The sequence below is a fragment of the Pholcus phalangioides genome, unplaced genomic scaffold (genome assembly GCF_987345545.1).
Source record: "Pholcus phalangioides strain wild (caught in Gottingen) unplaced genomic scaffold, Ppha-v1.0 ptg000022l_1, whole genome shotgun sequence".
NCBI lineage: Eukaryota > Metazoa > Arthropoda > Arachnida > Araneae > Pholcidae > Pholcus > Pholcus phalangioides.
The window spans coordinates 10,790,805-10,917,545 of NW_028301615.1; the positions used below are offsets into that span (position 1 = coordinate 10,790,805).

The following is a 126,741-nucleotide window of genomic DNA, read 5'->3' on the forward strand; positions in this document are numbered from 1 at the left end:
TAAAAATATTTATTTCACGTATTTGTCATGTTTTTTTGATTCACTACTATTTGAAGTGGCGCTTCATTTCCGTCGATTGGCGATTTTTCTGTGTTTTATTATGAGTTGGCAACTTTGCTTACTTTTTGCATCTTTTTTGGCGATAATTGGCAAAGTCCCGTATTTTCCCCCTATTCCAAAGCCGAATTTCACGTATTGTTTTCCAGCAAATATTGTCAGACAACACAAAAAAAGAGCAGCTCTGATGATATTTTTCAGGCGAAGGGTGTCTTTAGTTTGAACGTTTGCTTGAAGTTTTGGTTTTGAACATCCATATATATATGCAGTGCCGTCTTAACGCATGGGCTCACCCGACAGGGCCGTCTTAAGAGCATCATGGGCCCCCGGCCAAGTGGTTTTTCTGAGACCCAATCTGGTAAATTCTATAAAATTTCAACCGGATCTCATTTCTGTGAGGCACCTCTTCTCTTGAGGCCCCCGGGCCGTGCCCGGGTGGGCCCATGCCTTAAGACGGCACTGCTACCCGGGCACGGCCCGGGGGCCTCACAAAAAATAGAACTGGTTCAAATTTTCAAGAATTCGCCAAGTAGGGCCTCAGAAAAATCACTTGGCCCATGATGCTCTTTAGCCGGCCCTGTATATATGTAGTATGTGCAGTCAACATTCGTTATAACGACCCCGCGTTATAGCAACCATTCCATTACAACGACCAGTCGGATAAGTTCCAAATGTTTTCATACAATGCCTATCATTCATGATTTTCTGTCGATACATCGACCCTCCCAACATAACGTCCTCTTCCGACGGGACAAAGGGAATCGTTATATCGTGCGTCGACTATTATGCTTTATAGAATCCGGAACTAGATTGTCTCCCGGTTTTGACAGACAGACTCTAGGGCAGGCCGACTTTACAGGATGTCGAATCCTGGTATAAATCTGATCCCGTCGAATCGGTAAGGAGAGAAAATAGTTGAAAATTATTGGAGAAAATATATTTTGTCTGTAAAATTCAAACTACGAATGTATGGGTACAGTAATTTGAACTAGTCAAATGTGCAATGAGTATTATAAGTGTCATATGGAACAATGGTTCTCTTTCTTTCTTTCAAACCGAGCACAACTCAGGTCTATCGCCATGGGCAACTTACTACCTGGTGAGTTGTGCCGGAAGGGTAAGTATGTGTACCTAACAGTCTGAATGCGTATGTAGTGTTGTGTCTGATTTTTCAGTGTTGCCATCTATATTTCAGACGTGTAGTGTGAATTGAATATTGAATATTTGTACTGTTTGTAGGCCTGTTGCTCTCTGTAGCGAGCGGAACAACGCGTGGTTGTGCGATGCTCAATAACTTGAAAAAAAAGTGAAGAGAAAACGCCGAATTCATTGGTAATTTTAGATGAAATGGAATGGATTTCGAAATAAAATATGTTTGCAACTAGGGGACAGTGGATCCCGCTCATAAAGTTTTCAAAAAATCGTCATAAATCGTTTTCCGTTCACAACGATTTAATCTGAGGGAAATTTCAATGAGTATTAGTAAGAGCTGGGACCACGAAAATAAGTCGAACAAGCGGCAAAACATTTTAAGCGTGAACATTATTAGCCCGATATACTGTATGCAGGGTGTCCCGTAAGTCCTGATTCGGCCTTTATCATATCGGCCGTCCCCCGTAGAGAGGTATGGTTCTAATTTTAAAAATACTCAAAAAGTGTTCGAGTATCGCTTTGTACGGGTTTCGGGAGTGAAAATGGTGTCACAAAGCAAAAAACAATCTAAATGTTTATACGGTTCCCCTTCACCTTTGACTTCTAATTGAAAAGTTGTAGCCCTTAAAATCTCGTCTTTTACCGCAATATTCGCTGAGATATTTGAATTCAAAAATTGAAGGAAAGGCGGAAAAGAACGGTATAAACTAACGGACAAGCTCATTATGTTACTTCTTCCAACCTTTTCTCCGATTTTCAATTATCTCAGCGAATATTGCAGTTAAAGACATGGAATTTTTTTGTTAGGATCAGAAGAGACAAGGCTTAAACTTTTCAATTGGAAGTTAAAGATCAAGGGGAACCGTATAAACTTCGATTTTGTGACACGCTGTATTTACACTCAAAACTGGTGTCGGTTGATTTCTGAACACATTTTAAGCATTTCTTTAAATTGAAGCCATACCTCTATGATGAACGGCTGATGAGACTGAGGTGGAATTAGGACATACAGGACATCCTTAATAAACACTTCAGATGTCCCTAATGAGTTAGGGTTGAGTCAGCGAAGGTTGAATATATCCATTTTTTTCAAGCCGAGCCAAATCTGGTCTATCATCATTGGCAATGTACTACCGATTAAGTTGTGTACTACCGATTGTTGCCGGAAGTGTGAGTATGTGTACCTAACAATGTGAGTGCGTATGCAGGGTGATTCAGAAAACATGGGAAAACTTTAAGAGGTGGTAGTACACACCAATACAAACAATTGTCATCAAAGAATGCGTGGTCTAACATGAAACGCAAACGCTGTAGCGTGTTTCGAAACGGCCGCTCCGCAAACGTCAAAACGGGGCATTCCTGTTGAAATTTATCGGGAGAAAAAGAACACCGTGCATGCAAATGTAACCTGGGGAAGAAGAAGAAACCGTATGCAAATCTGCGTCAGAGTGAATAAAAGGTGTGGACGCCAGCCCTGTGAACTTAGCCAGCCCCATTTCACACAGCTGCCGATGCAAGCGATGCAAGCCTCTGTGGTACTTCCTATTACAGCTCCGTAAATGAAATACATGTCTGCTTTTTCAGTATTAGTGAAGTGCGCCATTATCCCGTACTTTACAACTGTTAGAACGATTGCAGGCTGGAATAACTTCACGGGGGCGTCTGCGCCTTTTATTTACTGTGACGCAGATTTGCATACGGTTTCTTCTTCCTGAGGTTACATTTGCATGCAGAGTGTTCTTTTTTCCCCCCGAAAAATTTCAGCAGGAATGTCGTTTTAACGTTTCCGAAGCGGCCGTTTCGATACGCGCATGTGCGTTTGCGTTTCATGTTAGACCATGCATTCTTTGATGACAATTGTTTGTATTGGTGTGTACTACCACCTCTTAAAGTATTTACCATCTTTTCTGAATCACCCTGTATAGTGTTGTGTGTGTGAATTGTTTGGGGTGAAATCTATATTACAAATTCTTAGTAGAATGTGGTGTTTGAAAATTTGTACTGTTGTAAGCCTGTTGCTCTCAGTGACGAGACTTTTTTTAACGGGGAGATCGTCTCTAAGTTGGGAACCACAGAAAACCAACTTCAGCCGACCACCTCGGAATTATTTGAGCGTTATCGTATACGCACGACATGGAAATGAGATACACTCGAATAATCTTTTGGTTGACGATAAGGTGGCAAGGCCAGTTATTGAACAGCTAAGCATTCAAAGATGAAGCATCAGATGGCTCAGAACAGAAATCCAAGTTCCTGCTATTGAACCACCACCACCATTAAGACCACCAGAATAAGCGTCTTTTGCGAGAGGCGGTACACGAGGGTGGGAGGGAGGCAGGCCCGTACCTTTTCTCGGTGCCGTTGTTGACAAATCACCAATTAGGGTCATTATAGCAATTTCCTAACCTGGAAATCGGTTGTAATACAAAGAAAATCCTCCGGACAAGGATTTCTGTTTCTTTCGTGAAAAACTATTGTGGTGGCACATAAATCACCGGTTCCCACAGAAAAAACATAATTGCTGCGGCGACGCCACATTTAAAGAAAAGCAGCGTGAGGGGAGACCTGAAGATACATATATATGCATACTGTAAGTATAGACTATATTGCGTTCGTATCTTCAAATACATCTCTTTTTTTTCCGTGTGTTACCAGTTACAGAAAGATAAGGGTGTCACGTCGCAAATTGCCGTTTTGGCAAATTACATCCTAGTGGGATGGAAAAGAGGGGGGGGGGGACAATAATAACAGCAATGATACTCAACTGACTTCCTTTTGTGGATTCGTAACCGCAAGTTCCCATTTTACCTGGAAACACGACCATGATAATGATTAACCTCACGGAGGAGGATGCTAATTTTAGCGCAGCGAAAGAGATTCAACTTCTTCTGATAATAAGATAAATGATTTGAAGTTTAGGAACCATTCATATATACAATGAAATTTACATTTCATAAAAATTATTGTTATGATGACCAATATCTTCCTAGACCGAACCGGTATCAAGACCTCCTTAACCAGATCATTGTCAGCTGCTCTGTCTCAATGAAGAGATTTTAGCAAGTGGTCGAAGAAGCCCTGGGCCATGCTCCTACTACTACTAATAAAGACACGCATCTCGTCCATATTCTGGAGTCTTGCGGAACTTCTAACGAATTGGTTGGTACATGTTGGAATGTGTAGTAAACCTTCCGTGAAGTTTGTTTCTGTGCAATGCTTGTTGTATGTAATGATGCCAACTGCAATTCAATTAAGTGATCTGTGAATGTGCCACGGGGCTACCAGAGTGATCTGAAAATGTGCCACTGGCCGCTTAAATGCTCTGAAATTGTACCACGGGTCACTTAAGCGATCTGTAAATGTGCCGCTTATTTCATTTTTACAAAATTAGATTTGCGGGAGCAGGCAAAATCAGATAACCCCCAGGGGCACATTTGGTCCGCGGACAGAGGGTTTGCCATGCACGGCTTAGAGGGTGGATCGCAATTAATTTCTTAAAAAGAAATTTTGTGTTCTTAGCCTTCAAATAGCATTGGAATTAACAGAAATTGATTAGAATTACACATAAAGGTATTTTTTTCCGAAACTTTAATAAAAAAAAATATATTTTATGCATTAAAAAATAAATTTTTGATCGTCGAGGCGGCACGAGCCTCCTTTGCCCCCCTCCCCCTCCCCGTGTACATCTCTAATACTATCAATATGAGTTAATGAGTTAGGATTCAGGGGTCAGAGCTGACGACGAAATTTTGCTGACAAGGGGAGGAGGGGGGGGGGGTCAGTTTTGCTGACTGTTGCTTTATCAAAAATGACTAAAAATTTGCCGACATAATACTTGAATGGCCCCAAACCACTTTCGAACATTAATTAAGTCAGTATTGATTAGATAGTGGATTAGGCTGGAAATTGTCAGCTGAGTAAAGTAATACTGTATCATCAGCGAAAGTTTTATATAAAAAAGTTTGTTTGGGAAACTAATACGACATAAAAAAAATTGTAATTTTTGTTTTCATTACTTGAAAGAAAAAAGAATATTTTCGATTATTCCCCAATTTTTAAATTCAGGGGAATTTTCCCAGAATATTCTCGCCTCACATATCGAGTGAAGTGTAACGATTGAATATTTGTACCTTTGTACGACTGTCGTTTTCTGTGGCCAGACTTTTTAACGGAGATTATCGGATCACATGTAGGCACGCTGCTGCAGGTTGGTCACTTATGGTCTAAAAACAGAGGTGCTCAAAGCATGGCCAACGGGGAACATGTGGCTCTCAGAGCTTTTGGTCGTAGCCTGCACCTCCTACAGATGGAGGAGGTGCTGGTGTAAGCCCCCCTTCCCCAACCATTTACGAAAAACAACTTAAAACAATGAAAGATGCTTAAATTTGAAAAAAAAAAATTAGAAAGGGCCCGCAGGGGCCACCGAAAGCTATATCCTGCGGTATATCTAGAATAGTGAAATGCTTTCAGGTTCACTAAAAACACAGTGCATTTGATACAATAACAAGGAGGGGGGGGGGAATTAGGAGCCCAAACAGTTTTAGGGGCCGTGATTCCATAAATTGCAAGAGTGAATAGTCGACATCCAAAAAAAAATCATGTATAAAGAGGTAATCTCAGAATTTTAGAAAAATAATTATTTCAAGAATTATATATATATATATATATACACTGGTGAAATAAATTAAGAGAATTTGCATATTTTATCGAATTTCATGAAAAGAACTGAACTGAATGTAAAACCACTGCTTCTAGACAAAAATGCAAATCTTGTACGTCAAATAAGTAAGCGTACACGTGTGTGTAGGCGGAGCCAGTAGAGAAACAGGCTTTATAAGCGCGCGTAAGTTAAGACGCATTTCGTTCGCTAGCACACCTCGGCGAATTTCTTGGTGTTATTTTGCAGCAATCGGTTAATTTCAAATTGTAACAGTAAAAATGAGTAACCACCAACGTTTAGATGACGGAATGAGGTGGCGAATTGTGGGGAGGCTAGAAGCAGGCCAATCTCAAGTCCAGATTTGTAGAGAGTTCAATTTAACGCCCAGCGTCGTGTGTAACTTATGGAAACAGTTCCAGGATACCGGATCCATCGAGAGAAATCCTGGGAAAGGTGGTCCAAGAGCCACGACGGCCAGAGAAGATCGCCATTTGTCGATTATAGCGAGGCGTAACAGGAGTGCTACAGCTTCTCAGCTCTCTCGTGACTTGTATGCAGCCACAGGAACCCGTGTATCAAGGGTGACTGTTTCCAAAAGACTTCATGAGAGAGGGTTGTTTGCAAGAAGACTCCCGCTCACTTTTACGGACAGGAGAATCCGTTTATCATGGTGCAGAGAGCATAGAGATTGGAGTATGGATCAATGGGCGACCAACTCTTCACTGATGAGTCCCTGTTCAGCCTAAGCACCAATTCTCGCCGTACGTTCATATGGAGAGAACCAGGGGCCCGCTACCTACCCTCCAATGTCCGCGAAATCGACCATCATGGCGGAGGAAGTTTAATGGTGTGGGCAGGCATCATGCTGGATGGCCGCACACCTCTCCATGTCTTTGAAAGAGGCACTGTGACTGGTGTGAGGTATAGGGGTGAGGTCTTGGAGCCCTATGTTCGCCTTTTCAGGGGTGCAGTTGGCCCTGAGTTCATTTTATTGGACGATAACGCGAGGCCACATAGAGCTCTTCTGCTCGACGATTTTCTAGAGAGTGAGGATATTCGCCGGATGGATTGGCCAGCCAGATCTCCAGACCTTAACCCTACAGAGCATGGGAGCTCTGGGATGCTCCCTGTAAGAGGGGACCATACCCCCTATTAACCCATCTATTAACCCATTTTTTTGTTTATTCTGCAACCGCTGTTTCATACCTTCCGACTCCAACGAGTGTTACGCACGATCATGCGTGTGTATTACAATTATTGAATGGTTATTTGTTTTGTATTGTATCAATGTATGTACATATCAAATTTCATTAAAATCGGTACAGTAGTTCTAGGGAGAATCGACCAAGTCTGCAAATTCTCAATTTCTTACACCAGTGTATATATATATACACTCATGTCCATAAATTGAGGATAATGCCAGCTCCGGCAAATAAAGGTTCAGAAACAAAACAAACGTTACTTATTCATGAAGCCCATTTATTAAACAAAAGATAAAGAACAAAACCGATGGTGTATGTATGATACCATTCGTAAAAACTACGATTTTTGCTCCCTGGAGCAATTGTAAAGAATATCTCCTTCACAAATCTTACTATTACATGATGGTTAATACATTGTATGTCTCCCATGCGATGAAATACAGTCCGTACAACGCCTAGGCATGCTGAGTATCAAATTATCTATCTGATCTTGGGGAAGATCACTCCACTCAGCAAGCAATGCTCTCCGAAGTTCCCGTACACATGTAGGAGGTGGTTGACGGGCTGCAACTCGTCGGCCAAGCATGTCCCACACATTCTGTATCGGATTCAAGTCAGGTGAGAATGCTGGCCATTCCATACGGGTTATATCCTCAGATTTAAGGCATTCGTTTACGATGTTTGCTCGGTGAGGACGGGCGTTGTCATCCATAGACACAAATTCTGCGCCCATGGCACCCCTAAACAAACGTACATGTTGTTCCAGAATGATTTCCCGATAAATCTGGGCTTTCATGGTTCCGGTTTGAACATGCAAATCTGTTCTGGAATCCAGTATAATTCCACCCCAAACGAGCAATGCTGCACCACCGTAACGGTGTCGTTCAATGATGTTGCCTTGGTGGTAACGGGTACCTGGCGTTCTCCATATTCTCTCGGGTACCGACGTGAATCAGACTGCAAGCTAAACCTGGACTCGTCGGAAAACATCACACAAGCCCACTGTGACGATGTCCACATCGCATGTTCTCTGCTCCAGGCTAATTGCTGCCGACAGTGAGTTGCCGTGAGCGGAACACATCTGACAGGCCTCCGAGCATATAGACCAATATCTCCCAAACGTCTGTACACGGTTTGTCTTGAAACTGTGGTACCCGTGGCTGCAGATAGCTGACAGGTCGGATGCTGTGCTCCGTCTGCTTCTTTTGGCAGTTACTGCCAAATACCGGTCTTCATTCGGCGTTGTAACTCGGGGGCGACCTGTACTGTAACGTCTACTGACATTTCCGTTATCTTGGAATCGTTGCCAAAGCCTAGAGATGACACTTTGCGCAATTCCAACTTCCTCGGATACTTCCATCTGAGTACGCCCACATTCAAGGCGGCCCATAATTCTACCACGTAAAAATATCATCATCCACATGCCTCCTCTGTGTCATAACTATTCGCTTATGGCACTGAGCGTCTTACAGAACTCTTGTGAACAATTTTACTTCTTTGCCACCATTCCTTCTATACCCCCCCCCCTTACACTCTCGTCATTGTGACGTACTATCGGCATCATCTGGTGGCTTCCTGAAATTAGCATATCATTCTTGCAGATGTGTGTGATAATTCTACAGGTGAAATTTTTACTTTGGATTTCGATTTCCGTGTGATTCTGAATTATCCTTAATTTATGGACATGAGTGTATACAGAAAGAATTCACGATTCTCTCGGAAAGAAATAATTTCGTTGGAAGGAAAAACTGTAGAATTATTGAAACAGAAAATTCAGAATTTTTTGAAATAGTTTCAGAATTTTTTGAAATAGTTTCAGAATTAATAAAGAAAATGAATAATTTAAAACTTTTTTCAGAGAATAAATTAAGAAATTTTTTACTTCAGAATCAATCAAAAATCATAATTAAAAAATTATTTAAGTATAACTAAAAGTCCTCTGTTAATTTTGGGCTCCCCCCCCCCCCCCCCCCATCGCTACTATCGGGCTCGTGTCCATCTGTTAAGACCCTGCTGTACATTAAGCCCTTGTGAATGAATCTTTCATGTTACAGTTTTAAGTGCTGTAGTATAAATTGATTGCTCGCGTGTCGCGTTTGAAGTTTAAATTTGGCCCGTAATGTGTAAAAGGTGGAAGACCCTTGGAATATAGAGTTTATATAAAATATAGTCCAAGTGTGAACGATTCCCGAAGAATCTATATCCACGTTCAATGACAAGCATTTTCATTTGTTCAGACATTATAATACAGGTACAACAAAAAAACGACGACTTGACCGCAGCAAAAAATTGCTACCGCAGGGAGTCCCCCAGGGAGGGGGTTAGCGCACCAACCTCTCTCGATGAGTATAAAAAACAAGCCTGTCGTTCGGAATCGACAATAAATTGTAAGTTCCGGTCTAATTAGCCCTCGTGTGCAGAAAATGACCGTGGTGCGACTAAAATGATCAAATATAATACAGGGTGTTCCATAAATTCCAAATAGTTCAAAAAATCATAAAAATTGAAGGAACAAATTTTTTAACGCAGTTTGCGAGAAAGTTATTCTCAGGAGGGGGAATTTTTTTAGAACAGAAAAATAGTTCACATTTTTTAGGATAGAGGGAACTGGACGAAAGCACATCACAAGAAATATGCAAATAAGTGTAGTTATAAAATGCAGGGTGTATTTTCCTGTTACTGATGCTAATATGAGGGGATAAAGCACTATTGGTGAAGTGGTTTTACTTCAACCACGAATCGATGGTTGATGCTTCACGAACAAAGACGGGCACCGAAGAGACTGGAGAAAGCTCAAGGTCTGGTCAATCTTGCTGGACTTTCGTGCAGTGCTCTCCATCGGCAAGTTTCTCCTTGTAAAAAAAATCGTTTTTTTTTGTGAGAATAACTTTTTTGAAAACAGCATTCAAATAAACCGATTTCTTCTATTTTTATGAATTTTTAAATTATTTACAGTTACACATTTATGGCACGCCCTGCACTTTATTTACACAACTGCATAAAACTGCATGTAGGTCCAATAATAATTTTTGAAATTAATCTGGGACATTTCTTTCGGCAAATCAAATTTACAGGACTTTCAATTTAGTGTCATTTTTTCTGTCGAACCGATGATGGTGAGAGAGTTCCTGTATAAATTATTTTTGGAAAATAGAATTTCATCATCTCGACAAAGAAGGGGGGAAAAGCTAGTAAAAGGCAGATGTTGAGTCCACCGTGTTTCGCATAGCATAGGAAGCACGTATAGCAGAGAGAACTGCATTCGCGACTTCCCTTTTTCGATCGGGAGATCACATGAGAGCAGTCTCCATGATATACTGGAGCTATAAATGAACTCCTTTTGTAAAGGACAGAGACGGTCGCTGGACTCGAGAGCTGCTGCGAAGAGTCGAAATGTAACGATTTGCGAGGATATAATATAAGCCCTATTGTCAGATTTTTATGTGGCCATTTCTCTTGCATCCGATTATTGGCGGCCGTCTCGCACGAAGAACGCTATATTTCGGACTTAACGTCACAAAAGCAGCTGGAGGTGTCATCCTCTTGCAATTGTCGCATTCAATGCTCCTATTGACCGAGTCTCTCGAGTGCACGCTTGTTACGTAACTTACGATGTTTATTTTGCTCTCGCTTCCGCCGGAAAAGCGATCCATCTTCGCAAGATTTTACCTTTTTGCTTGAGAAGGAAGGGACGCTCTCTGCCGACGAGAGGCAATTCGAATTGCGCACTTTTTCTAAACTGACTGGTACTTGGAGAATATGAAAGTATGTCTCACGTGGTCAGATATTTCAGACGGATTTAATGCAATGACAACTCTTTTTAAAAAATGTATAACAAAAAATCTTGAATTTTCTTTAAAAAATCTATAAAATCTTCATTAAATCTCTCTTCATCCAGACTTGAATCTACAATCTAGGCACCGTTTAACCAAGGAAACATGGAGTTTCTCGAAGTGGATTCATTGTAATGAAATTAATTCAAAGAAAGGCACAAAGATCAGGATTTAACTTTGTGTTTGATTTTTGAGAAAGCCTTTGATATTGTCTCCACATCTGCTCTAGTTGAAACTCTAAGCCAAACGAGATTGAGAAGATCTACAGTCTGATGGACATTTTTAGAAAATATATCGCAAAGCAACTACAATTAGAAATTAGAATCAAATTGGAGACACACAAGGTGATACTATTTCACCAAAGGTATAGTGCTACGTTCTTAGGCGTACGCAGAATTTTCTCGGGGGGGGGGGGGGTTAAAATTCTTTTATTCTGCGGGGGAGGGTTTACGTTTTTTTTCCTGCAAAATAAAACTATAATCGGCTTCAGGAAGGGTAAGAACTCCCCCCTCCCCGTTATGCTCACGCCAATGTTTACATTAGAAAAGTACTCGGGGTGCTGAACTGCGATAAGAAAGGAATTGAAATAAATGGGGAACTATTTTTTAAGCCATTGTACTGTATTACATGCCAGCAATTATCCATTTGAATTTCAAGGGTGATACCGTGCCCACCGCTCTTATTAAAATCACTTTTATCCAGAATATTTCGATTAGTGGCAGATTTTTATAATCGGTGAATCAAAAATTAAAAATAAGTATTTGAAAACAAAATTACTATGAAATCTATCTGTTATCTCTTTTGATTTTATGATTTCTAATGGAGTATATTCAGAAAAAATTGTGACACTATGTAAAGCAGGGGAAGCTCGTGAAGGAGGCGCGACGGCGCGCGCGCCCTTTAAAAATTTCAAGTCATTAATTTAATAATTCAAATGGATTTGGTACCAACTTAATACCATCAAATTTCTCTTTTTTCAAATGAATTTATTAATTAGAAAAGAAATATTTTCAGAAGGCACTGATAAAAAAAAGTGTCCCGTAAAGTACAGGTCATATGGTCAGAATTCGGCGGAGCTTTTTATAGAGAGATACATGTTCTTCTTTCCTCTTTAGGCGTTTCCCCTCCTGCGGCCAAACGAGATACCATTATCAGGCCCAACACATACTGCAGCGAAGAGGTGAGAGTTGAAAAAAAAAGTACTATTTTGTTCTACACCTCGCATACTCGAGCAGTGAGACAAATAAAAGAAAGAGGCCACCTAACGAGGTACGCGACTTCAACAATCCAGTTTGTTTTTACCGCGAAGTAATGAATTTCGCTATCTGTTAATTGGTTCGTTTCTCCCTCCTTTCTTTCCTCCTCTCTCTTCTACGGAGGCATCATCATCATCGCACCATTACATTTCAGAACCCCCTCCGTTCATTTTTGCTCTCCAAGACTCGTTTACTATGTGCGGGTGCCTCTATCTTCACCCCGATGCATTTTTCCTTCTTCGTCGGCTTCTTTATCTCTTCGCTCCAGTATGTGTTCGGCTTTGCTGAGAAACGTGAGAGAAACAAAAACTATCGAATGCTGTGCAATACTATACTAATTGTGAACAGCACATGTACTCAGGGCCGGAACTAGAGGGGGGAGCAGAGAGGGTGATTGCCCCGGGCGGAAATATTTAGGGGCGGTAAGTTTTTTGGGGGGAAACAAAGACACCATTATATAAAATTATCGAATTTTAAATTGGTGGAGGAGGGGGTGGGGATCTCAGTTACGGTCCTGCATGTAGATGGCGGTATATTTTTGGAAATCTGCGCCTCCTCCCCCAAAATATCCGATTACGAGCCGTCACTGATGTAAAGACCACTACTATTACACCATAATATAAAACTACAAATAATTTGGTGACTACTACTAACTGAATCGTACACGCTTTTTTGTAAACATTCCTCTGTAAATGTTTTAATGAATTAGAGCATGCCGGAACGTGTGTTTAGTGAGTATATAACTGGCTCAACGTATTCAAGATTGTCAAGAGTTTTACTGCTTGTTTTTTGTTCGAGAGGTGCTGTCTTTTGTCTTCCTTATTGGAAGTGAAGACGTCCGAATTTTAGTGCTTATGTTTATTTGATCATTTTTGTCGCAACACGGTCATTTTCTTCACACGAGGAAAAATTAGATCGGGACCTACAATTTATTTCAGATTCCGAATGACAACCTTTTTTTAATACTCATCGAGAGTGAAACTTCCTGCTGTAGCAATATTTTCCTGTGGTCATGTCGCCGTTTCTGTTGTACCCCTGTGTCAGGAAAGTTTCTGACAAGGATGAACCGGGTGTCGAACTCGCGACACCTCTAAATATCCTTTCGGACTTTAGGCGAGTATCTTATCGACCTGGGCTACCTCACCCTTTATGTAATAATGTAAATATCGTTTTCATATTTTCCTGCTCTTTGTGGAGAGACTCAAATGGAAAGACTGTTGACATCCATCACAAAGGAGCATGACACGATGTGTGCTAGCCATTTCAAATGGAAACAGAAACTGAATCACATGGATAAGAATCCAAACGAAGGTATAATATAAAATGAATTATAGTATGCACGTGGAATGAGAGTGAAATGCCTCCAAGGCGAAATGAGATGTCAAAAGTCGGACGAGATTCTATCATCTCTTCTCGTGTTGGGAGGATTTTACTGAACATGTAATACATCATGTAATTGATATATAGACAACAACGTATGAAATGGAATTATGTCGGACACATCGCTAGAAGCCAGGACAAGCGATGAATCACAAATATAGGTAACCCCGAATTTTCGAACATCCCGGACTCAACCAAGATGTACATAATGCTGACAAACTGGATGGAAAACTATATACGGAAGAAAATTTAAATGAAATTGACATTCATTCATCAAGAACATTCTCGGCGTTGAATTGAAAATTGATGATATCGTTGATAATAAGACTTTTTTGGATGCTCCACCGAGACATTCATGGAAAAAGTAATCACGCCATTTTTTTCTATAGAGGAGCGAAATTTCAGTACAGTGAAAATGAACGTTCATGCACACCTGGTTTTTCATTTAAACTCAAACTTCGGGAGCGGTGTTGGAGCAAGAACATTCTCGAGTCAGGAATCTGCAAAATCCCGCCTTATGAGCCGGAATAATCGCGGATAAAAAAGTGTCAATCTATTTCTTAAACGATGGCGGCGGGAAAACTTACGTATAACAAGAGAGAGAGAGTGAGAGGGAGGGAGCCATCTGCTTTGAGGATCAAAAAACCGAGCAGCAGGTTATAAAGAAGAGGATGAAAATGACGGCTTTCACCAATTTTTACGACTTTGAACAAAGCAAACAACGATCTCGCGCTTCTTATATTCCTTTGCCATCCTTTATTTTTTTATTGCACTTTTAAGTTATTGCTATTATGCAACGTGAAACCTTACTTTTTTTTCTTTTCGATATCGGAGAGAAAGGTCAAACGATACACGGTTCATTGGCGGCACAAGTTGACCGCCAAAATCTCGAGGCTCATTTAGTACAAATAGAATTTAGCAGTAGAATTTATACACGAGCTTGCTCATGCACGCCACCTTCCTTTTCCCGAAGCTCGATTCAACCAGAAAAGAAAAAAAAAATTATACGATTTCTCGTCCGAGCCAAAAGTTTTTACGATCTATTGGGTGCATCCATTGACTGGCGGTTGCTCTTCCTTTCCCTGATTACATCTGGGCATAACACCGAATCCAACACACAATGAAGAAAAAAAGATTATTACTATTATATTATATTATTATTATTAATCTTCTTTCTTTCTTTTTTTTGAGGTTATTGTTTGTACATTGAATATACCACTTAAAATTTAACACAAAGGTTGAGACTTTGATTCATTTTTGTCACTGCTACAACACCGTACATGCATCTTGTAAGCATCCCTCTAAGGCAGTGGTTCTCAACCTTTGGAAGCCCGCGGCCCGGTTGATTTCTTTTATGTGAGTGAAGGTCCGGTCATACGCCAGCCTAATGGGGTATGAATGGGTAGAAATGAATCGGTGAGCTATTCACGGAACGGCAGTTGAGAAACATGCCGGAAACTGTTCTGTGCATATATGCGCAAGTGTGTACATAACGTATTGAAGACTGGGTCGTATTCAAGCCTTGCAATTGGAAACCAAATTAAATGCGGCGGATCGTACCCAAATGCTCGTGGTACGAAGCGATCCCGATTCCCACGTGACCACACAGTGGCTCATTCTAACTACCGTCAACTCATTTCTCAATTGTTTTCTGAAGAAGGTCCGCAGATCACTGGGGATCCACAAGAGATTGTTTGAGGGATAGACAGAAAATGATTGAGGACAAAGGAGAGTGAGCAACTATGATATGACTTAGGAGTACCTTTGATACTCTCTGTGATAGGCCAATGGGTCCTCCGGTTTGGGCTTTTCGAAAATGCCTGTCTAAGAGAACTAATCTGGAAGAAGTTAATGCTTTTTAAAGACCTGATCACAAGAAAGATCTCAGTGCCCTCCATTATACATATCTTGCTTGAAAGGTCTCATATCCAAGTGGTGATGAAGAATGAGCAATAATAATAGCTATCCAGAAGAACCTCCGAGTAAGAATTGAAACAAGAGCGCGTTTGAATTGATTTCGTGTGTTTCTGATTCACATTTGGTCCTTGAATAAAGTCTTTGAACGACCACAAAAAAGTACCGTAATTTCCTGACTGTATAGTCCACGGACTATTTCCATACAAAAACATCAGAATGTATTGAAGTAATATATTATTTTCAGTATATACATATTAGCTTCCGAAAGTTAAGCACGTGACGGCTTATGTAATAACATAACGACACCACTTTAATCGCGTCCTTTGGATATGACGATTAGCACGTGGCACTCGGGCGTACAGTCCCTTCGTGTGATATGGTCGAGGTGCATGTCTGGTTTAGTAGTAGTATTCCTTTCATATGGAGCCTTTCATGTGGATCCTTTCGCAAATGTTTCTCACCAAGTGGCGCTGCAACCATCGATGTAATAGTGGTGGATTTCGCTTAACTACTATAGCAATATACCCCGATTATGGGAACAATTCCAAGCAAGTCAAACAGTTGTTCGGAGACCTGTGACAATGTCGATCGAGGGATACCACCCCCCCGACCCTCCCGATGATCGGTATATCGATGATTGAGTGGCCTCTACAACTGTTACATCCATGGTTACAGTGTCACAGGTAAGACAATATCTGCCAGTATTGTGAGCCGAAGGTTGCACATGAAGGGACTGTACGTCCGAGTACCACGTGTTTGTGTGTTACACTAATTAAGGCCCCTTTACACATACAATCTTAACTGTCCGACCCAGTGAGGCAAGATTAAAGTGATATCATGTGTGATGTAAGTCGTCGCGTGCTTAACTTTTGGAAACCAGTACGCACATAAAATAAATGTATCGAAGTAAAATTACTTTCTAAATATATAACTGACCTTCTTTGTGATTCAAACTATAGTAAGAAAAAATTCGGATTGCAAACTTCAAGGTGAAAAAAAGAGATAAAAAAATGGAAACGCGGCATTTTAACTTTAGTATGAAACATGACACACGTGCTTTGCAACAAACAAAGAGCTGCTGTCGTTAATTGGGACATCTACCGGTGAATTCAAAACAAAGAAAATGACTACAGCTCATGCGCAAAGGTGATTCTGAATTTTAATCTTCAAACTGGTTGCAGTAATGATCGTTTAACGAACCCTTTGCACATATGCAAAGATATGCACCTAAGGGTTCTCAAAATGTGCGTCTTGGCTCCCTCGCCAAACTTACTGTACTGATATGTCTACTTAGCGATTAAAGTTCTGTAGGTATATGTGATCACAAAGCAAGACGAAATCGCGATTGTCGATCTTACACCATTGGTCATAATATAACAAGATTTTCATTTTCATCCATTGTAAACGTTTTTTATAGATAAAAAAGTCTATATACTCTTAATTTTTGTCTTACTCTTAATTTAAAATTAACGTGAATTTTGCGTACATGCCAAAAGTACCAACTGCTTAACCGTACACGCATCTCGTAAAAACATTCCTCTGTAAATTTCTAACGATTGGTACATGCAGGAACATGCTGTGTGTGCTTGCGCGCGGCCCCAACGTATTTATGTTGTGTGTTATGTTATGCTGTTCCTTGTTATAACGAGTGCTTCAATCTGGCGTCCATACTTCAAAGTGAAAATGGAAAGGAAGTAACCACTACACCACTGATACTACTATCGATTAATGCAAACTAATTCTAGTAAAAAACTTGTAAAAAAACTAGTAAAAAAAACACACAAAACCACGTTAGTTAGTTTAGTCGATTTTATGCCTTATTTCATGACGCCTAAAAACAGAAGAGAAATTCACTGCGTCATCTGTTTATTAATATCTGGAAAGTACGAAATTGTCTTTATTACTTGAAACATGTCGGATTTTGGCAAGACGCATATTTCAGCCAAGTGTTGCTTGTAGTGTTTATGTGCAAGTTTTTGATACTCTTTAGGTAAGATCTCCTTCTGATTGGACATTCTTCAAGTACATTTTTGCATGAATTCGCATGCATAGCAATGATGTAACAGATAAATTTATAACATACATTTATCCCAATCAGTTAACCGTTAGATGTTACACAAAAAAAAATTGAATAAATTATTCAGTAACGATTTAAAATGATATAAAAACTTATGAAATATATGCGTGGGAAAATTGGATTTTCTGGACGTTATGCCGGAACGAATAATTGGAAAGAAAAGTAATTTGCCTCCTCCGGGAATCGAACCCGCGTTCCCTAAATTAACCGGCCGTGCGCTAACCAATACACCAGGGACACAATTTTCACTTCCTTATAACACGCATTATTAGCGTGACGTGAAGTGTTGAGTGGAGACTGCAGCCTTTCTTAGCTAACAATTTTCGCCACAGGCGCCATTTTGTATTAAGAGATGTTTCTTTTTGGGGGGGGGGGGAGAGCCCAAAATATACTGAGAAATTGAAATTTTCACCACCTGGGGCGAAAATTGCTGTAGTTAAGGGAGGCTGCAGTCTCCTCAGCACTTCACACTAATAATATACATATAATGCGTGTTATAAAGAGTTGAAAAGTTCGTCTGTGGCGCATTGGTCAGAGCACTTGCCCGGTATGCGAGGGAGGAAAATAACTTTTCTTTCCAAATATTCATTTCGGCATAACAGAAATTATTTAATTTGTCAAAATATACTCCAAATTAGATATTGCGATTGGAACTCGGATATACTTCTTTATCTATTACATTTATAAAGTTAATTGTTAAATTCTGGATACGTATTCTCAAAATGCCAGACTCTATACTTAGTAAGAAATCATATTTACAGCAACTCGTTCATTGAATCAAAATTTAACTTGACTTCAGACGTCAAACTGTTACTTGAAAAATCTGGCTATGGGTTTGTTTGGTTTGCTCAGGATCCCAACACAGCTAATAAGTTTCTGCCTCAGATTCTGCAAACATACGTAGACTAAAATCTCCAAATTGACGTGAGTGCTATGGAAAATAGTAATAATAGTAAGTTTCTCAAATCGAGCACATTTGTTGAGGATTACATGACATCAAAAATTGATATCATAGTGAAAAGAGTCCTTTTTCAACTAATTCAATCTTTTTTCATGTCAAAATTTTTGCAATATATCCCCGCAATTTCTGCAATATGTGTAATCTGAACGAACTCGAAACCTGGCACCATGTTTTTTTCAATTGCTCAACCTATCGCTCATATAGACGGAAATATCTGTCTAACCTCATAAGTCATTTTAATTTGAATTTTTCTCTTAAAATTATTTCATAAGCAATATTACTCAATTTTCAATTTCATTGCAGCTGCTGAAAGATTAAAAAGTTTTATTCTCGCGGACAGCGAGAATGCGAATGAATCCTAGACACAAATATATTTTGATGCACTCTTTGATACATATATGTGTATTTTTTTTTTTTTTATTCAAAGAATTTTCTAATGTTCCTATTCAATGCGGTTTTTAAAAAAAAATATTTTTATGTATATTTTTCTTACTTTATTCAATGTATTGTTTGTAATGTAAAAATGTGTCACGAATGTATTTAACTCAGTGCAATCCCCCCCCCCCTTTCCACCAATCTGAAATTGATGTATTGTCTCTCTCACTCTTCAGTGTATAATATATATTCAAATGTGTCGCCAAATTGTAATAGGCTCAAGGCCTAACAATAAAATGTTGTCTGCCTGTTTGTCATTTCGGCATAAAACATCCAGAAAATTCAACTTCTCGGTACATTTCGGGCCGGAAAGAAAAAAATCGCTTAGGAAATATATATTTCAAGAAATTTTCATTGTGTTAATATGTATCGGAAATGATTTTCTCTCGACGATTCAATGAATCGATGGTGCAACTGATCTCAATTGTTCCGTCGATTCATCATGGATCCAGTAACGCGTTCACGTTTGAAGTATTTATCATGAACGAAGCATCGAACAAACGAAACAGATTTTTCTAAGGACCGCCCGAAATTCTTTTGACGAAAGGTGTTTGGCGAATTGTTGGCGACAGGAACCCTCACGGTCACGATTGGCTACTCAACCTTAACTATGGGTTTCCGAGCCGGGAAACCGCATGCAACACACACAAGGAGCGCCGGCCATCTTTGACTTCTTTACCCATGGCGAATTCGCTTTTCAATTGCTCTTCTTCTTCACACCACCCCGGGGTTCTGAAAATGTTCCTTTTCACTCCTTTTTATTAGTCTCATAACCTGAGAAGAGGGTACATATATATACACACACACACGTCCCCCCCTCCTTCATAAAATCCGCAATACAATTTTCGAGACTTTCGATACAGTTATTACTCACTTCTTCTACCAATATGAACCCCCCCCCCCCTTTTATTCATCTCATAATAACGTTCTCATATTACCACTTTTACTCGTGATACCCCTGTATTATTCCTCGAATAGAAATGGGTTCATTGTGTGGCAGCAATACGGTCTCGAGTATAAAGTAGAGAGAGTATAAAATATAAAAATAGCATAACTTCTTATTATTGAGGCGAATTGTGTCCGAGTCGTGAAACTTTCGGCTTCGACGATCCGGGAAATTGTGAAAAGCTCGGATTTTTTAGTGAGCGAGAGAGAAGCTAACGGTACTCACTCGCGAGTTTTTTGTGAGAAAGGGAAATACGGCTATAATTTTATTTTGTGAGTACATGCAAACTATATATTTCTAAGCCAGATGGCTATGAGGTTATTAGTATGTATATTTCGAGGAGAGACCGGATGCGTATTATGAGCTCGTACATAGTTAAGTGACGGAAGAATCGTTCGTCCAAGCATCAGCTGTCGTGAGCTGGGTTCGGCCTCTCATCAGCCGATTAAATTGCGCTTCTCATTCCTTTTCAAGTAACGGGTGTACGCTTATGATTTTCTTTTTTGCCGGCCTGTTGAGTTTCATTGATAATAGTGTGTACACGCGTATCGCCAAGAGATATGCATACTGTACCTACTCGCGATATTTTCCTTCGAAGGTGACCTGTTTTTTGAGTTAATACTGGCGATGATCATGGTCGCAACTAGTGAAGAGCAGGCGAGTCTGGTGCCCCGGGCGCGGGACCAGAGGGAGAACCGAATCCACCCTTTAGCTACTCCTTTTACATTACGAGGGCACTAAAATGCGTTCTTGTCCCGGCTGATAAAGTACCCTGCGGCTCAGATGATGATGATGAATCGTCGGGCTCGTGGAATTTTTCGAAAACTTGATTATATTCTTTTTGAAAAATATCGAACGCGTGAAAGTGTCTTTCAAAACAATTGGGCGCATTTCATTTATTTTCAGTTACAGTTTAGAGTAGGAGTCACGAGTATCATCTTTGCGTCTCATTAGAACAGGGGTTCTTAACATTTTGAACTTCACGGACCCTTTGAGCTAATATGACGAAGAAGGCAGGGATTTCCTTTGCCAAGAACACCAAATAATTAATTTAATTTAATTTATTTATTTATAAAGAATTCCCCGTCATTCCCCAGAAGACATGAAATGGCACTTGCACTGGAAAACTAACAATGAATAATAAAATAATAATGAATAAATAATGGAAATAACTAGAAAAATGATAGTCAGAATGTATCAGCCCATTCGTATACGGAGCCAAGTCGAAATCCTTAATAGCGGAAGCAAATCTTGCTCAGGAGACGCATACAAGTTCTGATGGCAGACTGTTCTATATTCTCGCCACATGGCATCTGTATCCGTAGAAGAAGCAATCTCTTCTGCCCGTTGGTGTTCTTATTTGTAAGCGATGCCTCCGTAAGTTAACTCGTCTGTCTATGACAAAGGCCTTCAGCCTTTTTCTAGTCGCGAGCTCTGCATGTAAACATCATCACCCTTACGGCAAGTTTGGCATACGAATGCATGAAATCAGAATGATTCCAATCCGTGAATGCAATTTCCACATGGTGTTTAATTGGAACGTTGCCAAGTAAAATCCAGGATGCAGCTCATTGCAATACGTAAATCCACGCAAGTGCATCTAATTACTATAACGTTCACTACCTAGATGATAATATTCAAGATCGGTGCGTTTGCCAAATCTATTGATTCGCTTTTCGATGTTGAAAGAGGAACTTTATACTGACAACTCCGCTGGAAAAAATGTTGGCATGCAATTCTTAGTCCCCTAGTGTTTTCTACTGGAGAGAACTTCACGTCATCAGCGAATGGAAATAGGGGGCTGGGTGACACAGCCTAAGTGAAATTGTAAGTGTACAAAGTAAGATCGAGACACCAATCCTTGGACGATTCCGCTTGGCACCTGATATTCTCTGGACAAGACGAGGTCTTACGAGTACCTTCACAAAAGTACATTATCCGGTATAGTAGACTCTTGATAGTCCGGCCCGCCTAGTAATCCAACATTTTTAGGCAAATTTTTTTGCACGTTTAAAACACATTAAGTGGACCTCTTGGCAGCCTCTTGAGGGTCCCCAATGGAGCCGCGATCCATTGATATACCGCGTAATCGGATACATAAGCTTCACCCATCACGTCTCGTTGTTTGATTAAATTAACAAAAATAATTTTTATGTATCCCGTTGTAGTGTTCGGATGTGAACATAGTGCATCCGTATTTCCGATTCTGGTAACCCGCGTCGTCTCCGATTGGTTAAAAATCCAAATTTCAACTTTTTCTATCTTGGAATTCGGGTTTCTATTCTGAACCCCTCCACGGTGGTGGAGCCTCCAACTCCTGATCGTTAAGGGGGTTGAGATATCTCGTCCCAGAGCAAATGAAAGAAATTCATTTCAGTTCTCTGTTATCTGTACCTCTTTTCTCATCATCCCAAAGCATTATGGCAACCCTACGAACGGACGTGCCCCCCCCCCTCCCCGTTTACTTCATCATTTTTTCTGTTTTTTTAATCGTCTTTCTGTGTTATTCTCCCCGAGTGGCGGATTTTTTCCTCAAAAATTACGAGTGTGAAATCAATCTACTGAACTCATTCTCTCCCCCGCCCCTTATTTCTTACATGCAAAAAAGGAAACCAGTTTTCAACTTTTATCACCAATATTACAAATAAAAATCATCCACATTTGTTTGCCAAAAAAAAGCCTGTAAGTGACGGAGTTAATCGTTGGTGGAGTTTTTCTATCACCTTTTCTCAAACAACATGCTATATATTTGTGATTTGTATATGATCGATATTCGGTTGTGGATCTCAGATGCGATGCCACCATTGGTGTTAACACCGAAGGAACCGTTAGAAGAAAATGTGAGAATCGATTCGTTTCGCAGCACACACATACCGCCCACAATACGTAACGCATATCTTCTCCAATTTCTTATCGTTCATATAGCAATGAAGGATGTTCTTGCCGTCAATCTATCGTTGTGAATAAACAAATTAGTCAAATCAGCCCTTAAGCCATTGACGAATTCTATGCATTATTAAAAAAGCGATGAAAAAAAATATATATTGTGCTTTCCCCTTTATTTTTGAAGAAAAGGGGGCAAAGGAGGAATGCATTTGAAGAAATGTGCGCTCGCGGCAACGGTCGGTCGATCATTTCGATGATATTTATATCAGGAGAAAAATATTAAATCTCAATTACGGATACAGATGAGTCGCTCTCATTAAATGTCGAGGAGAATGAAATCCATCAAATCACTCATCCACATGTCGAAGTGGAAGGATCATCATCCGTGATTTAAATTGCAAATCTTTCCACCGCAATAAAATGCAAACGACCCTTAACTGCCAACAAACCGGTTCGCCAATTAAAGGGGACACTGATTTTTTTTTATACCACACATTTAGAAGATGTTTACCGATCCGGTCGTCTCTCTTCAGTTGTGTGTATCGACCTTTCGTTACGGAAAGAATTGAATATTTTAAATGAAAGGGGACAAAATTTTTACAGTATTTTCTCCAAATTTAACTGAGCTCTTTTTATTTCGCAATAGATCGAATTTGTTTCCCGGTTTGTTCAAAGACAGAATCCGCAAATGTTCGCGAGTTTCTTGAGCTCAAATCGTGATAGGGCGGCAAAATTAGAAACTTAATTCGGTGGGAGAAGTGTTCACGAAACAAATCAACTATTCAATTTTTCTCCATCGTTTATGAATAAAAATAGAGAGGTTATATTTTTTTTAACATTGATATCTCCTTCACAAGACCGTACCCAGGGGAGGGTTGGCGATGCGGTTCTTCTCCGCCTTCTTTTGCCCATGCCAAAATGTTTGAAAATGGGTGATATACAATGGAATTGTGATTTAGTCTACACTAATCACGACGGATTTTTTTTTTCTCGGCCAACTATTTAAGAGGCTACAATATCTCTACTCAGCCAACCATAGTACTGTGCGTGTTTTAAGAGAAGGAAAGTCATGTCTATGTGGTGTGATGGTCAGTGCACTTGCCCGGTTTGCAACAGGTGCTGAGTTCGATTTCCTGTGGACGCAACAGACTTTTCTGAGTTCGCTTCTGGCGTAATATGCAGAAAATCATTCGATTTGAACTATGCTGTCAGTTTTCTACTCTCCGCTGCTCATTCATCGGATAAATTTTGGCAAGGTTATCTTGAACCAGTGGTTCCCAAACTTTAGGAAGCGCGAACTCCTATTTACAAAAATTTTGTCGGTGAAACCCTTCCCCACCCATGCATAGGATATGTCCCGCGACATCTCTTAAATTTTTAGTAATAAATGTGTTTTAATTTTCGTAATCAAATGATGAATGAAATCGAATTACTTTTCAATATTTAGTACAGAACTGTTTTATTATAAAATTCTAAACTATCCGCATTTTTTTTAGATTTGAATCTTGCTGATCATCAACACAGCCGCGAGTCCGGACGAAATGCATATCTTGCTCATCGTAATGGTGCGGAATCGATAACTGGGTAACCAAACTCAGAGACGCCATTACCAAACGCTCGGGACCCAAAAGTTATAAAACAAACTCTGAAATTAAATGATTCTTTCTGAACCTCCCGTATAAATATTCACTTGATCTATTGGTTATTGTACATGTAGAATTCGATATAGATAAATCCTACATGTATGGTAAATAGCTGTTCAGCCGAATATTGAGGCATTTTCTAGTTTATACATCTTTTTACGAACATTGTAAAAAAATGAAAATAATTTTTTTTGTTTGGACGTTTTCATTTTAAAGAATCTCTTACGAACCCCCAGTTCATTAACGCGATCAAGGAGGGGGGACCCACACATAGGGCTGTCATTTCAACTTTTTCCGGGGGGGGGGGGCAAAGCACGTGTACTCAATGTATGTATATACAGGGTGATCAGCGAATGAGCCTTTATTTCAAAATTAAATATCTATACAACAAAGATCAATAGAATTATGCGGTAAACGGTACGTTTATTAGCAAAACTGTAAGAATATTGTACAGAAATTTCGGAAATTTTGTTTTTTTTTTTAATTTTTTTAAAATTGAAAAAAACAAAAAAACTGGAGATTTTGGGGTTCCGAAAATCCTCATTTATGTGAAGAGAAACCACTGCATTCGCCTAAAGTTACTGCATGGGCTGCGGTATGCGCCATGTGTGCTGACAAATTGTTCCAAAATTGTAACGTAACGTTCAGTAGTAATCGTTTCTCGCACGAAGAAGGGGCCGATAATGCCTCTGGCGCATACCGCAGCCCATGCAGTAACTTTAGGCGAATGCAGTGGTTTCTCTTCACACAAATGAGGATTTTCGGAACACCAAAATCTCCAGTTTTGTTTTTTTTTTAAATTTTTAAAAAATTAAAAAAAAAAACTAAATTTTCGAAATTTCTGTACAACATTCTTACAGTTTTTCTAATAAACGTACCGTTTACCACATAATTCTATTGATCTTTGTTGTAGAGATATTTAATTTTGAAATAAGGGCTTCTTCGCTGATCACCCTGTATATACATTTGTATATATACATTATATACCATTTTTAGTGTATTTTCAAAGGCCAGGGACAACGGAAACCCCCCCCCCTAAATGACCGGCCTGGAGACCCACGCTTTGGGAACCACTGTCTTGAAGAAATTACCACAATTTTTCACCTGTGAAGAGGTGATTTATGTTGAAATTATGTTGATGAAAAGTAATTGTGCATGTGCACTCAAAACGGTGAGTTTGAGTTTCATGCGTTCAGTAGGTGCTACCATCGGTCTTTCAGTTCGGAAGTTACCTCTATTGCCAAATAATAAACTCAAATTTTCTATGAGCCCGCGAGACTTTTTTTTCCAAGAGGTAGGCGACTCGCATTTGCATCAAACAGCAAGCCTTGGGTCACTCGTATCTTGTTTATTGAGTAAATCAATGAGATCTTCGGTCCTTCAGTAAAAAAATATCTTTCGGGAAAGAATCTGCCACTCAAAGTCATGCTGGTTATGGATAATACTCCTGCTCATCCTCCAAGCCTTAAGGATGGCTTACTGGAGCAATTCCAGCTCATAGAGATCCTTCCTCCCAACACCACTTCATTACTCCAACCGATGTACCAATATGTAATTTCCAACGTCAAAAAACTTTACACCAAAGAACTATTTCAGCAATGCTTCGAGGTGACTGAAGGAACAAACCTTACCCTCCGAGAGTTTTGGAAAAAACATTTCAACATCGTGCACTGCCACAAAATCATCAATACAGCATGAGATGGAGTCACCAAGAGAACCCTAAATTCTGCTTGGAGAAGACTTTGGGCTAATTACGTTATTGAACGCAATGAGGCTCATAGAATAAAATTATTTACGATTTGTTCGTTGAAAAAAACCTGTGGAAAACATACATTTAGAAATTTTCCTGTACAGTCATGAAACCATCCCAAGATGGTCTCTCTGGGCGGTCAGCGGTCATGTCCGTCTGTCTGTACAGTCATGAAGATTCTCACACTTCAACATGTCAACCTAACACATAATCAGGAAGTATTTTAATCGGCTTTCGTCTTCACCTTTTAGTGTTATATCCGACTTCGTTCATTTATGAAGTTCGAAAGTTAGCCGAAATCACAATTACCATCAAAGGTGGACATGACGATAAACAATTATGTCTGATTGTGTCTATCGATATTATGCACCGTCAACCAGGACAGCTTTGTCGCATTTCTATTTTCTTTCAACGCTTTTACAACGAAATACACTGCTGGCCACCGTAAATGCAACACCCTGAAGGAAGCATGCAAATAATATGAAATTTACAACATGCATTAGCGGAGGTGAGATATGCAAATGATTAGAATTTCAGCGCAGACGCACATCACGCGCGCCTGTGGCGCCACTTCAAAGCGCTATTTAAGGCTTGGAGATTTCGACGATTTGAAGTACGGCAATTGTGTTTTTCTTGTGGTTTTTTCAAAAAAACGATCAATTATGCCTCGTAGAAAACAGCGATCATCTTTTGATCAAGTATCCGAGTTCGACAGAGGAAGGATAGTGGCCTACCGAGATTGTGGATTATCTTTCAGGGAAATCGGTAGTCGTGTTGGACGAAACCAAACAACTGTAATGCGGATATGTGATCGTTGGATGCAGGAGGGTACGACGGACCGACGTGTTCGATCGCATCCACCTCAGTGCACCACTTCACGTGGTGACAGGCGTATTGTGCATATGGCAGTGACGGATCACTCAGCCACATCACGAACCATAGCACAGCACATTCAGTCTGTACCACATCATCCAGTGTCTGCGCGTACCATTCGACGCCGTTTACAGCAGAGTGGTCTGTCCGCAAGACGTCCATTGCTTCGTCTACCCTTGACGCAGAACCACAGACGTCTCCGCCGCCAATGGTGCGATGAAAGAAGGATGTGGACGGCACAATGGAATGGAATTGTCTTTACTGACGAGTCACGCTTCTGTCTGCAACACCACGATGGTCGGATTCGAGTCTGGAGACACCGTGGAGAGAGGATGCTGAACAGCTGCGTTATGCACCGCCACACTGGTCCTGCACCGGGTATTATGGTGTGGGGCGGTATTGGATATCACTCTCGCACTCCTCTAGTATGCATTGCCGGTACTTTAAAAAGCCAGCGCTACATCTCCGAGGTGTTGGAGCCAGTTGTCCTTCCTTACCTTCAGGGCTTGCCCACAGCCATATTTCAACAGGATAATGCGCGACCACACGTGGCACGCATTGTCCAAAGGTTCTTCGTCAATCGCCAGATTGAATTGCTTCCCTGGCCAGCTCGCTCTCCGGATCTTTCGCCGATAGAAAACATGTGGTCCATGGTTGCTCAACGATTGACCCAGATTACATCCCCAGCTGCCACACCAGATCAACTTTGGAAGCTGCTTGGTCTGCTGTACCCCAAGAACACATCCAAAGTCTCTTTGAATCAATGCCGAGGCGTGTGGCAGCGGTGATCTCCAACAATGGCGGCTACTCTGGCTACTGATTTTGGCAGGAACCACACTTCACAGAAGTCTATAAATTTAATCATTTGATGCTTGGTCAACATGTTATCTACAAAATAAATATTGTTGCGATATCTCTTGTCTTTCTTGGTGTTGCAATTTGGGTGGCCAGCAGTGTATATACCATGCGAAATATATGAAACGGGACAACTTTGCCAACTGTGTTAAAACCAGTGGAAATCACCAAAAAAAACACTAGAAGAAAAAGATTTTTTTAACTACGAAAGCACCTTGCACGTGAGTATTAATCTTTATTGTAGGAAGAGGTACACAGAAATATTCAAAAAATTAAAATCGGTAGGTTTAAAGTTCATAAACTTCAAAGTTCAAAGAAAATGTTGACATTTTCGTCAGAAACGGTATATTAGCCACCACGGTTTTCATTGCAAGGAAGGTCAATTATATATATATATATACAGTAAAACCTCGATAAGTCGTCACCTCAAGTTATCCAAAAATTACTACGGCTTAAGCGGAGTGCCGTCAGTTTTAATGTGCAATGTTGTGAAAATCGTATAAATTTAAAGTAATATGAAATTTATTAAAGTATGAATCAAAATAACAATATTAATACAATTTATAGATCGCGAAAGATTAAATAGTAGCAATTTTTTATCTTTTTTATCTCTTATTACTTAAATTATTGTGGTAAAATGTACTGTACACTTTGATTTATACTAGTAATTTTTAATTTAGACTAACAGAGCAACTGTTCATCCTCCAAGCTTAGCTTTTCTTCATAATAGAAATGTCTAACTTTTTCAACAAAGATATTTTGTTTAAATTTCAAGCCCTAAATTAGTAGAGTCCATGCTTTCTATGATTATTTATTTCCCGCGCCCGCGTTGCACTTTGACTTTAACTTGATTAATCTGATTCTTCGATTTACATAATTTTTGATTTCCTTGCACTATGTGTAATCTTTGACGTATCAATAAATTTTGGTTTTGCCGGAGATGCCCTGCCCCCCCCCCCCGGGGAGGGGGGACCGAAGTGCTTACGTTGCTTCTTGCGACAGAGTCTGGGTGTCTTGCAGTTTCTCCAGTAGAGCCCATGCAGAAATGAGATCTAGCTTGAACAGTCCCCAACGTTCCAAAAACCTTAGTCGGCAAATGAACTTCCCCAGCGCAACTTTCGTTATTTAAATTGTTCGGTTTGGGTATATAGGATTTTATGGTGACTTTTAAGCATATGCCAATGTTGTTAACACAAGCTCTTTTTTTTATAATGGGAGCCATAAAAATAGTCTGTTCCTCTTTCTCAAACTTTTTCATAGTGACGACTTAACCGAAATTAGCGACGAGTAAACGAGGGTTTAATAACATTGTTGTCTATGAGAGCTGGAAGGGCCTGAAGAAAAGTGACGACTTAACCGGAGTGACGACTTAACGAGGTTTTACTGTATATACAGTGGAACTTCGCTTAACGAGCGGTTCGTCCCTTGCTCGAGCAAAAATTTGCGCTTTTTTATTTGTTTTCACGTTATCACAATGGAGCTGGCTAATGGTTTTTTGCTTTCGCCCATACACGTGTTATGGAATTTAGGGTAATATCCTCCCCTACGGTCTCCGGTAAGCGTGCCTCAGTCGGAAAATTAACAAACGTGCAAGTGTGAATATTTGCGATACGAAACCAGATGTAACATAGCAGGGATGCGAATGTGCACCTGAAGTTTTTTTTTAAATTCCGCTTGTGTGTGTGTGTGTGTGGAAAAAAATTGTGGGTTGATTGTATTATTGAACGTAATTTTAAGGGGACTAGCTCATGAACAAGAGCCACTACTTGTGGAAGAGATTTTGTGCTTGGGGAAGACCATGGACTGGAGGTGCATGAGGATGGCATTCAAGAATTATTGGTGAAAAATGTCTATAAGTTGACAGTAGATGAAGTTATGGATCTCTTTTTCACGCACCAGCAAGAGTTCATGGACGGTATCTCGTCTGAGGGAGAGAGAAGTAAGAAGGAGTCCTTTACATGAAATGAAATTGTAGAGATGTGTAGAATGTGGGAATCTGTGCAAAACTCTGTAGAAAAAAGAACCATCCAAATAAAACTCTGTGGCAACGTGCAATCTCTCCAACGAACACTGCAATTTACCATTTCCCAGAAATCCTAAAAAAAGATTCAAAAGCAAGTGTCATTGGATAAGGTTCTTTTTAAAAGTCACACAAAAAAATAAGTCTGCAAACAACAGTGAGTCTGTAAATCATCCTAAACGATGAAAATAGTCCCCCTCCCCCCTCTCTCTCTCTCGTCGTTTAGAGTAAGTTAATTTGCAAACATTATCCTATTTTACGATTATTTATGGTGTTGTTTGTATTACGTATATTTTATTGCATTATGTATAATTATTAACGTGTTTAATTATTGATTGAATGCCGTTTTTGTTAATCATTTTTAAGTGAATGACTAATTGTGGAACGAATTATCCGAGTTTCCATTATTTCCTATGGGGAAGTTTGATTCGCATAACGAACTATTCGGATAACGAGCACGTTGGCGGAACGAATTAAGCTGGTTAACCGAAGTTCCGCTGTATATATTAAACGATGCAGGTACATTGAGTTAAGCTTCATCATTTAAAAAAGTAAAAAATTTTCCCGAAGAGTTATGACAACTCGAACTTCTCCCGTCTCCATAGAATCGAGTTTACCAACAAAATCCTCGGACCCCCCCCCCCTTTTTTTTTAAGAACTTTACCATAACAAACATCCCAAACTGTAGTTGTTTAACCTTTTACGGGCTGAATTCATATTTAGACTGATTTTTATTGGATTGGTCCTATTGGTCCTTCTCCATCTAGTACGGTTCGCGAATGGCTTCTGGTGCCACATCAATTCGCCGCCTTCTCTTCTGTGGACTCTGGCTGCAGAGTAGTATCATCATCATTTTTATACCTGCGGTCTCCCAACTTGGTCCTGATGCGTCTTGGCATCTGAACGACCTTTAAAACAAACGCGAAAAATGAATGATTTGGAAAAAAAGTATGCGAGAATTTGAAAAAATGACAAAGTTGACCTATTTTTACCAAGCTTCCTGGTGCAACATTGTCAAGTTATATTATTAAACTTAAACACAACATAAAATTTACATCCAAAAGTGATTTTGAAGGGGGACTATATGCTGTATCAAGTAAAACAAGTAGTTTTCACTTATCTTTGAATGAATGGGCAAGGCGAGACACTTTTGTAGACTAACAAAAACTCCTATTCCACTAGTCGGAAACAAAATTACTGATCGAAACCTGTAAACTGATGAGGCTGGAAAAAACTATCATGTTCAATGTCTTCTCTGTGAGATGAAAACATTGGCGCCTCTATTGGTAGGTTCAGGAACTAGGCAGAGTGCAAAAGAACATCTCTTTTAGAAACTGGCAAAGTTGTTCCTGTCTACGGTGAAAAAATAAGTTACACCGTATAAAGCAGTGATTCTCAACCTTGGCGAGCCCAGGACCCGGTACCGGACCGCGGCTCGGCGGTTGAGAAACAGTGGTATAAAGTAGACCGAGCCGAGATAAATGGAGCCGCATTTTTTTTCATTAAAGCAAGTTCAACCTAGCACCTACGTTGGGCAAGTCAGCGAAACTTCTTGTGGCTGCGGGTTTTTTGAATCATGCCTTTTTTAGAGCTAATGTTTTAATTTTATTTTCTGCAGTTTCGAAATTTATTTCAGTTTTTAGTGGGTCGTTAGTTCCACTTGCCTCTATGAGTAGGGCAAGTGGAACCTATGGCTAATTGTGCTTCAAAATCATTCTCAAAATGATTATAAATGATTCATAATCGGAAGTATAAACAAAGGAAAAAATTCAATTGAACCATAAAAAGCCCGAACATTATTTTATTCTGGTACGCAAAGCTAATTAACCACCTTAGTATGCAGATAACTCGCAAAATGTTAATCAACAACTTTGGTATGTAGAAAACTCACATATTTACATAATACTCCTTTCCCTTGTAAATATTAATCGACATTTTTTCCCAGACTCTCGAACTTCGGAGGGGAAGGAAATTACAGAACGTCTTAACTTTTAATCATACCTGTCTTGAATGTTGGGTTATTAGAAGTAAAAATAACAAAATGTTAGTTAAACGTTAATCAAAGAGGACAACACTCAAAGTGACAGAATGGAAAGGGAAGGGGCGTCGTGTCGGACAAAATTATCAACGGTTTATAGCAGTAGCCCCATTGCCCCGTGCACTCAAATATCAAATCTCTCTCGCCATTCTCCCTGGTGCAGACAGCTATCAAGTCGATGTAGCGTACAAGCTATTTGACTAAAAATGGATGGCTGAACCCAATGCCCACGGAGAAATAATTATACGTTCTCCCAGTGGCACATAAGGGCCGGAGACCGCAGGCTGGGATTTCAAAAGAAGTGCAAGGAAGAAGAAAAAGTTCGCATGTTGGAATGGGAGAGAGTTTGAGATTGGTCTAAAACCCTAAAATACACAGTACATACAAAACACATGTTGCCCTTTGCGCTTCCTTTTCTTTTCACAATATACATACACACATATGGAAAAACACGCAGAGCCTCCACTGCGACGGGAACAATCAAATAGGGTCTCCGTTCACAGTGCTCGTACATTTGAAATAATTATGCATAATAATTTTTTTTTATTGAACAAACAACACAATGGACAAAACAGACAAAAACAAAATATATAAACAAACACTTTTCGACCCAAAAGGATATAAATAGCCTTCTATGGGTCGTATTGATAAATTACGTAGAGAATTTCTGGGCAACATACAAAGATATGTTTTACTACAATTGCTGCAGGCAAGTCACACCAAATATATTGCTTTAAAATGTTATACTATAGTCTGATGTGTTAAAATACAGATATATTTTCCTACAACAAACATATAAACAAATTTTACTCCTTGAAATTTTCAATTTCATTAACCATCGAATAAAACGAACAGCTCAATATCTGCTATTTCCAGTATACGATCTCTTTTATAGCTTTTTTAAACATATAAAATGATTGCTGCTGTCTAATAATATCATCAAATTCTCTACATATTCTTAGAGAAAGAAAACATATTGATTTATTTGAAAATTGTTTTTTAGGTAATGGTATATGATATAAATATTGTGATCTCATAGTGCTTCTTTGTATATTCACTCTGGAATACCAATCAGGATTCTTATACATGAATAGTAAAACTTTATACAGATAAAGTTGACATACATTAAATTGGATTAATGATACTTTATTATGTGAAGAACTGTTGGTTTGTAGAATGTCACGTCGCAAACAATCATAAAGATTATCTATAGTATAGATTGAATTTTTATATGTGCCCCCCCCCCTAAACTTGCAGTACATATAAAATATGTGGGAAAACCATGCAAAAAACACTTCTTTTAATGTAATGTAATGTTTTTTAATGTAATGTGTACTGATGTTCCCTGCCGTCTCTTTCCAATTTTATTGATTGTTTGAATAGTGCACCTGTGGAGTTAGAGCCTACTGGCCTTGCACAGGTTTGTATATAATAAATAAATAAATAAATAAATAAATATGAATGTAAATAGAAAAAAATATTGGGCCGAGGACCGATCCCTGAGGTACGCCTGTATCTAGTGCTCTTACCTGACTTATCGCATTGCCTACTTTAACGGTCTGTCTTCTATTTGTTATAAAAGATCTGAACCAATCGAGCGGGAGCCCAAGATATCCGAGTTTACCGTATCAAACGCTTTACTGATATCTATAAATACAGCTGCTACTTTTTTGTTTTTTATTTATTTTATTTTGTTTATAATCCATTAATTCAACCATAGATATTTCAGTATTCCTTTTTTCCCCGAAACCAAATTGATGATGTGAGTAGTAGGCAATGGCGTGTAAATAACTATTAAGTTGTTGTTTTACCCAATTTTCTAACAATTTCGACATAATAGTTAAAATCGAAATTGGTCTGTAATTGTTCATGTCATCTTTGTTACCTTTCTTGTATATAGGCGTAACAATCAACTTTTTTAGTTCTTTATAAAATACTTCAGTATCTAGAGATTTATTAATCAAATGGGTTATTAGTGATGGGTGGTGACGATAGATAATTTTAATCATTCTTTGTGTCAGACCAACACTTCCTGCCGGCTTATTAATATTAATTGAGTTAATTAAGCTTTCAGTTTGTGGCAAGTCAATTCGTGAAGAATAATTGAATTGAGTTGAGAACTTTCGTCATTTACAAAGTCATTTATTTGATTGTTTACTTCAGCGTCCTTCATTCGATTTATGAAATTATCATTAAAATCGTTAGCTAGTTCACAAATACAAATACAACGCCACAACAAGCAAATTGCCCAACGATGTGGCTGACTTAAGAACATCATGGATCCCCGAGCCATTTTTTGGAGGCCCTACCTACTTCTGCTACACCATACATGCACCCCACCCACACAACCCCCCCCCCCCGCGGAACCCCCCAATAAATCGGTACATGCGGGAACGTGCGTGTACGTGTAGTGAAACCTTACGTGAAGTTTTTTTTGTTTCTCTGTAATGCTTGTTATGTGTAGTGCTGCCATCTGCCACCAGTTTTTCTAACTATGAGTGAAGTGTTATGATTGAATGATTTATCGTTGTAGGACTGTTGCTCTCTGTGGCGAGACTTCTTAACGGGGAGATCGGCTCGCATTTGCGCCTTAAAGTTGGAAACCACAGAAAACCAACTTCAGCCGACCACCACTGTGGGGTTCGAACCCGCGAGTCCGTCACTATAAAGTTACTATAGTTTGTTTTGATCATCACAATTGGGTAATTTTATAATTTTTTTGATTACAAAATTATTTATAAATTTCCACTGTTTCCTTTTATTTGATCCCGAATTGATAAACTTTTCTTAAAATAATCATCTTTCTGTTGTTTGATTACTTTCTTTAAATTAATATTATATTGTGTATATTTGATTTCATAATCATGTCTGAATGGATTTTTACGATGCTTCATATATATATTTCCCTTAATATTTATCATTTTAATTCGGTCATCCGTAATCCATTCATTAAGCTTTGCCCTATTTCTATCTTTAACATAATTTTTTTTTTATATAAATAAGTTTGAATTCAATCTAAGGATGTCAATAAAACGTATATGAGCCTGATTTTGGAAAAAACAGCATTCGATGCGGATAAAATGGTTTACCCGTATTTAACGCTGTTTTTTCCAACTATCCTTTCGTCTTTCCAATTCGAATATCTCAGTGAATATTGCACGTAGAAACATGGATTTTTTATATATATTTTTGGCATCAGGAGAGACAGGACAACAACTTTCTGATTGGGTTTTTGAGCACATGGTGTCAGTATAAAAGTTAAAATTTTTTTAATAACTATACAACCCCTTGCAACATGAATGGCATATCTGATAATTACACGTTATTTGGATACTTTTTCTAATTGGAAGTATGCCTCTAGGACCAATGGTTCACCATTAAAATGTCATACGCTCTGTTACCTATGCACCCTGTATATTCAGTATTCATTCAGTTCGAATCCTTTTTGTGGGAGTTCTATACAGGGCCGTCTCAACATCACCGGACTCCGGGCAAAGTGATGTTCTGTGGTCCATACTAAACTGGAAGTAGCAACCTACATATTTAGATACTCACATTTCAAATCATAGAACTAAATCTCCTCGTGGGCCCTATAGATATGAAGTCCCGGTCATGCCCACATGGGCTAAGATGTCCCTGGTTCTATAGACATAGTAAAAATTTTTTTCCCACCACATTTCGCCTGAAAATTCAATTTTTTTCCTCCATGGCCCCCTTCACCACTTGTCATGGCTCCCCTTTCATCGGATTTTCATCCATGTTCCCCCAAGGATCACACGGGGGTCATATGGTTCCAGATTGAGGACCACTAATATTAAGATGATAACCACACAATTATATTTACTCGAATATTTTTAATTTTTGTAGTTATAATTACATCGTTTCGATTAGTTAGGGATAATTTATTGTGTCGCATGGAGTTTTACTCCAACAGGGTGAAAAATGCGCGGAAAAACTTATCTTCTGATGTCTTCTGAATTCCCTCACGATAGACACCTACCTATGGTGCCTTTTGAGAAATCCTGAAGATTAGTGGAAGGAGTGGTTACCGAGGAAGCAAAAGAAACAAAATTCTCTATTACATCGAACCTTGAGGAATGTTTGAATAGGATGCGAAGGTATAAAATAAAGTTCTATTTCGCAACCAAGAGAAGATTCATCTTTATCCATTCTTCTATTTGGTATTCCTTTGATACAGTCTAACGCAGTGGTTCTCAACCTGGGGTTGAGAACATGCACCCACCCCTCTTGCTGTCAACAGATATTGGGTGTCCACTGGTGAAAATAAAGTGAAAGAAGAACCACAGCAGGTGATCAAGAGGGCCACAGAGAACCTCGAAAAAAAAGGTGAAGAAATAAAGCACCCAACTTAAATGAAAATATGGTTGGGATAAGTGTGCACTTTTAAAATCCAGTAGACCCAACACGAAAAAAGGCTAATAAGGCGACAGTTGAGGGACCGGAGATCAATGTTGTATATTGATTTTATTTTTTTTACAGTATAAATTTACTCATAAATTATTTCAATAAATAGGAAAGGTCTCTTGGATATGGGGGCTTTGGTCGGGGGGGGGGGGGGGAGATAAGGTCAAAAGGGGAATCGTGCGAAAAAAATATTAAGAAACGCTGGTCTAGATCTTCGCGGGAACGTTCTTTCCTTTGGCCGTTGATGAGTGCTGGTACAGATCTAATTTAAGACTTCCGTTGACAATGTGCACAAACATCGCGTTTTATCTTGTTCTGAACATCGCATCCGGGAATGTACGAAATCCTACAATGGATTTCTGCTAAATATTGTTCTTCTTCTTCCACAACATTTTTAGAGATCTTTTGAGTTCGATTAAAAAAAAAACCGTTGCACAATAACTCAAAACTCTCTTTCCTCTAGAATGCTACAACATAGACATTTTCTGTATTTGAAGCTGACGATAATCGTAATATACAAATTGCATGCAATTCGGTTACAATCATCTGTTTGTTATTTCAATGAGAGAACTATCTGATAAAAATGCTTCGACTAAAAGTGAGTCAATATTCGATTTACGAGCATGAAAGGCACGATAAAAAGTTGTCAAGTTACCTTACAAAGTCGTGATGCTTTGGACAAGTTAGAGCTGACAACGATTGTACCGTGTTGTGCATTGATCTTCCGAGCGATGCTTTTTTCATTCTGCATAAAACACGCTACACCGCAGTAATTGATTTTTAAACGAGTATCGGTTTTTCGAAAGTGTGAGTGAATTAATGCAGTGCCGTAACTAGGCTGCGGCAACCAGGGCACTGCCCCATTGCCCCGCGCAGAATAGGGGCCCCCAAAAACATTTACACTTATTTCGCATAATAACAACTTTTTCAATGATGGCCTCAAGGAAAAGTCTGCCCCAGGGCCCCGAAAAGGAGCTCTACGGTCCTGAATTAATGGGTTTTCGAGGATGATGTCCACTCTCCGATATCCATACTAAGGTTTTTAACAGGTTAGCTGGCTGATGCGAAGATATATTTCGGAAAGAGAGAAAATTCAACTGCCCTTGCGGGGAATCGGACCCACGTTCTGGGTGAATGAACTAGACTACAAAGACAACGAAAATCTCAATCTTTCCTCGGAGCTCGTGTGCACTGAACGGGACCGTAGTACATGGACGGTCGGACCTAACTCAGGACCATTTCATATCATAATGGATAGCTGAGAGTGACATCATCCTCGGATAAGTCACTATCTGGTGGCAGTGTCAGCAATTATGAGCTTTGGCCTGAGTTAGGTCCGACCGTCCATGTATGGTTAGGTTATATATGTTCAGTGCACACGAGCTCCAAGGAGAGATTGAGATATTCGTTGTCCTTGTAGTCTGGTGGTCTAGGGCAGAAAGTGAGAGGACGAGGTCTCGATTCCCCGCAATGCCAGTTGAATTTCCTTTCTTTCCCAAATTCTCATAAAAACCTTCGTATTAAAGGGTTTTGCCCACAATTCATGATTGGAGGTAAATTTGCTTTCAAAGATTAAACACCTTTCTGGAACGAATATATTTGTAAATCGTAAGTGGCACCACAATTTCTTCCCTTCTTTTTTTTTCGAAGAAAAGCATGAATCGGAAATGCAATTGTCAGCTTTAATCGGGCTTCTCCAACAGCCAGGAAAAGACAAAAACATTTACATAAAATATTTTAGTTAGTTTCGACAACTAAAACGGATTTCAACCCTTTTTTAAAGTGGATGGTTGAATCAATCCTCAAAGTAAGCATTCCGGCCAATGTTGCTCTAGGAAAGCTTCTTTTGACTTGATTGACAGGTTTAACAGGGTCCGCAACTGATCCTTGGGCCTTTTGAATGCCAAGTAGTCGAGCGATAAGCCATAAATTAAAACCAATTGAAATTTTATTTAGTTGTAAAAGAATATCTCCAACGAGATTTGAACTTTTACGATTCATAGGCTAAATATGCATAAAATATTTTATGACGCATAATTTTTTTGGGTGGGGAGTTTAAGAGAAAATCAATTAAATAATAATTTTTAAACTTCGGAAAACGAGTTTTCGCAGACAAGTACAATAGTTACCAAATTGAAAAAAAAAGACACGATGTATAATAGTTCGACGAAATTGGGCTCGGACATCCTTCTCATCTCCGTTCTCCCGCTATCCTCATCTCATCATCCTTACAGAATGTGCAGAATTCCGTTGTCAATTTGCATCTCTGAAGCGATATATTGCCAGATGCGGCGAGCCGCCATCAAAGTCGCTAATTTTCATTCAGAAACCCAAACAGCACATTTTGAACATCCACCAATAAAACAGCTCAGTGGATGGTTACGTCACGTGTGACATCACCACATAGTTACCAATCACGAATATATGACGGCCCAACTTCTCGACGATACATAGAAAAAGAAAAAAATACTTTCCGCTAATTTTTTCCTCTTTGCAGACATTTTCTTTTTTAATTTTACCTTTTGGCTCCCCCCGTCGGTATTCAATACGTCCCCCTTTGTGGAAAACGTGTCTGGAGGCATTTTAAGACTAGACCGGCCACTCGCCGCACCTCGACGGGTGCTCAGTTACTCGCCGTGTACTACTTACCTCGCTATGCCGGCCGAGATGCGATTGCGTCGGACACGCTGAAATATCAACATCATCGCGTAGGCCTAGAACTTACGCGCAAACAACAAATAGTAACCAACTAATGATGGTGTTGTGATTAAGATACAGAGCGCCGTCACGTCAAAGATACAGTACTAATGAAATGTGTTTGACTGTTATTGCTTTCCTTGGAAAAATCGAACGGAGGATATTTTCCATCGAGTGGTCTATCGATCCGTCGACTCTTCGAAGAGGATTCAGCCAGACGTCGACAACAAACAAATCCGGCCAATCTGAAGAAACGTCTATATCTTTGGAGGTAAGAAGGAGCTGTTATTATTGTCATTAATGCGGCTGAAACACATGAGGGATAAACATTGTAAAAAATTAGCGTCGGTGGAATTATTATTTTTTCAGTCATAATCAAAGGGACGCTAAAGATCAAACGTTTCTGTATAAAAATTCTGTGGGGAATCAAAACGGATTTAAAATCACATTTTAAAAGAAAAGGTAGAAAACATATTAAAATTTGTTGTGTTTAGTTTCGATCCAATGATTGTTCATTTTAGTCGGCTGTACTGTTGTTACCTTTTAAAATTCTACCAGACCAGATATACTCCTGAACACTAACCGGCGAGATAGAAAATACACGTTTAAAATACCAGCGTGCGTTTCGGCTCATCAATTTTAAAAGGAAAGCATGAACAAATTGAACAAATTAGCAATCTACCATAAAATATCGTTGACCTGGGATCCCCATCCAGATTACCTTATAGCGATTCTCTTTTACAGTGTATGTCGGTGATATCTTAGTTTTTCCATGTGTTTTGGACGGGAATGCAAATTCTTAGAGTGAAAAATTAAAATATGTTTTATCTAACAGTTGGAATCAATACATTCACAAGCTGAAGATTTAGAAATTAATTTAGTAGAACACGATTATATATTTTGAATTATGAATTTTATAAAATCAAGTACTAAAGAAGAAAGGAGTTGGTGCTGAAAAAACTACGGTTTTAAAACAACCAATTTTCAAACTGATAGAACTTCTATTATACATTATATGCAGCTAGTTTTGCTTTAAAAATACATGCAGATTATCATGTGCTTTGAAAAATGCGCAAAATGTTCTAGTGTTCTTGAACGTGAAAAAATAAGTAAACACTCTCTGAAAATATTTTTCCCCGAGAGCTAATTGCAAACCAAATATAAGTCATTCGATTATTTGCCAAAATTCTAACGGAACGTAAATAAGTTAAAACAATTTCGTTTGATATCTCTCGATACCATTATAAAGTGAATGTGAACAAGACTACACATATTATCAATTTCATTTCAAATATTTTGTCCAAAAATCTTTCATTTTCATAGTGAAAATCTATTTCTATCATACAATGCTCTACGATGCAATCTCATGAGAGATGCGTCTCTGAATAGGTGTAGTTATTAAGTGAGATGGCATATTTTTCCTATAACTATAACTATAGTTTAACAAAACAGAACTTATACGCCTCCCATCTAATTGTAATTGAAATTCAAGAAATCATTACAAAAGCCTAGTTTGTTCTGGAAAAATAAAATAAATTTCTGAAGATAATCATGTTAATAATCGAAGGAAATGAAATCATATCGTCGTTGTTGCAGGGAAATCGAAGAAATAATGATCAACTCCCGTTCGTGAATAACATTTGCTCTCTTTATCAGAAATTTTCAAACTAATTTTACGAAAGGAAAACGTGAGAGAAATAACCAACGTGAGCCATAGTAAAAAGGTACTTAAAACAACGTTTGAGAGAAAAATAAAATCCGAATAACTCAAAGAAATACCCGTATGTAGTAAATATTCGTACTTGGACTAAGTTGTGTTTTTCAGCATCGTGTTAATAATTATACATTTCTTTTTCTTACGCTACTGTGACAATAGAAAAATCACTTGATAATGATGTTCATCAAATATATTTTACGTATGCTTCAAGTCAAAACATAAAAAATACAGTCGGCCCTCTTAATTGGGAAAGGGATCAACGGATACCCCGTTTAAACGGATAACTAGATATCTTCTGGAATCAGAATATCTCCCATAGAGACAATGTTAAAGTTCCCCGCTTAATTTCAACAACTTTTCTCCGCCGCGACAACTGTAAATATACTATATTAACCACACTATGCACACTATTTTTATTGGATAAAACATTTGAAAATTATGATATATGTTTAATTATGACCTTTTATAGGGGTCTTGCTAGGAAGACCTTCGAAAAACCTAGACTTGGGGGAGGGGCACGAAGGGTGTAAGCTCTCTTCTCTCTCGATATATTTTAATTATTTTATATTTAATTTTTGATTATTTGGATGGGGAAAGGGCACAAAGCTCCAAATACCTGGGCGCGGTACCCCAGGTCGATAAGATGCTCACCTAAAGTACCAAAGGATGTTTAGGGGCGTCGCGAGTTCGATACCCGATTCGTCCTTGTCATAAACTTTCCTGACACAGGCGTACAACAGAAACGGTGACATGACCACAGAAAAAGGTAGCTACCGAAGGGAGTCCCCACATCGGAGGGTTAGCGTACCAACCTTTCGATGAGTATGAAAAAGGCTACCGTTCGGAATCGTCAATAAATTGTAATTAATTAACTAATTCTAATTGGCCCTCGTGTGCAGAAAATGACAGTGGGGCGACAAAAATGATCAAATGTTCTCTGTTTAGTCAACAAAAAACCACTAACTTTTTCGATAAAGAAGTAAAAATCTCAAAAAAAAAAAAAAAATCTGCACAAAAGCCATGGTTTCATACAATAGGACCATCCTGAAATTAGAGAAAAAAAAACGAACGCGAAAGAAGGGATTTGAAAATTAATTTGTGAATTAAAAGTTTTGGGTGCGATAAAAAACGAAAAAGCACTCAAACTGAAATTGCCAAAGAGCATGGAATTTCTGAAACTCAAGTGCCAAGCATTAAGAAAAATTTGAATGGAATTTAAGAAAATATTAACGAAAGAAGTGATCAGAAAACTTGAAGCTGGATCAGAAGAGAAAATCCAATTTCGACGGTGTTGAGTAATTTGTATCGCAACAGTTTGATGATGAAAGACCTAAAAATGCGCTAATCAACGGCCGGCGCCACGGTTCGACAAAAAACAGAGGAAATCGTCAAAGGTTTTGAAAACTGCAAAAAATTTTTCAGGCTTCAAAAAGGATGATTACACAGATGACACCAAAGGAACTATTTCATATTTAAGACATTAAAACTATATAAGACATTTAACAAACTATACTAACAGCAAGCGAATTGTCCCTGGGTAATGGAATACCCCGCTGAATTGGATATTTATGTTGTGGAACCATTGTTATCCCTTTGAGCGGGCCGACTGTATTTTGCCAGTGGCATTGCGTTATGTTTCTTTAGATTCGTCTCCAAGTTCGAAAGTATTCAGATATTCGGATCTGGAACTCAGAATACCCATGCCAATGATGAAATGAGGTTTTCAGAATTTATCTATTGAACAACTTTTTTCTCTGTTTCGCTACATGTGGTTTGTGTGGCTACATGTGTATAAAGAAGCTGCAAATTAGTTCATGGTTATGAACGAATATTTAAACGAGAATGTCGAAAGAAAAAAAAACTTTCTCGTTCATGGCTTACATTGACATGGATGTCTTCGTAAAGAGGTTAATCCCTCGCATTCTATGCAACTTTCTTTCTCAAGAAAGAAACTTCTGACATCGTCAAGATCTTGTTCTGGACAATAACAACAAACACTCATGGACACGGGAGATGTGCTTGAAACGATCGTGTGAAATAAAAAAAATGTCTGTCAAGATTTTTGAAGCGGTCACAATTATTACCGAAGATCTTGTTTCGTAGTGTTTTGTTTGTTTCTCTCTATTTTCTTTTTGTGTAAATTCGTCTGATTACGACATACACAGTATACATTAAAAAAAAAAGATTCCAAAGTGAAAACTCGCGAGCTTGTCAAGCGAAATGTCCCCACGAGTTTTGACGAGGCCAAGCTTCAAAACCAATTAGAGATATTTGTGCTCGTGGATGCGTTTATGAACGGGACTAGCTTTTCGCAATTTACGGGGGAAAAAATCATTCTCTTCCACAATATCCGAGGTATAGAAATTCGATGATATTATTTCCAGCGATATTTCATTCACACTCAAAGCTCGAACAATAAAGCGACACTGTTGAGAAAATCTAAATGTTTAATTCGCAAAGAACAAGGTTTTTCTCAAAAATTCATGCTTTTCATTTAGATCAGTGGTTCTTAACCAATGGTGCGGGAGAGTACTGTATATTTGTAGGTGCGGGATCCAAATAAAAAGTTGTAACATTTTGACTGATTATTCAGGAGGTCAGTGTGTGTGTGAAATGACGAGAAAAATCAAGTTTTTAAATTCTTTAAAAAATATGAATCACCACCATGTTGACACCTTATTTTTTGGCTTTCGCTCGCTGCAATGTGTGACGTAAAATTCAAATATTTTCAGTTCGAAGGTATATAGAGGACACAATAACTATCTCATATGCAGTTTGCAGATGTTTTGCAAAAGTTTTTATATTTCTGTTATATAGTATGAAACTAGTTCCATTTCTTTTCTATGAAAGTGGTAATTTAAAAAAAATATATTGATTTTATTGTAAGACGCGAGCACGTATTGGAAAGGAATTTCAAAATTCTGATTTGGGGCATTTCTAGTGTCACTTGGAACCATTTCCAAAACTAGCGAAGACGGCTTGGCAAACACTACTAACATTCGTTACCACGCACCTCTGCGTAATGGGGTTTTCATTATATTTCATGAAAGCAAAAAGAAAACAAAAAAAAACCAGAGATCGCTTGAACGTCATTGATGTTATTCAAGTGGCCCTTTCAAAAATTAACCACTGACGTTAATTTTTGTTCAAATTCAAAATATTATTACGAAAAATCAATAACAAATTAGTCACCGAAAATCAACATTTGGAATTAGTTTTGTTGCTTTGATATGTAGTGATCTCTCACTTACGCGTCGGTGCAAGGGAACAACAAAAAAAGAAAAGAAAAAACAACATGCATATAAGATAGGTGTATAAGTGAAGACAAAAACAAAATGCACTTAAAAAGTGTATAACGTGAAAATTGACATATATATGCAAGTACCAAAGTAAAATATAGATATTGTCTTTATTCTTCAAACGTAAGAAAATAATATTTTTCCCTTGAAACATTCATGCCCTGTGATTTAGGTATTAATTTGTAACATTTTAATTTTTTAAAGTAACGTGAAATTGAAGACTGTTTTTGTTGCCATGTATCCCGCCCAGAGTCAGTCACCCTTACCAGACGTGGGGCCCGGTGCGAAACTGATAGTGGAGCCAGAGGCGTCTTAATGGTTTCGGTGCCCCTTAGCCCCCATTCTATATATTCCATATATCTGTATTCAGTGGGAGAAGGGTTGATCGGCATCCAAAGATGCATACATTATTACAAATTGTACAGGAATGCTGGAAAATATGCACGAAAAAGAATAAAAGACGTAATTAAATGTAAATTAGCGGAAAAAAAATTGATGAAAATTTTGAGATGAAAAGAAATAATTTCAAAACCAATTAAATTTAGAACCTAACGAGAGAAATTCTCTGAGAACTAATGGGGAAATTCAAAATTCAGAAGCACCCATTTAAAATTCAGAATAAACGAGAGAAATAAATACAGAATTGCTACGAAAATTCAGAATATATTCAGGAAACAATTCCAGAATTGGAGGAAATTCAGAACTTTGAAAGAAATAATTCCGGGATTATTATTTTTAAATGAAAATATAGAATCCCAGAATTATTTCTTTCTATATGAATATATAGATTTCCAAAATTAATGAAAATTCATAAATTCATGAATAGAATTGATGAAAATTCAGAATTTATTGAAGAAATTACTGTAATACCTTGAGTTCGTGGCCCCCAAAAACGCTGGGCTTGGTGCGACCGCACCTTTCGCACATCCCTAAGGGCGGCTCTTATCCCATCTGGAAAACGGTTTTTTTTTAAAATCCGAATGATTGAAAGAAAGCGGCAAGAGTTTATAGAACATCTAAAGGTTTTGCGAAAATGTCATGGGAGTTTTTTTGTTGAAAGTATCTTGTTTATCGCTCGCTCATCGTTCTCGTTGTGCATTCCTTTCTCGATATTCGTAACTCAGTTGTCAAATTTTTGTTTTCATTTACCCATTTTGAAATGTAGCAAAACTGATCAAGCTGGAATGACTATAGGCAAATTCGACGTAAAGTCTCTAGAAAAAATGAAAATGTGCTATCTTCCGGAAATACTTGCTATTGGTTGCAATTTCGTATCTCTATCACCATTCTCTCATTGAGGGGTACTGAGTGCTTCCAAATAGAACTCTGATTGATCTCAGTCATAAACAGAGATGCAGTCCAAGGAAGGATTAGAGTACTTACTCTCTTTAGCACATATTTAAGAAATATAGTAAGCCATTACAGTTTCTTCGCTCAAAATCATTTTTTGGCTCTTTGAATCTCAATTTATCTTTCTGAAAAAAAAAAGATCAACTAATCATTTAGTGATTCAACTAATAGTCGCAAAATGAGTCACATAAATGAAAAATTCATACAAATGGAAGTCGTATAAGTGAATAAGAAATAACATTATTTCATAAATTATTTATCAAAATTACTATTGACCATTATTTCTTATCATTTTTATTTATCATTATTTTATTTCAATTTCAAGTAAAGGGAGTGCAGAAAAATCGTCTTGTAACTTGGAGAAACGTATAAACGAGAGGGTGTATAAGTGAGAGATATATACGTTCTGCCTGTGATTTTTTTTTCTAAAAAAAATTAATTTCGCATTCAGATTTTAAGTTTAGAGTTTTATAACAGCTAAGTAATGGATAATTAATGTATTTAATTATAAAAAAAGAAATTTTCTGACAAATAGCCAACTGATTATCCTAGGGGTTGCGGGAAGGGAAATCGACTTGCACTGGGAGTAAAGGATCGAAAAAAGGTAAAGAACCACTGATTTAGGTTTGCAATATGAATAGTTTCGCGATTCCCATACTTTGGAAGACTGCAAAAAAGATTATCTTTCTCGAATGCAACCTTTTTTGACTAACTGTTAAAAGAGAAAATTGTTTTTTCTTCTTTTTTGTAAAATTAAAATACATAAATGTGCAAGATCATCCCATACTTCCTTTCTCTCACATTTTTCAAAATATATATGCACAATTTTAAAGGTTAAAAAATCTATTTTTTTAGCATTCTTGATACAAACACAAAGGACACAACAGATAAAATGTCCAACGAGGTGGTTGAAAAAAAGATGCCCATAAAAATTGTGGATGTCGAATATATATATATATAAACTATATCAAGAATACAGTGACCCAGTAAGAGTAATAAAAACCGATAATTATGATAAATATAAATAAGCTGCTCATAAAAGATTATGGTTGTTTCATCTAAGTATGGATGGCTTCTCGATTTATACCAACATGTTTATCTTACATGTTAATTCTTTTTAATCGTATCAACTGCGTTAGAATTAACAACCCCCCGGAAAACCGACACCCTCAAGAAGAACCTCTCGAAAGATTAAAATGCAAATTACAGCCATGCTGTAAATGTGGACTTTTCACGAACTGCACTCGTAATGAGATGTTCTAATATTTTGAAACAATGGGGGAAGGGGTTGCAGAATCTTCCCCTCCTTTCACTCTACAGCCTTGGTCACAGTTAACCTCTTCAAGGCCGGAGCTTCAAAAACAGCTAAAAATATATTTGTCGATTTTATTAGTTTCTTTAGTGTTTGTAGACTGTAACAGAAAAAAAAAAATCTGTAAGTATTCGGGGGGGGGGGGGGGGAGGGGTTAGAAATTTTAGGTACACATATGTGTACTTCAGGATTCAAATGATTAGAAACACTTAATATTTTAATTGCATTATACTGAAATTTATTTACAAATTTAAAACACAACAATTTATGACATTAACTCACAACCGGCATCAGAAATTGACATATGTTAGTTTTATTACACAGTGTTAATTATCAAATGGAGCAATATATAGGGTGGGCAAAAAGTTAGTAGAAGTTTTAAAAATTCATAAAAACCGGAAAAATAACCGAAATAAATAACGATTTGCAGGGTTAGCATCGCTAGGTCACGGGGATTTTTTTTAATACAGGGAAAAAAAACTCGAAAAACAGCCAATAAGTGACGCTGAAGTGCACAAGTGAAAGAAAAGATAAGCAAATGACGAACAGAATACCTCGAAATCGTTTATTACTGCAGTATGTGTTCCACATGACCACCACCACCACAGGGAATAATACATTGCAGGCGAGTCACAAATCCAGCAACGGCAAAGTGCAGCAGGTGCACAAACGCTGAACTGCTTGTGGATTAGGAGCGCAAGTTCTTATAACGCTTCTCATTTGCATATTTCCACCGAAGTCGCTCGTACCAGCGTCACATATCGACTGTTTTTTTTAGTTATTTTTGCCCCTGTCTTAAAAAATTCCCGTGACCATCGATCGACCCTGCAAAACATTTTTTTTCGGTCATTTTCATTTTTATTCCAATTTTTCCGGTTTTTATTCATTTTTAAAGTTTCTACGGACTTTTTGTCCACCCTGTATATATACTATATATTACAACGCGAATGGCACTTCTCGAAACAATTATATTTCAAAGTACACAAATACATTTGACATTTTGTGCAGATCACAATGGCCCTTGATTTACATCCTGGTAATCGGCATTTTGATGCATTTTTCTCGTCCATGTATCGGGGAAGGTGATTCACTCAATCCAGGTGAACATGTTTCACGGGTGGGGGAACAAATTTTCGCTGCTTTCACTCAGGTTCTTCCTCATCTTCAGAACTATCCAAAAGGGGAGGCCTTTCTCTACGTGGAACTATATGTTTTCTTCGTACTTGCAAAGTGCTCTGATGCAGCAACTATTATATGTTCAATGAAACACTTATTCTTTTTTTTTATGACATCTAAAACACACATTACCCAACAATTCGAAATAACAAGATCGACAAAGTGAGTGAAAGCTCTAATAGGCCATTTATTTATTCTTAGCACACACCGGTAATATGCCAAATATCTATCTCGCACAGGTCTATTTCTCCCATGGATGTATGACTATTGCAGGCTGATAAATGTCAACATTTTTTCTTAAATATGAGCTTGGCTTTTTTATTTATGCTGCTCTTATCAGCAACTGTAGTTTCATTGTCTGAACCAGTCTTCAGAGTCATCTTTCTCACTAAAAACTATAGGCCAGCCATTGTCACTGTCATCAGAAACACCTGAAAGTTCACTGTGTTGCAGAATAGCTTCTATTTCATCAGGACTCAGAAAATCTAAATAAATAAAATGCATCCATCTGATGATTTGAGTAACTAATAAAGTGCACAATGTATATGAATTATTTAAAAAGAAATTGCAATAATATCAGAAAGCTCAGATGAAAAATTCATGAACAGAGAAAAAAAAACTCATCACTTTTTAACTTAATTATATCATATATAAATATACTTACAATTACTTTACTTACTTATAGCATAATAAATCATTTTAATTAATCAATCATTGTATATTATATATATTAATTTATTATTATATTAACCAATTATTATTTGATTTAACCAATTATCTTATGTACATAATAATTACTACTTTTATTTTCATGTTATGATTTTTTCAAAGTAATTTTGTCAAACATAGATTATGTACAACCAATATCCGTAAAAACAATATGATAATTACTAGTGAAAACCTTATCAAAATTAATCACAAAATATATTTCTTAATTAAGGTAATATGCATTTCACCAACATAAACTCTCTTCCGTCATATACATACGTATCTTCGAAAACAATGTGTTTTCCCTCAAAATAGTACAGAAATACAAAAAAATCTCACGAGATATTCTAGTGTAATCACGCTTAAATTTAACGCTCAACGCCGAAGGTACACATATACGTGAACCTAAATTCAATGTGCTGCGTGTAAAAAAGACTTGAGCAACTATAAAAAATTATTTTCAGCGTGCCCCTATACATTTGGTTACCTTAAAATATATCATTTTTAACTACAGTAAAACCTGTCTTCAACGGAATCGCAAGGGACCGAGATTTTTTTCCGTTGAACACAGGTTCCGTTAAAGACAGGTTTTACTGCATTAAACTCTTGAAAATATATTAAAAATTACTTACTTTCTCAAGTACGCTTCATCGCTACGATTTCGTCAACCTGCTTTTTTTTCACTTGTTTTCTCAGGTAATATACGAGTCGCATTCTACCCGAATCAATAAGGAGCTTGAGCTCCCAGGTATGTGCTAGAAAAGGGGGGTTGAAATTGAGTATTATCTACGATGCAATTAGAAACACACACAGGAGATCGTACAAAAATCCACATATGTGTACCTCTGGAAAGAACAGGATAATATGGGCAGACAAACATTTTATCAATGAGTAGAATCAGAATTCTAGATGCAGTTAATCAGGTGACACAATGTATTGGCGTTATATCCTAGGGGGTGATTCAAGTATCACGTCGGCATCGATGGGGAGGGGGAGGTTTCGGGTTTGCTGACTTTTAATGATGGGGGGGGGGGTGGTTTGAATGATGCTTACGTCATCAACCACCCTTTAGAAAAATATGAAATATTCTTAATAGCATATTTACTGAGTGTGCCAAAAAACGAGAAATAAAACACCAATAATTATGATAACATAAATATACTGCCCATAAAAACTATGGTTTTGTCTCATCTAAATATGGAAATCTTTTCGATTTATCCCAGTATGCTAATCGTATTTCTTTTTGAAAGTGATGCATTGCTTTGTTAATTGCAAATACATCTCCACAATTATTTATAAGGCGCTGTATCTCTCCCTCAAGTGGAAGTAGGTGAAATTCATATCGAAGTGTTTTTTCAGCCTAACTTTCTACGTCTTACTATTTAATAATAATAATAATAATGCAAATTCTTGTTTGCTTCATCGTAATAAGACTTAACGAAGATGATCGAGATGAATGGAATCATTTTAATACAAAAGAAAAGAAAACAGATTAGGTATTTTAATTCCAAATTTGTTTCGCAACACCATCAGGCAATGGCAAATAATTCTTTTAGCCCCGGATGTAAATAATCTTTCAATGGCCGTCAAATTCTTTGTAATAACAAATATCACGGTGAAATCTTACGATAAGCAATTTGAATCCGGACGAATCATGTCTTGAGGTTACATCTGAGATATTCTTTGATTTTAATTCAATATTCTTTCTTCATCTTTTCTCGATTAAAAATGACATCAATCAAGATGCGTATTTCACTTCCATGAAACGTCACCGCCATCTTTAATTTAATCAATTTAAGTAATAACTAAACAATCATTATCATTTCTAAGCTTTTCCTTAATAATGATATTTTTATTGTTAAAATAGCCTTCTGTGTTACATTTCAACTTTTGAATTCTAAACAATTGTAACAATTTCTAAACAATATAATGTTCTAAACAATAATATTTGAATAAATTATGGGTTCACAAACTTTTTACGTTCGAAATAGTAATTTTACATATTTCGCGTCACAACTTGTTGGATCTCGAGGTTTATTAGCAGCATTTATTACGCAGTGGTTGGGAATCGTAAGCTTAATTTTCAATTTAATTTTACCCTCAAAACGTATCACAGCAACCGTGACCGATCTCACAACGCGCCGTTTAAAAATCGCCGAAATAAATGAATTAATTTGCTCAGTTTAAAATACAAGAAAAAATTATGGTTGAAAATCATTCACTTTGAATATACAGTATCTAATAATTCGCTAGAAAATCAGAGGTTTTGCTTTCAAGCAATACGAAGATTATCCATTTTGCTAAAAACTTTAATCCTTAAATTATAAAGTTTTGTTTTCTCCAAGCTGAAATTTTTTTTCGTAGTTAATGACACGTATAGAAAGCCGGGAATTTTTTTTTTTTTTAAATCTATTTCAAACAGGTAATGCTTATACAGGCTAAAGCACACATAAAGCAAAAATGTATTGAAGTAACATTACTTTCCAAATATGTGTCGTATTTTAACGTGTATAAGGAACCCCCTGATTTTTTGGACTTAAAATTTGGAAGAAAGTTGAAAAAAATATCTATAATGCTACCCATGTGTGTATAAAAACCCCTTCTATTTTTGAGACGCAATATTTAGCAAAAAGAGGTTCCTTATACACGTTAGAATATGGTAAATACCGTATTTGTGATTCAAATTATATGGTAAGGAAAAAAAATTCTGATTGCAAACGTCAGGGTAAAGATATACGAACAAAACTTTTCAACAAATTAACGAACTCACAGCCACACATACTCTGCAACAAAGAAAGAGTTGTTGACATTAATTACGACATTTACCAGAAAAATTCAAAATATAAAATGAAAAGAATATGACGTCACACACCTTAGGTGCAAAGGCAAAGGATTCTGAATAAAAATTCTGAATTTTTATCTTCTGATAGGCTGCAGTAATGAATGTTTAAAGGACCCTTAGCACGCGTGCAAGGTTGCGCATGAAGGGGTTAAAACCCTTATCCCCTATTAATGTTTATCCCTTACTTTATAGTCTATTTCGAAAATTCTCGAGGTTTCGAAAAAAATTAATAGGTGATGCAAATGCCCAACAATGTGCCCTAATTAACCTCAAAACTTTCATCGATAACTGTATCATAAGATTTGATCTCTGAAATAGCTGATGACTTTGGTAATTAGAAAAAATAACTAATAAAAATTATCTTCCAAACTGCTACCAAATTTCGATTACAAACTGTCTACACACATCTTATAGCTGCACATTTTTTGACTAGTTTAATATCAGTTTTGCTATCTAATCTAATCAAATCAATTTTATTCGTTTCATATTAAAATAAAGATGGAGAAACATCATGTACAGACAAATAAATGCCTGTGCAGGCGATGAAAAAGAAAAGAGTGGGAAACACAAAGTGAACAAACATAAAAAAAAACACTCACACACAAGTATACAACACAGACAATTTTTTTTCTGAATCAATATATTATAATTATAAAATGGAAAAATTTTTGTTCCTTCTAATACCAAAAATAAGATATTTGAAAATGTATAATTTATTATTTTTTTATCTATAGAAATGTATAATTTGACTAGTGCTTCTTAAATGTCCCGTATTGTAAGTGGGCATTTTCTGTATTTCCAGTGGTAATAATTTTTATACGATTTCGGCGCTAAATCGTACATGAAAATGCTTAAGAAAAATTTTCTTTCCTAAAAATAGGAGTCTGATAAATTACATGATGCCTCTTTCAGACTTAAATTGCAAGTATCTATAACGGTTTGAGAAAAGTATAACACGGAAAAAAATAATTATTACGTATGAAAACACGAAGAGAGCGAGCGCTCCTTCATGAAGATGTGGAAAAAATTCTGCGTAAATATTTGTAATTAAAAGTTATTGATAATTTATGATCGTTTTGTATGAGCAAATAAAAATTATTCTTTTCTGATTTATTTAACACCTGCGGATTAGTTTGAAGAAGAGTGCGAAAAAAAGAAATGTTTGAAAGTGTTTCATATCCGTCATATTTGTTTTGGGCCAAGGCCTCGATTGCTGTTGAATCACGTTGGAGCAGCCATTGAATAAATAACACATTTTCTCATATTTGGTCATTCGATCATGGTCATTTTATGCTCACAATTGTTAATTAGACCGGGATACAACTTACAATTTATACTCATTCGAAATTCACTGGACAATCTCTGAGAGGTGATTAAAGACTCCTAAACAAGCACTTTCGGTCCTAGAATGTGTGTTCGAATTGCAATAACAAAAGCGGTAGTGGGTGCTTTTTAGAGAGTTTTTGCTGCAATAAGTGCATTGAACCAGTCGAGAATGTAATGTGGTCTTCTCATGGTCCAACTTTTGGGTGAAGCAAATTCTACCACGAGTCATTATACGCGGCTTGATCATTGTTTGGAGCAGTATAACCTCGATGGTTCCTGCACCAATAAAAAACAAACTCCAATCCGAAGGTGCATATGCACTCTGGAATGGTTGATAGCGCAGCAAATCCGTCGGAAAAATATGGTATTTGTTTTTGGTGAAGTGCTGCTGAGCGCTACCTAAAAACACTTTCGAGAGACTTTGCGATTCGACCCTACATTCTACAATCAAAAATGCTTGTGTAAGAATTGCATATCACCCCTTAAAGTTTGTCCCATGAATTTAAAATCACTCTGTATAGCGGATTCCGGTAGACTAGCTTTGCCATATACAAATACAAATACAACGCCACAACAGGCAAATTGCCCAACGAGGTGGCTGCTTAATTTTTACAAAGGTCTCTTCGTGTTCTCTTAAAGTCATTCTTCTGCTTTTCCAAGGCTTAGTTCGTGTGCGACTGGAGTATGTCATGAGCTTTCGGAGACCATGGATGCAAAGGGCCATAGACTTGGTTGATGGGGGTACAGAGATGTGCTACGCGTGCTCTTGTTGGCGCACAAAAAGACTTTATTTCTTGAAAATGATCTAGGGAATATGATCGAAGTGCTCAAAATTTTCAACGGGATGGACTATGAGTTATTAATACATATTCAGTCAACTGCTTCGACTAGGGGACACCAGTATCGTTTAGTTAAGGGCAATTCCAGGTTGTGGTGTCGCAAGGAGTTTTTCGCTAATAGGGGGTGTCAATAAAATGGAATAGCGTATCTCCGGGGGTCGCGAGTTCTTATACAATTGAGTCGTTTAAAAGAAAGTATGATAAACACAGTGGGATAACTCGAGGAGCTATCCATACTTAGATAACGCAACCATAATCTTTTTATGGACAGTGTATTATATACTATTTATTCATTTATTTTATTTTACTTGTGATATATTCTTTTATATTGGGCAGTTTGGTTTTGATTGGCATCCATATTTTTAAGGGCCTAATTTTTTTTCAGCTACATCGTTGGACAATTTGCCCCTGTTGTAGCCCTTGTATTTGTATTTATATAAATAATTCGGTAATTCATTTTAATTCTAATTGAAGACAAAAAAACAGTTTTCAAACAATTAGTTAGTGCATAACAAATTATCTGACCCGGAACTTTGAAGTAATGTCGGTATGCGAAGGGTGCAACTTTAACCATTTTAGCATTAAAATGTCAATATTTTAGAATATTTCAGCCTAAACTATATTTGTGTGTGTATGGATATTAGATGCAATAATGCTGAATATTATTCTGTGTTCTAACCAACCTACGCATTGCTCATTCACCGACGAGAGAAAGTTGTCCATAAGCAAACCAAAAAGCTCGGTGAAAGCAGATCGTCACCCAATACAACATCACATGTTCACGATGAATGAATGCTAATTAACTCAAACAAAACAAACACATGATAGACAATTTATTCGCTGATGGAATTTGAGCTTTAAAATAATAATTAATCATTGCACATTTCACAAAATATTTAAACTCCGATTTTCCCCAAAATGGTGATTTTTTCGAATGATTTCTCAAGAATGGATTCAGAATAATCATTCTAAAATTCCTCACACGTATTAGTTCAGCGTAAGACTAAAACAATGAACCATTTTCTTCGATATGCAAAAAAGAGGGGGGTGCAAAATCTCTGAATTTTGGCCATTTTTAATGAAAATATTTTGCTTTATAATTTTCTAGAACGTCTGGATTATGAGGAAAAAGACACAAATAACAAGCAGAGAAAAAAAAAATCAGAGCTCTTAAGAAAAAAATTATGTCACGTAATGAATAATATCTTTGTAAGAATGCTGTGTAAGTATGTGTGCGAGACACGTGTTTTTTTAAAAGGGCACCCTTTTGACATGTGACTCCGAAATTTTGAAATTTATTCAAAACACACAAACACAATACAACTGAGAGAAACTAACACTACAGTCCATTTACATCCATGGAAACACACGATTTGTCCAGGGTTCATATGTTCAATTGATATGCGGGAGAGGAGTTTTAGAATTATTGTTTCGAACCATTCCTGAGAAATCGTGTTTACTGGAAAAATGTTCATTTGGACAAAAACAGAAGTTTAAATATTTTGCGAATATAGTGCTTAATTTTATCAGCGTATTTTAAACCTTGAATTTCATCAGCAAATTACCTGTCCATCAACTGTTCGTTTTTTTCAGAATTCCTAAATTTCCACAAAATTACGATTAGAATTCATTCATGATTGCTTATTGGACTACAAGTTGCCCTCACGAATCTTTTTGTGGTCTCTTTGTGGAATCTTAGCATGTGGACCTCTTATATTTGTGTCTGTGTGTGTGTGCGGTTTGTTCAACTCTTGGGGAAAAAAAATTCAGAGAGAGTCTCTTGTGTTTATCCACGTTTAAGAACACCAGAGCATCTTTGGGCATTTTTCAAAGCAGATGGAAATCTGCACGTATCTTTTTAGCAGAAAAACTATTTACAGGTATTACAAGGTGTCCTGTAAGTGCTAATTCGCCACTTATCTCATTAACCATTTGACGTAAAGATATTGTTCTAGTTTAAAAATGATAAAAATGTATTCAAGAATCACTCTGTCCTAGAGTGAAAATGCAGTGTCACAAAATAGAAAACTAAATTCTCATACGGTCCCCCGTCTACTAACTTCTAATTAGAATGTTGTTATCCTGTCTTTCTTGAGGCCAAAAAAAACTTCCACGTTTTTAAATGCAATATTCGCTGAAATGTTTGAACTCAAAAATCGGAGAATATACGGGAAAAGAACAGCGTAAAATGAACAATGGTTCTTTCCCTAGTGTTTTCGCTGTCCTTTCCCACCTATTCTCAGATTTTATAATTCAAATACCTCAGCGAATATTGCACTTGGAAACGTGGAATTTCTTTTGTTCGCCTCAAGAGAGATAGGGCAACAACTTGCTAATTGGAAGTTAGAGGGCATGGGGCAGGCCGTATAAAAGTTTTTTATTTTTATTTTGTGACACACTGTATTTTCACTCTCGAAGCTGGCAAAAAGTGATTCCTGAACACCTTTTTAAGCATTTTTTGAATTAAAACCATACTTCTACGACGAACAGTTGATATCAGAGAAAGATCGAATTAGGACTTATGGGACACTCTGCATAATAGAAGTTCTATCAATTTGAGTGCTGATACTAATGTTACATTTTAGATTGGATATTTTTTTTTCAAATAAAGGTGTTTAATTGATCGTTTTTTACGTTTTGGAGCTCCAGCGTAATATTTAAATGATCTTATGAAATATGAATTTGCCTAATGCCAGGAGAAGGGCATTTTTATATGTTTTGCGAAACTGATCTTAAACTAATCGCGTAAGGAACTTGTGTTCTTCACGGAACCTTCTGGAGAAAAAAAATAGCCCGGATAGGGACATTCATAGCTCTAATACATATATAGCTCTAAATTACTGATAAAAATATTTAAAACTACACAAAAATACAAAATATGGAAGTATACGAATCTTAATAATGTATATCATCAAAAGTAAGAATATATTTTTTTGTTTTAAGACAGAAAGTTATAATAAAATGTGAAAAATGGGCCAGGGGCAGCCAGCAGAAAGACAATTTTTTCAAGCGAATAAAAAAAATATCTATCCATGGAAAAAATTTATAAATACAGTAGTACCCCGGATGTAGTGCGCGATTTCGGAATTACGCGTTTTTCTATAAAAAAAAATATACATTTCTGAAATTTAATCAGAAGCACGGGATTATTGCTGAAATAGTAGTGATTATTAAGTGGTAATTGAGCGAAGAATTGTTTTATTTGCGATCAGAACGTGGTGAAACTAGGGTGATTTTTGACAGGCTACAGTATATAAAGATGAGTACAGTCACATTCGATGGTGAGTAGGCGGCTCTTGTATCAGTCGAGATATCCTCGGATGGGTGAGATGGGAGAGTAGATTTACTTAGCGAATGAACAAGGGGTGTTGTCTATGAAAATTATACTTTCCTGGAAAACGTTTGTGCTGTAAATACTTTGACATAAAGGGGCAAAGGAGCAGCATCATCTTTTATCAGAATTTTTTAGTTTTCCCTGCGTTATCAGAATCGGAACAGTTTTTAAAATGCCGACATCCGTGAGAGAGTAAAAATTTTAGCTAGAATATGACGAAGTATTTATCTTAATTGTCACCAAAGAAATTATGTTTTACCCAGTAATGAGCTCTCGTACAAGAAGCTTCATTTGAATGGGGGTTTTTTAAATTAAAAAAAGGCGATTCATCTTAACTTTGGCACTATATAACAGCGTTTCTCAACCAGAGTTACGAGGAATCCAAGCGTTCAAAGAAACACTAATGAATAACAGTAGAAAACGTGGTTCTAGTAAATTTTAAATCCTAATTTTATGGGATTAATTGTGATTTTACGGGTTACCTGTAATATGCATCCGGAGATTTCGTAAGTTAAAAAAAAGGTTGAGATACGCTGCTGTAACCTGTTGTTGACAGGCCTATTACTTAACCGTACATACACCTCGTACAGATTTCTATGCGGAATTTCTAATCGGTACATGCCGGAATGTATGTTTCGAGTTTTATGTGTGACCCTAACGTATTTATATTGTCAAAATTGCGCTTGTTTGGTGTTCTTGCTGGTGCTGTCATCTGTATTCCATATTTTTGAAGTTATCATGGTGAGTGGTTGTGCTTTTCATGTTATGTCAATATAATGTTGAAAGTCTCTCTGCAGAGAGACTTTCTCGAATGGGAGACCAGCTCACATTCGCTCCTCTATGTTGGAAAACAGCAGAAAAACCCCCAACTTCAACTGACCTACACTGTGCCGCCAATGGGGGTTTGTGCCCCATCACTTCTTGAGGGCCAGCGGTAGAGGCGTACACAGGGAAGAGGCATATGACTCGGGCCCCTCTTCCATGCCAACCAGACTTAATTTTAAAAAATATATATTTTCATGGAAAAATTAAAATACCGAAAGGAAGTACTTTTTATGAGCCATTTCGATCAATTTCTGCTAATTCGAATGCTTTATTAAAGGTTGGTAACTCAAAGTTGTTCTTGAAAATATTCCTTGTGCCGCTATCGTCGTCCAGGCACGACGTTATTCAACCAAAAATTGTGACTATAGTTTAAACCCTGTCGGTGAATATCACTCTAAGACACGTTTTCTGCAACATTTATTGCCTATCAAGGAACCATCGCTGAAAGGCTTGGAACGTTCCGCGAATATGTAGCTGATTTCATATAGGTACTGTATGTAGAACAGGCATCTGTTCAACCTGTTGCTCAGGAGCACCACGTTGCTCCCAGGGTGCTTGATGCTGGTGTCCGTTTTCGTGCTCGCGAGCACTTGATGAACGTCTCAATTAAACTCCTTTGGTTAAATTTCACCGAAGAATTAAAATAATCCTGATTTCAAGCATTCGTATGTCAAACTTGCCATAAGGGTGCTCTTCTTTGATACAGTGCTCACAAATAGTATTGATTCAAGAATTTGAGATGAGTCTCATTGACATTTTTTGAGATAATCTCATCACGCTTCTTTATTGCAAATAAAAAAAATTTTACCCGTTCGATTTTCTTAAGTAAAAACATATGTGTATTTTTGGATCTTGTTTAGACGTCACAAGTTACTTCGGGGAACGCGGGTCGCGAGTTTGATATCCCTGATATCTATCTATATCTTCTTTATTATTATATATATAAAATTGATTTTCTGTGTGTCTGTGTGTCTGTGTGTGTGTATGTTCTCTATACAAATCTACAATTTTAGACCGATCGTCGCCAAATTTTGCATATATACCAAATGGGACCCGACTTGAACGATAGGCTACTTTAAAATTTCGTCAGACCAGGGCAAATGCTCCAAATGGGCAAAAAACTGTCCGGCAACAATGGTTTTTGGGCCTCAACAATCACTTTCCGAACGTTTACTTTGGTTACCGTGGTTCCCTAGCAATGCGTTTCAGATGTGTATATGCCTTTACAACGGTTTGTCACTTCTTTAATCCTGTTAGTATATGTATGATAGTTTATGCCTTTATAATGGTTTGCCACATTTTCAATATGCTCTCAGTAATGAGGCTTTTTGAATAGACGTCATAATCATCATCAGTATCGCTTTGAGGGTCAGGAAAAGGGTGGTCCCCATAGAAATCATTGTTAAAATTGCCAATTTAACTGCTGCATAAATACGGAAATTTAGTGGGGGGGGGGTTTCCTGCCACATCAATAATTTTAAAAATTAAATTGAATTCTCGATTTTTGAAATATTGAATTCACTTGGAGATACGAAGCCCAGAAAATTAAAAATACGAATAATTTGCCGGATCTACTTTTGAGTTGGATATCCATGTAATAACATTGATTTCAACTTTTTATTTATATCTTCTCAAGCATGAAAATTAATGTCTCCGTATTGTCTTTTGATATTTATTTGCATAAATTCATATAGTTTAGGATGTTTTTAAAATTAGTTTTGGGCCCCGTAAAGTGCAACGAAAAAATTCCACAGCTTTAATTAAGCATTTTTGGAAGCTCAAACAGGCAGAAATAGATAACTTGAAGTTCAGGGGGAGGGAATCGAAATACCTTACACCCATAAAAAGAAGGGGGGGGGGACTATTCATTTCTACGTTTCTTTAAATTTAGATTTATTTCTTTTATGAGTCGCGCAGGACGTCGCCATATTGGTTTACTTAAACACGGTTTGCATGTCCCTCAAAGAAAGAGGGAGATATCACGTGATCCAAAAAAGCCTCATTGAAGAAAACCCGGGCAACGCCGGGTATTATAGCTAGTATATATATAAAATTGATTTTCTGTGTGTCTGTGTGTGTGTATGTATGTTCTCTATACAAATCTATAATTTTAGATCGATCGTCGCCAAATTTTGCATATATACCAAATGGGACCCGACTTGAACGATAGGCTACTTTAAAAGTTCGTCAGAAAAGGTCAAATGCTCGAAATGGGCAAAAAACTGTCGGGCAACAATGGTTTTTGGGCCTCAACAATCACTTTCGGAACGTTTACTTTGGTTACCGTGGTTCTCTAGCAATGCGTTTCGGACATGTATATGCCTTTACAATGGTTTGTCACTTCTTCAATCTTCCCAGTAATGAGACCTTTATGAATAGACACCATCATCAGCACCACTATGAGGGTAAAGCAAAGGATGATCCTCATAGAAATCAGTGTTAAAATTGCCGATTTTGGCGTAGAAATACAGAAAATTTGTGGGGGTTTCCTGCCACATCAATAATTTTCAAAATTGTATTGAATTCTCGATTTTTGAAATATTGAGTTTGCTTAGAGATATAAAGCCCAGAAAATTAAATATGAAGTAATTACAAGATATACGGAAGACTGGATGTTGTGAAGATATTTATTATTTGAGATGTTAATTTTTTAAGGAAGGAAAAAACTCATCTCTGCCTCCACCGGGAGTCGAACTTTTTTCCTTCCTTAAAAAATTAACATCTCAAATAACAAATATCTTCACAACATCCAGTCTTCCGTATATCTTGTATCAACAAGTGGAGAGCGACATTCATGTCATATGAAGTAATTAGCCGGACCTACTTTTGAGTTGGATATCCAGGCAATAACATTGATTTCAACTTTTAATTTATATCTTCTCAAGCATGAAAATTAATGTCTCCGTATTGTCTTTTGATATTGAACTACATCAATTCATGTGGGTTAGGATATTTTAAAATTAATTATGGGCCCGTAAAAAGTACATCGAAAAAATTCCACAGCTTTAACTAAGCATTTTTGGAAGCTGAAACAGGCAGAGATAGATAACTTGAAGTTCGGGGGGGGGGGGGGGGGAGGGGATCCAAATACCTACCGCCCCTTAAAAAAGAAAGAAACTATTCATTTCTATGTTTTTTTAAATCTAAATTTGTTTCTTTCATGAGTACCGCAGGAAGTCGCCATATTGTTTAACTTAGACACAGTTTGTATGTCCCTCAAAGAAAGCGGGAGATATCACGTGATCCAAAAAACCTCATTGAAGAAAACACGGGCAGCGCCGGGTATTATAGCTAGTATAAATATATATCTCTATAAGCCATATAGTTTACGCAATGAAACTTGTGATCTTCATCCATGGGTCAGTTTTTAATGACAATGTGCTGTTTTAAACAAATAGCACCCAGAATAGGTGCTGCTAACAATAATATTCGGAACTCAATGTGGAATCAATACAGAGCAGTGGCTTTCAAAGGGTGGTCTATGAGATCGCAAAGGGATTCACATAATAAGTTTCAGAAGGAAGTGTAAATAAGAATGAAAATATATGCTGTAGTGAGTGACTTTTAAAACGGGCAGGGCTTCTTTAGTTCCCGCGTTGTCTGACCAACGGATCGTCTGGTAAGACACTAGAAAAACACTGGTGTCGAGAATACTCGCACAACATTTCTACTGATATGGATCATCACACTCGTACATTCCATTTCTTGTAAAACTTTGGAGCAACCTTTTGCGCCCATCTAAGAAAGAGAGAGAGAGAGAGACAGAGACGACGTCCTTGGAAGTGTTCGCGCGCCCATGAAAAGATGCATGCTATTAATAATATCGACGACAGCGAGTCGCCTAACCACCGGTTATTTATGATTTATGTCGCTCTTAAACGGGTGTAAACTTCTCAGAAACAAAAAAAAGTGTCTCTCATTATAACGAGAGCGGCACAAAATGTCGGTATAAAATTCGCTGTTTTAAGTTGTTCGTTGGATGGACAGTCTTGATATCCCTGCTCAAACCTATTTTGATTCTGTGTATTGTGACGCTCTATTAGTGCATATTTATTCGGCTGCTTTTCGATAAGGAACCACGTAATTATGCAAACAATCATTGGATGGTAATAGCTTGAATATCCCAGCAAACGCCACCACCTGGGGCAGAAATCTTCAACCCGAGGCTCGTGAACACCACTGTGTTATCTGAAGCACTAAATAGGGCTCAGTGCTTATGTCCATTTCCATGCTCGCCAAGTCTCGATCAACATCCCAATTAGATCACCCCATTCGAGGTGCATTCAGCAGCTTACATTATGTCTGAGCTAGAATACAAGTGCTTCTCTTTCCCCCGATCGCTGTGCTCGTGAAAGGTTGAAGACCCGTGACCTAGAGGAATGTGTTTCGTAAATTATCTAAGAAACCATGCTTGATAAATAATTGAACAATAATTATCAGCACGTTGAGCATTTTATAATTGGTAGAATTCGGAAAATCTTTCCCTCGATCAGTAACCGACGCGTTAAGTTGGTTATATATTCGAACAACCATTTGCATGCTAATCAACACGGGTAAGAATAATTTGGTGAGCAAAATAATAGACTACCGCAGGGATTTCTGATCTTGGCAATTTTCTCTACTTTGCTCAGTTTGATATTAGCAGACAGATGGTTATTAGTTCGATATTCCGACACGAGAGATAGAGAAAAATTAATCGAAAACGTTCTTTTCTATTTGGTATCAAACAAATTAGAACGTTCAAAAAACGGAAAGAAAACCAATCAAAAGTTTTTCCAGTGTCTTCCCCCATAGGGAGAAAGGAAGAAATATCTAGATCCAATTTCCGAGATGAGGTTTTTATTCATTGCATCGCAGTGTGGCACTCAAAAGATCACCAATAAACGAAGGAGAAGAAAAAAAGAAAGAAACCTAATTGCAACCAGAAGAAAAAGAAGATGCATATAATGACGGTTCTATGTGTAATATTGGGCACAGCGATTTTCCACCGTAAATGACGGACACTGGTAGTTATCATTCCGGGCTCGATTTTTCGTCCTTCACTTGCTCAAGTTCTGTCTTCAAGGAGAAGACCACAATAAGTAGACGTGACAGCCGTTATTACTTTCCCTGCCAATAGTCGCTCATAACAGACGAGGTTGCGGTTGAAGCGCGCAAGCGTATCTCTTTTAAGCAACTTGTACGATGCAGTAGGAAAATTACGCCGTGGTGTCGTATAGAGCGTTGGGTCTCAACTTGGAGAACTCTTTAGGTCCTGGATTTTTAGAAGATGAAAACTAAGTTCAATAGAAACCCGCGGCAAACAGGGCCGCCAAACTAGAAACAAAAGTTTACTCGGTCACCTCGAGCTAGCATCAATTTTGGATCCCCATCAACGTAATTTCGAACGTAAAAATAGTTAACCCCGGTGCTAAAGACTCCCCCCCCCCCCACCCAAGTTGCGGCCCTGATTGCATGTGGTTAAGGGGGCCACGAAGAATTATGAAAAAAAATTCTGACGAGAAAAAATAAAACTCTTTCTTGAAAATATGGTGAAGAAAAAGTGTGACTACTTCCAGAATCCAGCAGAACTGCAAATAGAACTGGGGAATCTTAACGCATAGGCCCATACGGGCACGGCCCTTATGGGGGGAGGGGGCTATATGATGAGATCTGGTACTAGGATTTTTGAGAATAAGTAAAAATCCGGTAAATATGTAAGCTGTTCAGAGTAAGTACGAGTTCTGAGATCATCACTTCTCCTGGGAACATCTCGCAAACATCAGGTCAGAACATCATAAAAGCATCGAATACTCTTGGGAGCTTCGGTACCTGCGAGCAACAGGTCGAAGATGCTTCATTGAGAGTCGATCCCTTATCGATAAGTAAGATCGAAAGCGCTTCACAAAAGTGTCATTCTGTACTACTTTTAATCTTTAGTGACTAATTAAAACACTACAAAATATTTTTAAAAAATATTTTCCCACCAATTAAAGGGAAATCTCAGCGAGGGGCCACCTTTTTGTTGCCCAAAATTTCCCATAGAAAGATAAGGTAGATGCTTATAAAAGTGCCAATTCAAAAGGCACAGAAATCAAAAACTCCAGCTCGCCACGACGCACACTTTGAGGAAGACCGACCTACACAATCACCTCCCTCCCGACACATAATTTTGGATCTGCGCCTAACACAAGTTTGGAAGAAAGCTTTTATATATATATACGGGGTGATTATAAAAAAACTATCCCGACATATGGGTCCCTAACTATCATACCATTCACAGAAACTGAATGAAATTTTGGCATAAGGTATTTTGAGGTATGCGCTCAAGAATGATATGGAAAACAACAGTGTCACTCTAACAGTTACGGTTACAGTGAGAAAATTTGGAAACACCAAGTTTTTTGTATTGGAATGCGATCTCCATACTGAAAAACACTAAATAGCGTTGGAATGGCACCTGTAGCACGAAAATCCCCGGAGCTAGGCAAGGAAAAAGTAAAAAGGACTTTGCCGTGCACCAGAGCATTAATGTTCGTTTCATTCGTCACACCGTTTCTTCGGCTGAGATCCCAGACTGATTAGTCCTCCACAAGGTCATGTGGAAAACACAATAAAATGCTTTATTTTATGCTGCTTCTCTGTCCTTATTGGTTGTCCTCACTTTTAGCCTATCTACCGCCGGTGATTTTCATGCTGCAGTTGCCGTTCGAAAGCTATTTAGGGTTTTTCACAATGGAGATCACATTCCAATACAAAAAACTTGGTGTTGCCATTTGATATTTTCGAAATTTTCTCACTGTAACCGTAACTATTAGAGTGACACTGTTGTTTTCCATATCATTCTTGAGCGCATACCTCAAAATACCTTATGCCAAAATTTCATTCAGTTTCTGTGAATGGTATGATAGTTAGGGGCCCATATGTCGGGATAGTTTTTTTATAATCACCCTGTATATATATATATATAAAAGTTTTCTTCCAAACTTGTGTTGGGCGCAGATCCAAAATTATGTGTCGGGAGGGAGGTGATTGTGTAGGTCGGTCTTTCTCAAAGTGTGCGTCGTGGCTCATAGGGGCGTCGTGGCGAGCTGGAGTTTTTGATTTCTGTGCCTTTTCACTTGGCACTTTTATAAGGTAAAACATCTACCAAAATATTCTGTAGAGCCGCAGACGAATCACAAATTGGGAAAGGGAGCCGCGGATAACAAAATTTTGCGAATCACTGGTGTAGGTTCATAGAAATGTCCCGTTTTTTATGGGGCTGATGAATTTTTCCCATGTTATCCCGTTTCTGGGAGGGGCGATCGCTCCTCCACTTGCTCAGTGCCTTCACTGGTTGAATTGATGAAATTATTTGACTGACTGACATGTTTGAATATTGAACATGTGTACACATTTAGATTCTCTAAAATTTGTAATGCATACAATTTTTCTGAAGTTTGAAATTACTTGCTGGTTGGATCAAAGTGCTGTGTTCATGCAGGAATTCAATCGTTGAGTTTCTGCATCAACAAATGAAATCATCCAGTAAGCTTTAAACTGAAGAATCAAATTTTTCGCAACTATCAAGCCGCTGGTGCTAGCGAATGGTTGACGAGTTCCGAACGTGCGACGGGTATTGACACTTTTCGTGCTTTTGTAAACACGACGAGTACCGGAACAGTGTAAGCATGCATACTGTATACGTCTACGAAGGTATTATATTTGTTGCATCGATTATTGCGTTTACTGTTCGGATCTGGGAGCAATAAATACTCGAATATAATCGGGCGGCTCCTCCTTCAAACGAATTCAATGTTGCGAACGCACAGAAACAGGAAAACCCGATCGAACTTTTAGGAAATAAACTTTCGTTTCCGTAGTCTTCTTCTTCCTTTGAATAATGAATGGGACACAGGGATCATTTCCAAAGCGGTATAATGGGTTTCGGCCGCCGCCATCTTTCATCGCGCTTTTTTTTTATTTCCTTTTGCGAATGGAATAAATAGTACGTATTCGAGAAAAGTTATAGGGAGGGAGAAAGATCGAAGAAAAGTCTAGTTAAATAGGATTACGAAACACGAGGGGAGGTTTGGCTTTTGTTGGTAGTGGGCCCTTCTTTTGGATGGGCACCCAAGTAGAAAAACATCCGGTAATGCTTTTGCCGTTAGGTATTATGTGTCGTGCTCTGAATGGATTGATGTAAGCAATACTCTTCTCCGCACGATTTCCAAATATGGAAACGTGGAAAAACATTTTCGTGGTCAATGAGCGAGGATGGATGGATGCCCATCTCGTGCGTGCGTCATATACACGCTAAATGCCTTCGGAAAAACACTCGCTACTCGACCCATAAATACGAAATTTGACTGCATCTAATCAAATTATCATTTCCTTCATTTAAAGAGAAAATGTGTTTTTGTCTCGATTTCTCAACCGCATCTTTCCCATTCTCATTTATTGCATATGGTGCATTTTGAAATTTATATATTTTTTCAAACATTTGAAATTCCTAAAATGCTAACGAATGATCAGATACCAACACTCGAAGTTCATTTTACTGTATTAATTTCAGAAATTTTGGTGTGTGTGTGTGTGGGGGGGGGGGGGGTATACATATAGCTTTTCTTTTTTTCTTTTCTATTTTCAATCTTACGGATAAGCTCAAAAACTGTAATCTGAGAAAATGGCGTTCAGAGTGTTTTTTTTCGCGTTTTTTCTCGAACACATTTGAAAAAATCACGTGATTTTCCATTTAAACTATAATTTATTTCTTTTTTTTTTTCATTTTTTTGGAAGAAAAATTTACGTATTTTGTTACGATTTTTTTTTTTTTTTTTTTTTTTTTTGCGTTTGATTTGCGTGACATCCCTTCAGATTGGATTTGAATAATAAAAGTCATCATTCGGTATCGATGTTAATGGATCCACTAATTATCAGGAAAAGTAGTTCCTGTCGGACAAGTAGTGTTTAGTACACGAAAATTTGACGAGGACATTCACATTGAAAAATCCCACCTATTGGTACTGCGTACTTGGTTAATAATGCAGTTAGTATAAACTACCGGATTTTTTTCCAGCAAAATGTGTTTGATCAATTTCTCTGTCTAAAACTCCTGAAGGAAAAATTAATTTCAGATTCGGCCTTCTAAAAAGCTTTCCAAATGCTTTTCGAATTTTTTCCCCCCACGGAATTTCTCCTTGCCCTTCGCTAAATATCTTATATTTTTGAGCTTCAGAGAAGCATTTTTGCTGTGAAAAATGCTCGATTGGCAGTTCATTGAAATATAAATTTCAAAGGTACAGTATTCATAAATGTACAGTATTATTTAAATAGAAAAATGAAACCCCTTGCAGTCACATTCACACGCGCAATTTATTTTTCTGCCCAATTCTTCTCTCATATAACATACGATGACGACCAATTTGGACGTTTTACGCAGCTCAAGGGAATGGCATACCTGCCATACTTTGAAGTGGGATATATCTATTTTGCGGCTTATTCTGTGGGTTCGAATCGCCATGAATCGCTATATCAAACGTATATTAAACGAACTCTGTCCAGTCACCTGGCTCGAAAACGCCTTTCGAAAATTACGCTCGATTGACACAAAAGCCAAAATCACGACCCATATAGGCGGCAAACAGGTTGAGTGAATAAGTAAGTAATACGCGACATGCAACATCCAGTTATTGAAAAGGAATCGTAGAAATACTCAGGCTCGGATAGCGCAATGAGTTATATGTGCAAATAACGTGTTTGTGCATATCATATGAGAAATGCAAATTTTTTTCTCGGTTAAATAGGCAACGAGTTCACCCTTTGAAGTTTTCTCGAGTTGTGTTGGTTGTAGGGTTTTCTTGTTAGAAGATATCGAATTTGATGGGATCTATTGCACATATATATATATTGCACTCTCGTTCTCCGTGCCTTGCTACAGTATTTTGTGCCACCCAGACAGGTTAAATCCCATCTCACTATTGTGTGAGGGGATCAGAGCAAAGTGCAATCCGAGAGTCCCATCTACAAAATAAAAAAAAACATTATGTGTATACCATATATATGAGGTATAAAGATTTCGGGGGATGTTCAATGCTTAAAAAAAAGAGAAAAGAAACGGATGGAATGGCACAACAGGTTAGAGGTTAGATACAAAGCGAGAAAAGAAAAGCACCTTCTCTCTTCACGCATTTTGTCTTATAAAATCAAAGGATATCGTTTTCTGTGTTGGCAATCTTTCACTTTCTTGGCGTTTTGTATGGGGGATCAGGTGTACATTCTGAAAATTTATAGTATTTCAAACGATATTTAAGCACTACAAATGGTAAATACAGTGAAATCTCTGTGAGAGACCCATCATTTGTTCTCTGAAAATGTGGCCCTTATAGAGGTGGGCTCTAAACAGAGGTGAACTTATTGAAAGAAAAATCCTGCACCAAAAAAACATTTTATCATAGTTACATGGGCCTTAAACGCCAGTACCCCCTTCAGAGAGATTTTACTGATCTCAGATTTTTTCAGATTAGAGGCCTTGCCTAGGCTGGGATCATTTTTGAGCCCTTAGGCTAGACATTTAACGAGCTCCTCTATGGTTACGTGAAAGAAACCAAAAATGATGAGAATTGTCGCGAGCCCCCAGGGCTGGTGCCCTGTCAGTCCCACACTTAACCTCTTCGTTCCAGATGTTGATATATGTGAACTCTCATTATTAAATGATTTTTAACTATTCTTTTTTCAAATTAAGACCCGAGGTATACACATTTGTGCACTTAACTTCAAAAAAGTCCTAGTGAAGACCCAAATTAATAATTTAATTTTTTAAAATAAAATTTTCTTTTAGGGGCATTTTGGCACATGCAATAAACACAAATCAATCAAAAAAAAAATCTTTAATAATAGCCAGGTTTGCTTCAGGGGTAAAGAAGTCCTTGCAGAGGTATTATTCTCTCAAATAGTGAAACATTAGTGAATGAAACATAAATACTAAGCGAGGTGCGAGTAAACTTTGTTATGGACATGATCTCTGGGAAACCAGTCGCTGCTCGATGTTACGAACCTACCGTATATACTCGTGTATAAGCCGAGTTTTTTTGTGAAAAAATTCGTTCCTCAAGGGGGGGGGGGGGGGTGTCGGATTATACTCGGGTCAGTTTTTGATGAGAAAATATCGACACCCCGCAATCAGTAGTCATTTTTGTAGCAGTGTTCGAGAAACCGGCATTATTGGTATGAGATATGTTCAAAACCCACAGAACCAATAATGTCAAAACCGAGGCAAAGAAACCGAAAACATCATTGGCTTCGATACCAGGTCGGCTAACGTCGATTGTACAGCCTTTAGATGTGAGCATCAACAAGCCTCTCAAAGACTATTTAAGAAATTTGTGGATCGATTGGATGAGTTCCGATGATAAAGAAACTACAAAAAGTGGTGCCTTAAAGAAATCTGACAGAAGAAATCTGACATTGGCCTAGTGTGCCAATGGTTTGGCTAATGGTGTGGCCAAGCATTTTTGGGTACATGAAGCGTGGAGTTCTGTTTCCTCCGAAATTATCATCCGATCCTTCAAAAAGTGTTGCATCAGCAATGCGATGGACGGAACTGAAGATGATATCCTCTTTGAAAGTGACAATGGCGATGACAGCCCAGATGAGGATAAAAACGAAGATGCCGCACCCCTATGATGATCTGATGGATTACGATGAACTTGGAGACTCAGAAGAAATGGATTAAAAAGTTTGAATCATTTTCTGTTGTAAATTTCCGCAAGAGCTATTCATTTTGCATGAAAATATAAGAATTTTTTTTCTCTAAAATGCGCGGATTTTTTTTTTTGGGGTCGGCTTATACACGGGTTTACAGTTTATTGCGGTTTTGGTGGTCCTAAAGTTAAGGGATCGACTTATACACGAATATATACGGTACTCGTTTTTACGAGCTAGTCCTTCAGTCAGATCAATATGCTATTTCCCATTTATGAACTTCCAATCTTACAGATTGATTGTTCTAGTCTAGTGGTTCTAAAACTTTACTCACCCGCGGCCCTAGTCAATGTTCATCCACGACTTCGCAGAATTTAGACCATTCTGAGGCACATATGAATACCGCCAACTCACCGCGAAGCCCCTAAGAGCCACGAGTGCACGTTGAGAATCGCTGTTCTAGTCCGTTAGCTCGTAAGTTATATATCCGTTAGATCGTATGCATAATAACCAGTTATTATGTATAATCACTAATCAATTAAGTTTAATAAATTTATCAATAATACCCAAGCATCGTTGGCAAATATGATAAATATTTAAAAAAATTATCGCTTTTATTGGCGATTGCACATAATACCCAAGTGTCGTTGGTTAGTTTGATCAAATGTTTAAAAAAATACATCACTTTTACATAATACAGCACCGTTGGTTGTAGTTAAGTTACAAATAAGGTTGTTAAGTGGGAGTTCACACACACATTATATCGAGGTATAATCGTAAAATTTGTTAAATTGGGGTTCGTTATATGAAGGTCGAACTGTAGAATTCGTTAAATATGAGTTTGTTACATTTGGGTCTGATTGTATACTCACAAAAACGTGTAAGAATCTGATAAATCGAATAACTTGTTGAGTAAGAGTACGTTATATCAAGATGTACTCGTAATATTTGTTGAATTAGAGACCATTACATTGAGAAAGTGATCGTAAAATTTGTTAAATGAGAGTTTGTTACGTCGTGATGCGGTTTTGGAATTCGTCGAATAGGAGTTATTTCTGAGGTTTTTTGGAAAAATTCATTAAATCAGAGTTCATTATATCAGAGTTCAGACTCAAATACGGACATAATAAATCTTATCACGACAATGTTACCAATTTATCATATTTACCAATACAGAATAGCAATTATGCATAACAACAGGCAAATGTGATGAATTTATTACGATTTACCAAATTTACCAACGACGCTTGGGTGTTATGCGCGATCACCGATGAAAATGATAAATTTAGGGAAATTAATCAGACTCTTACCAAAATGGTAGGCGATTATGCATAGTAATTGGTTTATTATGCGTAATAACCTGATTTATCACATTCAGCGTAACATATAAATAGGATTAGTTAATTCCTAAGCTTTGCGACAGAAGAAAAAATTCAGTGTTAATACAGCATTTGCTGATCAAAAAAGTCTACGTTGTTTGAATACGACCACGATTAAGAAAATTAGTGCGATTCACGTTTATAGGACGATTGGGATTAACTTGGTCAGTTACGGCTGTGCGACTTGTTGTTTCTCATGAAGAATTAATGTATCTTTAGCTGTGATGAATGAATGACAACATGATTTACGAAATCTTTTGAAAAAGAGAAGGGGGAAATCCGAAAGGAGGTGGGGAAGGTGGTTCTTTTGGCGATTTTTGCGGAATAGTTTGATGTTAGATGATGTGTGTGGCAGCCCCAAAGCAACTATCGTCTCATGTGCAATCCACAAAGATCCGTATCGGATTACGGAATAATAGGAAGCAAAAAAAGTGCTGGGATCGCAGAGTTCACGACCCGTGATTTTCCGGAAGACTTTTTTCTTATTCTTCTTGATATCTGATGTTAGACGCAAACTCCGCAATTTTTTGGCTTGACAGTAAAGAGCGAAAAGAAAAAGTTTATGATGTTGGTTAATAGAGAGAATCGGGAAGATTCGCCCGAAAACGTCTCCCGACATCTTTGATCCCAAAGATGCTAAAAATTAATCAATCCACCTGCGCTACCAATCGAAAAAATAATACGAGTGAGAAGCAAAATAATGAACGCAATTGAATCGATCAGCTTCGCAGGCCTGCATTTTCTCATTGCTGACTGTTTCAGTCGAAAACAATCATGTGCCACTGCAGTAGAACTTCTCGATAACGGACACAAATGGGACAAAAGTTTTTTTGGTGTGTGTGTGTCTCGATAAAGAAAAAATCGGAAAAAAATCGTATTAGAATAGAGAATATCGTATGTATAATAAAGTGCCTATAATCAATAGAAAAATCGTCTCGATAAAGAAAGTTTGATTAAATATTTCACTACATTTGTCACTTTTACCGGCTATTATGCATAATTCCCAAATCAAATTGAAAAGTCTGATAAATATGGAAACATTGTCATAAACCTTTCTTCTCTTCATTTGACCAATAATTTTTAACCGTACATGATACGTGCACTACATATATTTTGCAATTAAAATAAGTGTGAAGAATTATTAATTGACGATTTATCATATTTACTAACTTGATATGACAAATGCTCTGTTTGCGACCAAAAATTATTAGTGTTTGGACAAAAATTATAGTTTGCCTGATTTTACTGTCCGCTATATAGAATGTCTGCTTACGGGGAGTGAAATACATTAAAGCCCTATTCGACTGGACCGGAGGATGAAAAAATAGTCCGTTAACGGGAAGTGTTCATTAGGGGGATTTGTAATATCAATGCTCCAGCACGGCAGGCAAACGCGTTACACAGACGTTATAGAGAATAGATTGTAATAGACCTTAAAACTATAAAAACAAACATGCATTGCTGTGAATAAAGTTCTTTTCTCAACCGCAACTTCGAACATGTAATTCTCAAACTCATTCAACCATAGTCCGACCCTTCTATAACGAACTCCCAGTGACCGAATGATTAGGTTTCTATATTTAAATGTTCGCTATATTCAATCTAATGAGAAAATATGGGTCATTATATACAAAATCACAATAAATATTGACAGTCACTACAGCCCGTTCATCATAAGTTCGGGCCTTCGGTAAACATTAATTTTTGGGCCCAATTCATATATAACAGCATTGCTAAACCTATGGTCCGTGACGATGTCATAAGCAGGTAGACTTGGTAAAATTATTCACCCATTGTAATTGATATAGTAATATCGATATAGGTCTAAATAAAATTTTTTAGCTTCATACCTGTTCAACCTTACATCATCGACAACAATGCAGGGAATTGCGATCCTAAATACGGGATATCGCTAAATTTTGCCAAAAAATTGTAATTTATTGCTAATTACTGCTGAAATTGCTGTAGGGTGTGGGGAAAAAGGGCTACTACAAATCGCAATAGACAAAATGAGCAGTATTTTACATGAAAAAAAAATATTCAAATGATCTGATGACCATATTTCATTGAGAAAAATAAAATTCTGTAACAGGAATCTTAAATAATAATCCATAAAATATACGGGACATCGCCAATTGCCATCGAAAACATTATCAGAGAAGTAGGCACAATCGTCAATCATTATTGAAATTCCAAAAATATTGAGAACAAAACGTTAAACCTGATAAATATGTGAGATGAATACGTACTTGAGAATTTTTTTTATCATAATTATCATAATATAATTTATATCATGAAACCATTGTTACTCATGACTTTAGTAAATATTGCATATTAAAATAAGCATCGTTGAAAATACGGGACAAATGTATCAAAAAAAAAATCGAGCAACGAAAATTACAGGAATGTCCCGTAGTGGTCCGCCAAATTGTTTCAGACATTTTACTGGTCCTTGTTTTTAGAAAGGTGGAGAAACGATGATATATAGTATTCCATAAGTCATATAATGTTCTTATATAGTGTTAATGAGTCAGTTACAGCGTATTATTATGTAGAAATAATGAATAATTAAGCCTACTATATTAAAATAAATTCTGAAGCATGTTGTAGCAGGGACGTCGGAAGGGGTTCACACCTATGTGTATAGTCCTCCGACCACGAGATGAATTTTCGTCGCATCATGTCACGTCACGTCGGATGATTTTATTCAATTTTTTTTTTGGTAAAACGATTGCACATCGAGAAAAGTTCATCAGTGACTGAGCTTTCACGATTGGCATGTCCTTCTAGGATAAAATAGAATCGTTTGACGTGACATGACGTGCCGTAGCCAAATCTCATCTCGTGGTAGGAGGACTATACTCGTCTTTATGTAGCTTTATGCTCGTCTTATGCTCGAGCTTTACGTAGGAAATCCAATTTCTGAATAAATTCTGCTGGTGCTCGGACCCACGCTACAAATTGCCGTGGGTGTTCGAGCACCTACAGCACCACCGGCTCAGACTTTACAATAGTAGTGGCATTTGTTAGCTTTGTTTCTTATTCAGGTTATTCGGTTTAATTCAAAATTGAACAAGATGAGAAAGTAAATATGCTGAAAAAGCTCAAATTTTAAAATTTCAGTGGGCTTAAAATTTGTGGGTCCTGAACAAGCGCCCCGTTTGCTCCATGCGAAACGGGGGGGGGGGGGGGGCGGCAAGCATTGAAACAGGCCCCTAACAGGTACGTCTGCCACAAAATACGTCGATATGATAACTATAATGCCAAAAAAATAGTATTACGAGTTAAATTCTATTGTAGTTACGTGCATTTATCTTCTCGGTTCTGACCAATGATAACGCATACCCGCTCACTAACGAAGCCACCCACTAAGAGATGAGGACTTCAGAGACCGACTATGCTGTAGGTGGAGTAATAATTTAATATTAGTAGTTATTAGATATGCATGCATCGGAAATCTAAAAGATTCAAAAAGTCGTTCGTTATATGCAAAAGTTTTATGTTAATCCGATTCAGTATAGCGGGGCTTGACTGCATATCTGGGTTTTATAGAGTGGGGCCTAATGTTTCCCAAAGTGGGCAATATCGCCCTCCCCCCCTAGTGGGTGATGGAATGGTCTGGGGGGCGATAGAAGGTACGGGTATGACAGGATCCTATGGGTTCACTTGAGTTGGGTGCGGCCATGAGAGAACACAATTGCTGAAGAAGGGGGCGGTGGAACAAAAAGTTTTGGGAAGTATGGTGTGGCCGAAAAATGTAAGTTCATAAGCTTGTGTAAATTACAGTGGAGTGATTTTCTTCACTTGATTTGTTAATTAAATTAAAAATGGTTTATTTTATAGTAATAAAAAAGGCTCTTTATTATTTTAAAACCATTAAGTATTGTAATTGAGTGTTCATTAAAGAAGAAAACAACCAGCAACTTGATTGATTTCATGCAAATCTGAACCCTCAACTTTCTTAAAAATGTATTCGGTGGTGGAAAAAAGAGTTTAAGAAACTGAAAAACCGTCATATCTTGAAAACTTGTGTGTGTGGATGTGTGAACATTTTTGAGTGATAATTATAAGTGAAATTAAACGTTTTCGTGTGAAAATAATTTTGATGAGAGCTTTCTTTCTCTCTTTCAAACCGAACACAACTCCAGTATATCGCCGTGGGCAATTAGCGATATAATATATCGATTGCGAGTACAGCTCAATGCTACCAATTGAGTTGGGCCGGAAGTGTGAGTGTGTGTACCTATCAGTCTGAGCGCGTATATAGTGTTATGTGTGAATTTTTAGTGCTGCCATCTATATTGCAAATTCTCAATGGAGTGTGATGTTTGAATATTTGTACCGTTGTAAGCTTGTTGCTACTTGCACTGCTTCAGAAAAAAATTATTGAGATTATAGTAAAGGTAAGGGACACGCGTGTTTGTATTTTTTGTGACGACGGGAAAAGGAATTTGAATTTCTCTCACATTGGCTTAACAGCCGAAACTGTTTTGATCAGTCTTGCGCGAATTTATTCTTTGGCATTTTCGGCTTCCTTGTTCTTCCAGCAAATAACGAAGGGTAGAGAGATAAGGGAAATACTGTATAAAAACCGGTCATAAACCTTGATTATTGTTAATCCTAAGGAATTATAGTATTCCAGATGTTTATCTCATACATGCTCAACCTATGGCCTGCAGGCCGAATGTGGCCCTCGGAGTCATCCGATGTGGCCCGCCATCTTAATCCTAATTTGGTTACAAATGTGAATAAAGTGGAATTTTTTTCTGCAAGTTTAAACACACTAAAGACAACATATTTATTAGAGATTTAAAGGGTAAAATACTTGCTCTCACAGAGAAAGCGATGGTTGATCAGGAAATTGCGACAAGAATTAAAAGACTGAAGATTGTTGGTTACAGCTTCATAAATGGGTCGGAGAATCATGGACCCCAAGAAGGCTTCTTTCTCTTACTATCCGTCAAAAAAAATTATTCACGGTGTTTAAGTAAAAAAAATTTCTCTGGTGTAATTCAGAAGGAGTACAACTTGCCTAGCACAAATCGAACTGTGCCTGATGTCATAAAAAAAATGCCAACGTCTAGAATGCGAAACCGAAGTGAAAACCTCCCCCTCATAAAAAAAAGCGCAAACGAAAGCGACGTAAATTGGCCAAATGTATCGCTTGGGGCAAAGTGAGATGGGGATGTTTACTCATCTCATTCTGATCTTCATCTCATTCCTTTTAAATACATTACTGAACATTAAATACATTATACTGAACAATGCACAACTTTTAAATGTATTACCGAACTATGCAGTGACGGAGCCATATTTTAGAAACATGGGCATATAAAGACAATTTTTTGCACAGAATTTCAATTTTTCTGAGGCACCTCTTATAACTTTTAGCTAGTTTTTTTCCCAACACAAAAATGATTTGGAAACTTGTTTCAAAGTCTAAATGGTGTTGGTTTGAACCCAATTCAGTGGAACCACTTTAGTGGTCATCGAGAAGTCCTTGTCTTTATCCGGTATAGAGCACTTGTGTGGTCTTTTGGCTCGTGAAGCGTGTAGAAATGGCACGCAATACAAAAACAAGTATGATATCATTACAGTTATCAAACAAGCTTGGAAGACGATTACGCAACAAGTTATTTATGTCTTATTTATATCAATGACATCCTAAATGATGAATATTATAAACAAAAAAGCTATCTTTCCTGATTAAAACAGATTTTTTGCACATAATTTTCAATTGCCCTTATACTTTTTTGAGGTGTTCACTTTTATTATAACATCAATAATTTTTTCTGAAGTAGTCTAGCTATCGTGAAAATCAGTGGGAAACGGTTTTTCTGTTGTCCTTAAAGTTTTTTTTTTTACCACTGTAGAGATGAAGTCGGTCCATTCAAATGTGACCACACTTTCCTTTCTCTCTCTTTGACTAACTAATGATACGAAGCCATTTCTTTTTCCCATAGAAACTTTTTATTTCAGCTTTTGCTGAACGAAAATCATGCCATTGGTTTTCGTTTTGAAATAGTTATCCTCTCAAATAAATAGCTAATTTCGAGTAGGTTTATTCATGTTACTCTCAGCCAACCTGAATTATAATATCTCTGAATATATCATCATTTTAATAACTCAGCAAGAGGAAAACATCTCAAAGTTTTCCTGACGCAGGTAAATTAACCCTCTATGATCCCATATATACTGTATTTGAATATACGTACATGGCAAATAAATGGTAAAAAAAACCATTACACCAATTTCTTTTCTCAATTTATATAAGAGCACATGTCTTTCAGTGTCATTTCAGTGAAAAATACCGCTATATAGGTACAATACATTTTTTTATCCAGAAAGAGTTAATTCTTTTATGGTGTCACTGTTTTTGTGAGCTGCTGTAATTTTACGTGTACAAAATATATGTAAAATCGCACCAAATTGAGAGGATTGCAAATAAAATTCAAGGTAAAAACTACTATTCACACAATTTTTGCTAAGCAAGACTTAATGTGCTTATAGAATCGAAATCAAAGAAAACTATATTTTCTCAACATTAACCATTTTAGCTAATTGAAAAATCCATTGCAATTTATTAAATTGCTGTGGTGATGTGTTGTTTCAATAAAAAAAATGCAAACAGCACTAATTTGCATCCATTTTTATTTAAAAAAATTGCAATACGTTTTTAGGGGGTTGAATTATACTCTGGTCCGAAGATACGCGCTTCTTCTAACACGATATGTGACTACAATTTCTTCTATTTCTTCAACAACAAAAAAAGTCAAGTATGAGTCTTGTGAAAGAAAAATATAGTTTTTCTTTTATCGTTCATGTAAACATTATTTTATGGGAGGGAAACTGTGTGTTAACTAGCTGGATGAAGTAACATATCATGTACCATACGGTAAAGTGACCGACCGGTCACTTGTGCAAAGAAATGGTGGCCGGTTCACGTAGATAAAAAAAAAATGTATCAAGAAAAAAAGAAGGACGTGCGATCTTTATCAAACCGGAGAGAAGAAAATAGCATAATACGTATTCTTGATATGAAGCTATAATAATTTCTTTTCGTCGCGAGAGTATAAAGCTCGCATTCTGTGTAATGCGTGCAAAGATGATGTCCCCCTTAGACTGATTTCTACTCGTAGGTGATTCGTTTTCTTCTTGATAAGCTACAACAGTGATCTCAAACTCATTGCCCGCAAAAACGTTCTCTCAACAGGTATGTTACAGTTAAGCGAATGAGACGTTTTTGGCCATGAGCTTGGACGTTTGAATCATCACAGATTATTAAATATGCAACCCTAAACACACAAAGGTTGAGCCACTGATCTAAGGTGATAAGCAACATAGAATGACTAGCTAAAATAAAGATCATTTGTCCCCCATCGGAACTTAGAATCTGATATTTATTAGTTCGCATTTTATTATCGATAATCGGAAAACCGAATGAGATTTCAAATTTGGCCACCATCAGAAGACTTTGGCGTTTCAATGAAGGACTATTTTTAAATTTAAAAGGAACCACTATTTCCCAAAATAGGAAACACTGGGCATCGTATATACTGTATATAAACACTGGGAAAACTACTGTAATTCCACCTGGGACGCTGGAATGGACTGGAAGCGTATTGGAAGGGCGTCAGAACCCTATACAATACTATAGGATCCTGTGGAATTAGATTAAGAATAGGGGAGCTATATATATACACTATGCAACAAATTTTAATTTTTTTCTTTGTCCCTCGGTATAAGTCGTTATTTCTGTGTTTGCTTAGCCTGAATAATTATGAAAAATATGATTATTCTCTTTGAACTTTGCTTTTGTGGTGAAGGAATTCACCACTTACCAATGTTTGAATAGATGAGTAAAAAATATTGAAATCGACAAAAAAAAATTTCGCACAAGTGATCGTTTTAAAAACTGCGAATAACTTTCAGAATGTAAGTTACGTATCTAAACGTTTCAAAAATAAAATTAAAGTTTAAATGAAGTTAATTGGGTGTGTCTGATTTGTCAAGTCAATAGCTGGCAACACTTCGAGAATTCACTCACTTCATCACAAAATATTTACTTCACACTCCCTTAAAACTCATACGACCCTGCTTTTCGGGTAATTTATCTCCAAAGTAATAAAAATTCGTTGCCTATGAGTTCAAAAGCAAAATTTAAAAGATAAAATTGCTGTTTCCTGCTCTTTTTAGTCGTGAGTCATTGAGAAATTAGGCCGGTTAACCAGGATCAAAAACCGTGTAGCATGGTGCTATCATTAAACTTATTATAAATGTTCATGTTGTACATGCTCAAGTCGTACAAGCAAAATATTTGAATAGCTGACACCCATCTACCAATAGGATCATGGCTCCTAAAAGAGTGAGGTTGAAAATCGAGAGTGATAACTGAGTAGAAAAGGCTCGTTCCCAGGAATGGATGGCCCTTGTTGAGACAGAGGGGTAAATCAGATAACAGCTGGGTTAAAAGAGATTTAGAATCCACTGCTCTGCAGTCACATTTGAATTTATGGTTTAATTGCTGCGTGAGAGCTACAGTAAATTCTTACTGCAGAGTGTGAATACTTTTCTAAACATTTAGTCATTTAGATTTCGCCCTACTCAGATGCTAATAACACGAAGCCGTTGAAACGTTTGTGTAAAAAAAGCTGGTTCCGTGGTTCTGCTATAACTATATGTTCAACTTGAGTGTAAAAATGTAGTAATTTGGAATTTTTTTGAATCTCTCTACGTACGTTTGAATTCTCCTCTGCAACAGTACAAATACCGAAGAAGGTAAAAAAATCGCTCAATGTAATGATGACTTTTATTCCCCAAAGATTTCAGTAAATTTAGTTTTTGGTTCATTGTTTTTCAATAGGGCAGAGAGAAGTAAAAAAAAAATTTCAAAAATTTTTATGCACTGTGACTTTGTTCCCCGCATTGTCTTGGTTTCTAGCGCACTGTGTTTCAAGGAAATCGTGTCTCCTCGGAGCTGTCCCCCGATTATTTTAAAAAATGACTGAGGTTTCATTAGAGGATCCACAAAGTGAAGAGAGGAAAAAAAATAGAAAGGCTTAAATCGGCTGATTCTACCTTCAGTTTACTTTTCAAAATTGAAACAAAATTTTGCGAGAGCCGATTATTATTTTGTCACCAAATCCGAAGCAGCTTCATCTCCGTAGTTTTAGCCTACTTGCATCGAATGGACCACGAGCAGAAAAAAAAAATTTTACGCAATCAGCAGGTGTTTGGAGCGATCGATGTTGGTATTGAGAAGAGTATAGAATGTTTGTTACTCTCGACAGAAGCGATTATTTTCGTCAGGGTAGAACGGACCTTTTTACTGGGCCTCAGTCGGCATCGAAACTCGAATATGTCCGTAAAAAAGTCGTCTCGTTAGTCCGCTGAATATCGTGACCGTACTCAAGTTTTGCCCCTCCCCCCCCCACAGTCATTTGAACGTTCAGTCATTAATCGTTCGGTTTTTTATTTTAGAGCTATTTCTTTGGCACTTTCGGCTTCCTTTTTCTTCCAGCAAATAACGAAGGGTAGAGATAAGCGAAATACTGTATAAGAACTGGTCATAAACCTTGATTATTGTAAATCCTAAGGAATTATAGTATTCCAGATGTTTATCTCATACATGCTCAACCCATGGCCCGCAGACCAAATGTGGCCCTCGGAGTCATCTGATGTGGCCCGCGATCTCAATCCTAATTTGGTTACAAATGCGAAATAAGCGTCCACTTATGTGACCCACGATGCAGTTCCACGTCACTTGAGTGGCCAATGGCGTATTCCCAGGCATTTAAGAGGTTCGCGGCGCAATTACAAATCACTTAAGTGGCTCGCGGCACATTTTCAGATCACTTAAGTGACATACGGTGCATTTTTAGATCACTTGAGTGACCCGCAATATATTTATTTACAGAACACTTATGTGGTCCGCGTTACTGTTCCAATTATATGACCCACAGCATATTTACAGATCACCACGGCGCAGTTCCAGAGCACTTACAAGTGGACCGGCGATACATTTACAGATCATGACCATCACAACTCCAAACTACTTAGATGGCCCGCGACAAAACTCGAGATCACTTAAGTGTCCTGGGCCACAGTTCCAGAACACCTAAGTAACCTGCGATGCTGTTTTCAGATCACTTAATTAAGTGTGCGCGCGACAGATTTTCAAACAATGAAGTGGCCCGCACTGGCCTAAAGGTTAAGCCCCCTACGATTATCTGATTCTATAGTAATAAAATTTTACGAATTCAATTAATATGGATTATTACAAAAACGATGGTTATAATATACCCTCGGCTTGAAAAATAAAAACCATATTCCGGTGACGACAATGCAGTACAGAGTACGCCAAAATAGGATTGGTGCTCCGAAGCTGCTTCAAGAAATTCTATCAATTCACGAATGGGATTCGGGCCGATAAAGTCAGTCGATATGACAAACCTGAAGAACTGGAAAAGCCCGAGTTTGATTGTGATTATCTCGCTCATGTTTTATTGTTAAATGAGAAATTATGTTGGGATAGCTGTACATCAAGGCATGTGCGCCGAAACCTGGAGGTTGAATCTATTTGAACCTCCCCCACCAATAAATTTCGTGAGGATGCTAAGCCCCTCCCCAGTAATCAACGAATGCACAATTGCTCATGGGCTTGAGTCCCGTATATACGAGACGACTTCCATCGTTAAGTTGTTCATCAATAATTTCGAAAACACGAAAAATCCAGGAACATCGTTTTCCCTGATAAATTTAGGAAACAAATAGCGACATTTCTCAAACGTGAAACGAGCGTAAGTTTGACATTATTAAGCAGTTAGGGCCATGCATATATACATACACACAAGACCTTAAACGCGCACCAATTCTTCGGAAATTCCTCAGAGTAGTGTTTACGAGATGCACGAAAGGTGTAATTGTATTGTTTTTTATCTATATAGCAGTCCTTTCTAGATCTGTGTTCAGAAGGAATGTTCTCCCTTTGAAGATTTTGAGAGAAAGACTTGATTCACTAAATGTGTTTTAACAGAACTTTAATGTAGGCTTCGGGGAGATATGATCGAAGTACAGTTGTTAATATTTTCGATAGGATTTTTTGATGTATCATGAAATGTTACGTCGTCATTCAAATGCTTCGACTTCGGGACACCAGTTTCGATTAAGTGGGAACAATTTCAGGCTGTCGCGTAGCAGGGACGGATTTTTTTTCCAACAGAGCTGTAAATGCGTGGAAGATGGACGCGTTTAAAAAGAAATACGACAATCTTGATGGGAGTAATCGAGAAGCTACCCATACTTAAACGAATGGCAACCATATTTTTCTGGACAGTAATGTATATAACCCCGAATTATTCCTTCCATTATTATTGGTTTATGTTTCTAAATTATTCCAATCTTCGGTATGCCATATTTAGGTCATGACAACCCTATTTTTATGAGCGTCCCCCCCCCCCCCACAACATTATTTCTTTATTATGTACATTCTTTTTATACTTTGTTTTATTTCTTTTTTCATTTTTCCCAGCCATCTAGTGGTGGCTTCAGATTTTATTATTTGCAACTGTCATATTATATCTGCAATATGTTGTTCCACTTTCCCGTATTTTATCTTTCTTCTCTACGCTCAACAAAGTGTGATTCCTTCCCGAATTATTCTTTTATTCATTTCTTTTTGGACCGATTCTCAAATTTAATTTAAAAGAAGTTAATAATATCTAGTGCAGATGCAAAGCATTTTTAATGTCTGAATAAATATCGTACATAATTGAAAATCGGCATCAGAACGAGGAAACACCAAAGAAGCCCAGTTGAATAACAGCAAGTTATATTCGATAATTACATGCACGTGCGTGCGATATTGCAAGGAATTAGACTGCAGTCTCACAGTATTTATTATTGATGAAATCGTATGGAAAAACGTGTTTCCACCGCGAGTTCCGCTTATTCGTCGAACCGTTTGGGAATCGATCGCACGTCTAAATATTTCTTCCCGAAAATCGTTTCCCAAGATCAAAACGTTAGCACAAACCGAATTTCCCGAACATTTAACTCTGCCATCAGACCAGACCGCTCGTAAAGTTGCATCAATCAAGCTTCTCTTTCAGCCTGGCATATCCCGGATCTTTATTTATATTCGCACACGCATCTGCATCCAAATCGCCGCGATTGCCATCATTGGCAACGAGTGACGGCAATTGTTCCATCGCTGTTGCACGCTCTATTGCTCTCGCTGACAGAGAAACTTCTAATATACAAAAAAGAGAAGGGGGAGCTCCGTGCGAGAGATTCATTCATTCCTCCTTAACATGGCGGATTTAGATAAATAAACAAACAAATAAAAAAGGTAACAAGTTGGGGGAAAAGATTGCCGAAAAGAAACAAGACCCGACCGCCCAGATAATGGCCGTGATTGAGTCGCGAAATTACGGGCTTTTATCTTGTTAAGAACGTCCGGCTGTCCCTTCACCTTATTATACTCACACACACTGCATCGGAGCCGGGCTCCTATCGCGGGCTATATCTCTCAGACATCTACCGATAGTTTCTCGTGCAAATATACAATGTACATATGTACATGGTGTTTACATCGAGAAAAATTTCATCTTTCACTTGGTTCTATATACTAAAACTTTATAAACTGACAGAGCAAAAACAATGGATATTTGCTAAAGGCGAGAAGTCTGTTACAGCGACAATTTTCCTCGTGGTTGTGAACTATCATTACAACGGACTTTCACTGTATGACGTAAGTCACTGCATGAAGAAGTAAAAGACCTGCTCTAGACAAATTTATGAGTTGAAATTATTAACCAGGGACATATTTTGATAGTTTTTTGTTGTTTTTTTTCGTATTCGATTTGTGATTTGTGAATGTTTGTCGATTTTTTCTCTTTCGGTCATACCCTACATGTAAATGAATTCCGTAAGTGTTTTATTATCCTAGAACACCGCTGGCTGTTCTAACCATTTCAGTTGACAATTCTGTTATAGATGCATGTTTCGTAAATTTTGAATACTTCTGCTGGAGTTTGGAGTTTTGTGATCGGTGAACATTTTACCATGATCAGAAATATTCGTGACTAGAATATATCGTTTGTTAGTTTGAGAACAAATTTAACCCTTAACATAGTGTAGTTATATATTAGTGTAGTTATGCATCTGCGAGAGTAAAAATGCTACAGACATGTGTATACTAGATATATTCTATACAGAAAAACGTTGGGGAGTTCCAGCTGGGACCCTGGAGTTATGTTCAATATACATATATGCACTGTGCAAAAATACCCGTTTGGAAAAAGCTACACAAAACTTACAATACATACAAAATATTGTATTACTAAACTCTTTTTGTAAAACAAGACATGCTTGAATATGACCGTAAAATCATGGCATGTGCAAAATCAGGTTCATCACGTCTTATAAAAAATATTTGTGCCCCCCCCCTTTCCCGGTAAGGATTCTATTGGGTACCCAGACGACCTGTTCTAGACATAGGTACATATAATGCTCTGTAGATAGATGTAAAACAATGATGAGCGGAAACAAAGATGTCAATATAAAACATGTGCCAAATTAAGAGGATGATTGAGAGATACTGACTTGTCGGGTCGTCTAATGGAATCGACGATCGATCCATCTCAGTGTGTCATTCTTCTCGAAACAAGACTCGGAAAAATAGATTCCATAAAACCGAAAGATAAAACAACGAAGCAGGGAAGTCGAGCAGAACCAGGAAAGCGCAGCGTATAAAATTCATTTCAAGCGTTTCGTGCAATCGAATTGTTCGAATAAATGAATAAAACATTATTATTTTTTTTTTTTCCTGTATGATATTGTTTAGTGAGTTTTCATGTAAGAAAATATCTCAGTTTGTATTTACAAACTATTATTCCTTTGCAGGTATCGCAAACGAAGAAGTGAATGAGTGAAGTGTGAACTCCTGGACTTCCTTTTAAAGTGGCAGAATCGACTGCTGGAGAAGAAGTAAATGCTCTCGGAGAAATAAAAGAAATATATATAAATTTTTAAAAAATGGGGTTCTTTTGATTTTGCACACTCGAATGAGGCTGTAACTCTGAGCTGGATCCCCCGTCAACTAAAAGTCGAGAATGTTTATGACACAGACGAGCAGCGGCATGGGTCACAGTTATAATCAGCCTGGAAGCATGACTAATCCCTATTTTATGGGACAATCCGGTAGCCAAACTGGGTATCCATATAACGACAGCTCCTGCCGGGCCACCGATATCGGTCAGACCTTTCCGCGAAGTCCTTTAACGTACGCCAACGACTTCAGGTTGGGCTATACGTCACCGAATTCCGACTTGGGTTCGAGCTATAGTGCCGGTTCGACGACGTGTTATGGCAGCCATGGATGTCCGGATCTAAGACCAGGTTACGGTGCCATGAACGGCATCAACTCGAACGACTCTCTCGCGGATATGAACGCGAATTCGTATGCCAACGGTGGTTCAAGCTACCATCCCCATCAGATGGGTCACGCCAGCTCTTACCAGTCACATCTGCAACATACCAAATCCAGCGCTCAAACGCCAACTTTCGTCAAGAACTCCACCAATATGTTCGGTGTAAATGACGAACATTGCCAGTCGTACAGGCCAAAGGTCGACCTCTTAAATAACTGTTCGACGGGGCAAGATTCGGTGTCAGTAAAAACGGAGTTGATGGACAATCGCTGTTCCTTCAACAATGAAGTCAGTGCCAGCACATATTCGAGCGAACACTCGCCGCAGTTGTTCGGACATAGTATGTCTCCCGTAGTCAAAGACGAATGTTTCAGGGTCCGGATGCCCGGCAGTACATCGTCCTCGTCTGCATACCAAAACCCACCACCGCCAAACGGTTCGTGCTGCGTCGGATTGGCTCCTCAACAACCAGTCAACGGACAGTTTCCAGAAATGGCCAGGAACGGTTGTTTCAGGTTCAGCGCGAATTATGCCAACACTGCTCCGAACTGTTCGAACGGAACTTACGAACCGCCGACCCCGCCACCCTCCGAACCTAATACGAGTCCACCACTGGAAAACCCACCGAGAAAAACCCCTCCGCCTCCTTATTCCACTCTACAACAAAACAGTGGTGTAACGTCAGCTTGTGCCGAAGTTCAACCAGTCAAGTACAACAGGAGAAACAATCCAGAACTTGAGAAGAGAAGGACTCACTTTTGCACTTACGCTGGTAAGTTTTGTGCTAACCACTAGCAATTTTCTTACCTTAACAAATCTTTCTATTTAAGAGTATGTCAAAGGAAATTTTGAATTTCTGGGGCAACCTAATAATCTCGTCATTAAGCTCAGCGATGCTGCACGAGAAATTTCGCGTTATTTGTTCCATCGACTCTCACTTCGTGAGTTATCCTCCATAGGAAAGTGCATAGTATCTCCTCATTTTACTAGCTGGCTACCAACATAAAAGATAAAGGAGAAATTCGCGTGGTGGACACAAAAAGGTATTACACAAATATTTTTCTTCGGGGGATTCAACCTCGAACAAACGAGTGTCAAGTCATCAAAGTGGTTCCTCGAATTGCGAGTATTCCAAGATACTAGCCGAAAAAATATTTGCTAAAAAGGACTCTAAATATTCCATGTAAGAGCGTAAAATGCACGAGAAAATGTTTGTTCGATGCACGAAATTTTTGAACAAGTCAAAGTCGACAGCGTCAGTCAGCATATAGTGTCCTTGCGAGCAAAAAATAATTTTTCGTCTAGATACACTCTTATTATACGAGTGTGAATTAATATTGTAGATATGATGAAATGGATAAATATGAACTCCATTATTTTAATCCTTTAAGCGGCAATTAGAAATCGCCGCCAACCCCCCCCCCCCCCCCCCCCGTTAAGAATGCCATATCTTTTTTAATGAAAGAATTAAAGTAGGTTTTCTTCCTATTTTCAGCAGGTGCAAACTAAGGGGTATAAGGAAAAGTTTTACGTTGAGAAATCAACTTTACAAAATATCTGGCCAATCATAACCGTCATTACCGCTCAAAGGGTTAAATAGGAAAGCCTACTTTTTGTGGATAAATTTCTCATGACCCGAAAACTTCCAGGGACGTCCCAACCTCGAAATGCATTAAACTCAGCACAGTACAACTGTATGAGTTTGTATGAGCATTTTTTTTTTAACTGCTTATAATATACTGACACATGCATTCTTTCTAGGCAGGCATACAAATAGCATCTTGCTCCCATGGTCAAAATAATGCACCGTGGCCCTATCAGCCCTTCGCTACTCATGTGTTGATTGTATAAAAGCTTATCAGTGGTATCTTGGTTCCCCCCCTCCTCTTTTTTTGTCCACCGATGGCTGCTCAGAAAAACGCTATCTACGTATAAAGAAAATAATTAAATAATTATCATACCGAAAATTCTTTGATTTTATGCATTTATACGCATTAATGCTAAAAAAGGCCAAAATATGCAAATGCATACGTGCATATGCATTTGCATATAATCCGGGCTCTAATCATCACATCAATGGCACATCAGTCCTATGACTACTATTAAACCACACATGCACCTCGTCCACATTCCTCCGCAGAATTCCCAACGAATATGACGTACATGTTGAAATGCGCGTGTAATTGTTGTGAACCTAACTTAACGTACGTTAAGTTTATTACCGTGTAATGCTTGCTATTGTGTAGGGCTGCCACCTGACATCAATTTCCTAACTATGAGTGAAGTGCAGTGATTGAATAATTATACCGTTGTAGGCCTGTTGCTCTCTGTGGCGAGACTTTTTGAAAGGGCTCGTATTCGCGAACGGTGGTATAGTTCGTTGGGAACCATAGAAAACCAATTTCAGCAGACCACCCGGTGCCCCCTTAACGCATGGGCCCACCCGCGCACGGCCTGGGGGGCCTCAAGAGAAGAGGGCCTCAGAAAAATGAAAAGTAGTTGAATTTTCGAGAATTTGTCATGTAAGACCTCAGAAAAGTAATTTGGCTCGGAAGCCCATGATTCTCTTAAGACGGCCCTGCGACCACCAATGTGGCAAAGTTGTCCTAAGACTGGTTCGCCCTCATGTTCTCGGGGGCCTCAGAAAAATTAGAACCGGTTGAAATTTTCGAAAATTTGTCAGGTAGAGTTTCAGAAAAAGCACTTCGCCCGGGGGCCCGTGATGCTCTTAAGAGGTCCTTGGCAGCTGTCACTCATCTCTGTCTCTGGACTTCGTTCTTTAGTTGGTTTATCTGGTACGTTCTGAGTAGCATTGAGATCCAGGAGACTCTGGGCTTTTCCCCTTCAATCCTGTGTTCCATCATGTCCAGCTTACGCGTTCCATGGCGTACGAAACCCCCCCCCCCCCGAGAAAATTCTGCTTACGCCTATGAGTGCTTCCAACCCATAGACATAATACTTATTATTTGTCTATGACCATTACTCTCGACCCAGCTCGCTAGAGCATGTATGGTGATTCACTTAACATGTTTATATAAGAACATGAGAGAAACGTCTTGACGCTTGGTCAACGTTGCCCAACTAGTGTTCAGAGGATCTCTCTAGGGTGCAGTAAGATTTCACAGGAGGTTCTGCGAAGAATGTTCACCCTCTCAGCGAAAATTACGAGGTGTCTCGTCTGCTTAAAACCTCCTTATTTTGGCAATGACGAGTTCAGCTAATTTTTATTGCTCCCTTCATTTTCGAACATTCTTTCCCTTAGCGCCCCCCCCCCCCCCACAACATGTCAATCAACAGTCAATAGGCAGTCAGCTATTGATCACGTTTTGAAAACAAAACGAGAGAGACGGTTTTCGAAACACATAACCTCTTTTCCCATAACAATAGCAGCGTTGTAAGCTGTGAATTTTCGCTTTTTACGGTTTTTAGAGCCCGATTAATTTATGTCCACGCCCACGAGAATCACTTCCATGCTTCTATTTCTCTTCCAAAAAGCTTTTGAACTGTGTTTTGTTTTTAAATAGCGATGCTAAAAAATAAAAAATACATTGGGAAAAAGAACCTAGACTTGACTGTTTTTACTGTACACGTTCTTTCCGTACAAGACACATTCTGTGCATCAAATTTTACGGTTTGGACACTCTAGGGAACTATATGTTCCATCTGCATGTATGAGAAATGAATTGACCGCATAACATAACAGAACAATTTTAGGAAAATCTTTTATCGAAGCTCTCGAAATGATAAATGACTCTAAATCTCAGCGAACAATCTTTTCAAAGTGATTTTAGTTATCATTGTTTCAACAAGCTTATTTGACAGCTCCAAGACACTGGGTGATGCTGCTCACGAGCAAAAAAGAAAACAATTCATATACCAAACCGAAGAAACGTTTTTCTTTTTGAGAAAAGAGTCATATATCGATTAAAATTAATAATAAAAATCGAAACGTCTCCGCAGCAAATGAATTATCCCCCGTCTCGAACCCAAACCAGTGATTTTGGGAATTTTTGTTGTTGATTGTGTGTCGAGTAAGCGCCCCGATCATCATCTGTCACGCAGTGTAAGTATTTTCTGATCGAACACTTTCATCCTGAACTCGAGGCAGAGAGAGAGAGATGCATGTTTTATTCAATATGCATCGGTTCCGTATCCTTGATCGCGTATAATCACGCATCGGTTAAGTCTTTTTCAGTCCTTACTCTCTCTCGACTCCTCCCCCCATTTCTCCTCCTCCTAATTTCCATAAACTCCGAATCATCTCAAACTTTCTTCTCTCATTTCTTTCTTCCTTCATTTTCTCTCTCTTTTCCCTTCAACCGAAATAAATTACCAGAGTCACACCAAAGCAAAGTAATTGAGCCAGTTCACCTCCCTGCCTTTGATTAGACTTTGAGCAACGCATGTGACCCCCCCCCTCCACCACTTCTTATTTGCCCCTCCATCACCGGTATGTATGTCTTGGATTTCTTTTCTTTTCATATCGTCGTGTATATGTGATATGCGACCCCCCCCCCCCACTCCCGTTCGTGTACCAGGGAAGCATTAAAATGCCAGTAATATTTTATGATCGTGAATTGTGAGCGGGGGAAAAAAAAAAATATATATATATATATAGTCGAGTGCGCCACAATCATATTTATAAGCCCCAACCAACGTACAAAAAAAAAGAATAAATTAAAAGAAAATGCTCCTGCATCGAACGCAAAAACTTCGAATTTCGAAGCGCTCATGATAAGAAAATATATCAAGAAACCGTGACGTCACCGATTGTTGCCGAAATTACCAAAATGTACTGAATACCACATAAAACATACATGCTCAATCCATGGGGGAGGGGGGGGTCAGTTGTGGGCCTCGAAGTCATATGATGTGGCCCGCAACTCTCAGTTTGTAAAAAGGAACTAAGCGTCACATTTACTTGGGTGACCCGCGGTGCAGTTTCACATCACTGAAGTGGCCCGCGACACATTTACAAATCATTCAAACGGCCCGCGGCACGTTTCCAGATCACTTGAGCGACCCACGGCATATTAACAGATTACAGCGGCACAGTCCCAGAGCACTTGAATGGGCCACGGTACGTTTACGGATCATATAAGTAACTTGCGATGCTGTTCCAGATCACTTAATTAAGTGTCCCACGGCACCAGGGCCGGATTAACCCATATGAAGGCCCTAAGCACACAAATAATTTTGGTGCCCCCCCCATCACCCTTTACTTTCACCTTAACGCATGACTCGGGACCTCATGACAATTACATCTGATCACAATTTTAAAGAATATGTAAATTGGTAAGCAGGTATTTTTAAGGGAACGGGGTGGGATTAAAAAAAAAATCATTTCACTTGAGGCCTACGTCGGGAGCCTCGATTGCCGGAGAGGCCTCATGACAATTTGATCTAGTTAAAGTTTTGGACAGTTAAAGTATGCAAATTGGTAGGAAGGTAAGTCATAGCGAGGTTCTCAGAAAATTTGTTTTACCCGGGAGCCTATGATGCTGTTGAGACGGCTTTGGGCTTACTTTATGGAAATAGAGTAAACTTTCGATCCAAAAACTGAGCATTGGCAAGTTCTTGTACGCAATTGAAGTGCTTAAAATTTCATAACCCCTCCCATAAGTGTAGTACTGCTATCTCTTACAAATATATTTAGTGCAGAAATCCAGTGAGTGATGTTGCTTTTGGGGTATCTACACTAAATAAATATTTCAGGGAATCAAATTGGGGGTGGGGGGTTGTAAACAAAATGTCTTTTTTTTTTCAGTTTTGGGTTTCTGCACCAAACGCAGCGTCTATCAGTCAACTACAAGAAACCAGTATTGACCCATTTTCGAATTATTTGCCGGTTATGTGGTTTCTGAAATAAGCGCTTCTTTACTTTAGTTTCTGTGGTTTTGTGTCCCCCTCAGGGCCGCAACTAGAAACTAAAATTTACCCTGTTACTTGAAAAATCAGTATCCATTTTGATGTCCTCTCCTCATAATTTTTAACGGAAAAGTATAAACTCAGCACCTTTCCTGGTCCAGAGCCCGGGCACCAGACCTCAATTCCCGTCCTCCCTTAGTTGCAGCCCCGGTGAGCCTTCAACTGTACAATCAAGTGCTCTTAAAATTTCAGGCTTTTCAACCGGATGGCTGATGCTGAGGAAAAAGATTTAAATTTAATTTTAAAAAAATAAAAAAGTATTCTTTGATAATGTTTTGTGGTGCCCGTTTTTTCTCGATGCCCTGAACACGCGCTTGTTTTGCTTAATGGTTAATCCGGGCTCTGCACGACACGTTTTCAAATCAATGAAGTGGCTCGCGCTCTCCTAAATGTTGAACAGCCTTGCCACATAGAAAAATCATCTATTCAGCTAGAAATAGCTACACTCCACTGGAAAATTCCATCCTACTTACATGATCATGTAGGATTTGAATGTACAGTGTATTTGATTTAAAGAAAAATCACATTGTTATCATGTAGTGCAGAGCGTTTCCTCAACGTATGGTCGGTGGACAAGAGTTAGAACTCGACGATGGTATAAGGAGGTTCGCACATGCTGACTCGATAATTTTGATTCCAACTCAACTAAAAAGTATTCAATTGTTATACAACTGATCTCAATAATTAACATTGGTTCGAACAAAAATTAGACCTTTTTACTTACGGTAACATCCTCTTCCTAACCAGATCATGGCAACCCGCTGTGTCTCCATGAGGAGATAGAAGCAGGTGATCGAAGAAAACCTGGGCCGTGCTGGAAGCTGTACGTGTATGTGTTGTGAACCTAACGTGAAGTCTGTTTCTGTGTAATTCAATGTCTCTTATAGTGCTGCCATCTTCCATCTATGTTTCGAACTATGAGTGAAGTGTAATGGTTGAATATTTGTATCGTTGTTGCTCTATGTGGCGAGAACCACAGAAAACCAATTTCAGCCAACTACCACTGTGGCACTGGTAGGGACTTAAGGTAACCGTATCTGATGTATAAAATGCGGTAAATTGCAATATGCACCAAGTATGGAGGATAGCTATAAAAAAATGTAACTTACGACAAATTAGCTGATTGTTGCTGAATATTAGGGAAATAAAGTAAACTTGACGGAAAATCGCAATAAACAAAAATGTTAACCACGAAAAAAACCCCATTAATTGTGACTACTACAGCTACTTAACCGTGTACATGCACCTCGTACACATTCCTCATCACTAGATGACGATATTTCATCGAGTCAAATACCGGAAACTGTGATCTGAAGTACGGCAAAATACGGGATATCACCATTTGTTTCCCTAGACATTGCCAAAAGTTGGGAAAATCACCAAAAAAAAAGTGTTAGCAACTCAAAATAAACATGGCTGCTGCTGTGATAAGGATTATCATTCCAAAAAGTTTCAAAAAGTCATAATGAATGTTTTCGAGTCTAGTATCAGAGCTAATATGCACATGATTTATATTCGATGAACAATTTGCATGACTCAGTTGTCTAGAAGTGTTTCCCAGGATGGGCGGTATCGCCGCTTTAGGAAAAGACAATAACTGATTTGGTGGGAGGGGGGCTGATAGAATCTGTAGGTACAATATGGGGGCCTGTGGGTTGATTTAGCAAGGGGTGGTGTACTCAATTATCTTCTGTCTTTCCTTACGTCAGAATGTTCTTCCGTATTTGGAACAATAGTGTACCACTCATCGAAATTTCGTTTGAGTTACTGAAGCAGTGATCTCTTTCCGAGAATCGGCAATGCAACCCTAACATACGCTTTAATCCTTTAAACGGTTTTAAAATTTTCCTGATCCGCATTATCACTGCCACGTTGGAAATAAAAGCGTGTTAAAAACCCGAGATATTTTGGGGTGACCGAAATAAAGCAGATCAAGTTTCACGAGATAGCTCGGGAATGCTACTATAAAGGTTAACTGATACCAATATAACGACTGATTTCTTGAATGCAACTTGGGTAAGGGGGGGGGGGTTTAATGGGGTTGTCGATCAAGACTTTTCAAGCACGAAACCAACATGTTCTAACGCAAACATCAAGCACTCTTAGGTTCAATGATTACTGCACTGCTTGCGAGCAACAGGTTTAAGATAATGAATCTAAGGCGTCAATCACTCCGTGTAGTAGAATGTATCGATATATCTATTATCCCGGGGAAAAAATGCATCAAATACAGTTACACAGGTCTAGGCTCGAATCATAATCTTTGAAGGTAATAAGACAGACATTTTACTTCGCTACTCAATTATATCTTCGACAAGAGTTTAAAACAAAACTGGTTAGAAATGCTGTGGGGAATGCTCACATGAATACAATTAAAAGGGATGCTAAGATAGTTCAATCCATTGATCTTGATTAAATAAGAAACAAAATAATATAACAAAAGCGTCAGTGTGGGAGGCCACGTCTGGTCTCACCCACGTACACGTCGACGTCTGCCTCTGAGCTCCGTATACATCGTCAGAGGGCGCTCTTATATTACCGTGAAAGATAGGACGTCTTCCTGCCTACAATACAGTCAAATCTCAATAGGCCGGGATTACACTATAAAAGTTTTATAATAGCTCATTTATATATAAAACTTGAAAAATGCAACCAATAGGCTTATTGGTCTTTTTTTTCAAGTATTGTAAAAGATTTCTCATCAAAGTTTTGTAGTGTGATCCCGGCCTAAGTACAGCGGCGGACGGAAAACTTCAAGTCATCGTTAGTTCGACTTATCGGAAATTCCAATTTTGAGGAAGTAAAAAAAGGATTTTTTTTTGCAATAGCAGTGCCATTTGCGATTATCGCATTAATAAAAAGTGTCTGGACATGAAGAAATTGGTAAGAATGAATTGTTCTAATGCCGAACTGTTTGAATGAGAAAATTGAAAACAAAAAAACACATGCGCGCATGTATTATGTGTAGCGCATGTATAATGGAGTGGGTAGAAGTTATACAGTATTTGTATAAATTAAAGAAAATGTAAAGTTTATAATATCCTCTTTAAATCTCTATTAAAAAATTAATTTTTGATTTTCCTTAAATTAAATTAGCGTCTAAAGAGAGTGTTTTACACAAATAATGTTCTTGTTTTTTGAAAGTTGTTCATACTGTATTCAGAGGAATGCCTTGGAGGGATGCTTTACTTTTTTACAGCAAACTTTAGCTAGATAATTGGATTTCTTTCCATATTGTGTTATGAAACAGGGGACAGCAGAGATGGACATCCCGCCCCCACGTTCACTATAAACCCTCCTTTGGGGTTTATACCCTTCCTTTCTCCCCCCCCCCCCGTTCTAGGCGTCTATATAAGTTTATCGGCTCGAGCAACCCCAGAATTAATGTAGAAATCGAAATTTCTTGCACGAAAGCTCAATATGAACACCCACAGGTCTAAACCACTTCCGACGCCCCTGTTCACAGCAGCTTTATTTTCATAGATCGGCACTCGCGTGAATGCCGATGCAATAAGAACATTGAGTCGATGTCCACGAAATAGAAAATGAAATGAACACAATTTATTTCAAAAAGTCTTATAAATATATGTTTGACGTTCACCGAAATAAAATACCGCGAGAAAGTGTTCCGAAATAAAGAATGAAGGAACGTGGCTGTGATATTTCATTCTACGATCGAATTCCAAGATACCCACCCGTGGAGTTTCCTGTTTTTGCAAAGCTCCATCATTTCCCTGATGAAGCCATTACACTTTATTTCAGAATTTGCAATCGGTGAGGAACACAGGTGGGAAGATGGTGCTACAACTGCTATTACTTACACCCCCTTCCTTGTACGTACGCAGCTGGAAGCCACCGAATGGCGCAGTCAGAATCTCGCAAATGCTCAGTCAAAAACACCTCTTTCTGCTATTTCTTCCCCCCCCCCCCTTTTTTCCATCTACGACTGCATCGAATTCGAAAAAGAAAAAAAATTCTCATCTTCGACGTTGCGTAAGAAGACTTGTCGCGTTTTTTGTTCATCGTCGCTGTCAGATGTTTGATTCATGAGCTTCAGTTCGAGTGGATCCTGTTCCTAAGAAACGAACAACAGCGAGAAAGAGATGGATCCGTAATCTTAATCACGGTGATACACGCTTTCTAATAAAGAATAAATGCCAATTTTTTCATAAAAATACTTCCGACGGTGCTTTTTTCTACTTCTGAGTTACCGTGTGAGTAGTGGCGTTTTGGACGGCGGAGCCTTTCTTTCTTCCTTTCAAACCGAGCACAACTCCGGTCTATGGCCACGGGGCGATTTACTACCGAATGAATTGTGCCGAAAGTGTGTAAATGTGCCTAACAGTCGTCTGAGTATGCATTGCGTGAATTTTAGTGCTACCATCTATTTTGCAATCTATGAATGATCTGTAATACTAATTGAATATTTTTACCGTTGTCAGTCTGTTGCTCTCTGTGGCGGGACTTTTTGATAGGGAAATCGGCTCGAATAGCTGATGGCTACTTTCTGGAAAGTTTGTTTAAAAATTAGAAAAAAAACACACACACACACACACACAAATAGCTCTTCAAAAAATAATAAAACGGTTATTTGAGGCGTGCTTTTATTATAATAGCAGAAAACGTGCCCATTGTTCCAAATAGAACAGGATATACTGAGATTTCCTTTGATACTCGTATAAAAAAATTTTCAATACATAAACTTGGCTCAACGAATCTCCACATTGATGAGGAGTTTAAATGTTTCAACGACTTTTCCCAATCGACATCCTAAAGCAGTGGTGCGCAAACCCCGTCAGTGTACTAAAATGGGGGGGGGGGGGATTCGCGAGACATTTTCCAACATAAAATCCTTCCGAATAAGAAATCCATTTTTATTTAAAAATACGTATAAACTAAAGAATACCTTTATTTTCAGCTGAGGTAATTACCATGTATCCTACAATGTAATTTTATCAAATTCTACTCGCACAATAATCAATATATCGGCTCCGTTATCCGTCACGATAGAATCACGAATGTGCCTTGGAACGTGGAAAATGACGTTTGAATGTTTATTCTACCCATATTACTCTATTTTCCTAAAATGTTTTTTGTAACGTGTTTCAATAGGGGATACACATTCGCGTTTCATGCATAACTTAGATGGCAAAACAAAAGCATATCCAAACAGCTGGTAAAAAGAAGGAAATTTGTACATTCGTGCTTCTAGCATGCGGCAGACGATATCAAGTTAGTATTTTTACAGGGTGACTTGGAGAGAATCACCCGATTCCAAAATTGTATATTTTAAAAAAAATAAAAACCACAGAATAGAATGATAAGTAATATGTGAATACAGGGTGATTCAGGAAAGATGGGAAAAACTCTTTAAGAGGTGATATAATTAAAGCGCACCAATACAAACAACTGTCACCAAAGAATGCATGGTCTAACATGAAATGAAAACAACCGCTCCGCGAACGTTACAATCCTGTTGAAATTTATCGAGAGAAAAAGAAAAACATGCATGAAAATAACATGGGGAAGAAGAAGAAACCGTATGCAAATCTGCATCAAAATGAATAAAAGGCGCGGACTCAAACAAAGTTCGCCATTATCCCTTACGTTACAACTGTTAGAACGGTTGCACGATGGAATAATGTCACAGGCCTGGGGTCTTCGCCTTTTATTCATAGTGACGCAGATTTTCATACGGTTTCTTCTTATTCCCCAGGTTACATTTGCATCCATGTTTTTTTTTCTCTCGATAAATCACAACAGGAATACCGCTTTAACGTTTGCGGTGCGGCTGTTTTTTAGCGCTTTTGCATTTCATGTTGGACCGTGCATTCTTTGATGACAATTGTTTGTATTGGTGTGTACTATCACCTCTTAAAGTTTTTCCCATCTTTTCTGAATCACAATGTATACGGGGGAAATGTGTGGTCCATTTCAACTGTAGACTCATAGGAATGAAATAGGATGATTCTTTCTTAATCACCCAGCATACGAAAATCAAAGACCAACACCTCGCTCACTTCCATCTTGCATAAGGGACACTTAGATATATCAAAATACAAAGTAAATATTTATATGATACTAAAAAAATTTAATATCTTTGGAAGTCAATATCGCCTAATTGAAATCGAAACAAGTTCCGAAAAGGGCTTTCGGGGCAGCACGTATACTGGAAAAAAATCGGAATGTCCTGGTTATGGTCAACCTATGTGGGGGTCGTGGGACATATGGTTAGCCTATGTAGGGGGTCGGCGATAAACTTTTTGGTCAAAAGAGGGTTGCGCCTCAATAAGTTTGCGCACCATTGTCTTAAAGCACAGTTTTCCAACTGGTATTCCGCGAAACCCTTCCGTGAGAGCTTACATACACCCTTTATGAAAGAGAAAGATTCAAAATACAGTATATGTTTGAGTTGTACGAAATAACGGCATCATAACGATCAAGGGTTTCACGAGAGCATTTACGTTGGAAACCTCTGTCCTAGAGTATTTATTAGGATTTTTCTATTGCTAAAATTAAAAGGATTTTAAGAACACGAGGTATATATATCGTCAACACCTGAGAGAGAATTTAATATATCGTCAATTATTCTAAATTAATCTCTCTATGGATCTGTAGTATTTAGTTTAGGGGTTAACGGGTGTCGCGAGATCACATTTCAAACAAGATTGAGTCAATGAAATCACAGTTTTTTCATCGTTTTATAAACTTAACAGTTTTCTTTATTTTTGAATTAATTTTTATTCAATTACTTTGGTGGCATGCTGTTTGTTTATCATGCGCGCCGTGTAAAAAATTTGGATTTTTTTATTTTGTGATACACTGTATTTGCACTCTCAAAACTGGGGCAGTGCAAGTTTTGAACGCCTTTTGGACATCTTTTAAATTTAAACTATACCTCTTTGACGGTCGGTTGCTAAGATAAAGGCCGCATTAGACACCTTACAAGACACCCTGTGTATAAATAACATTCTTAGTAGCAGTTCTTTCGGCATGTCCACAGCAGTTGTTCTTTGTTCACATAACCGGTGAACAAATAGCTTTATTATAGTGCATTCACAAAATTGACTGGATGATGGAAACAGTTGGAATATAGGCAAAAGACTACAAAAAAGCAAAAAACAATTTTTTTTTTCATATTTCGACACGAGATATGTAACAGTCAAATCTTTTTGTAACGGTAAAAATTCGCGGTTAGACATCTCCCCGAGAAATAAAATTATAAAACTATAATTTCTTTTTTAATATAGTCGGACTCGCTTATAACGAACATGCATTTTTACACAACGAAGTTTTTCCGTGCCCAGTGAATTTTTCATTCCTTATCAATGCCATATTTTCGTCGCTTATAAGTTATCGAACACCGATTTCAACAAAGGACGCCTGTAACGAATTTTCGACCGATTTTCAAACACGATTTATCTTATCTGTAAATTTACCTTTCTGCAACTGATAATGTCTCCTTTGTTTCCTTGGAAGACATCAACATATATGGGGTGTTGAAGACATTCTATTAGAGCTGTTTTGGGTACTGTAAATCCTCTTTTCTTTCTTTCCCTCCACTTTGTTACATATAAATCTTATTTTGTTTGCAAACAACTTCATTAGAAAGAGAGGATTGAGGTTATTTATTCCCAAGAAATCCAAAACACCACCACCTAAACATCTACAAACAACCTGTAGCGGAAATTCGCCATTCTCAAGTCAGATTCGGACGTTGGTTGTGTTGGTTTCATCGTGCGCAAATTATTTTTGATAATGTCCCAAGAGCAAAACGTTACTCATTGCTTCAAAAATTGTAGCTATACAGTTGGTTGAAAGCCAAAAATTGAAAAAGAAAACCAGGTATTAATAAAAGAAAAGAAAAAAAGGGATCATTCGGAATTCTTTCTAGATGGTTCGAAAAAATGAAATGAAATTTTTTTTCGGTGTCGGTTCTATTACGAGAAAAAAAAGAAACTCATTTTTCCTGGTCAAACACAAAACGTTCAAAATCTACAAAAATATCACAAAAAGAAGCAATGGTTGACACATACTTTTGTTGATGTATTCGAATATTTTACCTGATACTTAAAAAATAATAATAATCTTTATTAAAATATATATATATATATATCATTTTAACCTATTCTCTCTCTCATTTTAAGAATGCTCAGATCATTGAAAAATGTGTATCGTGCATGTAAAATGCTTTAGTTTGCTTAATCGCATCATTTTTTAAGCGGTATAGATATAACGAAGTTCGCGTATAACGAATGATTTCGCTGATTTGTCCGACTTCGTTATAAGTGGGTCCGACTGTATCAGCAAGTGTGTAGTTGCAAAAGAAATTCTCCTTTGTTTTGGTAATTTACCTGTTGTTGTTTTCGTATTTGTATTTTTTGTGTGAAAAATAAACCTGAGATAAAATTCAATAACGTTTTATTTCCTTTTGAGATTTTATAGGATGCAAGTGAATTTCTTTGAATGCCTTCTCAAATTCAATCATAACAAAATTGTATTTCTTCTCCTAACACAGGCTGCAACAAAGTTTATACCAAAAGTTCGCATCTGAAAGCTCATCAGAGGATCCACACAGGTAATCAATTTACAAAAGAAACTGATTTACTGATTCCTTTTTCTCTTTTAATTCGATTTTTTTGTGGTGATCTATCGTGTTATTTTTACTTTTTTTTTATACTTTTTTGTGATATATAATATCCTTGAGTATTATCAAAAGCTTTCATTCGAGAGTGTCAGTGTAGAAATTTTCATTATTTGCTAATGATATTCCCTCTCCCCTCTTATAGGGACAGTTGCGTAGAAACATTTACTGTGCCGAGAAAGATTAACTATCAGCAATTTTTAATGTACCCTGAAACCGTGAATAGAAGGGAATATAACATAATATTCCGGAGCAGTGGTACACGTACTTCCGGAGGAAGGTATGATTGCTCGTTCAGGGGTTCACGAAAACCAATTTAAAAAAAACAAATGACAGCGAAACGATATTTCTAGTGAGTTGCGTACCTAAATACGTTTTAGGCTCACATGAAGCCGAAAATATAAGTAAGACTAAAATAACCACGTTCAAGATAGATCGATGGCGATTGGGATTCGAAATTCCGAGGCAAAAATGATTCATCGAGTTCAAAAGAGAGGAGCTTTTTATCATTTCTTGGAAACTGGATTATCGAAACCGTATGTGCATGGATCAGTTCAAATGACGCTGATCATTCACCTCTGGCGGAAATGTCAACAAACTTCCACCCGACGTATTACTGTATCAGTAATGAAAATACGGTACATATGCATAACTCGCGAATACTGGAACATGTAAAAGCCATTGTTGTTAGCTTATGTTACGCTGTTTTTTTATTTTTTACGTGGGCATACTATTTTGTGCAGTTAGGATGATTTCTGGATGAATTACTTGGCAAATGGAGAAGAAAGGGCGACTGATCAAACGCACAGCGGCTCTGTGGGAAATGCTCATCAACAAAAGACGTCCACCCTGAGAGCGCCGTTTCTTTTTTTTTTCTCTCTCTCTCTCTCTCTCGCTCGAGTATTTAAGAGCAAAACATTCAATTTTTTTCCCATCTACATTATAAAAACGGGCTTTCAACAACCATTAAACCAACAGGAATAGCTTTACCTTGTAGTACAAGCATTAACAATAACACGAGCCACAATAACGTCCGCTAGTCACAATAAGAAGACATAGGTGTGCTGAGGAGCTAAATCCATGATAAACTGTTATCTTTTCCACCCCTTTTGGCATCAAAAGGTATCCCTTGAGCTCAACCGCAACTGAGACGAACAGTTCCTTCGGGATCTCTTCTTTTTTTCCCCGGGTCGGTCGGTTGGTTGGTTGCCTGAATTATTTGAATTTCTCTGATCCTGCTTTTGTAACCTACTCTAATCAAAAATATTTTTGGAATATAAGATGCACTCTTTTGTGTTGGGATTAAAACTTGAAAGAGCGGAAAAGTGGGCCTTTAAAGGATTATCATAATCCGCACGTGTCATTTTTTGGGCTTTTAGCGCTATTATGCCATTTTTTCTTTGCTTCTTCGAGGAGAAGTAAAAAAATAACAAGGTGTTCTTCTTTTTTTACTATTTCTCCATCATCGTATCCCTCCCTGCTTTGATGGAACTTCCGATGCGATGCATATAATCGCAAGTTCCTCGTTTTTTCATTTACGAAAAAAAAATATCGAGATGAGAAATTTCCATGTTACATTCCATACTACTTCTATCCTTACGGAAGAAGAAAGGAGATGAAATGCAAAGATTATGGGAATATTTGAATAATCTTGCAGAAATATGTCTAATCCTGATTAATGTGGTACGCTTTACGGAAAAATTCGGGCTTTCACATGTAGAGCGAGTGATTTTTGGTGATTGTTATCGGGAAACGTATTGTTTTACATGTTAGCAACATGCACATTTAACGACACACGCATGAATAACACAAGACGTAAACAAAGAAAAACATACAAGAAAGATTATACATATACTATTCGTTTATGACGCCGAAAATCCAAGTAAACTTGACGAGAAGCAACCTTTGATTTGAATTTTTTCATATCACCGATTTATTTAAAAAAATCAAACTGAAGCGCTGAAATAGAGAAAATTAATCGTAGAACATTAAACTTTTTTTTCCTCCAACCGGCTACTTAAATTGGTAGCAATCTAGAGATTTACAGTCATCACAGTCCTTTTGGGCATCTTTTGGACCTGCTGTCCTCTTTTGTTTCCGTTTCCGAACTTGAACGAGAACCCTCTTACTACTCTCCAACTTATTTCTTGATTAACCATGCTTTATAAGATTCTCCATAGTCATCTAAACTTCGATACTTCTAAAATTTTAGCTAAGCCACCCTACTTCGCCAATAGACCTGACCATCCCCAAAAACCCATTTTTGCTTCTACTCATTGCTTTAAATATACAGCTACTTTCCTTATACATGGTTGAATGGAACAAACTCCCCTCCGCTATTGTGTGGATTCTCCCACAATCACTAAATTTTCGTACAATATTAAACAATATATGAGGGGGTAAGTCGGAGCGGTGTAACATTCATCAGTCACATTTTCAACAATTCTTACTTAAGTCTAGAAATGCAATCGAGAAGTGCTAAGCTGTTGAAAGAACCTTCGAGTCTCTTGAGGTCGCTAAGTATGTTTTTTTATGTTTAACTATGTTTGTATTTATATACTTATGTCTGTACGTATGTTTGCGCTTTGTTACATTAAAAAAAATTAACTAAATCTCAGCTCTAATAATTCGCCACTAGATAGTGAAATCACAAAATTTTTAACATGGGAACCCGTGGTAACAATTCTAGTAAAACCTTTTTCTCCTATCAAAATGAGGATAAGTCGACTGCCATGCATTCGTCCATACTTCAACCCCCTCATATGTACCACATTCAAACGCATCTCTTGTATAGGTCTACTCGACCAACAATACTGTAAAATAAATAAACACAGAGAAGACCAAGGACCCCCTATGCTCAGTGCCGTTTTAAAGCGTGGGCCCACCTGGGTCGTGCGCTTAGAAGAGTTTCGTGATTATGGGATGTGGTACTATGATTTTCGAGAGTAAGTGTGTTAAACCGGCAGGCCGGTAATTCTAGCCAGATAGAGGCCCCTGAACATCACTTGCCCGGGGAAGGGGAAGATATGGTGCTCTTGAGACAGCTATACCTATGCCGTGCCATAGTCCAGATTTTCAACGTTTTAGTTCACGCCAGAGAGATAATTTACCCCGTAAAAAGTAAACCAATTTATTGGGTCATTTTATAGCGACAGCAATAAAAATTATTACAGCTTTTGAGACGGCCAAACCTCAGCAAAAGTCTCGTGGAACCCCAAGAGTTCTGCGGAGCACCGGTTTGAAATTTACGGCATAGTCATTCGAGAGGAAGGTGTATGTCATATATGGATTTTATATCATTTCTGCTAAGGTCCCACCTAGTCGGTCCTTGATTCCCTCACCAGGGGGGGTCTTCGAATAAATGCTATTTGAAGAACACTGCTGTAGAACTTGAGTTGTTGATTCGAGTTTTACTGGATCATATTGTACATTTCAGTCAAGTGCACAAATCTTTGTTTGGTTCTCAATTATCAGTAAAGGCGATTTCATAAGAGATTCCATTTCTATATTAATTATTCCTCATTAAACTTTGAAACAGAAATCGAAGCGAATTCCCACTTATCAATTTATATCCTGATTCTTATTTTTCCGTATCGTATCAACCTCCATCCTAATTTTCACCACTGATTTACAAAATTAATTGACGATAGGAAAGAGATTTTTCTCGATCTTATTCGAACACAAACCTTTAGAAAGGAACGTTAGCTTTCTCCTCCGGGTTCGAATCTGGGCATAGAACGTTAGAAGCAAGTTCTTTACCTACCGATCCTGGAGCGACCACCGATGTGGATGGAGCCTTCATTTCCCACCCAACTCCTCTGGTTGGAAATTTCTGTATGGCTATTTCCTATGACCGGAGTTGGTATGCGGTAAAATAGAATTGGTGTCTTCTCCGGGAATCGACCCCGCATCGTTTTCCATATCATCAATTCGACCGGGACCCGCGCTCTTTTTCCATAGAAGATAAGGGTAATTATAATAAAGGTCCCCGTACTCTGGGTAGTTTTTCTCAAAACTGCTTATCCGAATACAGCCAAAATTTTCGTATATCTTAATGAGATTTATGAAATTTAAATAAAAAGTTATATTTTCGACCACCAAGTGAAAAAGTGGCGTTTTTTATTGATTTTTACTTTTTCGCCATGGACCATATAGCGTATGCACCAAGTTTCAATTGAATACGTTCTCCAGAACGGATAGTATCAGAGTAGTGTCAGTATGCCGACGGGTGCTAAATTTGTCTGAGCAGCGTCAGTATATTGAAACTACTTGGACGGAAAAAGGAGAATTGAATAAAATAGAGCATTACTTTTTCACCTGGTGGTCGAAAATTGAACTTTTATTTATTTATTTCATAAATCTCTCTTCTCACGGTCTCATTAAGATATCCTAAAAATTTGGCCGTAATCGGTTGAGTGAAAAAGTACTAGCAGTACGGAAATTTTAATTATAATCACCCTGTATAAGCAGGAGACCTCTTGCATATCGGACAAGTGCTCTAACAAATAAACCAGAGACACAACTTTCTTTTCCTTATAACAAACATTAGCAGTGTGATGCGCTGAGTGAAAGACCCGGATTCGATTCGCGGAGAAGACATGCAATAACTGCGGGAACCCTGACATAACGACCAACTTTTCTTTCTAAAGGTTTATATCGGCATAACCTCCAAAAAAATATTTTTCCTGAAGTAATGTGGGCCGAGGAAACAGCATCATCTCTCTCTCTCTATACTTGACGAAAATTACAGACTATATTTTGCGTTATCATGCAGAAAAAAATTAATATATTCGTACATATCGGTATAAGTGTGGAATTATTTAAATGCGCGCTATTGCTTTTTATAATCATTGATTAGAAAAGTAAAATTCAGACACGAAAAAGCGTGTCGCACGTGACCATTGCCCAGAACAAGGACTTGATGAACTTAATACAACTCTCTTGTTGGCATTTGGATGAATCATCGCTAATACGACAAAAAATCCGGTTAATACGGCAGGTGGGAAAAAAACACCAGCATTTGGTTTAGCCATGCGGAATTTTTCATCGAATATTTACTCACGTGATGGTCCGAAAGATTTTCTCGAAAATAAATACGGAACTCCTCATTTAAGAGATCACAGAAATTCGCAACGCAATCACACACAATCAGCGAACCAATTACACTGATACTTCGGCTAATGAATGTTTTTTCGTGGTTTTTTGCCTTGGCTAACGAATGCGAAATTTGGGTGACGAACATTTTCGTTGATGTGGATGCACGTGCTGTCATAAAACAGCCGCGTCGTAAAAGCTGAATTTTCGCGCCAATCATCATCAGAATTACTATCACTCGGGCCCGATTTTAACTCATGTTCACTCCGGAATCTTTTTCCAGGTGTACCTACTTCTCCTTCTGAAAGTATTTTTAATCATTTCATGTGAAGTGAAAGAATCACCCAATAGAAAATGCATTTAAAAAAGCAGCCTGTGTTTTCAGAGCACGTGTTCTTTCAGTGCAAGACTCAGCATCAAAGTGAACAGTATGGACATTCTAAGAGATTATCTTTTCCATCTCGTCATAAACATAATATTGTATAACTATAAACCGACATTATGCAATCTTAAGTCTATGATCTGTATGTATCCGACACACAAATGAGCTAACCAAATCACTAATAAGCACGAACACCTACGACTCGACTGGGTTGTATTAGCTTTAGCTGGTGTTGCTTGTGTACACGGGAAAAACTATCTTCAGTGCCTCATCTTCCTGCAAATGCTAATTTATACAATTTTGAAGTTGTTCATTTTTGTCTTCGGCCAGTTTTTGATTTTTTTAGAGCGCTCCTTGGTGTTTTAAAAACTTATCTTTACATTTTGGGCTGTATCTGGAACAGATTGAACGATTTCCCGTAGAAACTTATGAGAAATCGCGTTTCGGCTAGTGAAGATTTCGGCTACGAACGTGATTCTGGAACGAATTATCTTCGTTAGCCGAGGTATCACTGCACAGCTTTAGAAATATTCGTATTCGCTGCAGGGGCGAACGCAAGCGAGAACTATTGGAAGCTCGTGTCCGCTTTTCCCAAAGACGGTTCAAGATTTTAGAATATTTTTTTTAAAACAAAGAAAATACTCTAGAACGCATTTATAATCAACTAGCTATAATACCCGGCGCTGCCCGGGTTTTCTTCAGTTACTGGGAGGATGGAAAAAGTGACAAACTATTACAAAGGAATAAACTATTATACATAATACTGGCAGCATTAAAGAAAGGACAAACCATTGCAAAGACATATGCATGTCTGAAACGAATTGCTAGGGAACCACGGTAACCAAAGTAAACATTCCAAAAGTCAATGTTGAGGCCAAGGAACCATTGTTGCCCGAGAGATTTTTTTGGCCGTGTCGGGCAATTGCCTAGCTCTGACAAACTTTTACAGTAGCCCTCTCTCTCTTTCTCTCTCTCTCACACACACACACAAAATCAATTATATATATATATATATATAGATAGATTTCTTTCAATTTATAATGCTTCTCCACTTCTAAAAGCCTGTCCTGCGTACGCCTGTGATTGGTAGTGGACTCGTATCGGCCGTGTACACATTAAACGAGTGCAAGATGTAAATTCTTCGGCCCCCTCTCTCTTTTTTTCTTTAGGTCTAAAAATAGCTCGATTCTGTCCAGTTCTGCGTGACATTCTATTCGGCCCCCTTTTCAATGTGAAAATTATCAATTTCCTCGCGCTAAGTGACACTTATGGGAAATTCACGTTACAGATGATCGACTATTGTCACCAAAGACACACACAAAAAGCACATATAGCGAAAGAAATGGGGGAAATACGTTCAAGAAGCAAAAAAAAAAAAGAAACTACTCATACAGGGGTAAGGGAGAAGACGAACTCCATTTTCTGGACTTTTTTTTCGGAGGCGTATTCTGTGTCATCCCTTCGTGTACATGGAAGACTCACGCCCCATGCAAAGCCCCCCCCCCCAATACCTGGGATTGTGTGTCCCCCCTACTATCAATTCACCATTAATCTCCTACACATGCAGATATGTATGTATGGAAGTAAGAAGCAGAAAAAAATGGCCGCGTACGTTTTTAGGACAAATAAGATTTTTTCTTGTATATTCCCGGGTTTTTTTTTCTCTCTCTCTTTTGCAAACCATTAATCAGGTTGATATGAGGGGACAATATCGGGGAATCAGGTGGCTAAAGAGACGGAATCTCAACTTCCCGTTTTCTGTTTGAATTTGGAACCGGAGGACTTTGGGGCGCGAGCACGTATACGTGCACGCACCTCCTTAATATGTTTGGTTACCGTTCTTGGGGGGTTACTTTTCCATCCCACCCCTCGAACCCGGTTTTGAACAACCTAATGTGTACTACTAATACTGAATATGGAGGGATAAGTTTCGAACGGAGATATCAGTATTCTGACTTCGTTTTACAGGAGGGTTATACCGATAATTTTTGTCCGTTTCCTTTATTAATTCGTAGGCTTCCTAAGGATTGGTGAATTGATTTGTCTGACTCGTACAAAATAAAATTTTATGAACAACGCGCAGGGATTTCGATTTTTTTTGTGGAGGGTGAAGCCACACTGGGTACAAAAAATTCGAGGTCCTGAAAACTGGAGCTTGAAACTGAAATACGGGGTGTGTCCCATAAATTCGTAAATACTTTCAAAATTCATAAAAACTTGAGTAATTGGAAAATTTGAATGCCCCCCGGTTTAACAAAAAAAAAAAACATATCTTCACACACACACACAAAGAGGGATTTTTTTTTTGCACAGGAGAGAGAGAAAAATTTTGCTCTAAATTTAGATCGGGTTTCCGATTTGCTGACTTTTGATGACAAGGGGAAGTTAGTTTGTTTGGATGAAGGGGTCATCAACCACCCCTTATAAAAATAGGAAATATTCTTAATGGCACCCTGAACTGTGGTTTGTGGTCACCTAAACTAACAATCTCCCTATTGATAAGTCTCCTGGAGAGCCACTTTAGTGATCTCTAAATGTTTCGTGGATCCTTCAAGTAATCTAAAAATGTGTTTGGGCCGCTTAAGTACTCTCGAACTGCGCCACGCATCATTCAAGTGATCCGTAATTATGCCGCGGATCACTTAAGTAATCTGGGAATATGCCGCGGGTAACTTGAGTGATGTAGAGAGGCACTGGGTTAAGTACTTAAGTACCACTTAAGTACTCAAGGGATTTCTAAATGTGCCACGGATCGCTTAAGTGTTCTGGAACTGTGTCGCGTGTCACCTAAGCGATCTGTAAATGTGCCGCTCAGTTTATTTTTACAAAATTAGGTTTGAGGGGGCAGGCCACATCAGCAAACCCCCCCCCCTGCCACATTTGGACCACGGGCCAAGGATTTATCATTATATGGCTTAGAGGATGGGTCACAATGAGTTTCTTAAAAGGAAATTTTGAGTTCTTAGCCTTCGAATAGCATTGAAATATTAACAGAAATTGATTATCATAACATATAAAGGTATTTTCTTTCGTAATTTTGATTTAAAAAAAATATTTTTTGATCGTTTGGGAGGGCGGGAGCCCAGACATATTTTAGAGCAGTGGATTTTAAACAAGGGTCCTCGGGCCTATTATGCTCATTGGAGAGATTTCAAGGGAAACCGTGAGCTTTGATGAGAAAACGGCTAACACATTGTTTTTACATTGCTATAAACTAAAGATTATTTTGTAAAGGGGTCCGTGACCTTCATTTTACTGGCATATGGGATCCGAGGGATCTCATTTTGTTGTTGCAAAGAGTCCGTGGAACACAAAAGGCCAAGAGCCTCTGTTGTAGAGGGCCACAAAAGTGTTTCTACACCGCCCGCAAAATCCCTCAACGCGGCCCGAATTATCAAAGTTTAATAGGATTCGAAGTGGCTTCTTTATAAAGACAACGCGAAATATTCTTGTTATATTCGAAATGATTTCGTTTTGTCTAAGGGTACGTCCATAGTGAACCGCTTCTCGCTACTCGCTTTATCGCGGCTGAAAAAAGATCGTGAAAACTCATTGAGGCGGCCATAGTGCGCTCGCCTACCTGCTTTTACCGGCTCAAACGGCTTTTACTCGCTTTAACCGGAATGAATTATTATTTCTTTTTCTCGCTCGACCGGCTCACCGCTTGCACTTTAAAACGGATACTTTCCTCTAAGTGCTCGTTTTATAGTGGAATAGTAAATTTCGACGGAGTTTTTGTAATGATTAATTATCGTTGATTAATTATGACAATAAAAGAGAAATCGTTAATAATTAAGTAATTAAGGAAAATTAACAATTATAGTGAATCCAACGGAGTTTTTATGACGAATAATTATTGTTAATACTAATCGTGAACTAAATATGGCATAATAAAAGCGATATCGTTAATTAAGGTTAATTAACGATTATATTGAATCCAACGGAGTTTTTGTTGGATAATTGTTGCTAATACTAATCGTTAATTAGTTATGACAATAATAAGCGAAATCATTAATTAATTAAGGATCATTAATGATCATACTAAATCCAACGGAGTTTTTATGAATAATTATTGTTAATACTAATCGTTAATTAATTAGTTGACAGAATAAAAACGATATCGTTAATTAATAAAAATTCCGTTTGATTTAGTTTTATCGTTAATCATTTTAACTAATTAACGATAACTAAAGATATTAGTTTATTAGCTAATTATCGATCATGATTTAGTTTTATCGTTAATAAACTAATTAACGATAAAACTAAATCAAGCGGAATTTTGTAACGATTAATTCTTGTTTTTCCAATCGAAAATTTGTTGTGGCACTAAAAGTGAAATCGCTAATTTATCAATTATTTAATTAACTATAATTAGCGATTACACTGAACCCATTGCAACTTCAAGGCGAGTCCTATTCATTTTATGTACATTCGTCATTCTTTCATGTTTAATTTTATGATAAATATTTTTTGTTGTCAACAAAAACACAATAGATTCCCACGTGATAGCTCCATGATGCCAACTGCTCATGCAGGCAGACGCTCCCGCGAGCGGTGCACTATAGCCACCACCGGCTAGAATCGCGCGGGATCATCTCGCCTTCTACAACTGCCACGTTTAAGCAATAAAGCGAGAAGCGGGAAGCGGTGCAGTATGGACGTACCCTTATGTCGACATGTTCGCTTTCGTTCGAGTAAAAGTCGAGCATCTTCAGCCTGCTGCTCGCGAGCACCCGAAAAAACGACGCTTGTGTCTCATTTCATGCTCGTAATCGACACCCAAATTGAATCATTTCATTTAAGTCCCACTGAATAAATTCGCATTGTTACTTGGTTTTAGAGGGAATGGTTGGTTCATGATCTTGGCTTCCGTGCTGTCTTATGGGAAAAAATCCCCTGCACATTTAAGGGAACACATTTAAAAAATTTTATTCACTTTAGGCTCTGCATATTTTTTTCCCCAATTCTGTGGATATTTTTGTACAATTCAATTAGAATTTTCAGGATTTTGGTTGCCGGTTTGTTTTTTTATTTGGTTTTTTTTTTCGAGTTTAACTCAAACTGAACTTAAAAATAGTTTATGTAGTTTTGAGAAAATTGAATTTTAAAAATATTTCAAATGCACTTCAAGCACAGGTAAAACAAAAACTCACACTCTGGTGCTTCAGTGATCACTAGAGATACGTAAATTTCTCAAATAAAAAATCAAAACTTCGCAAAAAAATAGTTTTGAGATCGGAAATTTCGCATTTATTCGCAAAAAAACCCTTCAAATTGAAATTTTTGCATTCGCTAAAACCGACACAATGTTTTTCCTAAGTATGATTGCGGCATGTCTTTAATTTAAATTAATAGCTGTGCCCTTCTTAAAAAGTTTATAAGCACTAACATTCATTTTTTTTGTGCATTTGAAGTCTACTACTACTACAACTACTTAACCGTACCATGCAACTCATAGTTTTTCCTCTGGAGAATTTCTAAGAAATCGGTATATGCAAGAACATGGTACGTATGTGTGCGTGGCCCAAACATATTTATGTGGCCGAAGTAATTCACATTTCGAGTTACACTGGTGGCATTTAAAGTCTGTTGGTTTACCATTAAAAGTAACTGTATGTAAACATGATCGTTTCTCTCTATAACGTGTCACGTCTTTGAAAACATATTTTTTGTAAAAGACTTCCAGTAATAAATTAAGATACAAAGAATGATGTAGGTGTTGTTGCGGCTTCAGATGGCCAAAGTATTTATATGCTGGTGGGCTTCATTCGTTGCCTTGCATGTCGTGTTCAGAGAATAATTATGTGCTTTTGTTTTTAGCATAATATTGTGACCCTCTTCAATTCACCATTCTCATTTGCCAAAATCTCGTCTTTTTTTAAAAATTCCTTTGACTTCGTCGCTCAAAAGATTTCAAAACTGTTGATTCTCTTCTCTACTCCACAAAACTTCCGCAAATGGATAGTTTGATTGTTCCAAATTGTCAATTAGTTCCATATTTTCTCACAGAACTCAGAAGCGAAAGTCACAACTGAACTCGTACTTTATGAGTCGGAACTTCATTTCAAAACTGAAGAAACATTGTCTGAATCAAGTACATATCTTGCAAAACAATCGCATGCAATAAGGTGATCTAGTTTATGTAAGAGAATATCGGCTTTTAAGCCCATAAATAGGAAGCTAGGTGCAAATACTGAGCAAAATTACGGCCAAAAAAATTTCGCTTTTAATTAAAACTGCAAATTATGGAAATTACGCAAAAAAGTAGCAAAAAAAAAAATCAAATTTTTGCATTTATTCGCGCGTTTTGCATTTATCCTATCTATTACGTGAACACGAAAAATTTGAATATATCCCTAGTGATCACCAATTTTTTTTTACGAGCAGCAGCTTGTAGATACTTGGTCTAAATTAACCTTATATGCTCGACGGACTCTTTTCGTCAATAAGATGAATTTCATGGACCTACTGGGCTAATAAAATGAATGAAGGCCACGGGTCCGTTTACAAAATAATATTCAGTTCATGTCAGTTTAAAAATAATGAGTAGATTGTTTTCTCATCCAAGCTCACGGAATCTCTTGATTGTCTCCACAGTTGCTTGGTCGAAATGAATGTTTTTAAACATTCATAAAATATGAGTGTGATTGGCGGGGTAGATAATATATGTACGCAATGGAATATCATCATTAAAAAAATAGAGCTTCCTTTTTTTTAATTATCGCATCAACTCCATCTTTGAAATTGAATCTAAACGTTTCTCTCGTATTTTACGGTATCTTTCGTTTGAACGATCCATGATCCTATTGAGAAATTGTTTTTCTGCTGAAGAGCGAATCGAAGAAACGGAAACGTTTTTTCCCATACGGGTCTCGACACCTCGATTCCGTTCTCGAATCAAATTTTGTTGGGATTAACGTTTGTTGTTTTTTTTTTTTTTTCTTAGCTCGCCATCTCTGTATCAAGGATATATTTATCATTAAACGGACGTCAGCGGGTCTCATTCATTTATCAATCAGTGTACCCACATGATACTACGGCAAACATTTTTTTTCCTCGGCAGCCAAATAGATCTTATTATGCTCCATTCCTCTCTCTCTCTCTCATGTGAAAAACCAACAGTTTCCACGGGCGGTGTTTTTACCCCGAACACTCCTGTTTACCTATTGTAAACTATTTCATTTATCAAGGACGGATTGGTTCACCACCGAAGAGTCGGTTGGTTGTTGCACTATTTGATGGGGATCCTGTGACGATTTTTCATCTGCGTATCTATCTTATCTATGCGCATAAAAATGAAGTAAATTCTTTCCATTCGAATTCGGAAAGGGAGGGGGGGGATGTTGAGTAAATGGAAGCGTGCTTTTCTACTGCCGCTTCCTGCGATATCTTCGGATCGCCACAAAGAAAAAAGGAACTTCAAGAAGAAGTTTGATCTTAAAAGTCACCCAAAGTTTTCTTAGGAGATTCCCGCTTCCACTTGCTCCTCCAACTCTCTCTCTCTCTCCTACCTGTATGCGTGCATACGTCTATCTCAGTACGGGGGGGGGGGGGGGGGGAGCAAAAGAAAAAAACCTCTCCTAAGAAAGTTTGTTCCGGTTTTGCGATTTTATAATGCTCCTTCTTGCGCTTATAACCGAAAGTTACATATCAATTCAGTAACCAAGATTAAGGTTTTTGATCCCCAATTTTATGATCTTTTTCCTCCCGAGGTCGATCGGCATCTTTGGTCTGTTCACTCCCCAGACTAAACATTTGATCAGCTTGCTGCTCAAATTTCACATCTAATGTGGGTCATGAATATAGTACGGCTATGCGCAGAAATTAAGGTGCGCTTAAAAATTCATTCCTTTTTCTCCTCCCCTTTTGATCGAGTATGATGTCAAGTCTGGTTTCGATATTGATTTCCAACTCGAACATTTTGTATTCGAGCGTATTCCCTCACGATTTCTATCAACGACGCAACGCAACAAATTCTCTCTTCACAAAAAATGCTTCTATTGTACATATATAATGTGCTTGGTTGTATTCGGCCAAGGCACAATAATGAAAAATGCCTTCCAAAACTAACGCGTGATTGAGCAAACATCGGTGTGTGTGGGCCATATTATAGCTAGTAGTATTTTGTGCACCATATTTCGTAGAGAACATTCTCGTAGACCTTATTTCGCATACATTTACTTTTACGGAGCGTTGGCCATAAGCGAGAGATAAATTACTTTTTATTTCCTCTCTGTGGGTTAACACTGATCAAAACGTATTGAAATATTTTTTTTACAAATACGGATGTAAATTGGTGTATATGTTAGCATATTTAAAAAAAAAAACCACTATCAACACAGCAATTTTGATTAATTGGAATGGATTTTTTTTTAATTAGTTCAACTAAACTTCTTTTAGTTGATTAGTTCAATCAGCTCTTTCTAGATGAAAATGTATTACACTTATATATAGCTGTATTTTGTACTGAAATGTGACTAAAGATGTACTTTCCAAAATATAAGAAAAGGGGGAAGAAAAATTAGCATAATGAAGTTTTTCCATCATGTACGTGCCATATATATTCAAATACCGGATCGCATAAGGTTAAAAGCCAAATACCAACGGGGGAAAACTGATGAAATCAATATAAATAAACAGTCTAATCGCGTTATAACGAACTACAAGAGACCAGAGAAATCACTTCGTTATAACGAAATTTTGTTACAAAGGAAAGGTTTATGCATTGTCCCTATGTAAACTTTTCTGAGGGATTAGAAAAGTGTTCGTTAAAACGAGATTTTTCCTCTGTAATTGTATTGGTAAAAGCAAGATTAGACTGTATATACAGTACTGGTGGTCTTTTCTGTATAATTACCGTTACTTTCTGCGCATTTTAAAATATAGAGCGGGAATTTGTATTTCAAAATGATAATATACTTTCTATTTACTTTTGAGCCCGGTAAAATTATCGAATGAGCCAGATTGGCCTTCGTGCAGATGTTCGAGTACCTATGGTATAATGCAGGCTTCTTCAACCCTACTGCTAATAACAAAAAATGCTCACTACTTATCGCGATTTTTCGCTCACGAAGTCTTGGTAGATGAAGCCGTCTCCGTTCAAGTTCAATTCAAAAAATCACATCACATGGTCTTAATTTAAGTATATGCGTCAATTTTCGAACTCTTTTTTTTCTGATGCTGGGCATAAACGTGCTTGTGATTAGAAAGAATATTGGCTATCCCCCCACCTTCTGAAATTCTACGTAATGTACGTCATAAAATTCGTACGTACAACACACATACTCATTCATGCCGGAATCAGAAAAATATTCAAATAATGACATATGAATTGTATAGGATTGTCTGATCAAATCTGAATAATTTCGTTCACTGTTTTTAAAACTCAATAAGAAATTACTTATTAGTAAATTAAAATTAGATCTGAGCCTATTGTAAATGGTATTTGATTGATTTGTTTTTGCGTGTCTTTACAGGAGAAAAGCCTTACAAGTGCCTTTGGTCAGAGTGCGACTGGCGATTCGCAAGATCGGACGAACTGACCCGTCACACGAGGAAACACACGGGTGATAAACCATTCAAGTGTAAGGCATGCGGCAGAGCGTTTGCCCGTTCGGATCATTTGGCCTTACACATGAAGAGACACATGCCTAAACCTCCGAAGAACAGCAACTGTTGATGTAATCCGAACGAAACAGGCTGCCATCTCATTTGTCGGTTGTATTGACATTCGTTTCATCGTGTTCGTCGTCACAAGGGACGGATAATGTCACAACATCATGATGTACCTCGTTTTAACAATGTTTATTTTTATTTTTATTACGAGAAAAAAGAAGTATCCGTAAAGTACCCAGGAACAAACGCAACTCCAACATGCGTTGAATTTGCTCAAACAAATTTTGTCAAAAATTGCATCTCAACCATCTTTCTTCAAAACTGAAACAAAAAGTGCTTTCAACTTTTTATGAACGATGCCGTTTTAATCATGAAAAATGTCATTTTTAAATTTTAGCAATATTTGAGAAAAAGAAATTGATCAGGACGTCCATTTAATGATCGTCTTTGGAATAAATTCAATCAACGTCAATGTTCTTAGTAGTTTAAAAAAAATCGAAACCCTCTGAATATTTTTTCTTTTTTTGTTACACTAACTCCTTATCTCAAGTCAGAGAGACACCTTCAAACTGATCGACACCCCAGAGGCGTACGTAGGATCAACATTTGGCGGGGAAGCACTAAGTTTTTTATTGGATGGGAAGCGGAGATAAATTTGTTGTCAGTTAAAAACCTTTAAAAAAGCGCTTAAGTTAACAGAAAATGATCAAAATTTACATATACGAGTATATAATTGAATATTTGTTTGTGTTGATGTGTTCTCTATACAACGATTTTCGATCGATCGTCGTCAAATTTTACATATATATCAAACGAGACCCGACTTGAACGATGGGCTACTTTAAAAGTTCGTCAGAACTGGGCAAACACCCCAAATGGCTAAAAACTGTCGGGCAACAATGGTTTCTGAGCCTCAACAACCACTTTCGGAATGTTTACTTTGGTTACCGGGGTTCCCTAGCAATACGTTTGAGACATTTATATGCCTTTACAATGGTTTGTCAATTTTTTCAATCCTTCCAGTAATTCAAGAAAACCCGACAGCGCCAGGAATTTTAGTTAGTAGCATATAAAATGACTTTCGATATATTTTAATTATTTTACAAAAATATTTGTTTTATATTTAATTTTTAATTATTTGGAGGGGGAATGGCACACACACACACAACTCCCAATGCGTGGGCGCGGTAGCATAGGTGGATAAGATATTCACCTAAAGCACCAAAGGATATTTTTAGAGGTGTCGCGAATTTAATACTTGGTTCATCCTTGTCAGAAACTTTCCTGATGCGGGGTACAACAAAAACGACGACAAGACCACAGGAAAAGATCGCTACCACAAAGAGTCCCAGACAGAGGGGTTAGCGCATTAACCTCTCGGTGAGTATAAAAAAAGGCTGCCGTTCAGAATCGGAAATAAATTGTATGGGCCCCGGTCTTATTATCCCTCGCGTGCAGAAAATGGCCGTGGTTCGATGAAAATGACCAAACGATCCCCTATGCCTCTCCCCCCCCCCCTCCTGCGTACGCCTGTGATATCGACACACTGGAAAACTACCCTATTCCAGTTGCATTCAAGAACTCACACTACGCTTGTCTGAGTTTGAACACGTGTCAGAGTCCCTATATGGGTGCTCTTTTGTTACGTTGAGCACAAACGGCGCTAGTTACCCGGAAATGATTGAAGACCCGCGTTTCAGAGGATCAGAAATTCATATAATAAACACTATATTGATATTACTGAACGGATTATTGTATCAGAAATATTTCGTTTTCTCTGAAATTCTCAGAAATATATCGAAGTTTCGTTTCGATGTCTGAAGCTCAAGTCTCTTTCAATATCGTTTCTTTTTGAACTTTCAATTTGACTCGATTTACAAACACCTACAGCACGATGATATATACGCACGAAGTAAATTACGCAAGTACTGTATTTATATACACACACGCAAAATAAGTTTAAATTATTATAATACGCACAATTTTACGCATCGGAAAAGCAAGCGCACTCTCCACATCGATTCCGTCGGTAATTCTATGAAATCTATGATTCCTGTGATGCGAGTTTTTACAGTTGTTGTATTTGTAAAAATGGTTGAATCATCTGTTCAAGTTGTATTTTGAAACTGCACAAATTTTTAAATTATTTTCTCCATCGCACGATTTTGTTGTCTGTTGAAATCATGTGCTCATTCTTTTCGCTAAAATGTTATTATGCAGCAATCCACGTGCCTTATATTATAATGCTATAGCCATATGTATACATTTTTTTTTAAACCATTTTAATCATTCTGCGTGCCTTACATCATATTTGCGAGTATTTTTTTTTTGTGACCTCACGATTTGAAGTATTTTGTAAAAGAAAAAGCACCGCTCGTCGTGATCTTCTTCCTCAAGTGCCATCAAAATGTGAAGCCCCCGCGATTAATGTGACGTCCCGTTTTCTTGTGCACCGACATTAATCCGTTAATGGTAGTATTTTTTTTTTATCTTTTTTTTTTTGCCCCTCATTGTATTTGTTATTTGTTTTGGAAAGTTTCTGATTTGATCCATTTTCAGTGTGGAAAAACCTTTTGAAAAAGGATTTTTGAATGCTTACTGGGGGGCCACGTGCCTGTTCATCAGTTTGGGCAGCTTTTGTAATACACGATTTATCTCTCTCTATCTCTCGTGTTTTTTTTTCCATTGCCCTCGACCATTCATGTTAGATTTTTTTTACATACCAGTGTGCCTTTTGTATAAATTTTATTGCATAACTCTTTGAAAATAAAATTGCTTTCAGAACTGAAACAAAAAATGTGTTGCACTATTTTTTGAGTAAATACTTTTCAACCGTTTTATCTGCTACGCAGTCGAACTCGATACATACTCTAAGTACAACGCGATGCTTTCATACGGGGCCGCAACTAGAAGGGGAGCAGACGGGTCTGGTGTGCCGGACCAGGTAGGGCGCAAATTTCACCCTTTAACCTCTCCTTTAATATTACAAGGGGACATAAAAATCCGTGCTTGCCCCAGCTGACCAAGCATCTAGTTGCAGCCCTGCTTACATAATATGAAAATCCAAGCATTTACCATCAAAATAAAGAAGACAGATTACAGCACCAACAATAACAAAACAAGCACAACTATGACGACATAAATACGTTAGAGGCTGAACGTGCAAGCTCAGAACACACATTCCGACATGTACTAATTCTTTAGAAATTCCGCAGAGGAATGTGTACGAGGTGCATGTACTACCTAGTAGCAGTATAATTCACCTCGGCTTTAACGACAATAATTGGTGGTCTGGACCGATCGCCATACAGATGTGTTTCTCAAAGTATGAGTAGCAAATGTAAGGAGCGTCGCGCCAACGTTTATAAGGGACATCGTGGTGAGCTCCCCATATTGATGCGTGCCATGTCTCTTCCAGACTATTCGGATAAACAATGATTTCTACTACTCAACCATACATGTCTTATCTAGTATGAATGTTATACCGCCGGAAGCACATCACACACATAAAATGCAAGTACCGTGTCTCCCTGCAGAGAGACTTTTTTAAATCGGCGACCGACTCGCATTCACGCCTCGAAGTTATGAAACCACAGAAAATCAGCTTCACTTGACAACCACTGTGCCGCAAACGGAGTTTGAACCTGGATCCTCACTATGAGACTCCAACACGATGCCCACACGACCGCACAGCAACGATAAACAACGACTGAGTAAAGGGAGCTGCGGGTGGCAATATTTTAAGAACCACCAAAAAAAGGACTTTTAGGGGTCCAGTCCTTTGTTTGCCTGTGTGGCCGATCTTGGGGCCCCGTGGGGAAAGATGATCTCATAATCCGTTGGTGACATTTCAGTTAGAAATTCCTTGGAATATGGACTGGGTCACCGTTTGGTTAGGATGTTAAGATGATTCTCATCACATTGAGGCAAAGTTACCGGCTTTTCTAATGATACCTAACGTTGGAAAAAATTATCACATTGTTTGATTGTTTGGGCCATTGGGCAATTTGCCTGTTGGGGCGTTGTATTTGTATTTGTATTTGATGTTCCGACTTGCTCCTTGGCATGACTCCGTACTTTACTGTAATCTTGCCTGTCCTGATTTTTTTTTCTGTGTCCCGTTTTTCAACCAAGATCTCTTTGATTCACAATCTTTACCAATACAATCGGGGGATGAAGGTAATTTGCATTATTTATATTAATTTTTTTATTATAAATATGACTATAAATATTCATATTATATCATTTTCAATTTTTCTCGTTGAAATGCATCTTAAACTGCGAACTTACTGTAGCATTATATTTTTCACCACAGGTTATTGAGTAATGCTTTCAAATTTCGCTGGATAATTGGCAACATTTTTGGTGAGAATTAACAATGTTCCGCATTCCAAATTTCCCGTATTTTCCTCGAACAAATATGGCCTTCCTAATCATAATGAAATTACAACATTATACGCAGAATTTGATTGCACATCTGATTGGATTTTTTGTCAACACAGAGGTTGAAAACTTCAACTTGGTTGTAACGAAAAAATTTCATGGAATCTACAGTTTTAACCGACTTTACTTTTACTGTAGAAACTTGAACAGAATCTCGTAAATATAAAACAGTATTCTTTATGTACCACTTCGAATATTTTTGGCAATTTTTCCTTCAATGTTTTGCGGAACCTTTTACACAGTTATTAAAGCGCATTATTTTGTTTAATTGTAATCGTGCATTTTTTTCGCAGTCGTAGTACAGTTAAACTTGGTTATAACGACTCTCGTTTTAATGATACTTTAGTTATAACGGCAGTTATATTGGTCATTCAGACTGATTCCCACAGACAATAACGAATCTTACTTTATGAAGTCAATGAAAACATCGAATATAACGACACACATATTTGTCATTTTCGTTTATGATAATTGCGGCGAGACAATATTATACGTCTCTAAAGCATTTCGTAATTTTGATCTTCTTTGGATGAAAATAATTAGCATAATTTAATGATTATATTATGGTAATTTATATGTGGTGTTTTCAGTGCCGCTTTAACGGATGGGCCTGGGTCTTCAAGTATAGAGAGGGCCTCGTGAAAATTAAATCTGATCAAATTTTCGACAGTATGTAGATTGCGCAGCAGGTGTTTTTAGCTAGCTGAATGAACGCCAGAACTTTGCCACTGGACTTATCCCGTTGCCGAGATCTCTTCCAGCCCAGCTTCGTGGGAGAGTCTGTTTTTAGCCAGCTAGGATGCCACAAAAATCATTTTGCCCGGGGACCTGTGATTCAGGACAGACGATCCTGACTATGCTCAACTTTTTTTCCCCGTGAAAAACATTTTAAATCCCCACGGACTTGCTGTAGCACTGCATTTCTCGGCACGAGTAATATATAAGTGTATACATAGCCCGTAAGTGCAGACAAAATACCATAAATCCTTTTTTTTTGCCTATTTCCAAACATTTCCTGTAAAATACCTTTATTCCATTTTTTTTCTTTGCCATAAAAAAAATAAAACGTATTTGTTTGTTTTAAGTTTATTAATGAATTCCAGAGGCCATACATTAATTTTCTCATATTTTCTCATACATGGGGTTGCATTCGTTCGTCTTCAACAAAAAAATTCATGTCTAATACCATTCGGCTGAAGCAAAGTTAAATTATGGCAACACCAAGTTCTCTACCTCTCAGGCTCCTAGCGTTTTAGTGGGACTTCTAATAACACGTCTTGCTCACGTATTGAACTGCATTATACGTGTATAGCTGACCGATGACTGGAGGTCATCAATTGTTGTCATGGCTTACGCGGGGAAAGGTGAGAGCTCTAGTACTCTCTAGATTTCATTTCTTTTTACACCATAAATACTCTGGAAACAACAACAGCTATTTATTTTAGATTCATATTCAGTATTCGATTAAAATGAACAGAGCCGCTCTCAGAAGTGTGTGACAGGTACGGTCGTACCTGGTCCCGCGCTTCAAGGAGTTCTGCATATGTGGTAATACATAAAATGAGAAAAAATTAATATTTTTTTTAAAAAAAGGAAACAAGATAGCTGTATTTTGACTATAAATGATGAATATTCCAAACAATACAACAAATAAACGAGAATTATGCGTAGCTTGAAGGAACCCCCACAATCATTTTCTCTACGTTCTCCGCGTCTGATACCGGTGGCAACCGATAATTCTGGGCAACAAACACTTTATTTCTGGCACGAAATCAAATTACAAAAACTGCATTATTATCCAAGTTAAACTGTTATTGAAGCACCAGACGGAGTAGGTGAAAAGTATTTTTTAGCTGGATTTCTCACGGTGGTTATTTTAGCTTCTTCACGGTTATTTTTCCTTCCTTCATTACTTATAAAGTGCCTATCAAAAATAAACTATAAAAAAAACCTTATCTAAAAATCATTATTTAGTGCCTATTTTAAACATTTTTAGTGCCTTTTGTCTGCCTATTTTGACAATTTCAGTGTCTAAGCTTCCGGGCTCTATTTATAAGGAATAATTGGTGGTTTGGCCAACAACTGGAAAAACATTTTTAGCGAGAATTTCCCGTATTTTTCCGGATCAAATATGGTCACCCTAATTGTAATAAAAACTACAACTTCATACAGGGCGGGAACTAGAGAGGGGCAGAAGGGGCAAGTGTCCCGGGCGGAAAAATTTATAGGGCGGCACTTTTAGGAGGTAACAAAGAACACCGTTGTAAAATGATCGAATTTTAAAGTTCTGGGACGGCGAAATTCCCAGTTACGGCCCTGACTTTATTATTGTTATTATTTTATTATACTATTTAAATTTCTAACAGTTTAAGTTTCAATAACGTAAAAGGTTTTGAAAACGGTAACCTTGGATGTAATGACACCTCGGTTATAGCCACAAAATTTTGTCGAATCTCCGATGTCGTTATAGCCGAGTCTGACCGAGTTTAACTTAGTTGCATATTGTACAGCATATACGTAAGTGCCATTCACCACGGTACTAGATCTTTACACGAGGGTGGTGGTGAACGATAGATTGATTAAAAAACCGGTTTATCTTTTTTTAAAACCGATCTGGTATCCTTAGATTTATGTGCAAGACAAGAGGCTCCACCATTAAAAAAATGTTCTTTTTTCTTTTGGCTTCTTTTAAATTGATATCAGTGACTTTTAGAGAAGAAGCCTAAAACTCACTTAAGAGTAAAGAGCCCCCGAAGAAAAGAAAAGGTTCACAGGAGGACAGTAATTCTTCCTTTGCTAAGGTAAAAAGCCATCTGTGAGTTGACAGGCGCACTAATGATTAGGAAGAGGATCAACCCCGTGGAATAACTTTTAAGCTTTAATTTTATGGAACCTGCTCTCGATTTCTTTTCTCTCTTGTCTCGATCCCGCAGTAAATTTATCGTCAAATTAATTGCATCAGACATAGGAAGGAAAATCCATCAATGCTCTTGCGCGCAGGGGCATTTCGCTCTCCCATAAACATCCTGCCGAATCGTATACGGCCGAAAACTTGCTCAATGGATTAAAGAACTATCCTCGTTCTTTATTCGGGAGGGAGCACGTGATTCTGAAAATGTTGTAAATTAACATTGTTTACGACGCTTACTATAAACGGAAAAAGTGATTCTCGGTGACACGAGAGTGTATTTGAAAAGAAAAAGCAATTCGTTTTCCCGCTTTTGGGATAAAAGGGTGAACGTACTAAGGTCTTAATTAAGAGTAAACTTTATTAACATTGTACAGTTTGTTTTGGTTCTCTGCTCCGTGGGTTTCCAACTGGGGTTCCGTGACAGCTTTGTTGGGGTTCCTCATGACCAAACGCCACGGAACCCTTAAAACTCCGGAGAGCACTCAAAGCAGAAAACTTTCTTGTTACTCAGAAAGCTGTTCTTTATTTTAAATTTTAACGAGATAGTGTCTTTTTGAAATGATCAGCAGATTGAAAGAACAGCGCAAATCAGGGACAGAAGCGTTGTTCGTTCCTTTTTATGCTGTTTTTCCCCGACTTTAATTCCGATTTTTAAATTGAAATACCAAATACCTCTGCGAATATTGCACTCGGAAATGTGAGATTTCTTTTTTGTTGCGTCGGGAAAGACAGGGCAACCACCACTTTCTAATAGGAAGTTAGAGAAAAGGGAGAAACGTATAAAAATTTAAGTTTTGTAACTTTTTTATTAATATTTTTTGTTATTTGAGCGAAAGATTTTTTCTGATTGAAAGTTGTCTCTATAAAACCAACGGTTCAGGAAAGGGCAATTGTGTGAAATTAATCAATCATGATTATTATAGTCATAATTATCATAAAAGCAGATGAAAATTATCTTTCTCCTGATTTCAGTAAAGAATGAAATTCAAGTAATCTTTGTTGAAACTAGGAAAAACCGAGCATTTTTATAGAAAAAGTGAAATGAGCATATTGAATTACTGAGGCACACGCGAAAATCTGAAAATCATTTAATAATTACATAATTCAATTATCAAAAAAATAGTAATTGTTTAGTTAGAAAACTCTCATTTTACAGTAGAAACAAGATGGAAATACACTTTCCAGAAGGGAGTGGAAAAAAAATGTTGATATATTCGAAGTTTTTCGATGATTTCTCTCTCTCTCTCCGTTACCGTTGAACAAGAATGAGGTAGAAAAATGATTTTCACGTACAGGTGGTGTCGGAAAAAAAATTCATAGAATTCATTTTTTTTTTTTTTTCCAATCTTTATTTCTATAGTCAGAGAGAGCGCGATATTGTATGGATGTTATGAGAGTGTGCGGTGCCTTGATTAAGGAGAATGAGAAAACAAAAAGATAATAAAACAGATAAGAACACTTCTATTTTGGCGGACCTGTGGGGTGTACGAAAGAAGTGAAGGGTCGAGAAGGTCGCATGGCCGATGGCTGGAATAAGGCAACATCAACATACGGTACGTAGTGTGTGTGTATATAATACCACAAGAGCGCGTGGGTGGCCGGAAACTTTTCGTCAGCTGTTGACCTCTTGATGTTTGCGTGGAGATGGCAATATGGCGATATAAAAAGCAGATAAGAAACATTTTCTATCCTTCCCCTCCTTTCTTCTGAGATAATATATGGACGAGATCAAACAGATGAAGAGATAAGCGCCCTATCCTCTATTCTTTGATGAACGAATAACCTTCTCTACTCATCAACCTTCTCTATTACCGTCTATATATCGATGATGATTCAACCGATGTCTTAAATTTCGATTATCCTTTTAGAAAAATTTCTGAAAGATTCGAAATGTGTTTGTGTTGTAGCAGACATCCTGAACCTGCTGTTCGTGAGCACCGTGGCACCCACTCAAGCATTCTCGAGTGCTCGCTGTCTATGTGTGATTTAAAGCTTGAGAGTTCTTTGATCGTCACCTAAATAAACTGTTCGGGTGAGGAAACGCATTAAGATGGTCTGACTGTAAGCATGCGTCGGAGTTGCCATATAGGGCTCTGATTCTGATACTGGCCGCAAACAGTACTCGCGATTCGAGGAAGGTTGAAGACAGTTAAACTTGTCTATACAACAACATTCAAGGGACCGCAAAATCGTTCCGTTCTAACTGAGGTTTCATTAAAATCGAGGTTGTGTGATTTCTGAGACCTGTCATTCTTCATTCATATAGATACCATACATATAATCATGCGCTTGATATGTATAACTGACCTTCTATTGTGTACTCTACCTTCGAATGTCATTCATTGTGATTAGAAAAGGTGTTGAAAGTGGGTGCCGTTTTCTTGAAGGCACGCGGCCACTCGGTATTTGATATTCTCATTGATGTTTTCTAGTGTTCCTTCAGGTGATTGCCTTGATCGCAGGAGGAATGTTATTCTTCACATTTTGTAATGTGTGAGTGTGAGGTTTGCTTGTGTACACTCTGGTGTACATCCATCCTTCGGGGAGCGCTTCGATACCTCTCTGATATCTAAGAAAAAGGGTATCTCCGGTCCTTCAATGTGTGCACTCTGTTTTTCAGAAAATTCCCATAAAAATAAATCTAGGCTTATAAGGTCTGGGGAGCTTGTGGGCTTATGTGTTCTTGAACTTAGTACCGTATGTGCTGCCACCTGTTCGCTAATTATTCGACAATTCCACTCCACAATAATTTCATATCTCATCTTTCATAGAAAAGTGAAAGCAATCAATTCCAGAGAAGAAAATACAGATGAATCCCGTTATAATTAACTCCAAGGGACTGAAAAAATTCACTTCTTTAAAAAAGAATTCACTATTTTACAAATTTTAACATTCGCTAAAAAAATTTCGTTGTAGCGGAATTTGATTCTAAGGAAAAAAATTACTTATTTACGTTCTCTGGATGAAACAACGAAGTTTAAATTTCAAAAATAACACAAAGCAACTCAAATCAATTAGGCATTGAATTTTTTTATTTTATTTTACCAAACATTATTTCTATGGCGGAGCCCCGTAGGCCTATTTTTTATTCATTCATCAAAGTTATCGATTTATTTTTATTATCCAAAAATATTATTTTTTCAAAAATTTACTGTTTTTTTTATTTTATTTTCCTCGACCCCCGGATGTTCGCAGGTCCTAGGTCTCTGCGGAGCACCGGTTGAGAACCACTGTTCTAAAATTGCGCGTGCAATGCGTGAAAGAGATTTGAATGTCTTTTCGTATGAGCGAACTGGCATATTTCAGGAACGGCTGTCCTTAAACCATGAATGTTTCTGGAATATGTCTTGAACGAATGTCCTGTAAAGACAACTGCGGCCACATTTTGTCTGATCTTTTTATGAACACAGTAAATACTGAAACATTTTATTTGCTGGATATTATGCTGAGCTGAACTCGGAAAGAAAATCCACCGGGACTCGAACCCAGGCCCTCTTTCATATCGGGCAAGCATGCTACCATCTACACCACTGGAGACACGATCCTGCCTCTTCCGGGACGGAGACAAGATGACTTTTCTTTCCGAGTTCGGCTCAGCATAATATCCAGCAAATAAAATGTTTCCTTGATATTTTGGGCTGAGAAAAAGCCATCTATCCCACTGTAAATACTTTTTGAATTTGCAATTCTAACCTAGTCCGATTTTTCAAAGAATACATAGAGATATGCTGTATTTTAATGCCACATTTTATTTGCTGTAGCATTCAGCATCAGAAATGATCTTAGGTTTTCGAATACTGTTTCCTTTCGAGAGCGATCATTTTGAAACAGGAGAAATATGAAACATTCCTTTACGCGTAGCACTGATTATATTTACCGCAGATTTTATTTCTTTTTCACTCACCGTATTGATTAAATTCATTCCGCACTCCCACAAGCCATTGAAGAACAACCCTCGTTCCCCAAACAGTTAAGCAGGTTTGGTTCTGAAACTGATTTTACGCGATCATTTTTGTAATTCATTCTTTTGTTGATTTTCGGAAACTTATTTTTGAATTGGTTATAACGGATTTTTCCTTTCGTATTATCGGACTTTGAATACATATTGTTCCTATGCAGACATATTTGAGGATTAAAAATGTTTTCGTTATAACGGAATTTTCGCTAGAACGGTATTCGTTAAAACGGGATTCGACTGTAGGATCAATTACATTTCGTTAAATACGGCTCACAGAAAGATAAGCATCGACATTGTGAAAAATACGAAAGTGCACTGGAATCTCTACCTTACATTGAAAGTATTCACCATTCGCTTGATAAGAGAGAGGGAAAGCTATGGTGATTTCCAAACAGGAGTCTTGGCCCATACTTTGGGGGGAGAATAATTTCGAAAGAAAATATATGAGGAAAAAAACTGTACTGATCTCAAAATAAAGCACGTTTTCGAAGCACCATAGG

General features: G+C 37.8%; 1 protein-coding gene across 1 annotated transcript; it reads left to right on the forward strand.

Moving 5' to 3' along the window:
- Positions 1-38,859: 38,859 nt before the first annotated feature.
- LOC149069452 (uncharacterized) lies at positions 38,860-117,716 on the forward strand. The gene is made up of 4 exons (XM_089249754.1): positions 38,860-39,334; positions 84,740-86,038; positions 99,713-99,772; positions 114,791-117,716. The coding sequence occupies exons 2-4, from the start codon at positions 84,949-84,951 to the stop codon at positions 114,991-114,993; spliced, it is 1,353 nt and encodes a 450-aa protein (XP_089105880.1). The 5' UTR covers positions 38,860-39,334; positions 84,740-84,948; the 3' UTR covers positions 114,994-117,716.
- The last annotated feature ends 9,025 nt before the right edge of the window (positions 117,717-126,741 follow it).

What these genes read in the sequence shown, in the direction of transcription:
- LOC149069452 (XM_089249754.1), top strand. Translation starts at nt 84,949, where the DNA reads ATGTTTATGACACAGACGAGCAGCGGCATGGGTCACAGTTATAATCAG. An exon ending in TCACTTTTGCACTTACGCTG is followed by an intron (nt 86,039 to 99,712) that starts GTAAGTTTTGTG and finishes CTCCTAACACAG; the next exon opens with GCTGCAACAAAGTTTATACC. An exon ending in TCATCAGAGGATCCACACAG is followed by an intron (nt 99,773 to 114,790) that starts GTAATCAATTTA and finishes GTGTCTTTACAG; the next exon opens with GAGAAAAGCCTTACAAGTGC.